The 144,179-nt window shown below is 36.8% G+C and overlaps 2 protein-coding genes and 1 long non-coding RNA gene across 6 annotated transcripts in view; 2 read left to right on the top strand and 1 right to left on the bottom strand.

Annotated features, from left to right (window-relative positions):
• Positions 1 to 52,035: 52,035 nt before the first annotated feature.
• On the bottom strand, positions 52,036 to 67,242 carry LOC120527647. The gene is made up of 3 exons (XR_005633390.1): positions 67,164 to 67,242; positions 57,012 to 57,046; positions 52,036 to 53,092 (listed from the first exon to the last, which is right to left on the bottom strand). It is a non-coding gene; the product is annotated as an uncharacterized LOC120527647 (long non-coding RNA).
• A 7,115-nt stretch (positions 67,243 to 74,357) lies between these two features.
• On the top strand, positions 74,358 to 119,604 carry klf3 (Kruppel-like factor 3 (basic)). Its single transcript, XM_039751287.1, has 6 exons — positions 74,358 to 74,445; positions 94,013 to 94,075; positions 103,300 to 103,765; positions 104,903 to 105,041; positions 116,675 to 116,838; positions 118,306 to 119,604. The coding sequence occupies exons 1-6, from the start codon at positions 74,425 to 74,427 to the stop codon at positions 118,485 to 118,487; spliced, it is 1,035 nt and encodes a 344-aa protein (XP_039607221.1). The 5' UTR covers positions 74,358 to 74,424; the 3' UTR covers positions 118,488 to 119,604.
• A 15,844-nt stretch (positions 119,605 to 135,448) lies between these two features.
• Positions 135,449 to 144,179, top strand: part of LOC120527649 (toll-like receptor 6) — a 23,742-nt gene continuing 15,011 nt past the window's right edge. For 2 of the 4 annotated variants that reach the window (XM_039751293.1, XM_039751290.1), the window contains exon 1: positions 135,449 to 135,547. The gene's annotated coding sequence lies outside the window, so the exon portion shown is untranslated. Of the gene's footprint in view, positions 135,548 to 135,626; positions 135,650 to 144,179 lie in introns of all 4 variants that reach the window. The other 2 variants (XM_039751291.1, XM_039751292.1) reach the window with 2 other exon arrangements.

Raw genomic sequence — 144,179 nt, forward strand, 5'->3', positions numbered from 1 at the left:
CTTGTAATGTAATGTAAAGGAAGTGCATTCTCATTTTTTTCATAATACTGTAGTAGAATTATGGGGTTCACCAGAAAAGGTCATTTGAGGCCACTGAAGACTTGTAAACCTGGTGGACTTGATAGGCAAAGACTTGATGGAAAAAACCTTCACTTTCCTGAAACTGGCATATTACAAGGATTGGAACTGAGGTTGCAGTAGTAGATACTACTAAATAGATGGAGAGTTTCGGACATTAAAGTAATCATATATTGCTTCCTGTCAAAAAAGAAAGAAATCAGGTTAAATAAAAATCAGTTAGACATGTTCCTTCATGGAAAGCAAAGCTCCAAATGTGAACAGGGAACAAATGAAAATAATGGCAATAATATTAAATCAAAGAAAACCATTCAATAATTAAAAAGATCAGATACAATGAAATCCTGTACTACAAGCAGACAGTAACATAAACATGGCCAAGTCACCTTTAGAAGACACGTGTTATGAACCATGCAGCAAAGTGCAGGCATTCAGTGAAATACAGAGCATAGAAAAGAACCAGAAGATGACAATAATGAAAAAGAACTAGCAAAATGTGTTCACACCAATCATCAGTGCCAAAGGAAACATATAAAAAGGTCCTTAAAAGTGATATTAAATTCTAGTACAATAAAGAGGGTTGAAGTAATAAAGAAAGGAAATCCAATGTTGAGATGTCAGGAGTAGAGCACCACCATCTTAAATAAGTGAGACATGATGGCACATTGCATCAGGTTGTTATGGATTCAGTCTGACCCTATCCTTATTTTCATTTTTTAAATTGTTTTATTAATTTTCCTTGAGTGATTGCATTCATAAAGTCCAGTTCTAAGTTTAAAAATACCCAAAACACCATTCTCATGAAACATGTCAGTCAGATATACAGTATAACACTTTCCTGGTCAGATAGGTAATTTGCATGCATAATTAGCTACGTGCCTAGCTACAATCACAAAACAAGCCTTAAAAGAAATGAGGAAAAAAAAAAAACACAGGAGACCTTCGGAAATAATAATAATGAAAGATTTATTTCAGTTTACTCAGTGTTTCTTTCTTCTTGATGAAAGAAAAATCGCAAAGCACCTGCCCACTTTCATGGGATACAAAAGTGACTTTCTAGATGCCCCAATTTCAAACAATGGAATGAGCCAGTCCCATGCCACTGCTTCGTGGTACTACTGATATGTGTCTCATTTATAAAACATGCTCATGCTTGGAAATGTGTGTAAGCCATTTCATACACAAAAGCTGGGATGTATAGCATTATGGCAAATTTCAACCATCCTTATATCCTAGGCAGACGTTTCTGGTATTGGCATTTTAGCAACTCCAGGCAGCAGAGCAATAAAGAGAACTGAAAATCTCATTCCATTGCACAGTTCATTAATGTGTCAGTCATATTCCTGTACTCTTGACCTAATTATATCACAGTTAACCAACATATTCTCTCAGAACCTCTGTCTTTAAAAAAGGTGTGCTGTTTGTTGTGACATAACTGTTAATGGCAGTGATAACCTCATTTGGTAACATTGCCAAAGGTAGACTAAACCAGGAGCAAGTTTTCAGAGATGCAATGATTTTTGCTTATGGTAATGATGTCCTAAAGCTATCCTCTTGAAATTGTGTGATGAACTGGAGCCTACATTCAAGAAATCCAGCAATCCCAGTTTATTTACAGGTTTCTTTACAGGTATTTGGAAATGGGCACTTTTCAGTGAAAACTGGCTGAACAGTCGGGAATCCCACAGTTATTCCTGAGAAGTACCATCTATTTGGGATGGTATAATTAAGATGCTACCAATATACATGTATTTTCTTTACGGTCAGGGTGAGCAAGCTGAGATCAAAGGGCAATTTGCAGGGATTTTGCTTATTTTCCTAATGTAATTAGCACAATTAACTGCACACAAGTTACTGTAAAGACATTATCACATAATTTGCATTTGAAAACAGAAAGCACTTTCATTCAATTAATATACAACTAATATTTGATGCTCAAATTTGTCTGACTAAAGTTATTGTGAGATGGCCTGAGTGAACCTACTATTTCTTTTATTTTATCAAAATGTGGTGGTATGGGAAACAGACTCCAGGTTCAGGCTGAGTGTGATGGTTGGCTTCTTGGTAAGTAGGACTGCAAGGATTGCAATTAAGTTCAGCACATTGCAAACAAGTTGTATAAGCTTTCTTTCAGGTGATAGTGGGTACACCACAATAGGGGAGATATAATGAAAGGCACTCCTGCACATGATTGTTCATAGAATGGACCATTGGTTTTTTAAAAAGTAGATGGTGCCACACTGCTGTACATCCCTACAAAGGTTTGCCACATTGTGGTGGCTTTTGCAGTACTGCACAGCATAGAGTAGAAACATGGACTGCCTGTACCAACTTAGATGGAACAAGATGAGTACATGGGTGACCAAGACCCTCTCCATCAAGACATTAATGTAGTGCCAATTCAAAAACATTTTGATGTTGTACATTGAATGCAAAAACTTGTATGTAATGCAACATTGACTTTAACATGGCAAAATTATTTTAGTTTTTGTTTAAGTCCTATAAGAATGTTCTTAATATATCACAGTTCTGTGCATACAGCCTTTGTCAATTCACTCTGTGTACTGGTGGTGGTCTGGGCACTGTATGATGGGAAATAGCTATTGTTCTCTCCACTCATCTCCTCTCACTTCCTCCCACCCTTGGTTTTATTTGTGACTACAGCAGTGAGATCACCAAAATAATGTTTTTGCTGTTCTCCACTAATTCCTCAAGTTCACATTCACTGAAGTTCTGTTTTCTGTGCTCTCCCTTGGTTTTTAGTAAAGACATCATTCAGGAACATGGCCAAATTCATAAGATGATTAAACTAGGAATATTTGAAAAAGGTGTTTTTAAGCCACACATGGTCACTTGTGGGAGGTAGTAGCTAAAACCACATACACATAGCTTTAGGTTGATTTGAGATATTATAAAGGCATGGTACATATGGTTTCATAAATCTAATTTCTTTCTGTGCATATGCTGTTATTGCCTTTTAGACATAAAGCAAAAGTTTTGTACGTAAACTAAGCAAGGTTTTATACATTGTCACGCACGAGCACATGGGGAGCAGCTTAAGGACCCAACATGTAACACGACAAATTGTGCCAGGGGACAACGGCGAGGTACTAACCTCTCTCTCTTTATTTTCTCAGAAAAGACAAAGCATCGCCGCCATAATCGCAGCCAGATGACTCCAAGAAGCACAACATTTCCGGGTCCCTTTCTTCCCTCTCATCCCCCTGTGATGACGTCAGCTACCCATCCACCACCACGCTTTCCCAGCATACCACTGTTTTGATTTCCAGTCGTCCTCCATAAATTGTCCGTCCACCCACCCTTCTATGTCAGATGTCTATGTAATAATTATTTTGACCTTGGTTGCAGTATATGGGGCCTAAAAACCCCAAATCTATAAGAATAAGAATAAGAATTTCTCGGGAACACTTTGAAATCACTTGTTTTTTTTGTCTGGCACCTCCTGATTTAAAGGTATGAGAAACCCCCACATATGATATACTATTCGACTTGTCTTGATGTGTAGTTATGAAAGATGTCATGCTTTTTGGGGTTCCTCCTATTTTTGGCTGTCTAGCCATTTTTAGGCAATATTTCATGCAGGAAATTACACCCTTATGATAAAGAGTAAACGAATAAGTATCTTCAGCTGAAAAGCCACCTCAACTGGTGGTCCTGTCACTCTAAGAGCCACTCTCAGAAAGTTAAAAAATAAAAAGTTTCAAACATTAGCAAGTAGGGTGTTGTTACAGACTATTTCAAGGTCAGTGATTACAAATATGCAATCTTTGATTTTTGATCCTTTACCAGCGATATATCCCTATATTTACTTCAAGCAGTGGGTGAAAAATGACAAATTTCTATTGCAATTGAGAATATTTAGACTTTAAACATTTAAAATGAAGCACACATTTTAAATATTTGATGCAACTATTCTTGTTTATTTTGTACTTCTACCTCATTAAGTAAATCATTACATTTCTTATGAACACTACGAATTAGAGTGATTTACACTAATTCAGACTTTTTATATGTTAATTTTACTATGTATATCATCTCTAATATTTACTCATTACTTAAACCTGTATTTATTATCATTTCTATTTTTGTATTGGAAAAGACTTACCTATATATAAAGGTCCTCTGTCTTAAATTCACACATCTCAGTGTCTGGCCATGAAGAAGAGAGATTCCCCTCAAATTGTGTCATCTGTAGCTATCGGGACTGTCGCTATGGATCCTCATTGACTTACTCTATTCTAGGATTAATTTCTTGTATTGTTCTTTCTTTCTTTTTTGATAATTTTGCTCACTTATATATTGTAACAATCGTACCAATGAGAGACAACTTCAGGGTTTATTACACCCTGGGTTGAGGGTTGACACTGTCTCCTCATTTCTCTTTACCCACAGACAAGAAAGAACTGAGACATCACTCCCAGTTCCACCTCTTTTCTCCAGGGCTGATATAAGTAGGACATCACCACCAGCAGCTCAGTATCTGAAGAGAGCTTGTCTGAAGAAGGCATCATATCGCAGTGCTAGCTGTTATTCTTGTCTTTGTGACTAACTTTCTAAGCTACATTTTTTTCATCAGTTATACATTGTATAAGTTTTTATGGTTGTCTTATAAAAAAAATCTTATGTCTTATACTATCTAGTGTATATTTTATGTATTTATACATATTTACTAAACAAGTAATCTTCTTCTTCTTCTTCTTCTTCTTTCAGCTCCTCCTGTTAGAGGTTGCCACAGTGGATCACTTCGTCAATATCTTTCTGTCCTCTGCAACTTGTTCTGTTACACCCATCACATACATGTCCTCTCTCACCACATCCATCTACCCTCTGTTCCACTCTCTTTACCATCCTCCTCTACTTCTGCCTCCGGACACTTCTCCCCTCTCTTCTTCTCTTTCTTCGGCCAACCTACTAATCAAATAATATGTTAATGTATACATTTCCTAAATGAATATTGCTTTGATACACTTGTATATGGTCATAAAAGTTCATATAACCTTTTTCTTCCTTGAAAGTTGCATGCAATCACTTATTAATCAGTAGTCTGATTGTGATTTAATACATCACAATATTTTTGGAATAGTGCACTATTTCTGTTTTCGATTGGCTTGTGTTTCGTATACTGTAATGTCATTTTTAGCTAGATTTACAAATACAACTGTGATAGTCAAACAATATTTTATAAATAGAGAAAATAATGAGACATTAGGGTTGGAGAGCTGTAACTGGTCACAAGTAAAAACATCAATATGAATGAATATAAGATATCTTTCCAAGTCAGGAGTAAGCAGCAAATAGAGAGTATTACAGTACTTGTAATGAAGTACATGTCTAACAGACAGTTACAGAGGGCACATGTATCTTCAAAGTCAAAGCAAACTTTATTGTCATCTCAACCATATATAAGTATATAGACAAAATTGCGAAGCTCAGGGTCCACAGTGTCACAACATGAAGTGCAAATAAAAAATTTAAATTAAATTAAATATAGAATTAAAATGTAAATTTAAATTTAAATTTAAATTAAAACACAAACAAGACAAGACATTGTGCAAATCTGTTTAAAAACGACAAGTCTCACAAATAGAGCTAGAAACAGATTACCACAGAGTAGGAGTCACATTTACCAAATGTTAACTGCAGAGGATGCCAGGTATCTAATGTTACTGTTCATGGAGTGTCAGCAGAGTCAAGGGTTGTGCAAAGTTGAATTTTTTAGTTACAGTATTGATTTTTCAAGGCACATTTTGTATCAGATAGTATTTATTTACTTACATGCTTACTTACTTCCTTACTTACTGATGACTGATTAATAAATTGCAAGATTGTATGTTTCAAACGTTCTGGAGCACTACCAGGTTAAGTGATTCATTCAGGGTTATATAGTCAGCAAACTTTAGTGTTTGAACTAACCTCAGATATAATAGTAGTGTAGGGAGATTTCCGGGTGTAATTTCCTGGTGTATCAATGTTTTGCAAATTAACTTTTTCCTTTACAAAATCATCAGGAACTGAAATCTGTTCTCTCACTCACATATTATGTAAGTTTATTGTCACCAGTTCCAATAACACTTTATTCTGAGATATGGGAAAAACCCAACAAAGATATGAGGAGAATGTGTAGGTAGTGACCAGATTGGTATTTGAAGCCTAGAAAGCATCAGCAGCATTAACCACTGCAAAACAGTACTCCAAAATATTAATAAGTCTATAGACATCTGTGTTTTCCAGCATTTATGCCACTTTCTAATTACTGCTTGGCTTTTTCAGTTTTAAAAACTGTTGTTTGCAACATTAAAGTATTATTTTGTTCTTTTCTTACATATAGATTACAACTGACAATTCAAATTATTATAATTTTAGCAGTGCGAGCCCAAAGGGACTGACCAAGCAGGAGCACAGAAGACGTCAGAGTGGTCACTTATCTGTTGGCTTCCCTTTCAATACTAAAGTCACCAAGCTGGGAAAAACTTGACGACTGTCAGCCAGCTCTGGTTCCTTCTGTGACAGTTACCTCCTCCCAGGGACTCTTTAAAAGGAGAAATTGTGAAAGGTCTGTTGTGAACTGTGGAAGAATAATCTTCATCCTTGTCCAATTCGCATAAAATCAACAATAGTAGTGTTATGTCACACTTTAAAATTTACATCAAAAATTAAATGGGGCTGTCCCACCTGGGATCTCAGCCCCTTTCAGTTCTGTCAGTGCTTTACCTTTACATGATCATATTCATTTTCCTTCCTACAGTCATAGTTTTGCTTCATCCTAAATCATATCATTGCATGAATGGTTTTATTATCATTGAAGTTAAAATTCAAACTGTCATGAGAAATTATCTTGATTGCCCTGAGCTTCCAGACTGTATTAAGTTCTGAAACAGAATTAATATAGACCTAAAACCCAAGTTGGAATCCATGATTTGGGTAGAATTTTCCATTCTTTACAGACTGTTGCATGTGACACTTCCTGGTTTAAATGTTTAAACAAATGAGATCATATGTTGCACCTTTTCTGGTGAGCAACATTTAAACCTTATTACATTGCCAACTTATCCTGCCAGTGCTTGACTTGTACAACTATGGAAATGGTCACAGTACAACAGCACAGTGGCACCTTGATCACTATGGAAGGAGACTGTTTACGTACACATAAACATAGTATTTATAAGGCATGCATTCTTATACACTAAGTGAAGCAAATCCGCTTATGTAAATTGCTTTGTGTAACACAATGAGGAATGACTTGAACCTTTAGTCTTTTGTTTTCAAGGCCAACTCCTTAGCCACCAGGCTACACTAAATCTATAAAATGAAGCTCCATTTACTGAACCTAATGATCTGTTTGTTGCAGTTGCTTTTGTGCTCTTTGGGGTGGAGCCATAATAACACAGTGTGCCTTTGTAAAGTTAACACACATACAATACACAAGTAAAGCTCCTTTTGGTGTTAATTTATATTATTCTGGAGAAAGCGAGTTGATTTGCAGAATGAGGGAGGATATGCCATTTGTAAACTTGTTTTCAGGGGATTCTGGCAAAAGAGAGAGTACACTGTTTGGAAGTGACTGCTTTAGAGGGTTACAGGTGAGTAGTCTGAGCCAGTAGCACACACATCATGGAATGGATTTAAGGTGGGCACTAGGAGTGTTTGTAATGGCAATCCAACCGCGATTTAGCCTGCTAGTAAGTCTCCCATCCATACAGGTATACTTTCTCTGGTTGCTAAAATGAAATAATTTCAGTAATGCAAATAATAAGCCAAATAAATGACAGGTGTCGGGTTTCACACTTCAAAATGCTCTCTCTATGGGCCTATGAACCTCATAACTGTTGCACATACAATACAAGTGTTGCAACAGAACACTCTCTCCCTAGTGGCCAGATAGAATCCATATGCAAACTGAGCATCAGTTGCGTTTGTTTTGTTTTTCACACCACTGACAGAGAAAATTATATCCACGTTTTCCCCAAATCAATGTGGGCTTTTCTTAACAATAAATAAACATTGGGCATGCTGAAAAAGGCTCACCCTTTCCTTGATATCCCCAATTTGAGCTGAACTGTGATGCCTATCAGCCCATCAGTACTCATAATCACATTGTTTCAATTACTACTCAGCCCTCATGATGGTCGGGGATGTAGACTAACCAACCAGCAGGCAGTCATACCACTTGAACTTTAGAACAGTTAATCAACTGAAGCTAAGCATGTTTGGGCCCGGCCAGTACTTAGATGGGCAACCCGGCCAGTACTTAGATGGGCAACCATATAGGAAAAGCTTTGGTTGCTTCTGGAAGAGGTGTTGTTGAGGCCATCACAGGGTACTTACCCTGTGCTCTAAATGAGGATCACAATGCCCCAGTGCATTGACAGGTACATTGGATCAATCAGCTCAGTCCTTCTGATAAGGTGTTAAACTGAGGTCTTGACTTTCTATGGTCATAAAAGATCCCTGGGCGTCTTTCAAAAAGAGTACCTTGATGTACAGTAATCCCTCGCTATATCACGCTTTGACTTTTGTGGCTTCACTCTATCGTGGATTTTATATGTAAGCATATCTAAATATATAACGCGGATTTTACACTGCTTCGTGGGTTCTGTGGACAATGGGTCTTTTTACTTCTGGTACATGCTTCTTCAGTTGGTTTGCCCAGTTGATTTCATACAAGGGACGCTATTGGCAGATGGCTGAGAAGCTAACCAATCAGAGCACGCGGTTAAGTTCCTTTGTGCTGACTGGCTCAGCGACAGAGCGCCAAATATGATTCTGCTGCGTTAACCAGGAAGTCTCGTCTTGCTCATTCAGCATCAACGTGTTTCACTGTGTAGAGTTAACTTTTGTGCTCTTTTGTGTTATCTTTGTGTGTAGTCAAGCCCTTTGTTATGGCTCCTGCTACTGCTTCAGGGGCCGTGCCCAAGCGCCAACGGAAGATGCTAACGATTGCCGAAAAGGTAAAAGTTTTGGATATGTTGAAGGAAGGGAAGAGCTACACCGCTGTAGGACGCCATTATGGCATAAATGAGCCCACGATTCTTTTTATTTAAAAAGGAGGAAAAGAATATAAGATCTGTAGATTCGCAGTGTCCTTTAACCAGGGCGCAAAACGAGTTGTAAGTGGACATAATAAGGCAGTAGTCCAGATGGAATCTGCTTTAGGGATCTGGATTGAAGACTGCCGGAAGAAGAACAATAGCGATGCTACACAGTCGCCTGAAGAGGATCGTTAAGAAGAGTTGTAACGCTCTCCTTTGCTGTGCAGTAAAACTAAACTCATTGTTATCAGACAAGTCATCGTGTCATTGTTAGTGAATAACCATAATTAATTTTCCACGTTCAGTACTTAGTACATGTATGTACGTTTAGTGTCACTACACACGTTTACTGTATATAATTTTTCTTGCATTGTACATATTTATTGCTGGTTGCCTGTCTATCGTAATGGCTGTAACTTATGTGATATAGGAGACGCTCGATATCTTTAAAATAATATTTAGGTTTTACTGTATTTAAACAGTGTGTTTACATACATAATTTCCACGAATCTTACCTAATATCTAAGAGAATACAAAGGGTTTATGCTGTATAACTGTGCGGGAAATGTTTATAAGAGTTTGGGAGAGTTTATAAGGGCTTAAAATATATAAAAATAACCATATAAACATATGGTTTTTACTTTGCGAGTTTTCATCTTTGAGGAAGGATCACTGTACTGGCCTTGACTATTCTGGCACCAATACCTCTGTTTTGCTAACTACCTCCCTATCACCACTTTTCAGAAAGTTTTCTGGTCTATTTTTGAGCAGAGTGGTGCACATGCTATGTTCCATTAGCAGTCCATTAATTTCTCTCACTAGATCTCACCTACAAAGAAATATGTTGTGAGCAGGGGGGCTGAACACACCCCTAGAAGACATGGACACTTCCCAAAAAAACCCTCCTAAAAACGCTGACAAACTACCTTCACATTGCTCCTTTACTTGCTGGGCTTATGGCTGCTCTGTCGCATGATTAGGGAATCCATTCCTGGACGGGTTTATCAATTCCTGGGAATTTGGGAATCCCAGGCTCCCGGGGATGACACAGTGCACGGGCATCTCACATGTGAACGGTTTTAGAACGACCGACACTTATTTTTAATAAAACTACTGCAATATGTTAACACCAACAAAAGACTAACCTTATCTACAAGCAGTTCATGCTGTCATATAAGTACATGTATCTAGTTAGTTGCAGTAATAAGAGCGTAGAAAGCACAACGTGTCAAGCATGCAGTCGTCCAATCGAAAGTGCACCTTCATGCAGAGTACGCCAGTCATTATGAAAGCACGCTTTGCCTCCACTGAAGCAGGCGGCACAGTGATCAGATACTGATATGTTTGTTCTAAACAACGTCCGCGCTTGCCTTTGCTCTGAAACATCGCCATTTCAGCTTTTACTGATGCATCCAGTTTCTTGTCATCATTCTGTGATGGCAAGTTTCTTGGCACATTGCAATTTCAAGTTGCTGTTCAAAGCTGTTGTCTGACAGACGTCAATGAAGTCTGCCTCGTCCCGGCATTCGTGAGCTGCAGAGTGCAGACTCCTCCCAGTCCACTGTGCTCAGTCTTAGCTGGAGCTGGGAGACTGACTGCTGCTGGTCTGCTGTTGACTGAATTAATCAGTAACACACTGCACCGGGGCAAAAAAAACGTGGCACTTAATTATTTTCAGCTATAACTCTGTTATTTCTTGATCGATTTTTACACTTTTACACGCTATAAATGTAAGCTTGGCCATTCCCAGTTTCCCGGGAATTACAGCATTTTCATTCCCAGGAATGAAAAATGTCCAGGGAGCCCGGGAATGAATTCCCTACACGTGATATGCCTTCCACACGGTACTCAGCATACTTAAAAGCCTGAACAGCACCTGTTGGTGGTTTTTTGGCTGATTGCTTTGTTTCCTGTCTCTCCTTAACCGGTCATCCTCTGCTCGTGTTGGGGATCCCGCTCTGTTGTGCTCTCCTATGATGTCTATTCTTTAATCGAGAGCTAACTGCATATTGAGCTCATTTTACTTCTGAAAGAGACATGTTTTGTTTGAAGTGTTTGAATAAAGCTTCTGTCTCTACAATATCCTGAGTTTTCTGTGCAATTCTGTGACCCAAATGTGACAATGTACATATGACATAAGCATAGCAAAACAGCAATAATAATAATAATAATAATAGGAATAAGAATTTGATTCTTGGCACCCAGGAACTCTGTGCAAAGACAGTTAAATGACAATCTATCTTATCCACTTTCTGAACCCGGCCCATTGCTTTCAAACATTTATTCACTTTCCCAACCTACTATATTGAGGTTTTAAGCAGAATTTTGAAAGTCTTGAATATGTGTCAGTACCAAAGGCTTTTGGACAAGTGCAGTCTCTCAAAGATATCTAGTTATCTTTCTATGATTTTTTTAATAAAAACATTTGATCTTCCATTTTACGTGCATCACTCACCCCCAAACCTGTTGTATTGTAAATGGCATTGAATATTTTGTATCAAACTAGTAAATTTCAGTATTGTGACCACTCTTGTGTATTATTTATGCCATAACTTGAGTACAGTGTTGCCAATATAGGCTCCAACAATCTCCAAGCCTAAAATTATACTGTCCTGAAATAGAGACATGAATATTTTGAAAATCTGCTCCAAAATGGGTTGACTTATGAATGGAGAAAGTGTTCTTTGAGACGTCACCCAAAACATGTCATCAGGTGAACTGGTGACTCTGCATTGCCTTGGTGTGCAGGTATGCATGGCTGTGTTTGTGTATCCTGCACTGTCCAGTGTGATGTTTTACCTTGTGCCCTTTCCTGCTGAGTTATGCTAGTTGTATCTCTAATGAAAATAAACCTGATAGATATATAAAGCGGAATCATGGCTGCGTTTGGACTACACAGCCTGACAAAGCATTTTGTTCCCTGCTTTATGGGCTCATGTTCCTAAAAAATAAGTTTGGTATTTTTCAAGTTGAAGTTATTTCTTCACAAACATGATATATTTGCATTGGCTACACATAATTGTTATTTAAAAATGAAGATTTCTCTAAAATAATATCTTGCCCACGCCAGCAATTTACATTAGAGGAAATGGGGAACAGAGGAACAGCTAAAAAAATGACCAAATACGTTGTGACAGATGTCTGGGGCCCATGCCTGGCCGGGACGCCCCTTCACCACATCTGCCAGGGGGACAAGGGTGGGAAACCCAGTATCTCCCCCTGGACGCTAGATGGCAGCCTTCCTGGGTTGCAGCGGTGCCTCGGACTCCCCCAGGTCTTCATGGGGGTTGGAGTTCTGTGCAACTCTGTGGGGTTCCGCAAGCACCGCCGGGGGTGCTGCAGCAAGAACTGCTGGCCCCTTTTGGGCACTGGTTTCACCTTACCCGGAAGTGCAGCCAGATGTCGCCAATCAAGCACCTGGAGCACTTCCGGGTACCTAATAAAAGGGAAGTGCAACCACCACTCAGGGGCCAGAGTTGGGTGGAAGGAGGACAAAGCTTGCTGAGGAGGAGTGTTGGTGGAAGAGAGAAGAAGAGTGCTCGGTGTGAGTTTTGTACTGTGTTTGGGACTGTGCTGTGGCTGGAGGGATTATGGGTAAGATGTGCCCTCCATCTAAAGAAAATAAACAGTTTATTGGTTTTATATGTGCCTCCGGGTCAATCTGTGTCGGGCTGGGCGCAATATAGTGCCTTTTCTTACAACGTTCATTTTTCAAGCCAAGACAGTTGTCAGTTATTGATCTGTATGTTTTGATTTTACACACACATTGTAAAATAGTTCATGCCTCTCATTTTTGAACATAAAAACACCAATATTATGAGAGTCAGCAATTTTTAAAAAGGACCACCAGTGTGTGATAGCTTAGTATTTAGTGTTCCTGTGCAACAACCTTCACCCTCTGGGGGTTTTGTTTCTTCTCAAAAAATAAAATCACAGTAAAATTTTTGTGTTTGATTTTGTTTTTATATACTGTATTTCCATATTAATATCAGAACTCACACAAGCAAATAAAAAATGTTTCCTTACCGTGAGAAAAACAGTAGTGGGAATATGTGATGATTATATTTCCAGATCCCTTTTGTTGTTAAATAAATGTGTCAGAAACACAAAGGACACAGAGCATTTTCTTTTTTTAATTCAATAAATGAAAATTAAAATATCAAGGTTTTGTTATTTTGGTTCAGTTATTTGGCAGTTCCCCTCTCCCTAATTTTGATTTTTAGGCCTTAATCCTTTTTTGAAGAATTCAGGTCTTCTTGAGTTGGTTAGTCCTGATTCACTACAGTGGGACTGTGGATTTGTTAACATTGGAACAATGGTGGTTGTCTTAAAGTGGTGAGTACCGTAACTTAAAAAAACATGCATTTTAAACAACAACAACAACAACATTTATTTATATAGCACATTTTCATACAAACAGTAGCTCAAAGTGCTTTACATATTAAAGAATAGAAAAATGAAAGACACAATTATAAAACAAAATAAATCAACATTAACATCGAATAAGAGTAAGGTTCAATGGCCAGGGGGGACAGAAAAAACAAAAAAACTCCAGACGGCTGGAGAAAAAATAAAATCTGTAGGAACTCGAATCCTGAAAGAAAATGATTAGTGTATATGTTAAACTCTTTTAGGGGAAATGTCGATTTTTGTTGAAATTCAGAGGTAGAGGACAGTAATTGGCTGTAAATGGCGACAAAACTTGCTGTTATGTTTTAGTTTGACTCTCTTTGCTAGAAGGAAAGATGGTTTGGTTGATTTCACCTCGATTACCTGTACATGCATGAAAAGCAAAGAGCAAACAACCTGGCATTGACAAATGGCAAGAGACCAAAAGTGAAGGTGCAATGCCAAATACTCTGTGGACGACATTTTGCGTATTGTCATTGAATCGGACTCTGACTTGCCAGACTCCAGTTTTGATGCGAGCGATCTGGAGATGGAGATCGATAACAAAAATTAGGTACCGGTGTCAGCTGATTAGTCCCCAGCTGATTGTGGTGCTTAATATGCTCATGTAGCTAATGCGCCTATGGCAACATTCACCTGGGAGGACTGCCACTTACAATGACAAGAGGTACAAACCAGATTGTGTTGCACTGTGGCTGCCACCGCCACATGAAGACAGCCAGGTAACTATCTATCTATCTATCTATCTATCTATCTATCTATCTATCTATCTATCTATCTATCTATCTATCTATCTATCAAGGCCCATTCACACATTTTTCTAGAGTTTTTATGAAAGACCAGATCTCTCATGTTGTTATTCACTTACTAGAAATAGCAAGAGGTGTAAGGCTTTCAAACATATCTAAACAGGCCTGAATCCCACCAGCCTGCCCAGAGGAGGTGAGCCTAAAGGCAGCCAAAATTTTACTAGAGTGACTGGCTTGGGCTAACACCAGGAGAAAATGTGTTTAATTCTCAAACTTCAAATATATGCTCTGTAATGTCCCAAAATATGAGGTGTGTCAGTTTAATTCTTGGAATGGATGTGTGGTGTTGCCTGTGCAACAAAGTGCTATTGAAATGTAGAAAATGGTTAGGATACTATGACAAAATCAAGTGTCTTTGAGTGGCATAGAGGTTTAAGGAAGGGCTAGATGATATCAGTGATGATGCCATCCAATGCCTCAAGCCATGATCAGTGTCCACAACGTCCTGGCTAAGAAATTAGTTACCAAATTTGATCATCCACCTTATTCACCTGACTTGACCCCTTGTGATTTCTAGCTTTTTTCCCAAAAATAAAAACTTCCATGAAAGGATTTTCGGTCATTTATGTTATCCAGCATAACATGACAAAGGAACTCAAGACTATCCAGAAACATAGTTCCAGTTATGCTTCCGGCAATTGCAAACATCATATAAATAAATGCGTAGCTCTGTAAGGAGATTACTTTGAATGTGACAGTAGTCACTAGTGCACAGATTAGTACACATCATTTCTACAGGTTCATTCTGGGAAATTAATTGTCACACCTCATATACACAAAATGCTTTACTATAGAGGGGATATTCATCAGCCCTCAGCTAGCAAATAGGAAGGCAACAAAAATCTGTATAATAGAAAGTTCATTAATAAACAAAAAAAAAATAGCAAAAACAAAGAAAAGCTTAAAAGAGCACAAATAGGCCCAAAAGAGATGCCTAAAATTCAGTTCTAATCAAACAAAGTCCCAAAACAAGACCCAGAAATCATAAAGCAAACACAGAGTAGAATAATATGGAATAACCAATAAATCTAGTGAATACTTTAATGACTTTAAAGAGTCATTTTTTGTTAATCAGTGTTAAACAAGCTAAATTAAATCCACTGTGATTCAAAGTTGCCTAACAATAAAATGTGAGAGGTTCCAAAGAGGTGAATACTTTTTATGACCATTGCATATTCATTGTAGGTTGCTTGTACTGCAAAACTTTCACTACTCTATGGGGCACATGCAAGTAAGTATCAAAGTATGCAATCGGCTGCTGGTGGTTTGATTAATTTCTTTCATCACTTACCATTTTGCTGACTTGCAGAACAGCATTTGCTCTCATTATCAATCCTCTCTTTAAGTTTTTATTTTGGATCCTGGGTAATCTTCTCACAAAATTAAAACAAATGATACTCAAATAAAATGTGTTGATGCAGAAATTCAAAATATATTAAGGCTTTACTCCTTACAAGAACAATAGGCATTTTCCTGAACAACATAGGTTCTGGCCCAATTTGGTCCCTGACCACTTTTGTGTGTTGTGTCCCCCAACACAACAGGACCTGAAACCTTCATGCAAAATATGTGATGTGCAAAGGAGAATGATGTGGTGCTTTGATGTGGTGTATGGTGTGATGCCCCAAGGAGGTGGCTATGAAGAGTGATATGATGTGAAGTGTGGCGTGATTGGGATTTCACTGAGGACCCCTCCACCTTATTGCTTCAAAGAGATTGTGGCTTCAAGGGGGAGATCACAGATAAGTCTCTAAAGATGGTGCCAGTGCTTATGGTTAACCAATTAGCACAATCTATTGGCCAAGACCCATCCATGATAGTACCTGGTTGTGCGAAAAGTAGTTAACCTGAAGTAGGAGATAAAATAAAGCACCAGGAACTACATACTGTACATACCAGGAACTGCAAATGTTTGCATGTTTGAAATGTTCCCTGTAAAGTCTTTATAGAAAACGAAATCACAATTCTCACCCTTTCCACTTCAAGCCCTCAGATGAACAGTGGTCGGTGAGGTCCCCTCTCCTTCCTCATGTCCACTATCATCTCCTTTGTCTTGTCTGTGTTGAGGGCGAGGTTGTTGTCCTCACACCATGATGCCAGATTGTCCATCTCCCTCCTGTTGGCCGCCTCATCCCCACCAGTGATGCGTCCAAGTCATCTGCGAACTTCAGGATGATGTTATCTTTGTGGGAGGCAACACAGTTGTGGGTGAACAGGGTGTAGAGGATTGGGCTGAGGACGCATCCCTGTGGGGTACCTGTGTTTGTGATAATGGTGGCTGAAATCCTATTACCAATCCTGACAGACTGGTGCCTGCCAGTCAGAAAGTCTAGGAGCCAGTCACAGAGGGTGGGGTGCAGGCCAAGTGCAGACAGTTTATGGGTGAGTTTATGGGGGATAACTATGTTAAAGGCACAGCTCTAGTCAACAAAGAGCATCCTGATGTAGGAGTCTTTGTACTCCAGATAGAAGAGGGAATAATGTAGTGTGGCCGTGATGGCATCTGAGGTGGACCTGTTGGGCCAGTAGGCATACTGCAGGGGGTCCAGAGTGTCCAGTATGCTGCTCTGAATGTGGGCCAGCACCACTCTCTCAAAACAATTCATGATGATTGGAGTGAGTGCTATCGGCCTATAATGATTCAGGCAGGTGGGTAGGCTTTTTTTAGCAAGGGGGACGATGATCGTAGTCTTAAACCAGGACGGAATGATGCGCTGACTGTGGGAAAGGTTGAAGATGGAGCAGAGAACATCAGCCAGCTCACTGGCACATGCTTTGAGAGCCCGCCCAGGGATGTTTACAGGGAAGAAGTCCAAGTGTGAGTGGAGGAAATGAATCTTGCGTGATGTGTTACACTTCATTGTCTTGTATGCTTTGAGAAGTTTGTCTACCAGCTGAATGTAATTTGGGGCTCTGTAATTGCCCAGAAAACTGTCAACAACATCTTTGAAGGCTTTCCAGGCAATTTTTTCCTGCCCTACTAACAGATCTTCAAACCACTTGTCACTCATAACGTCTGTTCTGTCAAGAATAGTGTGACTCTTTGGCATGGCTGTCCCATTCACAGATGAAACAACAGTGCTGTACTTTGTATAGCCAAGCTGCAGTCCTAGTAAAAGAGCAACAACTTTAAGATCTCCACAGATATTCCAGTTGCACCTGCTATATTGGACATGCTTCAGCAACAGTTCCATATTCTCATATGTTTCTTTCATGTGTGCTGCATAGCCAACAGGTACTGAAGGATAAACATTGCCATTGTGTAGCAGAACAGTTTTCAGGCTTAAGTTCATGTTCAAGTTCAAGCACTTTATTGTCATTGTGTATCACAACAAAATTATTTTTTTGTGACAGCCTCAAGGTGCAAGTAAAGAAAAGTCAAATAATTCCAAATATGTCGTATACAGTACAGTGTTCAGTTATCAAGTAACCAGAGAAAATTATTATTGCACAAAGTACAGTAGCATAAATTGTCATTGCACTTGTTAATGAACAGTACATTACATATTATAAATTGTATTACGGTAGTATATTGCACATTACCAATATAGTTTATTGCACATGTTCAATTAAAAATGATGTCAGACTGAGGAGATTCAGAGTTCAGAAAGTTTATGGCAGATGGGAAAAAGCTATATTTTTGTCTGTTTATGTGTACACGGATTGACCTAAAGCATCTTCCTGACAGGAGGAGCTCAAAGAATTTCCAGGATGAGTTTTGTCCTTGAGAATGTTTTCGGCCCTTCTCACACAGCGAGTCTTATACAAGAGTTCGAGTGATGGCAGTTCAGTCCCAATAATGGCCTCTGCTGTTTTTACGACCCACTGCAGGGCTTCTTTGGCAGCCTTGGTGCAGCTGTTGTACCAGGCCATCATGCAGTTAGTTAAGATGCTCTCTATAGTGCATCTATAGAAATTAACCAGCAACTTCTGGGGGGAGGTCACCTCTTCTTAGCTTCCTGAGAAAATAGAGGTGTTGTTGTGCTTTGCCTATTATAGCCAAGTTGTTGTCAGCTCAGGACAGGTCCTCTGAGTTGGTGACTCCTAGAAACTTAAAGCTGGAAACTCTCTCCACAGCATCTACATTGATTGTTATCAGACTGTGATTGGTCTTTTTAGTGGTCCTAAAGTCCAGAATAACTTCTTTGGTCTTTTTGGTATTTAAGACCAGGTTGTTGGTGTTGCACCATGCTGTCAGATTCTGAACCTCTTCCCTATATGCAGCTTCATTATTGTCTGTTACAAGCCCAATGACAGTCGTATCATCCGCAAATCTATATATATAATTCACTAAGGGCATGCAAGAAAGAGAGCCATGCCCGCCAACTCACAGAGCCCTGCCCGCCAACTCTAAGACCATGGGATACGCACAACAGAGCCACGCCCGCCAACTGCAACCCTTTTCCTGCGTGCACCGTCGCTCTCAAGGCATGTGCACTGCCTGCTCATGTGCCCGCATGCAACAACTCACCAAACACAGCCTCAGTCGCTTTCGTCTGTGCTACAGTCCACATGAGAGAGACACACACAGGCATGCGAGAGAGAGACACACACACACACACAGGCGCGCGAGAGAGAGACACACACACAGGCGCGAGAGAGAGACACACACACACAGGCAGCGAGGAGAGACACACACACAGGGCCGAGAGAGAGACACACACACACACACACACAGGTGTGTGCGAGAGAGAGAGAGACACACACACAGGTGCGCGAGAGAGAGAGAGACACACACACAGGCGAGCGAGAGAGAGAGAGACACACACACATAGGTGCGCGCGAGAGAGACAGAGACACACACACACACACACACACACACCCACCCCCCCCGCGAGAGAGAGAGAGAGACACACACACACATACACGCACACACGAGAGAGACACACACACACACACACACACAGGCGCGCGAGAGAGAGACACACACACAGGCGCGCGAGAGAGAGACACACACACACAGGTGCACGCGTGCATTGTTGCAATGTTACTTTTCTAGGTTGTTTATTAAATTATGGATTTTTCAAATGTTCATTTTTTTCCCTGTGTTTAAAACTCATTAAAAAAAAGTGTTTTTAGCAAGCGGTTCATAGCGCTATAGCACAAACTCTTGCAGTGTTAGTTTTCTCTGTTGTTCAAGGTTTTCTCAATGTTATTCAATGTTTCTACATTTAGTTTACAATTTCGCTGTGCATTCTATGGTATAATTAACTATATTTGTGCTTAAAACTCACCCTCCTCCCGCGTCCACCCTCGCTCTCGAGGCATGCACACTGCTTGCTCATGTGCCCACCCCCAACACGTCACCAAACACATCTTCACTCGCTTTGGTCTGTTCTACAGTCCACATGCAGCTGTGAGCCACGTTGACTGTTGATAATGATGTAGTGTATGCTACGCCGTGGGTTGGATAGATTAACAATAATGTTTGATTGGTGGATGGGTTGGCAGTCAAGGGTGAAGAGTACATAGAGAAGGGGACTTAGTACACATCCTTGCAGCACACCAGTGCTCAGGGTAAGGGTAAAGGATGTGCGTTTGCCCGTCCTGACAGACTGCGGGCGGTTGGTGAGAAAATCCAGTAACCAGTTGCATATGGACGGAGCAAGTCCTAGTGCATAAAGTTTTTTAATCAGCTGGTTAGGTATGATGGTATTAAATGCAGAGCTGTATTCAATGAAGAACATCCTAACATAGGTGTTGAGCTTTTCCAGGTGCGAAAGGGCAGCATGTAGAGCCACACAGATTGCGTCTTCAGTTGATTTGTTTGACAGACAGGCAAACTGGTGTTGGTCTAGATCAGCTGGGATGGAAGCTTTGATGCAGGTGATTACAAATCGTTCAAAGCACTTTGCAATGACAGGGGTGAGAGCGACTGGTCAGTAGTCATTAAGACAGGTTATCCTTGTTTTTTTGGGAACAGGTACAATGGTTGTGGATTGCAAGCACAAGGGGACTACACCTGAGGAGAGAGAGAGAGAGGTTGAATATGTGTGTAAATACCTCTGCTAATTGGTCAACGCAGGCCTGGAGCAGACATCCTTACACATTATCAGGATCTGCTGCCTTCCTTGTATTGATGTTTTTGAGTGCCCGCTGCACATCATGTATGTGTACTACCAAAAGCTGTGAGTCTCAGGTCAGCTCGAAGCTGACTGGAGGCTGGTTATTGTCCTTGTCAAACCGTGCAAAGAAACTGTTAAGTTCCTCTGCTAGGTTGGCATTGTTATTGGCCAATGTGTATTGCACGTCATTTTTCTTTTTGCAATCCATGATTAATCGGATGCCTTGCCACATCCGCTGTGAGTTTGAGTTACTGTCGAAGTCCTCCTCAATCTGTTGTTTGTACATTAGTTTAGCAGACTTGATGCCCTTCTTGAGGTTAGCTCTGGCAGCTCTATAGGCTAAGGTGTCTCCTAATTTAAAGGCTCTCATTTGAGTAGAACTTAACCTTTTTGTTGACAGTGACATTGTCCACACAGTAATTCATACATAACATCACAAATGAAATATATGTCTCTAAGTCAGTCTGATGAAAAAATATATTCCAGTCTGTTTGCTCAAAGCAGTCCTGAAGTTGGCAAATGGCAGCTTCAGGCCAAACCTTAACAGTCTTGCTAATTGGATTAGTACTGCTGATAAGGGCTTTGTGCGCTGGAACAAGAGACAAAGAGAGATGATAAGACTTGCCGAGGTGGGGGCGTGGAATGACCTTATAGGCGTGGTGCATGTTTGTATAGATGTGGTCTAAGGTGTTTTCCCCTCTGGTTTTACAATATACATGCTGATAAAATCTGGGGAATACATCCTTAAGATTCGCTTGATTAAAATCCCCAGCAATGATAAAAACTTCATCAGGGTCTGAGTTCTGTTGTTTACTGATAACATTAAACAATTTTTCAAGCACTGACTTAACATTAGCCTGAGGAGGTATGTATACTGGCGTAACAATAACAACGGTATGTTCTCTCGGTAGGTAAAACGGTCAGCATCTGTTTCCTTTGGAGGCATTAGCTCTCCGGAAATGTGTTCTTCTGAACTTGCGGCATGTTAAGTAACCGAAAAATATAGAAATATGACTTAAAAGGCGATATCCCTCCCATAGTGATTACGGCGGTACAAAAATCACATGAGACAAAAAGATATATTTTATCCTTCTTTACTGACGATTCTACGCAGTTACAGACGGGAAGCTTATGAAAGACTCTATCAAGGTGGGATCTTGATTTATGCAGTCTGCCATCTTTCGTCACTACACTGAAAGGATTTTCCGGACGGATGACATAATCTTCCACCCAACAGCTTCAAAGTGTATTGGCAGTAGGTCTATCCTTATATACTGGTTGCTGCACGTGCAGGCTCTTTCTCTGGTCTCCAAACAAGGACAGGGAAGGACTCAACACCACCTCCAGGAATAGCACAATGCCTACATGCAGTTCTCATTCTCCCAACAAGGAAAGAAGATTTTGTGTTGACAGAGGACAGAAGTATACTATTCTGTCTTTAGGTTGACTATACAATCCTCCAGTTGTCTTTGGCTATCTAGTCCTATGCTTGGCTGGCAATTCTAAATGCTGAGTCTCCGTGTACCATACTTGGTCTGCCTGTATGAAGGAATCCATAACAGTGTGCACAGAGACAATGAGATTAAACTTCATATTATAACAAACATATTATAACAGCATCTTAGCATCAGATATTCCACATCCGAACAACAAAACTTGTTGATTGTAGTTATATTAGTGCACCAAGAACTATTAGTATAGACACACAGTCCTCCACCTGTTTGCTTACCGGAATCGGGGGTTCAAGCAGCTCGATGGAGCGTACAACCTAAAAGTTGAACTGCTGTGTCTGGTATGGTGGGATCGAGCCAAGTCTCCGAAAAAATCAAAAGGCAACAGTCTCTTGTAGTTTTATGTGTGGAAATATCCAGTTGGAGCTCATCCATTTTATTTGCAAGTGATCTAGTATTCAGAAGAAGAACGCTAGGAAGCAGCCTTTAGCCTAGCTAGTAAACCTGCTTGTGTTATCAGATGTGGATCGCCTGATGAGCATGGTTCAAAATCCAGGTCAATGTCACTGTCAGTACCCTGCATTGCAGTTTCTTCATCTGGTTCATCTAAGGTCCAGTCCTCTGGTGGTTTAGGAATTAGAAGACTGTCGTCATGTGGCACGGGTCTCATTGCTGAAGGCAGATTAGGATATTCAATTAACTTCTTGTTTTTGGCAGAGAAACTAGAAGTGTATATTCACCACAGATATAGCAGAATGTATCACGGCTGTTACGACATTGATGAGACATATCGCCCAACACCAAAACGTCTATAGCAAAAGCTTACTTACTGTTATATTGCTACATATACTATACTTTACTGTACTGATACTATACATACCCACTTACTATCTATATAAATCAAATGAGCAGGATTGGTGTATGCAAGCCACCTTTATAGCATGCCGAGACAGCGTCAAGCTTGTTCAGACCTTCCCAGGCATGCCCAGGATGTCAACTTCCACAGAACAGTTTCAAACCTGGCCTGATTCGATGCGTGGATATGCCCAGGCTGCACAAACCGTTGCTGATAAGTCACTTACGGAAGTGAAAATGTAAGCAAATATAAGAAAATATCATGAAAAAACTGAAGATTTCTCTGAAACAGTACATGTTGGGTAAATTGTGATATTCGTGATCAGCACCCAAAAATCTATAAGAAACACCCAACAGTGTTCAAGAAGCAAAAACTTTGTTGTGCAGTGCATTCAAAGAACATCATGGTAAATCTAATCTCATTTTAACAAAATGTAAATCTCAGTATAACAAAAGTTTTTTTGACCAAAAATATCTGCTGAAAAAAAATACTTAAAGCCACTCATACTCTTTCCGCACCAAATTTCAGGAACCTAGAAATAGGTTGTCTCAAAGAGTGTTGTGAAATTTCCGGTCTCGGGCAGTCTCAGGATAGACTCAGCATCTAATGACTCATTTTCATTCTGTATTTTCATACCCGTATTTCTATAAAAAAAAGTTACATCTAGCATCTCATTTTCAAATTTTTGCAGTTTAAGAAGCACTGTTTTTATACAAGTGTTGTCAAGACTGGGTCACAGAGTTGCATGAGGGACAGGAAGGTGAGTCCAGGTTTCCAAGCAAAATACAGGTACTTTATTACCATATAGAGAAGGCAGGTACAGTCTCAAGACTTCATTCAGAATAGGAGCTGTTAGGATCCGTGGCTCAGGAGATTGTCCTGCTTTAGCTCCAGTCTTCAGTTTAGAAGAACGCCAGTGGCTCGGGATCACCGCTGTGGCAAACATGGTCTCAAGAAGAGAGATCATTAGAGTGTGTAGAAGAGCAGATCAAAGTCCAGTGTTAAATGTTAATCATTATGCAACAAGAATGGCATGCTGTAACCCTGATCCTGCAGAGGACAATCAATTGCTTTGCCCTTGGTTTACTGTTTACCAGATGCAACAGAGCAGTTATTGCGCTGTCCATATACTGCTGCCTATAGACAAGGCGATTTGTCGGTGGCCTTGGTCACAATACTGTATGTATTTTCCCCATGTTCTTTACAGCGAAATGTCCATTATAACAAGACTCAAGGGACCATAAAAATATTTCTTTATAATAGGATTCCACCTGTATGTATACTGTATATCTATATTGAATGTCTAAGTAGATCGATAGATATTATGACCTGGAAGGGGCACGCTAGCTGCTCAAACCCAATGCAGACAGACGAAGGGCACAAGTTCAGCAACATACATTTTTTTTCTTGTGGGAAATGCTTCCAAAAAACTGTTTCCCCCCTGCACAGCATAAAGCACAATCAAATAAATGACACACAACACTTTCTTTTTCTCTGTGTTTTTCTTCTCTCTTTTTCTTCCATCTCTAGTCCTTCCAGCAAGCATTGTCCTTTACCCCCCCAACTCTGGCTGACTGAGCAGTGGCCACTGGCTCCTGTTATGCGATCCCCGGGAGTGCTTCAAATGTCTTGTAGGATTGGTCCAGAAGCACGTCTGGGTAAAATGGGAGCCTGATGATGTAGGGCTTAGAAATCACTAAAGCAGCATCTGCAGCACCTCCTGGGTGGCACCCACTGACCCCATTCCTTCCACTACCGAGGCATTCAGTTTTGGTGACATTCATCATTAAGGTTACTGTCTTCTTCCTCTATTGGCTGCACCTGCATGTCCTCTCTCACCACATACATAAATAAACCTTCGCTTAGGCCTTCCTCTTTTCCTCTTCCCTGGCTGCTCTATCCGTAGCATCCTTCTCCCAATATACCCAGCATCTCTCCTCTGCATATGTCCAAACCAACGCAATCTCGTCTCTCTGACTTTGTCTCCCAACTGTCCAACTTGAGCTGACCTTCTAATGTACTCATTTCTAATCCTATCCATCCTCATCAAACCCAGTGCAAATAAGAGTACAAAAAAATTGACTACCATTTTTTTAAGAGACACTGGGCAATCATAGTCATATGCAGCAACTCTGAGCACTATGCATCTGTAAGAAACAGAACATATAGAATAAGTTAACTGCTTTCTGTTGAGATCAAAGTATTGCATAAAAGCCAATGAACCAATGAACATCTACTCTCATGCTTAAGGAAGGTAGTAAAGGATAAAGCAACTTGAATGCTGTGCAATGTTCTTTGAGAACCCTGCGAAGCAGCTTTTCCACCTCCAACATTTGGCTGGTTAGAATGAATACTAATGTTGTAAACACTGTAAATATCTATTACATCAGTGTTTCTCTATCACTTGGTCAGGTTGCATGCTGCTGCTGATAGGTTGCAAGTTACCATTGTTTATATTGGTAATGGGTCATTAAGTGGGTCACCTATAAGTCACCAAATCCAAAAACTGCAAGCAATCCCATTCCCACGAAATTCCCAAGATGGAATTTCTGATCATCACGCTCAATTCACCAAGGGGGAACCCCCCCTCTAATGATCATGCTTCATTCACCAAGGGGAAAACTCTGACAGTTCTGCTCAATTTGCCAAGGAGACCTCCCATCCACTTTGTGTGGGTCACAAAGACACTTTATATTGTTATAATATTATTGGAATAATCTAGATGAGAACAGGCCATTCCACCTAACAAACCTCACCAGTCCTATTCCCTCAATTCTTCTAAAATAATATCAAGTTGAGTTTTAAAGTCTGTAAAGTCCTTCTGTCTACCACACTATTTGGTAGTTTATTTCATGTGTCTGTGGTTCTCTGTGTAAAGAAAAACCTCCTATTGTCTGTGTGAAATTTAATTTTAACATGTTTCCAACTGTGTCCCTGTGTTGTCTTTGAACTTATTTTAAAGTAAAAGTGTACTGTACTGTATTAATTCTCTTCATAATTTTAAATACTTCAATCATGTCTCCTCTTAATCGTCTGTTGCTTAAACTGAAAAGGCTCAGCTCTTTTAATCATGCTTCATAATTCATACCCTGTAGCCCTGGAATTAGCCTAGTCAGTTTTCTCTGGACTTTTTTCCAGCGCTGTTATGTCATTTTTGTAGCCTGGAGACCACAACTGTACACCAGGGTTCTCAATCACAGTCCTGGAGTGCTGCAGTGGCTACAGGTTTTCATTCCAGTCAGTTTCCTAATTAGAACTAATTGATTTACTATTAAAGCAATACTTTTTTGGGGGTTAATTTTAGTTATCTTGCCCTTAATAGATTTTAGCAGCTGCACATAACTTTTGCTGCCTGTTTTCTTAACCATTACTTAATAATGAAATGCATATAACCAATAAACGAGCAGCTCTCCAGCTAACGTTTCCTTTTAAACTTGTGCACAGGCGCCATGAAGTATCTGTATTAGAAAAATGTTTAGAAATAAATGAGAGGGGAATTGGAAGAAGTTTAAATCTGTTCTCGTCCACAAAACACATGAATAATGTTCTCAGAGAAGGAACCTTTACTGTGCAATTAAAATTTCTTTTAGATGAATATAAGCACTAACAAGGCAAATAGTTAAATACCAAGTTTAATTATCAGCAAGGACTGTCTTCTAATTAGGAAGCTTGTTGAAAGGAAATCCTGCAGCTATTGCAGCCCTCCAGAACTGTGATTGAGGACCCCTGCTGTACACAGTACTCCAGGTGAAGCCTCACCAATGTGCTATAAAGCTTGAGTCTAACGTTCTTGGACTTATAATATATCATCATGCTATAAAACATCAGATATAAACACAACAGCATGCTATACAACCTAACATTCTGTTATTTTCTTAATGTTTTCCGAACACTGTTTGGAAGTTGATAATGTTGAGTCCACTATGACTCTTAAATCGTTCTCATCATAAGGTGTACTTTAAATTTTCAGACCTCCCATTTTGTATTCAGACCTAACATTTTTATTTCCTACATGCAATACTTTACATTAATATTCCTATATTAGAAAACTGGGTCATTGCACCAAAAAGGCTGAGAAACCCTGAGTATTTCACCATAAGTTGCTGAAATACATTTCTAAAGGAATTAAAGATAAATAATCCAGTTTGTGATTGATTGAATCAGGTTGATACAAAATAGTTTGTCACTTCAGTTTAAAAATAGTGGTTGTTAAGAACAGGTTATAAACAATGAATGGAATATACAGTATTTCAAAAAGCCACTAACTTTAAGTCTATATTCCAAGAGATTTGGAGAATACGGTGGAATAAAATGGATGTTGACCATAAACTCGCATCTACTGCTGGATATGCAAATATGTCCACAACAGGGAAAGGGAATTTAGAGATACAAATCTACCTTAAACATGGGAAACCAATAGTCACTAAAGAGAAACAATGAGAATGTAGTACAATAACACAGAGTGCGTTTAAATCTGGAAGTCATAATAGGACACAATTGCCATCAGACACTTAAACATCCCATTGTACTATCATAAGCCAATATTCTATATTAAAATATGCTCATTGCTTAGTGGGGATTTAAAAAGAAGTTGTACAGTGTCATAAATGACTGCCTATCAAACTAAAAACAATGCCTTGGTAAATGGTAAAATAAAGTATTTATCTCTTGTCTGTTTGGTAAAAAAAATCCAGTTAGTCTCTCTGCTCCTTATATTTTGGAGGGTCTCTGCCCTTACTTTCCTAATTGTAATCTTAGATCCTCAAACACTGGTTTGATTATGATTCCCAGAGCCATGCATAAAAGAAAAAATGAGGTGGTCTTTTTTCTCTTATGCACCAAAAATCTGGAGTGACAGGTAGAGACGTAGTGTCACCGTCAGAGCATGTGACCAGCAATGGTGTTGTTGCCAAGAATAATACTTACGAACACCAAAGAAGCCCAAAATGGTGCTGTGTCGATATCATCAACAAAATGCTAAAAACAACCAGAAAACAAATTCAAGCAATTAAATAATTATGTAAAAATAATTCCCTGAAGCACAAAATAACAACAATACTGATGTATCTGGCACTTGATCAGTTGGCTGTCTTATCTGTTCAGTTGTTTCCTAGGAAGAGAGCCAAAATGATTTTAAAATGTGAGTTGCAGAGGGGAAAAGATGTTGACATCAGAGCGAGAATTGATGTTTTACAACTGCAGAAATGAGTGTCTTTTGTTGAATCTAAACTGAAGGTCACAAACATATGTGAAATAACAAGATCAGAAATTCAGAATTGCCCTTTTAATTATCTTGCTGATTTGGTGGGCCCTTCTTGAAGTGATTTTACCTGCCCACCACATCACAGCATAGAAAATCATACTGGTCATCACAGAGTTATAGAAGATGTTGAGGATGTCACTTCCCACATTAGAGGAATGCTTTCTCCTAAGAAAGGGTCAGATATAGTTCCTCCATGTGAAGAGACCAGTTGAATCTGTAATTGATGTGAATCCCCCAAGTACTTGTAGGAATGCACTACCTCCACATCTACTCCCTGAGCAGTGAATGGACATACAGTAGACGATCTTTGTTGTTGCAAAAGTCAATGGTTTTAATTGATTGCTGCTGATGTTAATACACCCTATAAGTGCAGAATCATCTGAGAATTTCTGCAAGTGACATGACCTGGTGTTATATAGGGTGGTACAGATCTAATTATACAATTTTCATTATGCTATAGCTTATTAAGTTTATTACATAGAAAATCACCCGAAAAATCCCGGACCATCGAGAAGTGTGCGAACTGACGACATGAAGAATCGTCTTTGTGCCGAAATGGAATCATCCCCACATAAATCAAAGTCATCCAGACTATCTGGATCTGCATAATTACATCTGGACCACCCTGTATTTATATTCTGAGGTGTACATAGTAAAGAGAAAACGAAACTGGACGGTTCCTTGTGGTGCTCCAGTTTGGCTCACATCCATATCAGAAACACAGTCCTTGAGTGACACAAACTGCAGTCTACCTGAGAGACAGTCCATTATCCAAGGCACCACAGGCTCATTCACCTGCATATCTCTGAGCTTTCCACTTAACAGGGATGGATGTATAGTACTGATGGCACTGGAGAAATCAAAAAACATAATCTTCAAAGTGCTGCCAGCTTTACCTAGGTGAGAATAGCCCTGTAGAGCAGATAACTGCTTCATCCACTCCAATCTACTTAAGAGACATTTAACAGACATTGTACCTGTGACTGACATCTGAATAACATTCCTGAAATTAGCAAAAAGTTACAAAATGACAATCAATAAATACAAAAAGTAATGTATGCAAATGAGGAAAATAAATGCAAATTTCATATAGCTTTGAAATATACATGTGCTGTTTTGATCTTTGGAAGCTTGCAGAGCAGTGGAGCAGTGTGATATGCAGCTCAGAGAAATTTGAAAATTTTACAATGAAAATACTTCTTACATTTTTTAAAAGGTAGCATATATAGTAAATTAGGCACTTTCAGCTTATTTCAATTCAGTTTACTTTGCATAGCATTCATTGCAAAGTGCAGGTGTACAAATAAAATGCAAAAGCAATTTTACAAATTACTAATTATATAAGGAATGCGCATAAAGAGACAGATTTTCTTAAACAGATTGGAAATAAAGTAGTTTGAAACTATTAACATAAATGGACCCCAGCAAAATCTGATGAGAGCTGACTGAACACAGATTCAAACAAAGCTGGAACAAATTAAAAATGTTTGGGAGACCAACCAGGTAATCCCTTTTAATTCTTACAAATATCTCAGACTTATACAGGTGCCGTCTGGTAACACTTAACATAAGGCAACTGGGAACAAAACAGAAAATAACTTCAGCATTTTGTTCCAACAGACAAAACAACAGAAAGGCTTTCCTAGAGCTTTCACTCTTTGGAACTGGTCTCATCAAAAGACAAATTAGTGGAAGCACCCGGTCTTTTTATAATGGGAGGACCGGAAGGGCTGGAGCTAATTTCCTTCATTGGGAGGTTTTTAGGAGATGTGGGGAGAAAAGGAAACAAAGTTACTGACGGCGCCCCATCTCACCCTGGTGTGTTACTGTTTACCTTGAATGAGCCCACAAGGCGTGACACTGTTCATTAATTAATTGTTGAACCATAACACTGTCACAAACTTAACCACAAGTCATAGCAAGGTTTGGGGCAGCCCCTGTATAATTGGTATCCTGGCTGCAAAATTGTAAAAATATTACACAGCACTGATGTGCACAAAACCGAGTCCAAAATAGAACTGAAGAAATAGGGAAAAGGTGGAGGCTTTTAAAGGGGAAGACAGGAAGTGAGGTCAAAGGGGTCAGGCTCATAAGGGTCTTCAGCCATAGGCTCGAGCCCAGACGTGACATCACAGGGGCCGGAGCCAGCAAGGTCTTCTTCCATAGGCGTAGGCATAGAAGTAACGTTAAGGAGGCCAGGTGGAATCTCCTGTGAATGGCATGCAGGAAAGGGAGTAAAAGAGTCAGTGCACTCTGCCACATCCCAGTATGACTCGGAACTGCCCTTACTCAAGCCCTTTAGCTGCCTCCCATTGCGCACGTGTGTGACAGCACTTGACTTGTATGTAATTCTTACAGTTAACATTTATAGATACATGCTTAACTCCTACTTTTTATATTATTATTATTTCATAATATTATGTATAATAAAGCCACCCTTGTCAAAGTGCCACCAGAGGTGATTGCTGCATCACCTCACCCCACACACTGTCCATGATGCTAAGAATATTTAGACACTGTACTCTAGAGAAGGAAAGAACAAAAAGAGAGCTAGGGAGATTAAGATGAAATGATAAAGTGAAAATTAGGACTTAAAGTGTCGAAGGAATACACTGTTTTACAGTGCAGTTGCAATTTATGTGTTGTGGAAGATAACCCAGACAGACAGGCAGACACGTTTAATTCACCCCACACATGTTTATTTTCCATATTTACAATTAATAAAGTGCTCACACAAACCCCAAAAGTCTCCATAGTCCTGGTCAACAATGCCTCACTTCTTCAGGCTGCCTCCTTGTCTCTCCTTCCAGACCTTGTCCTCTCTTCTCTCCCGACTCTAGCCTCCATATGAAGGAAGGCGGCCCCTTTTATATTCCCCCGGATGTGCTACAGGTGTGTTCCGGCAATCTTCCACTGACATGCCCCAGTGTGGCGGAAATGCCGGCTGCATCCCCGGAAGCACTCTGGGTGTCCCTGCTCCTCTTCCCCCCAGCACTTCCGTGTGTGGCGGAAGTGCTGAGGTTCAGGGCTCCAAAGTCATAGGGGCATCCCAAAGGCACCATGGCGGTCGCCCCCACATGGTCTGGGGAAGGCGCAAGTCCTCCTCAGCCATCTCCGACAGTGCCTCACCACCAGCGAAGACCCGTTGGGTGGAGCGACACGTCCCACGAGGGCACCTTACCCCCGAAGTGGGTCCTACTCCTGAAACGCCGGGGTCTGGTCCTGTCGAATAAACAGAAACAGGGGTGGAGACACTGCCTGGACGCCACCACCTGGCATCCTCCTGCGCCTCGCACAGCCAGCACTCCCCCCTCCTACTTGGACCCTGGGGCCTACTCCTTCGGCACCCCCTCCGAGGTTTCTGTGCCCCTCTGGTCAGAGCAGCTCACACCTCCATAGCCTCCGCCAGCTGTGGCAGTGTTCAGATGTTTGAATAAACAATAATGGCTTGGAGACCATGTTGAAGTTCAAAAGTTCCTTTGTCTTCCTTACTAGGACAATAGTTTCAGGCAGCCGACATTTTAAATCAAATCAAATTTTATTTGTCACATACAATTATACTCACTGTACAATATGTAGTGAATTGTGTAGTTGCTAAACTCCAAGACTGTGCACTTTGAAGAAGAATATCCAGAGCCTCAAATGTGCCTGGCTCACATTAATTTAAAAGAATTGTTAATTTTAAACAATGAAAGGACTAATTCTAATTGACCTGTGTTAAATTTTAAAATAAATGTTTTCATTATTATTGCAGTAAACGTAATTACGTAAAGTAATTATCGAAAAATTTCATATGCACTTTAAAGTTCTTGATAAGTATGTTGTTGTAATATTTCAATATCCACCAACTGTCCATTCCTAAAGGCAAAGGATCAATTGGATTTTAAAGTCTGTTAAGTTTAATACACATAAAATAAAGAGAAATGTTGAATTATAGGAAACTTACATGCAGCGTTTACTATGAGTCAATATTAGACAGCCAAGTCCTTTCGTATGAGAATAGTTTAAAATAATTATATTTTAAAATAGAAAAATGAACATTTTATTAAATTAATTCCATACTTGTTTTATTTTTGAACTCAAAACTGAAAACTGAACAAATATATGATGAATATCCATTCATATCCTTGTAGAAGTGTAGTGCAAAACAAGCAGCTTAATATATAATTGCGAACTGCATTATAAGCATTGATCCATTTCATTGTCCAGACGCAGGGTATAGCATGTAGAGAAGATCATTAGTAAGGATAGCAGTCCAACAAAAGGCATTCCCTCACACTCACACACACACACACACACACACACATACACACACACTCACTAATTTCCAATAACTTACACAACCAGACAGCCCAAATTGGAGAAAAAAACACATAAGCATGAGGAAAAAAATGCAGCTCCAGATAGACAAAGGCCAAACTGCAACTTATATCTTACCTCCTGGAGTTGTGAGGTACCTGCGCTAATCACCTCAATATTGCACATTGGTCATATTTTGTGACTCCTGCTTTACTTGGTCATTGTTCAATACAATAGAGTAGTTATATGATGTATGCCATGAGAAAGATTATGTTTTTGTCCAAAAATGTTGAGCAAACTATTCATTAGAACTAGTCGTCTCATCTTAAATTAATATATTTCACATGGCACATCAAACAAAACTTTTTTTTTTTACTATTCTCAGTGCATCAAATTACTTAGAAATCAAGGTGAAACTGGCAGAAGTGAAACCAAAATAAAAAAAAAATATATCATTTGCCTGATGTAAGTCAGTTTTTAAGATATGCAAACAAACTACTTGCACAAGGAAGTTAGCTCTGGTGCATAGTGCATTTGGTTAGATAAATGGAATTCATATTAGTTGCTCTTCCAACCAATTCTTAAGAGATGGCAGGGCATCAAAAATCCGAACAAACTGTTTCTCTCTCAAGACTGTAAATACCCTTTTTGAGAACAAGAAGTTCCTGCTTTTATCTTTGAAAACATTTCCCTCAGTTCCCACTGGTGTATGCCCTTCATTGAACATCATAATGTTGTCCTGGAAAACATATTGTGTGCTGCATTCAGTCTGTCACCTTCATTTGAAGAATTTAAAAATGAATTGTGGGTCAGAATCTTGAAGGTACTCTCAAACAATTAACAATCTTAAGTAGTGCCTATAGTGTTAAACGTATTGGACTTGATGTAACAATCCCTTTTAATAATCAGAACTTCCTTGTCTTGTCAGCACAGGGAGAATTAAACATATCATTAAGATCATCAACCCCCCATGCAATACCTGACATTTACCTCTGCAGCTTGAGACGATAAGTTTGGCGCCTGCTTGGGTCACTTTCTGTTCAGCCAGAGCCAGTCATCGCTTTGTTCAACTGCCTCAGATAAGGATCTGCTGATTGGGGAGCCTGTCCTTGGACTTTTCATCCATTTTAAAAGACTGGTAGCAGATGTGGCTACAAATCCTGGATAGCTTAACTCCATAATAGAACCCCATTTTACTGCTTCCTCTGCAAGATCTGACTATAATAGACTTTTGTACTCATGTGCTTCACTAGTTGCCTCCTCCTAGGGTACAGTTAGCTCCAAACTGTACACAAATTTTTTGCAGCTTGACCATATCAGGCTCCTGACAATTAACTGTAGACCATTTTAAATTTCATTGTTTAGTTCTTTCCTTGTCTCAGCTGTTAATATTCAAGCAAACACTGGCATTGTCCTGATGGAACTGAATGAGACATTCAGTTACCAACAGAATTATAACCTGGACACTATCCTTATTGTGGCTAGCAATTTCAAGAAGGCTAGTCTCAAAAAGTTAATGCTGAACATTTATCAGAACATTACATGTTCTAACAGAAGGCACAGGATACCGGATAATTGCGTACAACTCAGGGCTTGTGTCTGGGAATTTGGATGATTACAGACCCGCCTCATATAATCTAAGGAGAGCCATGAAAGCCACTAAGTGATGATATGGGGCAAAAGTGATAGGACAATTTGAACTGTCTGATCCTAGGTGCTTGTGGCAAGGTCTGTGGACAATAATGGTCTATAAAGTAATTACTTTCACCAAGGTGAGTGCCAACACCCCTCCAGCAGATGAGCTTCACAATTTTATGCACACTTCAAAGTGAATGCTGCTAATGGCAGCCCACAATCCAACACATCTGTAGTAGGAGAACCACTCAGTGAGGAAGCAGTGCTCACTTTGTCAGAACACATTGTAAGGAGAGTTTTTAGGAAAGCGAACACCAGGAAGACAATAGGTCCAGATGGCATTCTGAGACATTTTGTTAGGATCTATGCTGATCAGCTTGCACCAGTGCCCACGATATTTAATTTCTCCTTAACTCAATCCATTCTATCAACATGCTTTACAAAATCCACCATTGTACCTGTACCTAAGAAATCACATCCAGCCATTCATTCATTAACACCTATAGCAATGAAGTGTTTTGAGAAGCTAGTCAAGAGCTAAATATGTTCTTCTCTGCCAGAAGAACTGTATCCTTTACAGTTTGCGTATCACTCCAGTAGATCCACAGAATATGCCATCACCTTGATCCTTCATACTATGCAGCCCACCTGGATAGCAAGAGAAGGAATTATGTGGAAAAGGTATTTTAGCACTGCTTTTAAAACAATAATCACCTCTAAACTCATTATCAAGACCTTTTTATGAACAAACTACTTTGTAGCTGGGCAGATCCCAGGTGGTTCAAGTGGGTGGTCAAACTTCATCATCCCCCACTCTCAACACAGGGGCTCCACAGGACTGAGTTCACTGCTGTGACTGAATGGCTGCACATGACTGAGACATCTTTGCTAAATTTGTTAAGGACACAGCTGAGGTCATCTCGACATTCAATAACAATGAGAAGTCTTACCTGGATGAAGTGGAGAGTCTGTCACACTGGTGTCAGGACAACAGTTTAGTTCTGGATGTCAGTAAGACAAAGGAGGTGCTTGTGGACTTTGGAGAAAAGCAGCAGATGCACAACCACCCCTCAGTAACGGCACACTGCTCGATAACGTGCAGTGAATACACTTCACTTGAGCATTCCTAATTTTCAAACTCTTTTTCTGTACTTTTAGCATTTGTTTGCTCAGAGGTTGATGCGCTTGCTGCTTCCTGAGCACCTTTTGTTTTCTCCACCCTACTGGCCCACTTCTTTTCTTCTTTCTTCAGCATCTTTTCACATTAAAACTGATTAAGTCAGTGTTTGTGTTGTAATTACTTTAATTTTTCACTTAAGCTGGCACTTAAGTCTTCAATCTGCCTCAAGAATGATTTAAGATATGAAGAGGTACACATGTGCCGCACCGCCACCCTGCTGGCGGCTGCCGAAAGTTGATTCTATAATAAAATAAAATAAAAATAAAAAGATAAATAACCTAATAATCATCACCCCGAAAGCGGATAGTAGACGCCACGTAGTATAGGTGTACCAAATTTCAGGTCAATAGGTCAAATGGTTTGCGAGCTACAGGTGATTTAAAATCCTGGACAGACAAACGGACAGCCACAGTAGCATATTATATACGACCAGTAACGACGTACTTTCATACTCTTTTTCTGTTTCTGTTTAGCATTCGTTTGCTCAGAGGTTGATGCGCTTGCTGCTTTCTGAGTAGCTCTTCTTTTCTCCACTCTAGCCGGCCCGCTGATTCTCTTCTCTCATCGGCATCTTTTCGCGTTAAAACTGATTAAGTTAGTTTTTGTGTTGCAATTACGTAGTACATTTTCTTTAAGTTAAATAAAGAGAAAACTGAAATCTTAGTGATTAGCAATAATGGATACAATGAGGCTATTAGAAATAAACTGGATACATTAGGATTAAAAGTCAAGACGGAGGTAAAAAGCTTAGGGGTGATTGTTGACTGTAATCTGAATTTTAAATCACATATTAATCAGATCATTAGGACAGCATTTTTCACTTAAGAAACATAAGTAAAGTTAGACCTCTTATATCACTGAAAGATGCTGAGAAATTAGTTCACGCATTTGTTTTTAGTCGACTAGATTACTGTAATGCACTCCTCTCTGGACTACCCAAAAAAGATATAAATCGTTTGCAACTAGTGCAGAATGCAGCTGCTAGAATCCTAACTAGGAAAAGAAAATCAGAACACATCACAACAGTCTTAGCGTCACTACACTGGTTACCTGTGTCATTCAGAATTGACTTTAAAATTCTGCTTATGGTTTATAAAGCCTTAAATAATCTCGCCCCATCTTATATATCGGAATGTCTGACACCTTATATTCCAAATCGTAACCTCAGATCCTCAAATGAAGGTCTCCTTAGAATTCCAAGAACAAAACTTAAAAGAAGTGGTGAGGCGGCCTTCTGCTGTTATGCACCTAAAATCTGGAATAGCCTGCCAATAGGAATTCGCCAGGCTGATACAGTAGAGCACTTTAAAACACTGCTGAAAACACATTACTTTAACATGGCCTTTTTATAACTTCAATTTAACTTAATCCTGATACTCTGTATGTTCAGTTCTTCATAATAAGTATTCATGGTGGCTCTAAAATCGGTACTGACCCCTACTCTCTTTTCTGTTTCTTTTTCCGGTTTCTTTGTGGTGGTGGCCTGCGCCACCTCCACCTACTCAAAGCTTCATGATGCTCCAACAATGATGGATGGATTAAAAGGAAGAAGTCTATGTGACCATCATCATCATCAAGCCCTTCCGTGAGAATCCTAAATCCAAAGAGGACTGTTTCATTTATGTTAGGTAGAATGCCCAGAGGGGACTGGGCGGTCTCATGGTCTGGAATCCCTACAGATTTTATTTTTCCTCCAGCCGTCTGGAGTTTTTGTTTTTCTGTCCCCGCCATTGAACCTTACTCGTTTTCGATGTTAATGTTGATTTATTTTGTTTTATAATTGTGTCTTTCATTTTTCTATTCTTTAATATGTAAAGCACTTTGAGCTACTGTTTGTATGAAAATGTGCTATATAAATAAATGTTGTTGTTGTTGTTGTTTAATACTTCACTTAAGATGGCACTTAAGTTTTCAATCTGCCTCAATAATGATTAGCGAAGGTGGTAGGGAATGAGAATGGTGCCCAAACACATGCGCCACATGGCCGCCCTGCTGCGCGCTGCCAACAGTTGATTCTACAATAAAATGAATTAAAAATGAAAAGAGTAATAAAAATCATCACCCCGAAAGCGGACAGTAGACGTCACATGGTATATGTGTACCAAATTTCAGGTCAATAGTTCAAATGGTTTGTGAGCTACAGGTGATTTAAAATCCTGGACAGACAAACAAACAGCCATGGTAGAATATTATATAGAAAGATGATACCAACGATCCCTAAAATGGCCCTTTCCTGTCCTGTGGTCATGTAGACGGTACCGCAGCTAAAAGTCCAGTTCAGACAGACTGAGGGGGAGCTTTTTTCATCCAGTCCCTCCAAATCTTTAATAAGTAAAGTGACTAGAATTACAGGATGCCCTGTTGTTAACTTTCTTACATTAGGTTATTTTGGTTATCAAGTTATTTATGTCATCATTATTTATCATAAATTTATGATTCTCTTAATTATTTTTAATATTTTTAAATTTGTGTATTATTGGTATTGTCCTTTTATATCTTCTTAAAGGCACAGTCATCAGAGTGGAGCAACTAAGCATTTCACTACATATTATACTATATCCTGTATGTAATTTGATTGTGACAAATACAATTTGATTTGATTAGATTTAAACATTTAAATGAAAGAACACATTTTAACATTTCAATTATTTAACATAACTGTTCTTTTTTATTATATACTTATACCTCATGAAGTAAATCACTGCATTTCTTATGAATGTCACAAATTAGGATGTCGTTTACTAATTCAGACTTTTTCAATAATGGATCATGACCTTAGATATGGAGATGCAGATTCCTACCTTGAACACATTACATTCAGCTGTCAGCATACCAGAGATCACACTCAGAGATGCATCCTGCAGATCCTTATACTAGTTTCTTTCTTTGAAATTGTGTCTATGTAAACCACAAACATATTGTATTTGGTGGTTTCATCACCAGATAAAATATGCCTAAATATCTTCAAGATACATAAGCCCTCATGATGAAGGGTATGTCATTTGGTCAAATGCAGTTTGTCCACATGTTCTACAGTAGTGTTATTTCCGTTAATTATTTTTCAACCCATATTTAATTCTTCTATTTGTAGGAGGACAGAGTGTAAACAAGGACCAAAAGACTCAAGGTACTGAGCAGCTCTAGATAATACCAATATATCATACATGATACTCTGACAGTGTTAGTTCAGAGTTACTAATCAACCTAATCATTTGTCTTTCAAATAGCAAAAAAAAAAAAAGAGTTACTAGAAGAGTGCTTTGTTGATTCTGTGTTGGCAGCAGCCCAACCAAAGTCCTATCTGTGGCCAAAGCATTGTGAGTTGGCAACCCTACCTGCTTTAATAATCTGTGGACTCCACCTTGCTCCTTTAGGCAGTAATTGGTTTATAATACAGTTAGGCATCTGCAAAAAATCTATTAACCAGGTTTATGCTACTTCCCCTTTATTCTTCTTTAAAAAATTATATTTTCTCAACCGCAGTCAAAATTAGCTTTATTTCTTCCCTGCAAAAAATATAAAGACTACCATTCCTGTTGTATTTTCATGTATTTAAAAATATCCAAATAATTAATGTTTTAAAAAGACAAAATTAGAAATACTGGAGAAACATCTAAATATCTTTAAAAGAAACATTGTTTTTCGTGATAAAAACAGACTGACATGAAAAAAAAAACATATACTGGAGAATTTATACTAGTTGAAAGTACATTCATATTTCTACTGTGCAGAAGTGCAGTCCTGGTACAAGAATATTACTTTAAATATGTACTAAAATTAACTTGTTTTGTCAAGAAACAAGTGAAACCGAGTCTTCTTGGCACCACCTTTTATGTTTCAGCTAAGGCTGTGTTTCCTGGCTTATGTTTATTTTCCTTTTCTGTGCCTTTTTTGTTTATTTTAAATAATGATAATTCATATTTATTTTAATTATGTATTTCTGTATTTATTGTTCTGTATTATCTCTGTATTATGCTATGTTTTCCTTTATTCCTTGTGTTCTGTGGGTGGTACCCTAAGAGGTGGGCCATTCTGACATCACTACTGCCAAGACCTCCATCTGGTTGTATACTAAGATCTCAGCAGTTGTGCATTGAGTTTGTGAAAGTTATTGTCTTTGTTTTTTTCTTCTGACATTTTTGGTTTTATGGATTTTTTCTTGTGTTCTTTCATGGGTTCTGCTTGTTGGATTATGTATTGGGACTTGTTTACAATGGATTGCCTTTTTAAGCAACATCTGCTTTGCCCTTTTGCTGTTTTATGTCTTTGTTTGATTGCCTTCAATAAATATTTTCAGTTATAAAGATCCCTTTGTGGACTGTTTCTAAAGTATTTTGAAGCCAATAACCTCTTTTAGGCCCATGAAGGCTAAATCAGTCAAGTAGGTTTTGAGGTCAAGCTGCCTGAAATGGAGCTAATTTCTGGGAGGGCCAAGGTTGGTTTTTGCCGGACTTATAGGTCTATTTCAAGACTTCAAACTATTTTGCTATTTTTTGTACTCTCAGTCGTATAAACAGGATGGACCCTAAGTGTAGCTCAGTTCAACCTGGACTACTAATGTTGCAAAGATCCCTTGTGGAAATAGCTGAAGTTTTTGAAAATATGATATAGCCTTAAATAGCCTTAAATAGTCATCTTCCTCCTGATGTGCTTTCATTAATTATAAACATTTAAAGGAATTAATGTCCAAGCTTTAATTGGTATCTTTCTTTTTTGATCTAGAAGAGAATGACAAGTATTATGATATTAATGATGATGTGCAAATAACTCAAATCAACATTCAATATCTGTTAAACCATCTGATGTAAACCTTTGATCAAGTCCATCCAGATCACCCCGAAACCTAAGTATCCAGCTGTTGAACCCAAATCACCAAGGTGTGCTACTTCCTATGTTGTGCCCCCTACTAAATTATTTTGTGTTGGTTCAGTAAAACACCCTACAACCAAGCATGCCACTTCTGCTGCTGAGCTGTCTATTGTGTTATCAGTAGGCATCTCTATTAGACCTGTTTGTGATGCTTCCACGACTGTTAAGCCATGTAATCCATTATATTTTGCTGAATCGTTTGACACATTAACTCCAATTTATGCTTCTTTCTCTTTTGAACCACCCACTACTGTTTTTTTAAAGATTGTTAAGGATCCACCTATTTCTGTTTCTCTTGCTTGCTCATATATTCTCCCAGCTTCAGTTGTGTCTTGTGTGGAATTCACTGATTTCTCAACGCTATTCTTATAAATCAGCCTTAACTTATAGATTTAGTTAATGCTAATCAACTGGGACCTTATACTTTTGCTTCTTAGTTTTTCAACCACTTTTGCAGAAGGTGGCGCTTGTCACTATTTTTCCTTTTGCCACATTTACCAGAAAGCGGTGCTATTTTGCCTTTTTTTGCATCCTCAAGAGGATGTGCTATTGCCTCTTCACCAGAGTATGCTTAGCTAGTGCCTAAATGCCACCATCCTGCTGCTCCCCCATTCCAATGCTGGCATAGTGCTAGCAGAAGGTCGCCACCACCGTGCTGATTGTGCTGACATGTCCTTGCCATCAGAGACAAACAGGAAGCCTTCATTCCACTGTACCTTGAAGTCTTAGAGGTGAGTATCAGTCCTAAGCACTCACCTTTTAACATGCCATTTTTATACCAGTCATTCTTGCTGTTAAGTGGTCTTCTCATCGTCCAGTAATAACTTGTGGCATGGTTGTCTTTTAAATGTTAAGTCATGTTCTCTCTTAATAGAGTTGGAACAAACCTAGTGGTAGGAGAAACAGAGGCCAGGACTTGAAACAACAGACAGAGAGAGAGTGATTTGCTCTAAATTGTTTTTGGGAAAGCCCTCTCAACAGATAGCCAGGGCAAAAAGACTGTCTGTCCGAGAGAAACAAGGCAATTTATTTCAAGCCCTTTATTATCTGAGCTATCTCTATAACCATCCCTTCCTTATATGTTATAATAAATGCACAACATTATTTTTGGCACCTTTGGCATTAGTTTGGGTGTGGAGAAAAATGTAACACTGCTGTATATGCAAATGTCTGTTCTGGGAAAACCTGTGATGCAGCTGAAGCTTTACAACTATATTAACATTGTCAGTTCATTTAAAAAAACTGTTCTGAGAGCAGTATGGTTTTACAGTTTAAGATAATATTTAAGTAAAGCAAGAAACCCCCCAGTATCAATATCAGCAGCAGCACCCCCTACACACACATGCGCACATGGGTGAATCAAGGAGTTATTTCAAAAATGCACAAGTGGTTTTAAAGAGGGAGGGAGAGCACCTCAGTGAATGAATAAATGTGTTATCTCAGTCAAACATTGCTAGATGCAGGTGCGGAGTTCAGTGGGTGGAGGCAGGGGTGTGGGTGCAGAGGCAGGCCTGAGCTGAACAAAAATCAATTGAAGGAAGCCAGCTGGATGCTTCAGATAGGCGAATTAAGCTGGAGACAGCAGACAAGTAACCCTCAGACAGGAACTGCAGGGCATCACTATTTTTAATAAAATAGTACCTTCACAAGAGATAATTACCTTACTTATCTTAGCACAGAACCTGAAACAAACATCATAATCAAACTAAATTCATACATGTACTGTATATCCAAATAATATAAGGGGATAAGCTATAGATGTTCAGCTAAGGTTTTTAATTGCATTCCCTCCTATTTTACAATTTTATAAACTTCAGTTGAAATAATATTCTAATATAATTCTTTGTCACTCACTGCTCTTTAATGCTCATGTATTTTGACATTAGTAAAGACCTCTTTTCATATAATAAGGCTTTCCTCTTTTGCTGAAGATATTCGGGTGACCTCTTATAGATCCAGTTTCCCTGTGAATTGATAATACATAATTCTAGAAGTAATACACCAGTCTCACAACAAAAAGTATATTTTAAAGGTATAATTCTATCATACAGATCAGCAGGGTAAGCACAAAACAGTACCTAAACACTTTACCTAAAAGTGTGTACAACATGCAGCAGACTACACCAACAAGATCTGCATCCAGCACCATGTAATGCTTGGCAATGTTGCTCACCGAGCCCAGAAACCAAGAAGAGAATGTATGTATCAGGCATGTGTAAGTTGCCACCCATAAGTACATGGGCTCACACTTACAAAAACTCCAACATACAGTACATAATATACAGTGTTATAGAAGGATATAAAATAAAATAAATATATCAGACATAAAAAATATTCAATATTCCGACTGGCCACATGTCCCCCCCATTTGTATTTATGTTCATGTACGCTTGATTCAACTGAATACCCATCCCAATTATCGATCTAATGTTTGACTCGTGTGATAGTCTTTTCTCCTAATGTTAGAGAAAGACTGTTTCATTTTACTTTGATTCTTCAACAATAATACTTTTTCCTAGATTTTGGCTCTTCCCCTCAATAGTTCAATGAAGAATGATGGAATGCACATAAGAAGAATTTTCTGGTTTACTTTACTGTAAATTAAGATTTTGGGCCTGTATGAAGAAGTAACATTATCTCTATTATAAAGCATGTCTATTGATAAGTCCTCAAAGGCTTGTTCGGCTTCAGAGGGTTGTTCCTCTCTTACTGCATCAATAAACAGCTCGTCTTCCTCTTTATCTGAGACATCACACATTGCATGCACGGGTTTACCTTTCCCAGTCCTGCAAACTTTAGCGAAGTGGTTCAATTTACCACATTTTTAACACTGTCTTCCTTAAGCTGGACATTGACTTTTTCCACCGTGTGCTTTCTTTCCGCAGTAGCTGCACTTATGAATATGCTTGTATGCGTCACTCGCTTCATATTCTTTTGCTGTCGTCTCAATTGCATAATGCATTTTTTGTTCAGCGCTCTTTGGAGCTCTTGCCTGTTGTCTGTGTACTGCGTTCGCAGTCAGTTCACGTGAGCCGCTTGGAGTACATGCATCGAAGCTTCTCAGCTGTGCTTGTGCTATCTCGTGCAATCTTGCGATGTCCACGACTTTATTTAATGTTAGCTCAGACCTGGCACTTAAAAGTTTCTCTCGCACTTTTGCTGAGTTTGTGCCAAACACTAGTCTATCCCTGACCATCTCATCTTCATTTGCATAAGCACAGTCCTTTACCAGCAATTTTAACTCCGTTAAAAAATGATCAAAAGTCTCGTTTATACCCTGCGTCCCCTCATTAAACTTGTATCTTGCGAATATCGTATTCGTCTTAGGCATGACAAATGCCAGTGGCAGCATGTCTATGAACTTAATTTAAAGTTAAGCTTTACACCTTGCTTTCCTATTCGTTTGCATTAGCACAGTCTTTCACCAGCAATTTTAACTCCGTTACAGCAATTTTAACTCTGTTTCAAAGTGATCAAAAGTCTCATTTATACCCTGTGTCTTCTCATTAAACTTGTATCTCGCGAATATCGTATTCGTCGCAGGCATGACAAACGCCAGTGGCAGCGTGTCTATGAACTTAATTTAAACTTACAGTTTACACTGTGCTTTGTTTCCGCAGTAGCTGCACTTATGAATATGCTTGTATGCGTTACTTGCTTCATATTCTTTTGCTGCCTTCTCAATTGGGTAATGCGTTTTTTGTTCAGTGCTATTTGGAGCTCTTGCTTGTTCTCTGAGTACTGCGTTCACAGTCAGTTCATGTGAGCCGCTTGGAGTACATGCATCGAAGGTTCTCAGCTGTGCTTGTGCTATCTCGTGCTATCTTGCGATGTCCACGGCTTTATTTAATGTTAGCTAAGACCCAGCACTTAAAAGTTTCTCTCGCACATTTGCTGAGTTTGTGCCAAACACTAGTCTATTCCTGACCATCTCATCTTCGTTTGCATAAGCACAGTCCTTGACCTGTGAATATTTAGCGGCAGCGTGTCTATTAGATTGCTGCTGACGGACGGCCTTATATGGGCAGGCGCTCGATTATGTGGGAGGTGTGATGATGGGGGACGCAACTCCGCCTCACACGGCGACCAAGCTGCAGGCTATGGCCGTATATATATGTACGTAAGTAGGTTCCAGTTATGACCATTACGCGTAGAATTTTGAAATGAATCCTGCTTAACTTTTGTAAGTAAGCTGTAAGGAATGAGCCTGCCAAATTTCAGCCTTCCACCTACACGGGAAGTTGAAAAATTAATGATGAGTGGGTGAGTGAGTGAGTGAGTGAGTGAGTCAGTCAGTCAGTCAGTCAGTGAGGGCTTTGCCTTTTATTAGTATAAATTATTTACAGTGATCCAAAGCAATCAACCCAGTGCCCCTGCACCAAGCACTCTCAGTCCAGGTCTCTTCCAACAATGCCTCTCTCTTTGACTGCCTCCACTCCTCTCCTCCGAGCTCTGTCCTCTTCCACCTGACTCCAGTTGATGAATGGAGGGAGGCGGCCCCTTTTATGTCCACCCGGACGTGGTCCAGGTGCCTCCAGATGAGCTTCCTGCGGCACCTCATGATGTGGCAGAAGTGCCGCACTAGCACCCGGAAGCACTCCGGGTGTCCCTGGTAATCCTTCCGCCAGCACCTCCGGGTTTGACGGAAGTGCTGACGTTCAGGGCTGTTTAGGCATCTGGGCGCTCCCTGGCGGTGACCACAGGCCCCTACAGGGTTGATATATATCAGGGTTAATATATATATTATATACACATTATATACAGATTGTGAAATGGTTTTCCTTTTGTTTTGATTTTCTTTTTGCTTTTGTTTGCCTTTTAGGAGTATCCTATTTAATTCCATTTTTGGGTTTTACATCTTGAGACCTTTCTGTTTATGGTTTTCATGCCATTGCTAGGTACGGTCAACAGGAAATGTGAGGTTTGTGACATCACCTGACTGAATGTATAAAGGTCAGTGTCATAGCTTTGGCAATGTATATTGAAATTCTTAAAAATGGGCATAGGGCTAACCACAAGGATCACCAAGAAAACAGTTTATAGGGGGATTCACTTTGTGTGATGACAATTTGCCACAATCACTTTATCTGTTAATGGGCTAAGTAGGGTTAAATACACAAATGCACTCTAATAATTCTATGACTGTTCTAGTGAAGAAAAATTAACTGGGATTATGAGTATTAAATGATGCAGGGGCTGTTGAAAATTTTACCATTGTTTTGCTTAATAGTTTAGAAATGCCTCAGAACTGGCTAAAATATACTCTTGAGTTTCATCAATCTATGGTAACCTGGTTGTAGGGTGTTGGATTTGGGATTGTGGGGTCCCCTTGGAATTTCAAGCATCCAGGCAGAACACGATGAAATGTTATCTGTGAAATGTTCTCATTAGCTAAAAACCATGACCCAAGAAATCAAGTTAATTTCCAGGAAAGGCAAAAGTGCTTCTGGTCTGCAGAAAATATTCTATGGACTGGTGGTGGAGAAACACTGGTCTAGATCACCAGAGAACGAGGCTATGGAGCCCTATATGCAAGAGAATTTGGAAAATGGGCCTATAACTCCATCTCGTAGTTTGACCTGTGCAAGTTTTTGGAGATGGAGGTTTACATTCTTGTGCTGATTATGTTCTTATATTGATTATAATTGAAACAAGAAAAATAATCTTATTGGTCTTACCTCTTTGTTATTAAATTAAGTTACAGGTTCTACTATTTTTATTAAGTTTCTGCTCTTATGATGGAAGAGAAGATAATGAACACTGATGTCATGCTGGTTCATATTCTCAGCTACTCCTATTTTGGCACTGGACTATAAAATACCACAAATACCAGAAGGCAAGTGGTTGTCATTTAGCAGGCCATCTGTTTAGAAGACACACCAGTATTGTTAAAGAAAATTTTAATATTTGTTTTTTTTTGTTTTGTTGTATCCTTCCCAGCTATTTCAATTAGAGAATGTTTTCTATTTTAAGCCCCAATACTTGCTATGTCTTCTGTTTCATTTATTTTTTTTCAGGTACGGTTTTGCTTATGAAAAGCAAGTCTGACAGTTATGCTTTAAAATCATGTCATATTTTTTATGTGTACATTTCATATTACTAACACATTGACTATTTATTAAATCTTTTGTGTTGCTTCACTTTGCAATCTTGTGTCCTACTATTCTAGTCTATTCTAGTCTCAGGCACGGTTTTGTTACAATTGGGAGCAGTCTCTTCATCAGTCCTGGATCTCTTTCATGCCTACAGAAATTAGTCCTTAATATATCTCACTTATCTTCAGCCAAGTTAGACATTTTCATGTTTTTGTGCAATTCTTAAATGTGTTTGATAGGTGGTGGTTGTTGTTTTTTGTTATAATATTTCTTAAGCATCTCTAAAAAGCTAAATGGTAACATTTTAGTTTAAGTGGTGCAAAAATGCATCAGTCACTTACTCTTATGTAATAAGAACTTAACATAGGCTTCTTCGGGTGTTCATTACACTTACAAAGAATCAGTAGAATTATTATTCATCTGTGAAGCAGATGTGGCTTAAACATATTTCTATTCCTATTGCATGCTTCATTGTAAGACCTATGCATTCTTAACATTCACAAGTAATTTTTCTATCTTGTCAAAGGCTCTTAATATGCCACACTGCACAGAAATTAATAACCTATTTACTGATGCTTTATAAAATTAATTAAGGCCAAAAGAAAAGTTTGTTAAGGTGTTGTTACATAAGTGTAAATGAGTAATAAATGTATTTTGCAACACCTAAACTAATGTGTCACCAGCTAAAAAAAACATACTATCTATCTATTGTCACACATGCAAGGCTTGATGTCACTTTTGGTTTCTGGTCACCTGAGCCCGCCTGTTCCACTTGAGCAACTTCAAAACCAGCTCTACCACCTTCTTTGAGCAGAGCAAAGACTTTGGACTCGTGTCAGGAAAGATGTTCTTCCTTCTATTTGTTGAATCACTTTTTATATTTTATCATGCCGTTACAAGGAAAACTAGGGCGTTGGGGGCATGATTGGCACCCCAGCCACTGTAAATAATCTCACACTGTTCCAGTGTAGTGCTGAGGTGTCACTCGCTGCACTCTGGGCTCAATCCAAGTGGTTCATCATCTTCTGGGTGCGGCAATGCACTATCCGAACATGCTCCCAACTTTATATGGATTGTGATATATGGCCGGCCATTCATCCCGGCCGATACCCCCAGGCCGCCAGATGGAGCCCTCCCTGTAGCATGGAGGGGCCCCGAATTCCAGCAGGGCATCATGGACATTGGAGTGTTTATTCACAGCCCTGCTGGATATGATGGGGGCCGCCAGAGGACGCTGCAGGGAGGATCAAGGACTATTTGCCTTACACCCCGGAAGTACGTCCGAGTCACATGGACATGAGAAATGACATGTTTCCGGGTTGAAAAAAAAGGACTTTTTATCTGACCCAGAAGTGTTCCTAGTCACATGGACAGAAAGAGCAAAGCATTTCCAGGTCAAGGACTATAAAGGATTGTGGGAAATCCCCAGACGACGAGCTGAGCTGGGTGGAAGGGTGGCAATGCTTCTGGGAGAGTGGAGGAATTGTTTATTGTGTATTGGATTTATTTAATGAGTATTGTGGAGTGGAGGGTGCTTTGTGCACTGTTGTTTATTAATAAAGTTAACTATTGGACTTTTACCTGGTGTCTGACATATTGTCTGAGGGTTCAAGAGGACGATAGCGCCCTCTATCTGTCACAGGGTATAACCTGCTGGTGCCCCAAACCATTATCATTTGTTTGTGCTTTTCTTTACATGATCTATCTATCTATCTATCTATTTTTGTGAGAAATGTGTAACTTGTGTTTCTCTCACAATTTGTGTTACAAAGAAAGTCATTTCACATTTGATTAAGGTTGTCTAGACAGAAGACAAGTGAGCAAACTTTAATAGGGTGATGGTTTATTACAGAGCCCCTTCTGTATGCACCCACTCATTCATACAGTGCCAGTAAGATTATAAATTCTTAATTGTTTCTTTTAGTCCTGAATAGCAGCATTCAGTGTTTTAATATTTGTTGCTTTTGCAACCAGCTGTCAATTAAATGAAATAACAAAAGTACTTGAAGCTTGCCCAACTTAGTCTTGTTTGTACCTGTGTATTTATATTGTAATGTAGCTATTTTAATACAATAGTTGGAAAAAAATGGAAGAAAAAAATGACAGACTGAGTTGAGTTTAGGTAGGTTTCCCAAAAGCAATGTAGTGTCAAGAAAAATATAAACTCCATTTTATAATTTCTGTTTCCCAAAACCAATTGTAACTAAAGTAGCATGTTAAATCCCTCAAAATGTACATATCCCCCCTACCCCCTTCTTAAACTGGCTACCTTCTACCCAACCTTACAGATAGAGAAAGATCTCCAGACATGAGGACATTAAATTTATGATAATTCTCTGGAAATTTTGAATACTAAGATTTATACTTGAATAGATGGAGTAACTTTCATGCATACCAATTTACCTTTGTACTTAAACCCAGACAGCGCCTGAAGTGAAATACAATTTAGGTAAATGAAAATTGCTCGTCAGCTGTCCTCATAAGCCATCAGGGGGCATCAGATTTTCAAAGTGCTGTTACACCAGGCTTAACCTCTTGTGTACAAGCTATTCAGGCCATCATCACTACTGTTTTTACACAATTATTTTATTTTATTTATTAGTTTCTAATTAAATACTTTGTTTTTTATAATTTATGTTATTCACTGTAATCTTTCTCTGCCCATCACCAGTCTTGGTTCACTTTCTCTTCAGTTCTGCTGCTCCTCACTATCTGATCTAGGCTGTGATGTGGAGACATACACTCACCTAAAGGATTATTAGGAACACCATACTAATACGGTGTTTGACCCCCTTTCGCCTTCAGAACTGCCTTAATTCTACGTGGCATTGATTCAACAAGGTGCTGAAAGCATTCTTTAGAAATGTTGGCCCATATTGATAGGATAGCATCTTGCAGTTGATGGAGATTTGTGGGATGCCCATCCAGGGCACGAAGCTCCCGTTCCACCACATCCCAAAGATGTTCTATCAGAGGATGGGTACATGGTGGTCATGAAGGGATGGACATGGTCAGAAACAATGCTCAGGTAGCCCATGGCATTTAAACGATGCCCAATTGGCACTAAGGGGCCTAAAGTGTGCCAAGAAAACATCCCCCACACCATTACACCACCACCACCAGCCTGCACAGTGGTAACAAGGCATGATGGATCCATGTTCTCATTCTGTTTACGCCAAATTCTGACTCTATTTCAACAGAAATCGAGACTCATCAGACCAGGCAACATTTTTCCAGTCTTCAACTGTCCAATTTTGGTGAGCTCGTGCAAATTGTAGCCTCTTTTCCCTATTTGTAGTGGAGATGAGTGGTATCCGGTGGGGTCTTCTGCTGTTGTAGCCCATCCGCCTCAAGGTTGTGCGTGTTGTGGCTTCACAAATGCTTTGCTGCATACCTCGGTTGTAACGAGTGGTTATTTCAGTCAAAGCTGCTCTTCTATCAGCTTGAATCAGTCGGCCCATTCTCCTCTGACCTCTAGCATCAACAAGGCATTTTCGCCCACAGGACTGCCGCATACTGGATGTTTTTCCCTTTTCACACCATTCTTTGTAAACCCTAGAAATGGTTGTGCGTGAAAATCCCAGTAACTGAGCAGACTGTGAAATACTCAGACCGGCCCGTCTGGCACCAACAACCATGCCACGCTCAAAATTGCTTAAATCACCTTTCTTTCCCATTCTGACATTCAGTTTGGAGTTCAGGAGATTGTCTTGACCAGGACCACACCCCTAAATGCATTGAAGCAACTGCCATGTGATTGGTTGATTAGATAATTGCATTAATGAGAAATTAACCAGGTGTTCCTAATAATCCTTTAGGTGAGTGTATATTCTCTTTGTCATTTATTCCACTTTTGTTTCTCTTTGCTGTTGGAAAGGCTGCTGTTCCAGCTGATAAACAGTACTCTATTGGTAATTCTCCTCTAATAGAAAACAATATCTTTTTTAGAAATTTGAGGTTTTGTCACATTTTCTATTTGCTAAACGATTTCAGGGGCAGGATTAATACAGAAGTACTTTATATTCACTCATAAAATGACAAGATTAGGCGAATGTATTGGTGAATTTTTGGGAAACACTGAAAAAAGTTACATTTTGTACATTCATTGTAGACTTTCTTTTCTACATTTAGGATTTATTATTTTTGTAATAGCTCTGTAGTCCACAAATAATCTGGAATATATTTTCAGAAAAGATTACAATTATGACTACTACTGGCAAAGATAAGCTTCTATTTAAGCAATTGGTTTGGAGCAAAGACATTCAGCCACTGCGGCCCTCCTTTTATATAAAATACCATTCTGAGGCACTTTAGAAGGGCATATATGTAGTAGATCTGTTTACAGTTGTTTCAGAAGCAAGAAGCAGGTGAAGACTGAGTCTGCATAATTTAGAGTCTAATTTCTTATCAACTTTGGGTTAGCAATTAAGTTACCACACATGTTCAGATACACATAAGATTAATGTATTGTGCTGCCATTTAAATGTTAGTAGAAATTATTAATTTATTCACCTGTAAAATGTTTCATGAGTTTTGCTATTGAGTTATAGGACATAGGTAGTGCTGCATATTGACAGATTGTAAATACTGAAACTTTTATTAGCACTTCAAGTGCACTTTATATCATAGTCAGAAACTAAAATGTGAAGTCTTCCTGCCCATAAACATTCCTTAAAAAAACTTTGTATAATTAAGGAAATCATAATGATGTCTGAGATAGGAAAGCTTCTTTACCCCATATGGGGACAGCTTTGAAGGCTTCCAACTTCACCTGAAGGCCTGTAGCGTTGACAGAACAGATGATGGTAATATACTGTAGGGTTGCAAAGTACTAAACCTGGGCATTTATCTGAAAAAACAAAATGTAAAACAATGCAATCAAAAAAGTAAAACCATATGTTTTACACTAGATGTGAACTTGAAAGTACTCTAAAGTATACTATACATGTCTTCTTTGTAAAGTTTATGATCAATGAAGTAGCTGATGCTTTTCTAAGACAGTAGAATGAGACACCAGGTGCTTATGGTAAAGAAAGAGTACTATATTTGTGTGCATTTAGATACATTAAAATCAGATTAATGTATCCAAACTGTATGACCAATATTCTTTTTGAGGGCATTTGGCTTCTATACATCTGAATATAACAATGATTGTTATACCAAAGTACTAATGATTAATAACTAAACAAAAAGACAAAACAAATTCAAAGTTACTCGATAGACAGCAGTCAAAAAACTAAACTTTTTATTCAATATAATTGCTTAAGAAACTACATTTTTTTCAATGATGAGCCATTATGTAACTTTCAAAAACTGCAGGTAATTACTGAGCTTGCTACTTTGCCCTAAAATAAGAAGGTCACCAAGGCCATACGACCACATCCTTGTAACATACTGTATACTCTGGTAACATATGGAATCATTGGCGACCAAGCTTCCAAACACCAGCACTTCAATAGCTCATAACTGCACAACTTGATTGAGAAGCACTTGTGAAATTGGTAGATATAAAATTTAATTTATTACATGACTGAAGAGAGGGACAACACAACTCTTTGTGTATCAAACGCAGAGTTATGATAAGCCCACAAATATCTTTTTTGAGGCTGACAGTTCTGGCTACAAGTATTTATTTTTTCTCTGATTGTTTTCAGCAGCATCCATGTCCTGCTAAAGGAAAGAATAAATCACATTCTCTGGCAGCTTTACTCTATTCGGCTTTGATGAAAAGTCTATCTGCCTTGTGACTTACAAAATTAAATAGGGTGCATTGACTTTAACTTATACTGACATTTAATATTAATAATGTTACATTTTTTCCACTTATATACATGTGAGTGGGAATCCACTTCAGCCCCCACTAATGTACAGCATCCACCTTGATGATATGATAACAGCCAATTTGTGCCAGTACACTCACCGCACATTAGCAGTTTGGTGGTGAAGTGGTGAGAGACAGTTAGTCAATTAGAGACAGGGGATGATCAAGTGGCCAAAATGACCAAGCTGTGGTGGACAATTTAGCCAGGACTTCAGGTTATACCCTACTCTTTACAAAGGATGCACAGGGATCTTTTTTACCACAGAGAGTTAGGGCCTAAATTTTATTTATTATCCGAAGGTCGGCACCATTTTTACAGCAGTGTCCCTGCTGGGTTCACCAAGCAGCAATCCAAGCTTTTCCTGGTTGATCTCTTATCCCAGTACTGGCCAGACCCAAACATGCTTACCGTAGCTTCAGATGGATGACTTTCTCTGAAGTGCAGGTTGTATGGTTGCTGGCATTTCTACCCTCCCTTTCTCTATCCAAGTATTTATGATTCCTATGCTGTTCATTTTTCTTTTAATTGAGTTTCAACAGTCTGTAATTTCATTTATTAAGCATAATGATTTTACAATTTATCTAGTGATGTCATTACATCAGTATTTTATGTCAAGTTTTCCTTTTATATTTTCTTTCAGTCAAATCATGGATGCCAACATTTTGGGTCATAGGCAAGATGTGTTGCTAGGAAATGTGATGTGCACAGATTTAATTTATGAAGCAAACATTGCAACGTAATGAAAGGTAGCATGACAGACAGTACAGTAAGGCATCTGGACATTCACCAAACAAAGGGATTTCCTCCATTATACAGAAAGTGACAAAAAAAACAAACTAAAATCTAAACAGAAATGAAAAAGACAATCTAATATGGAAATAAATCCTTGCTCTGAATGTTGCTTCATTTTGTAACTGTACTGTACTGTACAATATATACTGTAAAATGAATAGACAAGCGGGAAAAAATAAATTTTGGGGCCAACTGCCACCCCATTTAATGCAAAAAGGAAAACTGTCAAGAAAGAAAAGTTCCTTTTGGGCCTTCTTCCAGTGATTTTCTTTGTAATGTTGCAGCTCCCTACTCTTCAGTTTCAGGTCTGGTCTGAATGCCAAATTCTCTCACTTCTGTTCTTTAAGTGAATTGCGGGATAGAAGAGATGGGACCTCCAGATGTGAAGAGGAACATCAGTGAGGTTGAGTTCTCCAGGCTGCAGGTGAAAGAAGAGAGTCTGTCAGTTCCCACGTTTCCCTAGACACTGATGAATGTGTCCATACCTCAACAATTTTGTGAGAATGCTCCCGATTTGTTTGCGTACAATACTAAGTAAATACTGATTTTGACTATTGCTAAAGAAATCAGTAGTGTTCTTTACTGTGTTATTATGAACACTTGGAAGAAGAGGTGTTCCGAGATTAGTTTTAATTGATGAAAATTAACCTGGAGAGGATACACAATGTGTAAGGGGAATCGCAACTTTATAGATGGTGGAAAGGAAAGCAGTTCAAACAATAGAGTTAAACCAAAAAACTAAAACAAAGACAAAGTCACTAAAACAAAATCACAGTCAAAAACAAAGATTTCAGGCCAGATGTTCCAATACTATCTTGAGTTTCTTTCCCCTACCTAACCCTAAAACAGATGTCAGAGTAAGCAGAAATATTGGAATTGCCATTGGCTTCTTCTTAGAATAGCCAAATTCTGACTCCATCAGAGTGAGTCTCTTAAGAAAAAGTGTAGCAAGTCTAGAAAACTCTAGCAAAAACAAAGAAACCTTTCCTTTTAATGCTCTCATTATTTAAAAGAATTTTTACATTTTTAAATGATAATATCTGATGAAAGAGTAATAATGAAAACAACTGAAACAATAAATTCATAGTTTAACTTTCATGTTTAAAAGGTAGAATAAAAACACTGAAATATAATAACCAGTTATTTAATTAATACATTGAATGATTATTTTGGCTACTGAGACAATGTGAGTAGTTCCACAGTTCTTTAGTGAAGGTGTAATAAATATGTGTGTATATTTATGGTAATAAATGATAAAAAATTATTAATATTACAAATATTTTGTACATGTATGACTTATTAGGCTTTTTTCAGTTTTCTTTACATTTTCTAGCCTACACACAAAACTTGTTGATATCGTAGTTGTTACCCTTTTCTGTTTAGTTTTGCCCTTTAAATACCCTGTTGGTCTACTGTATAGAGGTATGAAACAATGGTGTTCATATTTTGATTTATAAATGTACTAACAACATTTATTAGGATTTTTTGTATAGCAAAACGTTTTTTTGAATATGCATCGGTGTATTATTTAGCCTTGTAAGCAAAATGTACAGTAGTTGCATTTCTTGATATCAAACATAAATGTTATTTTTGTAAAAGTGATTCAGAAAATGTAATGCTTTTATTTTACACATTTTACATTTTTTCTGCTTTCTCTGGGGGTTTTTGGGGACATCTATATAGATAAATGGTTGTTTTTGCCCAAGGAGTTTGATTTTGGGGTTTATTTTAGCTAGTTGTCATCTAGAGAGACTTCAATATTTTACGTTCTCATTCGTTACAATTTTATTTGCCTATTGCCACTGTCATATAACAGCTGGATCAGCCGCTGACACAATCAATCCCATAACCACCTGGGAATGCACAATACACAACATCCTTCATGTCGACGAAGGTCAATGGGTTTTGAATAAAAATAGCATTTGGCATGGGAATTTTAAGATAAAACTTTTCCTAGATAGCAACATTAAACTTGATTGTTTACAACTGCTTTTCTTATAAATAAAATTTAAAAAGCAACAGGGTTCATACTAGAAACAGCATTTCATTTCTGAACTTATGATAATAATGATGTCTGATATAAAAGTAAACAATAAAAAATCTAGGCAAAACAAATGTGAAAATGTAACAGATAGACCCCAGTAGAGCTATAAAACACAATCATAAAATAATATGTTAAAAAAGATTTATCTGTATAACACCTCCACTAATGACTTTTACAACTCTTTTGCTTCTCTCCTAAGAAAGACTTGCTCTTACATCTCACCAAACTTTTGTTGACTTGGACTTTCTGTGTGTTCTCCTCAACATGTCAATTTGAAGTTAGTTGGTTGAAGCAAATACTCAGTGTTGGTCATGTAGGGCCAGGTGAATAAAGCAAGTACTTGCAGGATACACTATAAAGAAATCATAGTAGATCTTTCTGCAGGATGATGTTTAGGGCCTGATAATTTTTTTTTAGAATCACTTCATATTGTTTTCTGTCTCCTTGTCAGTGCTAGTATCTTCTGAAACTCAGGGGCACATTTTTGTGCCTACTCATTTTTATTTTTACCTTACATGCTTGTTCACTCGCAGTTAGGAGGTCCCAGGTCCTCCCTGCGTGGAGTTTGCATGTTCTCCCCGTGTCTGCGTGGGTTTCCTCCGGGCACTCCGGTTTCCTCCCACAGTCCAAAGACATGCGAGTTAGGTGGATTGGCGATTCTAAATTGGCCCTAGTGTGTGCTTGGTGTGTGGGTGTGTTTGTGTGTGTCCTGCGGTGGGTTGGCACCCTGCCCAGGATTGGTTCCTGCCTTGTGCCCTGTGTTGGCTGGGATTGGCTCCAGCGGACCCCCGTGACCCTGTATTCGGATTCAGCGGGTTAGAAAATGGATTGATGGATGGATGGATGCTTGTTCAAATGAAGAATATCTGCCAAACATCACTCAGCATTATATGTCAGTTGTTATACAGTTGTTCTAGACAAGTATTTCATACTATTGTGAAAGGGGAATCTTTCAAAAGCCTCAGGCAACAAGATTTCCTAACTCTCAATCATATACTTATCACTCATCATGTGAAAGGCTTCTGCAATCCTGAGGTCCTAGTCCATACTACACCCAGTCAATACAAATATTTATAGACCCACATACCTAGTCAATTCCCCATTTTCAGTGCTGAGAACAATTAACACCAGAATGTTAGAGCATTAATCTATGTTGTCTCTACTAGACAAAGTAGAAAGTAGAAAAAATGGGTTAGGTTTGGCCTGGTATAAATTCTACAGCACTTTTTGCAAAATGTACGGGTTCCTGTGAACTTGCTTCTGAAGTCAATACTTTCCATTTGCATACATCTGACTGGTTAAGTTGCTTTTGAGGTTGTGGGTGATCTTCAACACTATTACTTCTATTCTTTTATATGGCTATTATGTATTGTGAAGAAGCAAATATAGATCTGGGAAAAGGACCACAGACTTACTGATCAAAACATATTAGCACAAAGCCAGAAAGACGAACTTCTACAGTATGATGCAGCACATTATCTTCACACAGGATTACAGGAATGTTGGCCTTCAAAGTGAACAGGAAGGACTGAATGTGCTGTAAAAAATCTAAACTGGCCTTCTCATAGCCAAAGAGAGTATATTCCTGAGCAAGGAAGTAATACTAGTTTTGGCTGAAAAGAGGTTTAAAACCACTACAATCCAGAAAACTCGGGCCAGGAAAACAACTGGGGTTATGACATGTTGCGCGGAACCTGTGAGGAAGAGAGAGATTGGGGGTGAGAAAGAGATAGAGGGAGAGACATTTTAAGCCTACTCGGGAATGCATAGTGCGACAACAGATTCTGTTTTTTTGTGTCTTTAAAGGTTTGTGTTCCTTTTATTTGTCCCTGTACTTCCTTGTTATAATAAATACAAAGAGTCTGATATACCTATGACTTCTTGGCATTTTTCTTGAGTGTAGAGAGATGGCAGGAGGATAGTGCCCCCTATTATTTTTAAGTAAACAATTGAGGAATGTGTACAAAATTAAATTAAATTAATCATGTGTTGGAGAATTTGAATTATCTTGCCTGAAGGAGGGGCCTGAGTTGCCACAAAAGGTTGCATATTGTAATCTTTCTAGTTAGCCAATAAAAGGCGTCATTTTGCTTAACTTCTTACCACATCCATAATGGCTAACATGGTACAACACCCTAGTACTTCTGGTGTTTTTGAAAAAGAACTCTAAGGGCTGTTTCAAATGTGCTTTAAAAAGGGCTTATCAGATATAAATGTAGGTCATTTTCTTTTTAAAAATAACATGTATATTCAGAATACACACACTCTATTTCCATATTTACTTTAAACATACCAAACTGACAGTTCTCTGAGATGGTCTTGGTTTATCTGAAAAGGAACAAAAATACAGCCTGTTATCATCTGTCATAGTGCAAAAACATACTGTAGCAATGCAAACCCAAAAGGAACTAAGTTAAAAAAAAAACAGAAGTGAACCAACAAAAGGAACATAGTCCTCTCTCAACATTACAAAGATATTTCTTTCATCCATGTATAAACTCTGCTTTAGATACCCACATATTAGGAATGGGAGTCTCTAACACAAATAGGTTCTTGCTGTCTCCACAGTATATTTAAGACTGTATCTAGATGGTTCCACATCATAAAATTTTATGGGCTACAAGTTTAAATGAATCTTAAATCTCCAAGTTTATTGTTTCCTTTTTTTCAAAGGAAAAGTCAATAAACAGGTTATTAATATTTTATATGTGTTACGACATTAACTGTGAAAAGATTTTTTCATTTTGCCAATAAAAAGTGAAATGAAGACTACAGACTGTTAGGACCCCGCCTTTTACTCCGCCCTGCCCTCAGGATGACCTATTTTCTTTTTGTTCAACTCACAATGCCCAGGGCTTATTAAAGCCTGGAGGCAGTCCCAGCTAGTTGAACTTGAAATAGGTAAATTCTGGTTTCTATAGAAACAGTTTGCCTTGTGAAACTTGAGAATAGCAGGTAGAGGCGTTCATCAAAAAAAAAACACACTCAAGAATTGTAAACAATTCTACAGAAAGCATTTTGGACATTTGCTAGTTTCATATCCTAGAGTGAAATTCAGTTTAAATTGCTGCCCCTCTTTTTCTCTCTGTAGAATTTAAAGGCTGGCCTCATAGACATAACAATATTGTTGCTTACAGCACAGTGTCCCTATCACTACACTAGGGAACTGGGATCAATACACAGACCAGAGGGTAGGTGGCCCCTGCTGGCTTTACCAACACCTCTTCCAGTAACCCAAGCTTTTCCTAGATGGTTTCCAATCCAAGTACTGGCTGGCCCGAATATACTTAGTTTTAGGTGGATGATCTCTTCTGACACGTATGTTTTTTGGAAACACAACCTCATACACTTACACATGTAAGAATATATACTGCGTATATGTAAGCAAAAGATGTCAGTATCAAAATGTTCCAGCTAATAATGTTCTTTGCCATGTTAACTACTGTACATCTTTTGAAAGTACAACTGGAACTGGGGGATAAGCCATTACAAAACATATTTTGCTTTCAGTGTAAGATTATGGACAATTTTCATACATTTTTGTCATAAAGTTTGACAGTATAAATTTAAACTCAAGTCTCTTTGCTCTTCATCTAATGTCTATTAGTCTTTTAAGCAAAGGAAGATTAAGAGGTGACATGATTGAAGTGTTTAAAATTATGAAGGGAATTAGTACAATGGATCGAGACCATTATTTTAAAATGAGTTCATCAAGAACACAGGGACACAGTTGGAAACTTGTAAATTTCGCACAAACATTAGGACGTTTTTCTTTACACAAAGAATGATAAACACTTGGAATAAGTTACCAAGTAGTGTGGTAGACAGTAAGACGTTAGGGACTTTCAAAACTCGACTTGATGTTTTCTTGGAAGAAATAAGTGGATAGGACTGGCAAGCTTTGTTGGGCTGAATGGCCTGTTCTCGTCTAGAGTGTTCTAATGTTCTATGGTCACAAGGTTGTGTATTCTGTAGGGGTGAAAGAGAGACTGCTGCTGCCCAAGTGTTAGTAACAGGGTCGAAGCAGGAGTGAAATATGTACTAACTGACATGCATCTGCTCAGTTACAACCAATTAAGCCTAGATGTTACAGGAAGTAAGGTGTAATTTCAGTTTGGGCCACCTATTGAACCTACACTAATGCACATGTATTATGCTAGATGACCAGCAAGACTATGAAAAGTAACCAGGAGCAGAGATGCAGTCAATACCAAAAAAAGAGTCAAAAGCTGAGAAATCTACCACCCTACAACCTAAGCTAAAACAAGAATCAAAAAATCAAAGTCAAAATACAAGTGTAATTTGAAAACAAGAACAAAGCTTTTTGAAAATTTAGTTTTAGAGAGATAAGAAAAATTAACAAAAAAACTTTTGTTAATCTGTAAACTAGGATGAGGATGAATACATAAGGCTGACCTTTTAACCTGTTGTGTGATGAACGTTGGAGCCACAACCTCCAAACCTCAACCCTAGCAACCACTGAAGTGACCCAGCAATGGGTGGACAAAAATAGTGATACCCTTAACAACTAAAATGGTGTTTGAAATGATTAAAAAAATATCATAATTGGATCCATATAAAATTTCACAATTCTAACACTGGAACTGCATTATTGAATAAAAGAAAACCTCAAAACAGATCCAAAAATGCAAGAACATGAAGTGAAACAGTAAATGAATAATAAGCAGTACCCAAAATTATTTCTCGATTAGAGTTTGGGTCTTTAAAGACTTGGCCATTGAGACAAATGTACCCTTGTGCCTTATATACTTGTAGTTTTCTCAGTAAAATACTGTAAAGTAAAATACTGATTAATGATTCAGAAAAATGGATATCAGAAAGTGTATATTTGAGTGAGGTTCAGTGTGTCCCTAATATAAATTACAACCTATCATCGTTTATGATTTCTCCAAGTGGCAATATATACTAAAAATGCTATGTTAGTTCCAGAATAGTACTGAATTTACCTTAAGGGGGAAAAAAAAACAATTTAATTTAAAACTTAACACGTAAAAATTTATAATGAAAATTATTATAAACCCTATTTGAAAAGTAAATTATAATCAATGTCTAAGCAATATAAAAGTACAGTATAGCTTATTTAAATTGTTTGGAAAATGTACTGTATTATAAAAATATGAATTTTTATAATACAAAGCATTTGAAATGCTTTGTTATATCAAATTTCTTTGAGTAAGGTAGTTTCTGCAAGATTTTGAAAAACTGTTCAAATAATTAGTTGTCTACTTAACCTGTAATACAAAGCATTGCAGCAAGGATCACGACAAGAATTAAGATGTTTAATCAGAATACCTATTTACTATTAAGTTTAGAGCCAACTTTAAGATTTTCCTTTCATTGTATAAAGTTATTTTGTTCACCTTTAACTCAGATTGTATTAATGCCTATACTCTAGAGTGTTTATTATAGACGCATGAACTACAGTTCCTTAAAGTTTTTAGTCATGGCCTATATGGCCATCACACTCTGGAATCACCAACCGGCTAATATTTCATAGGCTGTATTGGTCTCAGATTTTAAATCAAGACTAAAGACATATTATATTAGCACAACTCTTGTTGGCACTGCTGATGATGCTATTAATATTCGTTTTTAATAACTGTGCTAATTATTTTGATTGACAGTGCAGTACACTGTAGTTATTAGCACTGTAACTGCATGAATCCATTGTCCAGGTTTCATACCCCATGCTCAGTCTTTGTTTATTTAGAATTTACACAGTCTCTGTGTGTATGCATGGGTTTTTTTCCAGTGATTCAAATTCATCTTCATTAGATGGTCCACATCCTGGTATGGTACAGTATCTACTGAGTTCAAGAGGGTGCACTGCAGAAGGTGGTGAAGACGGCACTTAATATTACCATCTCCAAGCTGCCCTCTGTTCAGTACACATACAACACTCACTGCCTTTAATTATATATAAAGTGTATGTAACTTAAGAGTGCTAGGGTGAGTTTCTTTGTGCTCTAATCAGTTTTATTTTTAGTGAAGCTAATGCTATTGTATCTAAGGCTTCCTTAGGATCTATATTTTAGATTGCCTTATGTATGTAATAAATGCTTTTAGTAAAAACCTGAAATGAGTCCCACTTAAAATATACAAATAGCATTTGTATTCATAAATTACTTTGATTTGTGACCCAAGAATTCTTTCTCTTTCAACAAGTAATAGGTGAGTAAAGCCTGCCAGGGAATTTACAACCAGGAAACAATGTTATAATTAATGTTCTTGCTCTCATTGCTGGATATTTGAAAAGGTTTCTAGTGAAGTGGCAACTTCATTCTGATTCTTGTAACATGTTTATGTTTACAAGTTGGCAAAAAATACATTTTTATTTAAATTAATAGAAAAAAATGTGAAAGAAGAATGTAATCAGGATATAATACAGTATATACTGTGCGTTTCTGAAAAGCCCTGCAGAAAAGGAATCTAAGGATACTGAAGCGTTAATCCTATGGAAAGAATTATTAATTAATTACAAGTTATGGCGGCCTTATTCACAATACACTTTTGCTATCCATTCCCATACCATACATACATAATTTTGTGTACCAAAAATTAACTAAGCTCATCCAGGTAAGGGAGAAGCAGGCTGGGTCTGGTCCAAAGGATGGAGACGGGGATGGACAGATGCACTTGAGTGGAGGATGCTATTACCTATCTGCTTCACAAAGCTTTTTCCTACCTGGAAAATACAGGCAGCACTGTGAGAATTGTGGTTTTTGATTTCTTCAGTGCCTTCAGTATAGTCCAGCCATCTCTGTGAGGGGTTAAGCTCACAGATACGCAGGTGCATGAGCTTATGGTGCCCTGGATAATAGACTGTCTGGCAGTGTGTGAGATTCAAGGACTGTGTATCTAATATGGATGTGGGCAACAGTGGAGCATCAAAAGCACCTTTTTTCCAACATCAATACACCTGCGTAATGCCTCACTGTGAACATACGACTGGAAAACTTCCCATATGGATTATGCAACGCAAGCAATGTGACATTTTTTTGTCATGGATGATTTTGATATTTTTCGCTGTTGTTAAGTGTATGGCAACATAGATGCTCTATTGCATCAGAAAAATGTTTCTGCATGGAAACATTATTATTTTTTTTTTTTTGGCTATCTCTACAAACTACATGAGGTAGTGAGGATATAAAAATATATAATTTTGGGTATTGTACTTATTTAACTGAATAAGTATTCAACATTTTCAGAAAAGGTAAAAGCCAAAAAACATGCCACCCATATAAAAAGTAAAAAAAAATAATATAATTTCACTATGAGCAATCTGAATCGTGAAAGAACGGCTTAAATGATAAACTGCCATAAAGGCTTGAATTCAACACAACATTTTTGGTAACTTGAAGAAATAGCAGGATGAAAAACTTGCTAGTTCTATTGACTCTGTGCTAGTTCTTTCTTCAAGATACAATAGATAAATGTCAAGTTGAACATAAATTCTATTTCATAGCTAGCACATCTCAAACCTGATCTTCACTAATCATAATGTGAATTACAGATATTTTTAATTACACACTGACTAGTAAAAAAACAGTTTTTTTTCCTATTGACTTCTATAAAGCTTTCAGTTTCAGATATTCGTATTTACATTTTGCCTCATCAGGGCACAAAATGTATACATACAATATAATTATATTTGAAATATATCTATAACACAATTTTTGTGAGGTGAAATTTAACTGTATATAAAATTGCAGATTATAGAATTGAACGTTTGGTTGTACATGTCTCAAAATACTTAATAGTCATCTCTAATTTGCACTCTGAGGCTGAATTATAGGTATCTATAATTCTCATTTTTGACTAATCAAAAACATATGGTAAATGTCTCAGATTTGAATTATGACTAGTCTCATGCATATTGAAATGGTCTCAAATTTGAATATTCACTAGTTGAACTAGTCAAAAGTATATATAGATGTATAAAATATAATTTTGACTTACCTTAATGTAATTATTGTTAGTCAATTAAAAATATTAAAACAGCATATCATACATGTAAACCTGACATTGTCCACACATTTTAAACCATATACATTATGTATCAGACTATATCTGAAATACTGAGTGAAGTTTTGGTCTCCATACTACAAGAACAATTAAGCAGCCTTAGAGTAAATTCAGAGGAGAGCAAACAGACAAATTCCAAAACTGAGAAGCATAACCCAGAAGGAAGACTGAAGGATCTTTGTCTTTTCAACTTAAGTAAACAGAGTACTGTAAATCATAAATGGAAGTAAGTACAGTTGATGCCAGTTGTTACTTTCAAATAAGTTTTTTAACAATAACATAGGAGTAAACTAAGACCTCAGTAAAGTCTTAATTTTGTTTAGACATTCGGAAGTATTTCTTCACACACAGGACTGTGAAGTTGCCAAGTAGTGCAATTGACAGAAGCCACACACCGACTATCAAATTCTGAATCCTTTTTTGGAAACATTATGCTAATAGGAACATTTGGATATTGCATGACAGAATGACTTTAAGTTGTTCTTAAATCCGTGTATAAAAAAATTTTTGGAGGCTACTTTTTGTTTACTGCATATGTTTTTATAATTGAAGTGCATCTTTTCACACAGTTACGAAGATTTAAACATCTTGAGATACTGTGTTATGAATACAAAATTAATCAACTAAACAGAAAATAACTAAATAAATAAAATATTACAAAGACTCAACCAAAACACAAGGAGCACCTTCCTCTTTTAAAATGTTTAGTCCTTAATGCGAGAAGAAAATGTATGAATTAGAAGCAACCTATTGACTTGGGACTGAGAGAAATGAGAGTGAAAGACTGAAATACAGTATATTATTAGTGGCTATACATGCTTCAGAAAAGATAGTCAAGAAGGGAAAGGAGATTTTTTATTAAGATTGTCATGGTTTCTGCTTCAAATGCATGTCTCAATAGTTTGTTCCTGAATCCCATAACTCTTTGTATAAAGAAGTGCTTCCTGGCTTCAGTCTTATATGCACTTCACCTTAATTTCCACTGATTCACTCTTAAACTCAAGGAATATTGCTAGATCTACTTTATCAATGTCTTTGAGGATTTTAAATACCTAGATTATGTCCAGATTATGTTTGAGACTAAACAGGATTAATTCCCTGAATCTGTCAGTGTAGGGCATGTCCTTGAGTCCTAGGATGAATTTGGTTGCTCTCCTCTGCACAGTTTCAAGTGCTACTATGTCTTTCTTGTACCGTGGTGACCAGAACTGCTCACAGTACTCCAGATGTGGTCCTGCCAGTTCATTATATAGTTTGAGCAAAACATCCCTTTACTTATATTCAACAGTTTTTTATGATATAATCTAACATTTTCTTTGTTTTATTTGCCTTTTTAAACACTTCTATGCATTGCTTAGTTGATGCAAATGCTGCATCAACATAAACCCCTAAATCCTTTTCAGAGGTTACTTCCAGTATGACACTGTCTCCCATTTTGTATTCATAATTGATGTTTCTTTTTCTCATGTGTAGTACTTTGCACTTTTCTACATTAAACTGCATTTTCCAGGTGGTCGCCCAGTTCTAATGGTTGTCCAGGTCTTTTTGATTTTTTTTTGCTGCCTCCTCAGTGTCTGCCATCCCTCCAATTTTAGCTTCATTTGCAAATTTGATAAATTTACTAACTATACCAGAATTAAAGAAGATTAATAAAAAACGGGACCTGATGAGATGTTATAAGTTGTATTGAAAGAAATTAAAGATGTAATTTATAAACATGTATTAGGCATATCTGATCTGCTGCTTGAAAAAGGAGATTACAAAGTTGATTACAAAGATGAAAATATGACACTAATCTTCAAGAAGGGAGATAAAATTTATTGTGATAATTACAGACCAATAAGTCTGACTTATATAACTTGCAAAATTATGGAAACTATAATAAAAAATAAATTAGAAAAGTACCTATAACTATGATTACTAGATAAGAGCCGGGAGTGAGGTCATTAGTAGAGTTACTCAGGGGTCTGTCCTTGGACCATTACTTCTTCTGGTTTATATTAATGACCTGGATTCTGGAATTGTTAATAAACTTGTATAATTTGTAGTTAAAACTGAAATTGGAGGAATGGCAAACACTAAAGAGGCAGTAAAAATAATATTTAAAAGACAGGGACATGCTTCAGAACAGGTCAAATACTTAAATAATGCAGTTTAATGTAAAAAAGTGCAAAGTGCTACACATGGGCAACAAAAGCATCAGTTACAAATAAAAGGTGGAAGGCACTGCCCTAGGGGAAGAAATCTCTGAAAAGGATTTAGGGGTTTATGTTGACATATTGCTTTCATCAGCTAAGCAATGTGCAAAAGTGATTGAAAAGGCAAATAAACTGCTAAGTTACATCATAAAAACTGTTGGATATAAATAGAGAGATGTTATGCTTAGACTATTTTATACACTAATGAGACCACATGTGCAGCACTGTGTGTAGTTCTTATCACCATGTTATATAAGAGACATAGCAGCAGTTTTATTTGTGTTCGCAATCTCTAGGCTTAAATCAGAGTAAAAGAAATGAATACAGTTTTTATGTTGAGAATTGACTGGATGACAGTTTGAAAACAAATTTTTCATCAATTATATTTGTTTTTGTTTGTTTTATGTTTTTTCTAACAATGCCCTTTAACAACAACATTTATTTATACAGTATAGCATACAAATCATACAAATGATGTAGCTCAAAGTACTTTACAGGATGAAGAAAGAGAGAAAAGACAAAACATATTAAAAAATAAAATTAGGCAATATTAATTAATATAGAATACAAATAAGGTCCAATGGCCAGGGAGGACAGAAAAAAACAAAAAAAATTCCAGACAGTTGGAAAAAAAAAATCTGCAGGGGTTCTGAGGCCAGGAGACCGCCCAGCCCCCTTTAGGCATTCTACCTAACATAAATGACCTCAATCAGTCCTCATGGTATTCAGGGTTCACATGGAAGAACTTGATGATGATGGTCATGTGGACTTCCGGCCTTTAATCCATCAATGTAGAGACATCATGCTGCTTTGATCAGGTGGTGATGGCAAAGATCGCCACCACAGAAAACCGGAAAAAGAACAGCAGAGAAAGTATGGGCTAGCACGGATTTCGGAGCCACCATGAATGATAATGGTAATCAAATGCATAACAGAGTTTCAGGTTTATGCTAAAATGAAGCTATGAGAAAGCTATATTAAAATAATGTGTTATTTGCAGTTTTTTAGTGTTCTAGTGTATTAGCCTGGCAGATTTCTATTTTAAGTTCAGCGCTTGGAATTATAAAAACTCATTTGAAGATATAAGGTTACGATTAGGAGTGTAAGGTGAAAGACATTCTGAAATATGGGATGGAGCGAGATTATTTAAGGCTTTATAAACCATAAGCAGTATCTTAAAGTCAGTTCTAAATGACACAGGTAACCAGTGTAGTGACATCAAAACTGGAGAGATGTTTTCGGATTTTCTTTTACTAGTTAAGATTTTAGCAGCTGAATTCTACACTAGTTGCAATCGATTAATATCTTTTTTGGATAGTCCTGAGAGGAGTGCGTTACAGTAATCTAGCTGACTGAAAACAAAAGCGTGAACTAATTTCTCAGCCTCTTACATGACCGCTAACAACAAACCATTTAAATGGTACTTTGCACTAAATAAAAACCTACAATTGAAGAGTTACAGAATACACAACCAAATGTTAAAATTTCCATTGTTTTACTTTTTTAGCTTGCCCTAAAATCCATAGATTCTTGCAAAAGATTTCCTGCACCACAAATTATCAGTGGATAATCATTAGGACACATTGGACTTAGTGGGTCTGAATATGGATGGACTGATGGACAGCATTGTATCAATTATTAATAAACATACAGTATAAGTAAAAAAATGTGGGAGAAAGCTAAGTGTGTTATGCAGTAATACCTACTACATAGTAAATACAATGAGGGGTGTAATAAAACAGCATGAGAGAAAACAACAAATCAGATAAAACAGCCAATGCTTAGATAAGTTTAACACAGTAAAATAATATTTAAATCTATATTTTTTATTTTTTGGGTGTAGTAATTAAATAATATCCCACTTGACTTCCTGTGGTGCAATTTACCTTGTTTTGTGGTTTATACTGTAATTCATGTAGTTTGGTGACAAGGCTTACACCATGAAGCGCTGGATGTATGGCACAAGTTTACTACAATAATTTTTAAGAGAAAGTAATAATCAAGTGTGGCAAATTCACTGCTATTAATTAAAACAGCAGTCGTATATCATATTGTCATTTGCTTCCTGCAGACATGGCTGTTTCATATCCAATAATATAACAGTTATGAAATGAAAGATGTGCATTGATAAAAAAAAACACATGAACAACAAATAGAGAAAATTACTGGTAAGACAGTGTAATCATCTAATTAGACCTCACCTAGTTTCCAGATCCTGTTACTTCAGTACATCAGGGGTGTGCCTGTTATGCACAGGGATAGGCATTTAAGCATATCCCCAGGCTGAATTGTAATTGTTCCTCAGAACAGACAGGAAAATAGAAATTGAATTGTATTTCCTGAAGACAGAAAACTCTGAAGACGCTGCTGTCTTTGAAAAAGGTGAGAAAACAAATGTACTTGTTGGTAGGTTGCACAATACATTCAAGTAATGTTTATTGGTCTGAAACATAAGATAGATTTTTAGACAGCTTTAAATTTGTTGTGAAGTAACTGTACATCCCAATAATCACAAACACACACAGACATTTAGGGTAAAATACTATTCCTTTACTTCAATTATATATGTGCTTGATTCAAGTACTCTAGAGGAATGAAATCACAGTGATAGGCGTAAAGCTCAATTACTCTTTTCTATATTATAGGAATATTTAACTACTGACACAGTATGTATCAGTACAGAAACTGCAACCAAAGGACACAGCAGAGTCTGATCCTTTTGGCTGTCCTTCTTTGTCAAGAGGTTTGTAAAGAATTATACATTTAAGCATTAAATTGTAATTTCCCCCTTTAGCCAAGATTTAAGGATTTTCTGCAATAGTAGAAGAATAAGAAAAAAGATCTTCTCTAAAGGAGAAGTTAACCAGATTAAGTCACTGGGGTTTGTTACCTCCACTACATTTTATCTTATCTTTCTTTCCTTTGCCAGGGCTATAGTGTGGTGAGCACTGCTGCATCAAGATTTCCAGGAACCTGGCCATTCTCAGTGTGGCGCCTGCACATTCTCCTCATACTTACGTAATGCTTTCCTCAGGTTTTCCAATTTTATCTTACATTGCAAAGATATACATATTTGGTTAATTTTTGATCTATATTGATGCAGTAAAAGTGATTGTGGCTTCATATGCATTAGTGTTCCTTATGATTATTTACATCTCATTAAATGTTGGTGTATCCCCTGTGCTTGATGATGCACTAGCTTCCAAATATTTAATGGAAAATGTGAGCTAAGAAAATAGATACATATAATACCTTTATGCCATTGAAAATATAACTCTAATTGTGCCAGTTTCTACAATTGATTACCTTGTTTAATATTGGTAATGTTTGGGATTTTACACTTAATTTACTAAATAATTAAAATCGGATTTCATTGTAAATTCATTTAGTGAACTAAGATAGATAGATAGATAGATAGATAGATAGATAGATAGATAGATAGATAGATAGATAGATAGATAGATAGATAGATAGATAGATAGATAGATAGATAGATAGAACATTATTTGTCCCAGGTGGAAATGTGGCATAGTATATATATATATATATATATATATATATATATATATATATATATATATATATATATATACTATGGTCTGAACACAACCACGATAACAACAGCAACAAAAACATTTATTTATATAGCACGTTTTCATAAAAACAATTCAGCTCAAAGCGCTTTACAAAATGAAATAAAAGAGGTTAACTTAAAACATAAACACAGAAACAATATTTTACAGTATGTAGCAAAGAAAAGGGTACATTGAATGGCCAGGAGGAGAGAAAAAACAAAAAACTCCAGTTAGGCTGAAGAAAAAAAAAACATAATCTGCAGGGGTTTCAAGGCCAAACGACTGCCCCTACTGAGCATTCTACTTAACATAGAATTTCTAAATCAGTCCTTATGGTTTTCAGGCTTCACATGGAAGAAATTGATGATGATGGTCATGTGGACATCTGGAACACCCATCCATAAACACAGGGGTGGCATGGTACCTTGATTAGGTGGTATTGGTGCAGATTGCCACCACAGTAGAATCGGAAAAGACAGCAGAGAATAGTAGAGATTAGTAAGAAATTGCAGAACCCAGAGGAAAATAATAATTCAATGCCCATATAGTGTAATAACAATACAACTATAACGAATCTACGAAAAAGGCATTTTGAAATAATGTTTTTTAGCAGTTTATAAAATTTTTCTACAGTATTTGCCTGGCAAATTTCTATTGATAAATTACTTCAGATTTTCGGTGCATAACAGAAAAAAGCCACCTCACCACTTCTTTTCAAGTTGGTTTTTGGAGTTATAAGCAGACCTTCATTTGAAGATCTGAGGTTACGACTTGGAGTGTGTGGGGACAAAACATTCCAAAATATGAAATGGGGTGAGATTATTTAAGGCTTTGTACACCATTAGTAGCATTTTAAAGTCAATTCTAAATGAAATGGGTAACCAATGTACAGTAACAATGCTAAAACTGGTGAAATGTGCTCAGATTTTCTTTTTCTAGTTAAGATTCTTCCTACTGCATTCTGCACTATCTGTAACACACACCAGAATGGCTAAAATTGAAGAAATATTTGTGCAGAAAGAAAACTTCTGACTTTGGCATGTCATAGTCACAGTGAGCCATTATGCAGACATATTGCTGTTGGTATAAAGGAGCCCCAGTAGCATTTCTTGACACACTTCTGCTGAATAATTAATAATGTAGGACCAAAGAGGTGTGAGGCAGCAGAACTAACCACTTTACCGCCATGCAGTTTTAACATAATGACACAAAGTTTTTATGTCCTGTTATCTACTACCCTCTTTGAAATACAGTATAGTTATTCAGATTATTTACCTCTCCTCTTAGACAGTGCTCATTAAAAACATGTTTCCTTGTGTACTGTAATGAGAAATATTTTGTAAAAATAGTTTGCTTTCTGTAAATGGCACAAAATACTGAAAGTTGTATAGTGCATAATAAAAATAAAGAATGATATTAAGTGTTGTCTATTCCAGGGCAAAAAAATTCCATCCATGTATCCATCCATCCTCTTATTCAAGCCATGTAAGCCACTTTTAAGGAACTGGAATGTACTGTGGCAACATGGAGTACAAGGCAGGAACCAAACCAGAATGGCACTACAGTCAGTTGCTGTGCACTCTCATACACATTATCTAAACTTAATTCACACTGAGCCAGTTAAGTTCTACTAAATCATCTAATATGCAAATCTTTGGAATATCTCAGAAAACCAGAATGTAAACATGTATTTTTCTTGAAGATTGCTCTAGTGATGATTTTTATTCTGAGTTAAAGCTCTTCTACTTCTGATAAAGTCTTTGCTAAAAACTACTTGCCACAAGGGTTTTAAACGCAAATAAAATATTATGAGAAATGATACCACAACACTTTTTTGTCAAATAAACTAGTAAGACAATTCTAAAAACACAAAGTAATAGGATTTGTAATATATTTTTGAAATCATTTCAAAGAATACAATGTGACTGGAAAAATGTTAACTGACACTGTTAACTGGGCAGCTTCTTAGTTTAGCCAAGCTATTTTTAGTGTACAGGAGTGAGAATGATTTGTCTACTTTCACCATATCTGTTCACTACATTGACATAAATGTAAATATATCTCATGGTAGTAGTTTTCTTTCTAAATTCTTAGTCACAGAGGAACAAATTTGTTGAAAATACATTGTTGATTAGTTTTCCTGAGCTGTTCTCAAATAACATATTGTTGATAAGCAAAATCACAACACAGTAATGATTAATTAAATAAAGATTTGTGCCACATTGCTGAAATAGATGGCTTTTTCAATATTTTCTTGTACTCTGCTCCACATAGTTACCTGGTGTGCGCTTATATTGCTTTGCTTTTTGTACTGTAAGGATCCTTTTAAAAACACTCTCTGTGTAAAGAGTTATATATAATAAAGACTAACTCATTGATAGATTGAGGATTGGGTTTTCGGTCTGAGTAAGGCTACACAACATTTCTAGCATTACATCATATGCCTGAACTATTTTAGTTATAATATGAACCTATCTCCTGAACAGTGCAAGCATGGCAGAAGAATAAATACATTTTAAAAGAAAATTTTGAAAAATCTGTTGGACAGATGAAAGATAATTTCAGCAAGTGCGCTGCAGCTAGATAAACAAGAATGCTTTGTTATACGTGCACAATGACAATCAATACTAAAGAATTTTAAACACTTTTAAGTAATAGAACAAAGAAGACAACTGTCTCTTTCAAGCAAAAAGAGAAATTCTCAATTAATACTCACTTGACTGCTTGCTGCTAGCATTCAAAGGAATGTAATTAAACTTCATAATATTTGTCATATGTACTCTGGGTAACCAGACTGCAAACAATTCAAGCAGTATGTGATTTTTTAAATAAACCCTTTTCCCAAAGAGAAAATCAGGGCACTATGAAAGATAGTTATATTCACATCATATACTTAAATTAATTTTAGGATACCTTTTAAAATGTTTCAAATAAAATAAAACATGAAAATATATAGCACTTGGTGAATAAGTAGGTCCACAAATTGCAAACTGCTACATGTTAATATTATGCGAAAAATACTGTAGTGTCGCGTTCTTTCCTATGAACATTTTGTATGGGATTTGCTCATTTCAACAGATCATCTCTCTGAATTAATAGTGAAGTATTGCCAACACAGAGGTTAGTGAAGTTTTCCTAGAAATTTAACATTCAGTATTTAGTTGTGTGATGTCAGCACAGAAAATTGCCACTTAGTTAAACTTGACTTAGAATAAAAAGGCCTGACTTAAAATGAATTTGAAAGTAACAGCTACAATAACAGTTAATTGGTGGTAGATGTTGAGTCACTGAGGAACTTCATCTGCTGGAGGTTACATAGAGAAGAATTTTGGCCTAACTAGACACTTCCCATCACCATTCCTATTTCTTACCTTTAAGCAGTGACTACAACTTACACTGCTACCACCTAAGCTGCTTGTCAGTACTGACTGACAAATTATTTACAGTATATGTAGATTCTTTCCTTTCATAGCCATGATGTCATTAAGTCAGTCCTTTGACTCTGTTCCAAATGCCAAGTGCTGGTAATTTCATGCATTGGAACCCTGCATTCTTTTTTTCAGTTTAATATTAATTTTGGAATGTAGCTTCTCTTTTTTTTTTTGTTAATGTCTTGCTTTCCTAGTTGCTGGCTTTAATATTAACCAACAGTTCAATTCCATTCATCAAGTATGTCCGTTATAATCCAAGCAGCTACTGCCCCTCCCCCACTGAAAAAAAGTTCATTGTGCCCATTTATACTCAAAGGGCTCCTCTTAAAGGAAAATACCTTCTAAAAAATGCTATGTAGATTGAAATTATTTTGTGTTTTGAGCAAAGGAAAAGATATTTTGACTCTTAAAAGGTACTGCTGCCTAATGTATTCTTTTAAAAAAATTAAAAGATATGTATTTTCAGAAAACAACTGAATTAGTTAAAGCAGGTGTTTTATTCCTGTGCCTTGATTCTGGAGGTTGATGTACAGTACACCACACAGTATACTACAGTTATTGTTTATAAGGAAAAGGTTTTTGGGATATGTCTGTATTGTTCATCCTGTTAATATTAATACAGAAGCTTCCATAACACCTCGGATTGATTGCTCCAAGAAGTATCTGTTTGAAAACATTTTCTCTTCAGATAGATAGATAAAACTGTATTTGATTATCCATCCATCCATCTACCACACTTATGCAGTTCTGAGCTGTAATATGGTGGTCGGTGGTCCCTATCTGTCCCCAAGGTGGGAACTAACCCACAATGAGTGATCAGACTTTTAGATGCACATTCAGGTACCTTGTGCCAGTTTAGGCTTGGCAGTCAAGGTTAACACCAGAGAGGCCGAAGAAACACCCACAAGGGCATAAGAACAGATAAAGCTTTGAAATCCAGGGCTCTAGGTTTGTGAGATAGCAGTTGTAGACACTGCAACATTATGCCATCCACAAGGAATATCATAATGTAAACTGACAAATTGTGGTGTGTACTGTGAAGGCCTTGGGGAGAGTTTTCAGTTTAAAATGTTTTTTTTTCTTAAAATTAACATCAATTAAATACTGTTTGTTTCATATTCCCAGTTATCCATTAGGAATAAGGGAGACGTGTCTTTCTATAAAATGTATAAATTGTGTGAGAATGTACAGCTATATTTGAAGGACTTGATGTATTTTTGTTGAGCCTCTTCTCGAAAATTGGGAGAAGGGATGCAGTTCACGGGTAAATATTGATTGCACCATCACGTTGATAAAGCCTGGTCTTTGAAAATCTTTGAAAATTAAATAAAACAAATTTTATTTGTGGGCGCTCCGGCATATGATGGTGGGCACTGTGTGACACACATTTTACTACCGTTTTTATTTGTGATGGACACACACATATGATGATGTTCGTAGCAAAGAAGGCCTTCGGTAACAACCAAGTGCATATTGATATCTTCGTAATAAAACTTGTTATAAATTGTGCCCGATTCGATTCTCCGCGCCATGGCTCTAAAGAATGATTTCAATTGGCTGACTTGACTTTTAAAGACGATTTATGAAATACATGTATATATAATAAGTTTACGGATGCAAGCACCCATATAAAACAGCTTAATTCTTTAAGACTGATTGTGTAAGATAGATATAAAAAAATTTACCATTATTCTCCTTAATTTGTTTTGGGGTCTGATCACTAATAAGTTGTTTACGTTTAAATACGCATTACTTTTGATCCGCTTGTTTCTCGCTGATGGACGCGCACGGAGGGCTTTACAGTTAAAGGCTAAGTAACATTTAAAGCTTATTCGGTTTTACGGTTTGTCCACAGCAGTTCCTAAATGAAGGTTAACTACTTCCCTGGCTTTTAATAAAGGCATTCAAGAGATCTTGAAATGCAAAAGAAGTTGGATTCTGAGACTGAGCTATCCGAAGTGTATGGGGATGAAATTAAGTAACTTAGACTTTACTCAAAATACAATGAGATTGCTGAAAATGTAAAGAAGGTTATCTTGAGATATATTAAACTGAGTTTCAGATTAGTGAAAATCTGAACTTCATTTTCAGATATCTGAAACTCAAACTTGATATACATTTAAATGTTCATTTTACTTGCCGTATCCTAGTCCGATCTTCCGATTTTCTCGGGGTTTTATATTCGGAACATTCATTTTGCCCTGTCATATTAAAGATAAAGTTGTTTTTTTCCTGCCTTGTTAAATGATTTATCTTTACTTCAGTAAGTGGAATGCACAACCCACATCACACCTCGCCCTTGCCTCCGCCCGTCGCGACACTCCCAAACTGACAGGAGGCTCCAGCTTCTGCTTTGCTGTCCCCACCCTTTCCTCGCCTTCACCGCCCTCCTAGAGACTCCCCGCCTGGACAGACAGTCATGTGATGGGAAAGCTGAGGGCCGCCACTTTAAACAGATGGGCATTCAAAGTTTTCATGTGAGTGAGAGAAGAGCTGTGATAACCGACGGTTAAACGCGTCTTCAATCTTTGAACTGTGGAGTATAAGGGCTTACGTCGTCTAGGAAGTAAGTGCTATTCTCCGAACTCGGATGGATTGGGGAGGAGGTTCTTGGCAACAAATGGTGATCTTTTTCATGTTTATTTTATTGAAGTGACATGCTGCGTGTAATAAATGAGTTACAAACTCTCCTTACTACAACAAAAAATGAGGTGATGGGCTGCTTTTACCATCCTACTGCTTACACCATTACATCGTAGGCTTTATGCAACTTTTATCAGCCCAGACTTCGTTACAGTAATAGAAAGCTTTTGGGCGATACTGGCAAGCGTTACAGAAGACAAGTTTCGTACCTGGCGTCCAACTTTTTTTTTTCTTTTTCGGAAGAGTTGGTAGTTGCTGCTCCGCTTAGCTAGGCAGCGCACCTGAAGGAGTTAAGTTTTGAGTCGCCTGTGGAACTTACAACGAAGCGCTGAGATTTCGAGGGTTGAGAATTGCTCTCTCCAGACAAGAGGTCTTCATTGTCTTTTCCCCCCACCCCTGTAATGTGTGCGGACTTGTAAAGTGTAATCCGATCCTAGACAGCGGGTGAGGTGATTGTGTACCATAGTGCTGGGAAAAAAACCCTAACGTGCTCCGTAGCGCAGCCACCGATGCCAAGATAGTAGACGGCAGATGTCTGGGATGAATGTCTTTCATACTTGTAAGGAACTCGTCATAACCTAATATTTAACGTCAGATCAAGTGTGTTCCATCAGGTAAAGGATGCTTCTGTTAAAGAACAACTCAATCCTTTAACGCGAAAGGTATGAAGAGTTTTTTCAAAATGTATAAGCTTGACCAGTGAATTGACGAACTAATTGCTTTGTAAGTGAAGGATTTTATTTGGGATTTAAAACGATACAAACATAAATACATAACATTTTTGTATTTATTTCGGTGGATAATCAGTCATTAAGAGGAGTGATCAATTGAAATTGAATAGAATAAGCGTGCCGCGTTAAATTTCGTCTCCGGCGAGTTTACTTACAGTTCGGCAGGTGTGCGCTTGTATAACCAGAGGGACCCTGACAGTAAAGAGCTGTAACTTTATTATATCTCCTCGTTCACGTAAAAACCAATGGCTGAAACATAGATAAGTAGTACTGGATGTAAAGTAGAAGACAACTGTAGGAATTGTCACATAGACTGGGGCAGTTATGAATCGTTAACTTAAACAAATAACGGGAGCAGTTGTTGGCACCCTACTTTGTAAAGACGTAAGCTCAGTATAGCGCTGAGCGATGTCGCGTGTTTTGAAATGCGCTGTACTGTATAACATAAAACATTGATTTATTGACTGATAAAAAAAAAACTATCAGTTTGTGCTATTTTATCAAGTACTGTACCGCCTTTTGTTATAATCGGGTTGTGTAATGCACACCTTTCCTTTTGTTATTGGCTACTTTAGAGGTTATTCAGGGTACTTGTCATCTGTGTATTTCACTTAGAAAATTACAATTGTGCACTTAAAAGTTTGTTGAACTAGTTTATATTAAGGCTATTGTACACACACATTGATTAGAAGAAATAATTGTACTTTATATAGTGGGACAGTATAAGTCGATTTATATATTTATATTTCTTTAATGTGACTTTAATTTGAGCCCGGTGGTTTAACTCTACATAAAAACATAGAAATAGGCCTGTTTGCATTATTTGGTAAGATGTAAACATACAGTTAATGGAACTGAGTGGATTTCTGTAGTTTACATAAATTGATCAATTTAAGCTTTTTAAATTTTTGTTTCATTAGAATGTATTTTTATCAAACAGGTAAACTTTATTCTGCATAGCATCTTTCAAAGTGTGAAACTGCGCAAAGTGCTTTGCAGAAATCTATGTTAGTAATATTTCTTTGTGTAATATAAAGTTAAACACTGGACCCTCATTGCAACGAAAAAAAGGCGTACCAGTGTGCCTTGTACATATTGCATGGTTATAGAGATCTAAAGGATATCTAGGTAGCCTCGAGGACTAAGCAGGAATTATTCTAGACTTGATTCCAGTTTTACAGAAGGCACATATTAAAAAAAATTGCACATTTCTCCTATGATGACCCTTCTTAAAATCACTAAACAGTTAGTGTAAAAACAATTTAAAAAAGAACAAAAAAATAACAAGGCATACCAGCCATTTAAAAATTTCTAAGAACGTTTTTGCTCAAGGTGAAAAAGGAACAGCGTGTTGAATTCCAAACTTTCAATATATAATCATTTCAAGTAACCTAAACTCTAGTAAACAGCATATTGTATTATACAGTATACTGTATATTAGCAAAGTATGAAAGACTTTTTTTATTGTTTTAAAAACACATTTCTCATACTCATAAATGTACCAACGGAAAGGAAATATAACTTATTAGGTGGGTTCATGAGTCAAGTTAATGTAATCCGAATGTTTGGTAAACCAAATATCCATCTGTTTTCTGAATCTGTTTCACTCAACAACATAAGACACAAGACAGGAGACACAAGCCAGGAGTTAGTAGTACATGGGACATGAGTTTATTGTGGAGCACACACACACACACATTCTCTCATAACGGGCATTAGATGCCTCAGGGTTCTATAAACTAGGCTGTGTCCTGTTAATATGTTTCAGCTCACACCCACAAAGCTAGCACCTCCACCCTTCTGTTGTTGTATTGAGCAGCAGCTGCCCATGTAAATACATACAGGGCAAAGTCAATGTTTCTCTTTGCCTTTGCTGCACCTGGCTCCAGCCGAGCTGTTTCCTGATCTTTGTTTCAAGGCCTTGTTTTGCGTCAGACATTCCAAGAGGCACATGCATGTTCTTTTCCTGTTTGCAGACCAGTTCGTTGGAGGTAAAGGCAGGGTCCCAATCAAAACAGTCCAGGCACTCCTCCTTGGGCCCCACCCTCTCTTTGCTTTGCTTTTATCTCTCTCACACACACACACACACACACACACACACACACACACACACACACACACATACAAAGTTTATTGTTCAAGATGTATTCCTTTTACATGCCACACAGAAGCTCAGTACTAACCTTTTCACCTCTTGCTTCATAACATGTTATTTACTCCACCAAGTTGTTTTAGGATTATGAGAGGTGGAGGAGTAGGCGTCAGTTGCTTGTTTTAGGCAGTGTTTTATGTGTTTGTTACATTTTGTATTTCATATGGTAACAGCTGGGGCCATCTAGAATTGCATTTGCCTATCACTTCCACTGAAAGTTTATTTTTATTAATGTTTAGAGTATGAGTACTTTTGCAAGTTATCAGAAATGTATCATACTAATTGTCATTTCTTTCTTTCTTTCTTTCTTTCTTTCTTTCTTTCTTTCTTTCTTTCTTTCTTTCTTTCTTTCTTAACATGGAGTGCATGTTTAACCATTCCCCAGTATATGATGTGATAGATGCAATCCTCTGTCGAGTAATCTGTTTTTCAAACTCAGTTTTCCAATAATAGGAAGACTTGTAGCCTAAACAATAGTTATGCAATTATTTTTCTTTTTTTTTGTTTACATATTTTTTTGTTCAAAGGGAAAAAAAAGATAACAAAAAATATGTATACGTTACAATTCTTACTGACCCCATTGTTGCCCCTCTACTGACTTAAAACACAGGATATATAGTAAGTATAATAAATCGGATGCAATATGTGGTTTAAAACCAGACATAGTGTATAAGATATGAAGATATAAATAAAGCATAATGCACAGAATCTATACAGTCCACACATAATATAGCGATTGATGGGAGCATTGTTAGCATATTTGAAGAAATAAAGTATAGTACAATTGTAAATATAAAACTGTTTAATATCCGATTACTTAGAGAAGTGCTGTTTCTGGTTAATGTTTTGGGATGTTTGTACCAGTAGGTATAAAGTTGTTTAATATGAGGTGTATCTTGATTTATAAAAAAATTATACTGTAATAACTAATGGTCATAGAAAACTGTGTAACTTACATAGGATTCTTGATGTATAAAAAGACTTTATACAAATTAATTTTTTGTCCTTTTGATAATTGTACGTAGAATTGTATGTAGAATGGCAAACAAAAATGCAAATAAACAAATAATAGACAAATAAAACACTCCATTATGTATATAATTTCTTTATTTATTGCATTTATAGTTTGAAGTAAATTTCTCTTTTCATGGACAAATCCTGTGTTATCAATAAAATGAGATTCAGCTCCCAAAAAGTTTGTGTGTGTGTATATATATATATATATATATATATATATATATATATATATATATATATATATATATATATATATATATATAGAGTCCTTTTAATAATAATACATTTTATTTTCATAGCACCTTTCCTGTGCTCAAAGTGCTTCACAAATATTCAGAGGAATACACTAGGAATAAAAGCAAAAGGTGATATCAATAATAAAGGATAGAAACTAATAACTAAACACTAAACACCATATAATAGATTATTACATAAAAGCCAAAGTTCTGCAATAGATTAAGAATCCAAAAAAACAGGAAAGAATGAGCAAAAAGCCATTTGGTATAGCACTTTTCCTAATGTTTAAATATTTAAAACACGCAGCACAGGACATGTTCAGGGTCACACAAGTTATCAATAATATGGGATGGACGTGCAGCTTTGCACTCAATTCCAAATATTTAGCCTCTGGGCCATACTGAAAAAAGTGGTTTTTTAACTGGTTAGTGGGTCCTTTTTTTTTTTTTTTTATACACTCTATTCAGTTCCCTTCAGATGGGAGAATATGAGTCGCAGAGAGGAAACCAGGCATCAGTCTGAGTTGATAAGGAAATGCATTGTCTGAAAGAGTTGGCTGAAGCTTTCAGTTCTCTGAGGTTACTGCACAAGGAAGGAAAGCCAGACAGGATACCACTCACACACCCTTTAGCGTGCCGCATGGAAATGGTGCCAGGCCCCAAATGATCCAGAAAAAATTGGACATGATTATCTGATTGATTAATGTAAGGGTTCTTCATAGTATCCAGGTTAAACATTGTGACTAAGCCTAACATTATGTTGAATAATTTATTGTGTGAATACATTTTATATGATTTGAATATGTCCAAATAGCCAGCCCACCACATGAAGGCTGCTATATGTCTGCATGGCATATTAAGAAAAACATACTTTGATCTCTAGTAATATAATAATAATATAATAAATAATCCACAGTTAAGATTACTAAAGTCTTTTTATACTATAATAACATCAGTTCAAGTGTGTCTGTCCATGGATTTTATGCTATCTTATTTTATGTGTGTTTATGGGTGTGTGTAAGCACCAGATACAAGAAACAAAGTTTTTCTTTAAACCACTGACTGAGTCGATGTTCTGAAGACTTTAGAAGTATAATGTGATAAAAAGAGTAAATCTCCCCTTAGTCCTAAAGTTCACAGTTCTGTGCAGTCTGCATATTCTCCCTTTGTTTATGCTGGTTTTTCCAAGTACTCCAGTCTCCCAGGTTTCTTCAAAATAGGCAATTAAAAATCATTCTACAATGAGCAAATATGGTAGTTATTTTATGTTGTATTTTAATAATGGCTGATTGCTTTAATTACAATTACATAATATCTGAGAATATTTCTTTGTTTTCTGATGATTTCCTGCAGATGCATTTATAATCTATAAGGGAAGACTTCCAACTTTCAGGAAAGCTATTGCTGAGAAATCTTAAAAACTGAGGCTTGCATATTGACATCCCCTCCCAATATTCTGGCAGCCACCACATTTAAATTATTTTAGACATAGTATTTTAGGCTAATATGGCAATACATTATTAGAAAAAAAATGCAAAACAAATATATTTATTTTTCTGATCACCACACTGTCAACTTCAATTAAATTTTAATTCCTTGATGAGAAACCTGTCAACATACCAGCTTTGTCAAGGTTTTCCTGACTCGTATTTAGTTCAAGAAAGGTACTATTCTGCCTAATGTTTTCAGTTGTTATATTTTCTAACCGTATGGTGCTATAAAGCTCAAACCTTTCAACAGGTGGACAGCATATATATTTGTTTTTGTAACTGTGAAGCCCCTTTCAAAATGAGGAACCAATATAACTTAACATTAACTCCTTTAGAAATATATACTGTAGGGTGTCACTAAAGTTGCATTCAGCTTAAAGATTAAAATAGAATAAAAATCAGTCAAGGATGTTCTTTTTTTCCCCTTCTCATACTATTGCACCTGCTTAATTATATTGAATCGTATGACAGAGCTGCCCAAGCAAATGGGGTGTGGGCATAATAAGATAGTAAACTGAAACTAGACCTGTTTGGACAAGCCGTGGGGATTCATCTGTGAGCTTTGAGGGAGGGTGGAGCAAGATATTTAAAGATGATATATAGTTGAGGTCAAAATGTTTGCTTTCTGGGTTGAAATGGGTTGAGGATTTCATGTTACAGTTTTTCATCTGACTTCCTTTAATAATAAAATATTATTGAGACTGTTAGAGAAGTCACATTTATTTTGTCTGTATAGAAAACATGTGGAAGGTTGTATGTTTCAATGCCTGCTTATAGTGTGAATTTTTTAGTGAAATAGTTCTGTTAGACTCTATGTGTCTGACCTCAAAAGAAAATAAAGAGTTACACTTTAAATTAAGAAAAGTATGGTAAAGCATATGGGTTTTTGGTTTTTATGGTTCAGTTTGAATTTTCTAAAGTAAGTGGATGGAGATCCTCCCAGATATTTCCCCTTGGAATTAATAAAGTATCTATCTATCTATCTATCTATCTATCTATCTATCTATCTATCTATCTATCTATCTATCTATCTATCTATCTATCTATCTATCTATCTATATACTGCCATGTATTCATATATCTATCTATCTATCTATCTATCTATCTATCTATCTATCTATCTATCTATCTATCTATTTTTTTACACTACCCATAATGTAATAAAGGATAAAGCAGATAAGTAAACAGCAGTGTTTATGTGTGTATATAATATATACCTTTAAAAAATGTATGTGTGTGTGTTTTTATTTATAAATACATATGTGTGTGTGTGTGTGTGTATATATATATATGTATATATGTAGTGAGTGTGTATGTGTGTGTGTGTGTGTGTGTGTATATATATATATATATATATATATATATAAAATCCTAAGCCTAAAAGTGCAACGATTTTGTGTGACTTTTTAATGTAATGTTGTTAGATTTTCAGATTTTTATTCCGTTTTAAAATAATAAACTAAAAAATATCAAGAACTCGCTTCCCACAAGACGAGACTTTGTGCCAAGAGATTTAACCATTCCTTGGGCCAGAAATAAAAGACGAAGAGTAGGACAGCTGCTGTACAGGCTTTTAAATATTCAAAGCACTGCGCAATCCAGCAGGTGATTGAGCAAAGAGGAAGTAAAAAAAAAAAACTTTGTTTCCCATTGTATTACCATTTAAGAGGGGGATTCAGAGGAGCGACCGCATCTCCTTGGGGTATGTTCAGCTCCCCTCTTTACAACGCTAGTGGCAGAGATGTGAAGTGGCTGGCGCGTAGCACAGGCCGGGGAGTTGGCTAGCAAAGCAAGCAGGGTGCGAACCCTCTAGTATATATATATATATATATATATATATATATATATAGTGAATAAAGTATAACACAAGGATGAAGAATAGGGGTTCCCTTTATATTTGAAACTGTGCAACAAAACAAACAAACAGGCTTTATACAGTAGATGAGAGCTCAAAACAGAACATAGCATGAGAAAGATGAAGGATTATATGGCCGGATTGAGAGGAAGGGGCAGATCCAGAAGAAAAGGAACCAGACATGACATCAGTGGTGGAAAGGTTAGTGAGCTGGTCTGCAGAATGAGAAAGAAATAAAACGTTAGATTATTGTGCCAACCTCTGGTTTGGTGAGTAATTGCAGCCCTTAATCTGTCTCCAATGCATACGTGGTTGACAATATATATTTATGTATACAGTATATCACCTGACTCAGTAATACAGGCTAATTTAGAGCCATCAAACTATTACCTTGATTGTTATTTATATCATTATTATACAAATAAGTTACATTTTATAGAGGATTCTTTAAATGAATAGAATGTAACATTTCTAATGAATAGTCTCTTTGAGGTCAAGTGTGAGTGGCCTGTCCTAGAAGTGTTCAGCACTGGCACAGACATCTACTTTAGCCCTGAGACACAGTTAATAGATTACTGATTGGTAAGTGCACTGGATTTTCTGACTTATAGGATAATTGATCAGATTTTCCTTTAAATTTGTGTGCCTTTAATTCCTTTCTATATGTTTGTCTTCTGTAAGGAAAGGGCTGAGGGTAAACATAAAAAAGAAAAAAAATCTAGCCTTTACTATCAAAGGTTACATTTGTGTAAACATTTTTGAAGTCATTTTCAGTACTGACCAATCATGTGTTTTTCCAAAGATCACAACTGATACATTAGTGATATACAACAGTTTTTTGAAGTGACACTTTGCAACCAAGTAATTACATTATGCTGGCTTAGAAAGTAAGTGATTGAATATGTAGTGACAGTAACGTGAGATTATTGGTGCTTAAAACGTTTCAGACAGAACTACAGTATGCATATGCATACTTGATGGGGAAGATTCTGTAGTTTTATATTAATTAATTCCTCAAAAATTCCCTTTTTGTACATATGCATTCTAGTCTTGACTAGAACTGTTTCATTAGAGATGATCATGTCCAAAGGGAGCAGTAAAGGTGGAAGTAAAAGTAGCTAATGTTTAACATGCTTTTCTTGTGAAGATGACTCCCTGACCAGACTTCACATATGAGTTGTTTCTGCTTCATTGCTACTCTTGGCGCCTGTGTGTTTACCATTCTTTTTACACCTGGTTGACAATTTATCATCTGTATACCTAAAGGTATCTGTACAGACTGAGGTTGTTGATATAACTCCCCTGTGTTTGTAACATTAATGATAAAAAGTACAAATGTAGAATATAATTAATTCTTTTAAATAATAATTGAATAAATCAAAATGAATATATGCAAGTTTTCATATAAGAAATAACAGCAAATAGAATACAGACATATTCTATGTATTGTAAAAAGAAGACAATTTTCTTGTGTGTGAAATTGCAGAGATGGGTGCCTGAATCCTTTTAAGATTTCATGTCCAAGTACAGTATATTTCTGTTTGATAATCAATTAATGAAGTGTTCAAAAGTAAAGTATATTTACATAAATCAAATTGTATGTAGTAATAGTTATCATAAGTTCTTTGAAACACGTTTAAAAAGATTTAATACAAAATAAAGATTCAGGAGGATCTGGCCTGGAAATTAGCATTGCTGCCTCAAAAATCCAACTTCATTTTTGTTTTCACACATCCCCTGCACCTTAAATTGATTGGGGCTGTGTGTGAGTGTGAATATGTGTAGGAGCAACTGTGCAATACACTGGTCCCCTGTTCAGGACTGATTATTGCCTCGCACTTGATGCAAACAAGATAGGTTCAGGTCTTTCCAGACAACTGAATTACATGGTGATAAGAATTATGTTATAAACATGGTGCAGTATTTGTCAACAATACAGTAATCCCTCCTCGATCGCAGGGGTTGCGTTCCAGACCCCCCCGCGATAGGTGAAAATCCGCGAAGTAGAAACCATATGTTTCTATGGTTATTTTTATATATTTTAAGCCCTTATAAACTCTCCCACACTGTTTATAAATATTCCCCGCAGAGTTATACAGCATAATCCCTTTGTATTCTCTTAGATATTAGGTAAGATTCATTGAAATTCTGTATATAAACACACTGTTTATATACAGTAAAACCTAAATATTATTTTAAAGATATTGAGTGTCTCCGATATTACATGTTACAGCCATTACGATAGACATGCCACCAGCAATAAATACGTACAATGCAACAAAAATATCCATCCATCCATCCATTATCCAACCCGCTGAATCCAAACACAGGGTCACGGGGGTCCGCTGGAGCCAATCCCAGCCAACACAGGGCACAAGGCAGGAACTAATCCTGGGCAGGGTGTCAACCCACCGCAGGACACACACAAACACACCCACACACCAAGCACACACTAGGGCCAATTTAAAGTCGCCAATCCACCTAACTCGCATGTCTTTGGACTGTGGGAGGAAACCAGAGTACCCGGAGGAAACCCACGCAGACACGGGGAGAACATGCACACTCCACGCAGGGAGGACCCGGGAAGCAAACCTGGGTCTTCTAACTGCAAGGCAGCAGCGCTACCACTGCGCTACCGTGCTGCCCATGCAACAAAAATAGTATACAGTAAATGTGTGTGTACAGTGACACTAAACGTACGTACATGTACTAAGTACTGTAAGTAGAAAATTAATTATGGTTACTCACCAACAATGACACGATGACTTGTCCGATAACAATGAGTTTTATTTTACTGCACAACAAAGGAGAGCCTTACAGCCCTTAAAGGAGCCACTTCAGGCGATTGTGTAGCACTGCCGTTGTTCTTCTTCTGGCAGTCTTCAATCCAAATCCCTAAAGCAGATTCCATCCAGACTACTGCCTTATTACATCCACTTACAACTTGTTTTGCACCCTGGTTAAAAGGACACTGCGGCTGTAGATCTTATATTCCTTTCCTACTTTTTAAATAAAAAGAATCGTAGCCTTCAACAAATCCAAACGCTTACCTTTTCGCAATCGTTAACATCTTCCGCTTTGCTGGGCACGGCCCCTGAAGCAGTAGCAGATCGTTTTGGAGCCATAATGAAGGGCTTGACTATGCACAAAGATAAACACAAAAGAGCACAACTCTTTACACAGCGAAACACGTTGATGCTGAATGAGTGAGACGAGACTTCCTAGTTAACACTGCATTCAGCAAGCAGGAACTTAACTGCGTGCTCTGATTGGTTAGCTTCTCAGTCATCCGCCAATAGCGTCCCTTGTATGAAACTGAGAAAGCATGTACAGGAAGTAAAAAGACACATTGTCCGCAGAACCCGCGAAGCAGCGAAAAATCCGCGTTATATATTTAGTTATGCTTTCATATAAAATCCGCGATAGAGTGAAACCGCGAAGTCAAAGCGCGATATAGCGAGGGATTACTGTAATCAATATTTTGTTGTAATGAGATAGTTTGTTATGTACAGCAAGTATTTAGTGTTTGGATCGCTATCAGAACATTCTGAAATCATGTGGACATTAAAATCAATAAAAATATATCCAGAGGCAGGCACTAGGTTGTTAGCTTGTATCATCTCCAGCATAATTAGCTGCCCCATATACTGGATTGTAACCTGGTGTTTGGTGAGGCACTGTATTAAGCTAAATTCAATGTTGTATTCATGAAACCATTCAAGGATGTTCCATGCCCTCTAGCATGAGGCAAAATCCTTCAGAAAAAATGCCTATTCAAAGGTGTGTGCATTAAAGATACACCTAATTCCCAACACTGTTCATATATCCAATGGTAGTTAAACATTGCTCTTTTTGTATCATGGAATTCCTTATGTGCCACCGCACCATTACGTTATGACCGTCATCTGGCATTACTGACACTCTTTACGATAGATCCATAGACTTTACAGATATTTTTGTCATATCCTAGCTTTCCCAAGAGCAATAACTAGTACTCTTCAATAGGACAAGCAGTGTTCTACCAGTCCTCTAGTGTCTGTGCTTCTTGAACCAATGCATTTGCACTTTCTTGTTTTTGCTGATAAGAGGGGAACTTGGTTGGGTTGTTGGCAACCATGCCTTGCACACAGTTAGATAGGATGGCTTGTTGTAATGTGATAATTTTATCACCACTTCTGCACACACGGCTGTTTGTTGCTGCATTGACTGTAGTGTACTGTTTACAAGTGGAGGCCGACATGATTGTTTAAGAACAAAGGACTGCTACCAGCTTGGTGTTTGTTGGGCTATAGCCTATTTGTCATACACTGTGCATGAAAAGCCCAACAGACCCACTATTTATGATGTTGTTATGGTAGTGCATCAGGTGGTCACACACAAGTTGTGTCAGAAGGCATTTAAGTCTTGCCATTTCTCTCACTGAAATTGGTATGTCATAGTGAGGACACCCAGAAAACCAACACTGGAAGAGTGTTTAAGACCATCAGCGTCAGTGTCCAAACTGACTTTCAGAATGCATATTGAATTCACTAAGGTGTTGATAATTTTTCAGGATGTCAAAATCTATCAGGCCTTAAGCTATTATCTCAACTGGCTCACTTTTCTTATATATAAACATTGTGTTGGTAAAATTTTTTATACATGTGAAATGTTTTCGGGTTGTGTTCATCATATAAATGGTGTTATGCAAAATAAAAATTGTACAAATACATCAACACTTGTAGGAAACGTACATTATTTTCTTTGGGCTGATTAATGTAATAGTTACCATTAAGTTTGATTTTTTTATTAACATTCCTATCCATTTCAGGAGCACTGGAAGCTAGAGACTTTCCAGGCAGAAAAGTGTATGATCGGGGTAGTGATAGGTGATCAAACATGATCAGACCCTACCTTGGTGCTTAACAAACACAAACCAAAAGTCATTAACACTAAGCCAAACTATAAGCAAGACAGAACTAAATAAAGTGTGGAAGATAACCTGTACCAGGAGGAAATCCTCCAGAACATGATTAGAACATGCAAATTTAATGAAGAAGATGACTTTGCTGTTAACTGTGTTTATACAGTAGTGATTTGCAATGCAAAAATTTGAGGGAACTTCAAGTATATTGTCATGTATTAAATGGGAATCTTCATTTACAGTGTGTGTAATAGGTCATTAAAAATCCCTGGCATTTTTACTTGCCCTACAAGGGAGCAACTGACCTGAACAATAACAGTAAAATGTACTCTCCACTATAACAGAGGAGCATAAACAATTTACAGTGGGAGAAGAAAAGCACTCTGTCCTATAGACATCTTATGTTGTCTGCTTTACATGTACTTGACTTCTAGTTGAGAACAAGGTGTAGGATGACTTTTCAGATCAGATGACTGTTTAGTGGGGTTGTGTTCTTTGCATTTTTAATTGTAGCCAGTGGGGGTATATGTTATATCTTCACTATAGTATCCCTTTCTGTGAAGTTTATGATGGACTGTTCTTGATGAATTTTTCTGCTGCAGATTAACTTTTGTAGTCTAACTAGCTGCTTGTCTGTTTTTCCTTGAAACCTGAACAGATTTGTGTAACTCACAGATCACAAGTTCATGATTTCATCCACAGTTGCTTAATGTCTCCTACTGACATCCATCTGTTATATCCATGTCAAAAACATCTTTTTCAGTGTTTCTCATTAAACATCAGTAAGCTGACCAGAGTTGGACACTGACATTTCTGCTTAATTTGCCTCAACCATCAGTCCTATCTTAAATTTAGAAGGTTATCAAGCCATGGTAGGCAACATAATGAGCAACTTAGATCTTGTATTTTTGTAAATGACCTTAAATTTGCTGTGTTTTAATAACTTAAATTTTACCATACCTGTGCAGGAACACCTGGAAATCAGTTTTTCATTTTTATGTTATTTACTCAAGAGGTTTGTTTATTTTGAGAGTAATCTATAAATAGAATGAATGACCTAAATGTTTATGTCATATAGGCTATGCAACTAAAGGTGATATATTTGGAAGTTGAAAGGAGCAATGTATAACTGATTATTTCCTTCTGATTCATTCAGGTTTGACTTTATTTTATGATTTGTGAATGGAAGACTAAAAAAAAATACTCCGCTTAAAATTGAATAGTTTACAGTTCAAGACGGCAACAATACATTACTGCTGTGTGGTTCATTAGGTGACTGATAAAATTGATCCAGCTATTGCCAAATTTGTCTTTTGTGCATAAGACTCCTTAAAGACCTTAATAAATTAATTACACTTAGTATTAAGCAAATTTGTTTCATGTTGGTATTTTGTTTTCTATTACACCATTGTTAAACATTGGTAAAAACATACGTAATTTATAAAAAAAAACCTTAAGCTTGCATATATATCTGTATATCCATATATCCGTATTTATGTATATATGTGTGTGTATATATATATATATACTGTATAATATATAATAATTATATATATATATATATATTCAATGTGGAGAACGCACCCCCAAACACAGACTGACACCAGGATGTCCAAAGCACACTCCTTTATTTTTTTTTTCCAATGCACCACAATACCTTCTCTCACCAACTCTCTTTCCTTCCTTCTTCTTCTTCTTCTTCTTCTTCTTTCTCTCTCTCTCTCTCTCTCTCTCTCAACCTCCTTCCTCCTCCTCACAAGCTTCGTCTCCTTCCTCCCAACTCTGGCTCGTCTACTGGAAGGAGGCGGCCCCTTTTATCATGACCCGGATGAGCCCCAGGTGCTCCCCTTGACGTCACCTCCTGGTGTGGCGGAAGTGTCAGGAAAGCACCTGGAAGCCCCCTAGGTGACCTTGGAATTACTTCCGACAGCACTTCCGTCACACCTCATCCAAGCTTCTCTCACTGTCCGGGCGCCCCCTGGCGGTGGCCACGTCCTCTCATAAAGAGCGTCCCAGCTGTGTCCCTGTGGCCCCCAAATAGCCCCGGGCGGCTGCCCTCTAGTGGCCGAGTTAAAGTATTGTCCAACTCAGGGACTATCCAGGCGTCCCGGCTGGGCAGTGTCCCCGGTCATCTGTGACAATATATATATATACAGTATATATATATAAATATTGGAATAAAGAGGAACAGACCACGATGAAGAGTTGAGGAATACCAAAGTAGTACGTGGTACCCCCATATACATGAAAAATAAGACAAAAGCTAGCAAATCAACAGATGCATCTTTACGGGCAGAGCTCATGAAAGAACTGATGAAACTACAAATATGGAGGTTTTATAGAGGTGAGACAGGAAGGGACAGGCCCAGGGAAGCTGGAACCAGACATGAGGTCATCAGAAGGAAGTTCCTTCTGTGGGTCTGCAGAGGGAGAAAAGGAAAAAGTATTAGATAACAGCGCCAACACCCAGGTGTGGCGGATAATTACAGTTATTTAAGCTGGTAAGCTGCTTCCCATGTGCATGTGTATGACAAAATTTATATACAGTATATATAATGGTAATGTTCACTCATCAACAAAAACAAAATATTCTGTTTAGCTTGAAGGCTGAAATTTGGCAGGATTGTACATCTAGGAAAATAGGTTTCCGCTAAGAAAGGATATTTTGAAATATATCAGTATTTAGTTGTAAAAAAAACACCTCAGCAGAAAAACTAAATACCCAAAATCTCAAATATGCCTTAATTGATTGAAATTTGGTGATGTTATAGAAAATCAAAAATTAGCTGATAATTTTTGTTGATATTTTTCATTCATAATGTTCTAGTTAGTGGAACATTTTAACTTACCGCATCTCTTGTTTCGCAACAATGCTGAGATGTCTCGGAAAAATGGGCATTGCTGGTTTATGCAATTGAAGACCATTTGTGCAATGAAAGTGAAAGGAGCAAAGTTCAGGGAAACTCGAAGAAGACCTGTTTAGCAAGTGCTTACCATATTACTGTGTCTGTGAGCGTAGTCAGTTTCATGCAACTAATTCAGTAATACAAATATTTAATGTATATTAACCCCTGCAAACTTATGCAAATGCTGAAGTGGGGGCTACAGTTTCCATCAGCCAGAGTACTGCTCCAGACAATATCAACAGCGTTCATGAACAAAACATAACAGAATCGACAAACAAAGGTAGGAACTGCTGTGTTTTTTGTGAAGAGAACAGTTAAATCGTCTCGCTGGATTACAGAGTTTATCTCGGAGCAATGTGGTGTTGGGGCCCAATTTTACCTTTTTTAATTCCTTGACAACCAACAAACTGCATTTGAAGAGAGGGATTTTCCCTCTTTGTGAATCAAGCAAAGGCCCCTTGGTGAAACGAGCACTGTTAGAAACTGGAAAGAATGTTGCATAGTAATGTTGATCACTTCAGCAAACCTGGGGTGTGTCACATTTGACAATAAATCTAAGATAAACTGATTACACTACATTTTTATTACCAGTGCATAGCTTTGTGTTTTTGAAAATGCCAAACCTTTTGTCTGCTTGTATATTGTCATTAAGTTTGCAATACTAATCAATGATCAGCGTTAAGTAGATTTTGAAGTTAAAACACAGAGGAAATATAAAAGAAAAAAAATGCCACACATTAACCAATCGAGCCAAGCTACAATCGATTAGAATGAAGCACAGTTTTTTTCTATCGTTGATGGAGGTGATGTTTTTGAGAATGTAATAAGAAAACAGGATGGTGCTTTTGAGTGTGTAAAAATAATTAGTAACTTTTGCTTTTTTTGGTAGATATTTATTTAAATCCACTGTATGCTGAGGCAGTACTAATTTGAAGCTTTGATGCTTATGGAGAGCTGAGATTTTTAGCAGTTTTTGTCTTTGAATGAATCCTCTTTAAATCACCTTTGTAACATTTCTGAATACTGTTTCAATACTGAGTTCTGCTACAGTCTTTTCACATAAACACCACAAGGTCGGTATGTAGCATATGTAACAGTAAGCAGCTAAAGTAAAGCAATATTAGTGTCTGGTAAAAAAAAAAATACAAATTTTGTATACAGAAAGCACTTAGTTACCAAACAGTAGTATTTCTGATACATCTTATTAACCAATGGCACTATAACTGAAGCCCATTGACAACTTACAATCCACAATATAATGAATAAAAATTAATTAAGAAAAAAGATGGCTGAACGCACTGTTTGAAGTAGAGAAATAGTGTTATGCATTACAAAACAGTGGTAGCCACTAAGCAGTATGCAAGAATGCATCATGTGTATCATACAAGCTTAAGTTCTTTCAAACCTCTTAGTAAGGTGAAGGTTCCAGCAGTGAACACACCAAAAACAATTATTTTGTATAGTTTTCCCTACAGTGAACATAACCAAAGGCTTCTTATGGTTATTTACAGATTTTATTGAACAGGAACAGAGACAAGTGAATTTACTTCCTCTGGGTCACACAGTCACTAGTAACCATTAAGATATTATTACAACTTTTTATATTTTTTTCAGATTAGTAGAAAAAAAACTACATTACTCCAGGTGTACCTTTAATTTTAAGTGGAGTTCATTCCACCTGTTTGTTTGCACAACCAAAAAAGAATAATCCATAATTTTTTGACCACCCAATATAATAAAACTGAGATAATTGCATAAATTAAACTTGAGGGCAATACAGGTAAATAAAAAAGACGGTTATTACAATCTAGATTGTCTGAGTAGCTGGTTCTGTTGTTGGCCGCAATTAGAAAATTTAAGGCTATACTGGTTAAACTAAAACAACAAGATTTATTTATATAGTATGTTTTCATACAAATGATGTAGCTCAAAGTGCTTTACAAGATGAAGAAAGAAAAAAGAAAAATATAAAAATAAGATTAGGCAATACTAAGTAACAAAGAATAACATAAATTATCTTAATCAGTCCTCATGGTTTTCAGGCTTCACATGGAAGAATTAGATGATGCTGGTCATGTGGACATCCATCCATCCATCCATTTTCTAACCCGCTGAATCCGAATACAGGGTCACGGGGTTCCGCTGGAGCCAATCCCAGCCAACACAGGGCACAAGGCAGGAACCAATCCTGGGCAGGGTGCCAACCCACCGCAGGACACACACAAACACACCCACACACACTAGGGCCAATTTAGAATCGCCAATCCACCTAACCTGCATGTCTTTGGATTGTGGGAGGAAACCGGAGTGCCCGGAGGAAACCCACGCAGACACGGGGAGAACATGCAAACTCCACGCAGGGAGGACCCGGGAAGCGAACCCGGGTCTCCTAACTGCGAGGCAGTCATGTGGACATCTGGCCTTCAATCCAATAATGTAGTTACTGCATGGTGCCTTGATCAGGTGGTGGTGGCGCAGATCGCCTCCATAGAAAACCGGAAAAAGAACAGCAGAGAAAGTAGAGGTTAGTACAGATTGCGGAGCCATGATAAAGTGAGCATTCAAGGCCCAAAACTGGATTCAAATACAAAAAGAAAACTCTTATGATTCAAATAAACTTTAGCAAATAAAGTGATTTTAAAAGTGGAGTTTCCAAGAGATCAGTACTGCTCTTAATTTATTTAAACAATCTTGATTAAAAATAGGAACTTGGAAAATAGTTTGCAGAATACACAGAACTTGATCTAATGAGGCATAATCTAGAGTCAACAAAATCATTAAAAACAGATTACTACATATAGACATATCCAGATAAGTAACAGATTACAGTTATTGTATATTATTGAAACATTTGATACACATGGAATAAAAATACTAGATATACTTACAGAATAGAGGCTCTGAAATGGAGAAGTACACCTTATACTGTATAGAAGAAGGACTTATACAGGAATTGTTACAAGCAATTAAGAAGGCTAATAGAATAGTAGATTACCTACCAACCCAGTTTGAGTGGAGATCGTTTAGAGATGTTGTTCTTAACCTATGTAAAACACCTGTGTGATTTTTCTAGGATATTGTGTGTAATTTTGATTTCCATTTTATTAAAAAGACATTCAGTGGCAGAGAAAATCCAGGTATGGACTAATAAACTAAATCAAGGACTATAGGGTACGAGCAGTGTTGAGAAATTGAAGAAACTGAATCTTCTCAGTATAAGCAAATGGATATTAAGAGACAGCTAGTACTTTACGCATAATTCTTCAAGTAGAACTGAAGAGCACCAACGAAAGCTAATTATAGGTGCTGTTTAGAAAACTTTTCTTCACACATCGTTTACATCTAATAAACAAGCAGTCTAGTAGAAAGTACCCCTTTGGGGTATTCTAATATATATAATATATATACATGCTATGGAACCATTCTCTAGAGCACTGAGCTCAAGGCAAGGAGCAGCTTTTGTCAGGGTGCCAATCCATTACAGGTCCCACTCACATATGCATTTGCACCCACACTCACACAGGGCCAATTTGGAACTGCTGGTTAAGGGTGTAGACACATGGGATGGAGACAGAAAAATCAGAGGACCCATCCAGAAAACCCATCCATGACTGTGTACAGGAATTCAAAACTAGGTTCTGGTAGTAAGGCAGAAGCACTTCCTGCTGTGCCATTATGCCACCCTAAAATGATTATAAGATTCTTAGAACTTTCATGATTAATGTCATCAGGTGTGAGAAGTTACTGGGGCATAGACAAGGCAAAGCTCTGATAAAATTAGACCATCGTAAGGTGACAGTCTCCATCCAGTAATGGCCACTCTACTGTGTTGCCCAGTAATACTAGACTAATGACTCATTTAAGCGAGAGAGTGATTAATTGCAATGCTGGGTCAGGTACAAATCACCCTAAAACACTCAGGATGTTTGAAGAAGGCTATGTAAGTACCAATTGATTTTAACTTATTGCTACCAACAACTACTCTCAACAGAGCATATATTATGTAACATTACCATAGAGGGAGTATAATCTGTCATGATAAATATTTTGTTAGTTAAAGACAACTTAAATAAAGATGTTTATTCCTTTTTGTGTCTTTTTTTAATAACAGGTGCCAGCTGGCAAAATGCTGATGTATGACTATATGCCCATTAAGCAAGAACCAATGGAACCAGTAAGTAATTATGACGTAACTAGTAGAGTACTGACAGACTAGTGAGATTCAGGATTTATGCCATAATATGTGGATCTGTTTTCTTTTGTTTTCAGTAAAATTTGTTTAATTTCATTGTTCAAGATGTAGCTAAACTACAGTCTATGCATTTATATTTCATATGTTTGTGTGAGTTGCACTACTAGAAGGATTTCTTCCTTATTTGCCCCATTTTTAAAGTTGTGGAAATACATGAATAATATTAGGGAATGACTTTAAAGAAATTTGAAGAAAAAAGACAGGGAGAAATAAAGTAAAAAAAATTCTGGTTTATACCAGTTTAATCTAGTTCAGGTTTCAATAATGTCTATCAGGCAAGTTGAGTTAAATTAAAGAGATCAATTTCAACTTTAAAAATTCGAATACAGAACTATTTGCCTAGAAATAATTGTGTTAAATGCATAGCTAGAATAATTTCTGATTTTCTTGTTGATTATGCCCTTTTGTGTATAGAAAGCATTACAGCAATCATCTCTGCTCAAAACAAATTAATGAACTAGGTTCCCAATATGCTATACATTAAATCACCTGGGATGGTAATCTCAAGAACAGATTAAGGTAATTGTGTTAGCTTGATTTTGTTTAAAAAGAAAAACACAACCTGAGAAGACCAGCAAACCCCAGTCCCACGCAGTTTAATCAAAAATGTTAATACAAATTTCAAAAGTAATGGATGACTGCTGACTGTTATTTCTTTTATTTCTGCTTATGTTTGAATACATTTTGCCTAAATGACATAAATTGTACTGAAAAACTGATGGGCAAGCATCCTAGAAGGTTCTTATGTATGGTTGGTAATCTGTTTTGTGGAGTAGTGGTAAAAAAAGTGTTCCAAAATCCCTTTTCACATTCCAAGTACATTTTATGCAGTTACGGTTTTACCATGAAAACATAGACATAGAAAATGGATTGCTGTGGGAACAAATAAATTGAAAATGATATGCATTTTTTTTTTTTCAAAACATGAATCTTATTCTCAACATTTCACATCTTGTCTATATTTGGAAGATGTCTTTTCTGAATATTATGCCTTTCTGAATATAAAGTAAGAACAAAGAAAGGCCAATTAATTTAACAATGAGATCATGTTAAAGTAGGAACGAATTATTTAGTGTGAAGCTGGTTGAAACAAAAACCCAAAACTACAGTGGTCCCCAGGACTGAACTTGAGAACTGTTGGTATTGGAAGGTGCAGCATTCCTTGAATTCTTATTTTAATTTAAAAAAATAATAATTCTGAGACCATATTATGTCATAATTTATTGTTTAATTTCATTTGAGTGAAATCAAACTCTGTGTTTGATGAGGCAAGCATTATATAATCAATTATAAATTATATAATCAATATAAATATTGATTCAGTAAATGATAAATGGCATAACTACAAATGCATCTATTTTCAGAACCAGCTCTTTTTTACTTGACCATACAGGGATCTAGAGCCTGAGCCAGTAGTTTTGGGCTCTCTGCAGAACATTGTTGGTCACACATGCTCTCACTCACAACACAACTCCTTAACAGTATATTTTTATATTCCCTGAGAAAATACACATGCAAACTCAACACAAAATATATTCCAGCCATTAATTAAACTGGTTGAATACCATGACTATGAATGTTAACTAAGCCTCTTATAATGTACTTTAACAAAGTTATTGTATATTGTATTTGCTGTTTATGAAAATGTAAGTCTGAACTGTCATTTATAGCCTCTTACAGGTAGAAACAGTATGTTCCTATAACCCCATTATTGTTTCAAAGTGTGCACTAATAAACTAGATAAAATTTGCAAACTTCTTCTTCTGTTTGAAATTAATAAGGCAATGCCACTTCAAATAATCTTAAAAAGTCTCTTAACAGCCCTTGGTTTTATCATAATAAAGCTTTCTGTCTGTTTTCAAGTTAAAAAGCTTAATTGTTACAGTATACCACAGTATTGCAGCATACAGTGACACAAAATAACGAACCCACCACACCAGAGAGCAGAATATAATGTACATAAACACAGTGCAAGACTGGTACTTTACATAGATAAATAATAAATAACATGCAAGTAAATAGATTGTCATGTCATTTTCTAACCCGCTAAATCCAGATTAGGGTTGCAGGGTAACTGGAACCTATGCCAGCAGTCATACTAATAATTTGAAATAGTTAGTAATAAATTAATAATAAAGGCAACTATTTATAAAAACAATAGTAGTAACAAGTAGTTCGAATGTACTACATATAAATCAGCTACCAATAGCATATCTGAGGAAATGGAGTCAGCACAGAGTTCAGAGCCCAGACATCCATGGGGTAGAAGCTGTTGCAGAACCTGTCAGAACTGGTTTGGATGCTACAGTACCTTCTGCCAGATGGAAGTGGGACAAAGAAACCATAGGAGTGCTGGGAGCAGTCCTTCACAGTGCTATAGGCTTCATGGATTGAATGCTTTATAAAGATGTAAATAAAGGAGATCAGAAAGGTCCTAGTGATTTGTGCTGTATGCACTATTAGTTGTAGAACCTTATGGTCAGAGAAACTGCAGTTCCAAAACCAGATAGTGATGCAGCTGGTCAGAACGCTGTTATTGGTGCTCCTGCAGAATGTGATGAGAATGGGTTAATGTAGGCTTGCCTTCTTCAACCACAGTGGAGACACTGATGTGCATTCTTGGCCATGAAGGCAGTTTTAATTGATCAAGTAAGGCAAGCTGCCTGGTGCACACCAAGGAATTTGGTGCTTTTGGCCAATTCCACCGCAGAGACCTTGATGATCAGTAGAGTGTAAAAAGCATGGGCCTTCCTGAAGTCAATAATTATGTCTTTCATCTTATCCACATTAACTTAGAATCCTAGTAAACAAATCTATTTTGACCTCTACTTGCAAATGTTTTTCCAAATGGAAGAACCACAGAAATTACACAAAATTATTTCTAGATTTCTTCATAGTATAATAGTGTATATCTGAGCTCTTACGTTTGTATCAGTATACTGCTGCTGGATTATGTGAATTTCCCCTTGGGATTAATAAAGTATCTATCTATCTATCTATAGACTACTAGCACTAGGAACCAGGATGAACTAGGCTAAGAAATAATATCGCAACTAGTACATTCTTGGATATTTTGGATCTTATCTGACTTGAATGATTTATATTGATGTTAACATTTCTTGGTAACAATGGTCATTTTTAATCTTTGTCTATTTATATGTATATTTAGTTTGCCATTATTTGACTGCTGAGAGCACCCACTGCCTATCAACAATCAGTACATCAGATGGGATTGTGTTGTGTTCCATACTTCACCTTGATGTTTTATGGAAACCGATTATTAGTATCTCTGTTGTTAACTTGGTGTTTCAGAATTTAAAACAGAATCAAGCTATAGCTACATGTGGGGTTGGATTATCTGTGTAAATTACTGTCACAAACTGAAGCTGAGTGACACAGCTTTATTACTTGATCAACATGACAGACTTCAAACACATCTTTCTATTAGGCATTTATTTATACAGTACTAAATAATATGGATTATATTAATGTTTCTTAATATTGTATCACACTCAATACCACTAAAGGAAATAAAGCTCTTCCATGCCTAAACATTCATTTCAAAGATTTCTTCTTTGCTGGCAGAAACTCTTAGTTGAGCAAGTGGGACTTGAAAGAGCTATAAGCTTATTGCTGGTGTCTACTGTATTCAGGATACTGGTATGTGGAGGATACTTGAGTTAGCCCACTATACTTTTGACGAGACTGAGTATTTAGTGTACATATTTTTAGTTCTTAAAAGTTTGTCAATTTTTTTATTTCATTATATTTTGTTTGCCACAGTGGTGTGTATTTTTAAAACATGTTTACAAAGGCAGAATAAAATGTGAATTGCAGGTAATAGAAAATGTCAACTTTGTAATTCTTTCATACTGAACAACCTTATCTTCATTATGAAAGGGTCAGTAAATTTTTCTGCTATGAAATACATTCAACTCTCTGTCTGCTTTTGTTTACCAAGTGTTTTGGAAAAAAATTAGAAATATACTAGTGGCTTGGATAGTAAGAAACAATAAGGTAACAAGTTGGTGTACAAATGACCTTTACACACAGAAATCTGTGACAGTGCCATTATGAAGTGTCAGTTGTTCATTCCTTGGTTGATGATTGCCAAAATCAAGAATATTTGAATTGCAAGCTAAATCAATGTAAATATACAGATAAAGAGAAAGTATATTTTTATTATGTGCTTTGTGTTTTATTTCATGCAGAATTTACATGTTATATCATTTGTTACTTTTTGTTTATAAGTCCAGTATGGAAAATTTTTAAACATGACTGCAAATCTAGAAGCAGCAAATCCTCAAATTTATTATGTAGAGAGTATACATTTTCAGTGTCTTTTTTAAAATTCTACACGTAATTGATGCAGACGGACATCACTATGTGTTATCTAGCCAGTAACGGTGTCCGTGCTGCTTTTTTGACAAGCCAAGTTGGAGATTTTCTTTTTGCAGTGAGAGTATTTTTTCTGTGGTGCCAGTTAAGTTTCACCTGAACCACCACACTCTATTTATAGTATTTCGAAGAATCATACCTTTTAAAGTATTTCTTTTGTATTTTAAAAATATTTTGTAATTGCACATTGAGTGACTAAAGCTGAAACAGATGGCTATTGTGTGTTGATATAAAGCAAACAAAACACTATAGAGTCTGTCTACAGAGTAGAAACATTAACATGCATGCCTAAAACTTTTTGAGAGTGATGATTATAAACCAGTATAAACAGATGGTGACATAAGTTAAGTGGATTAAAAAACTGTGACATTTGAAGAAGGAGTCTCTTATTTGGCTATGACACCCTGTGGCTCCTAGAAAATTCAGATACTTTTCACTAAGTGTCATTACAGCCACAGGATGTTTATGGAAACGACTGAGAACTGTTTACTTCTACAGTCTGTGGAGGGAGGAGTCTACTGGTATACACCAGATGTGCATAATTTGACCTAGAATTAAGCAGGGGGGTATTGTTTTGCTCACAAGCTACAGAGAAACCTGTACCCTTCTTTGTTTAAGATACATGGTGTAAAAGTGTAGAACAGTCTATTTTTTCAAGATAGGGGAATTTGGGCCCTCAGTAGCTAGTCTTAGTTTGGGACGTGAGAGAACAATCAATCCTAGAACTTAGCCTATGGACAGTAGATCAGAAATGTCATTTTTAGGGGTCACTGTAACCTGGCGGCCACAATAAAAACTTTAAAGTAATTAAGAAACATATTTTTCTTCTAGTTCCACTTTTTCTTAATACTAGACAAGAGACACTTAAAAAGTGAAAAATACTACCTAGTCACAGAAATTGTATGATATTTAAAAAACTGTGGTTTACTGATTACAGATTGTTTCTTTTTTTCAGCTCGTATTCAAGGTTATAATGGCAGAGGCAGAAGCTAGTATTTTCTGAATAATTATTATTTCTTTGTCACAACAAAACATACAATCTGTTTTGCATTTTTCAAATTTGATCGTGTTTCATTCCTCTCTAATTGCATAAATGCAGAATGACTAAGAATACAGTTCTCTGGAAGCAGAAGTTTATGTAAACACACTGGGTGTGGAGAATAAGCACACAATATGTTTAAGTCGTATCCTCCAGTAATTTGGTTGAATGTGATTGTATGAATTTAGGAAAAGGGACTCAGTTTTTTTACCTCCCCATGTACACATTTTAAGCAATTGGCAGAGTTTTGATTTTTCTTTCAGTTTGTAAGCAGCTTTTAATAAGGTAGTCAGAATAGGCTAATTACTAAGAAAGTGGACAAGACACTACATGATCAAAGGTTCTGTAGAAACTACTAACTGGAGTGTTGGACCAATGAGCCAAACATATAGTAATCTGTCCATTTTTGAGTTGCGAAATAAGATTACATTTAAGAGATGTAATATTAAGGATTATTTTAAGATTGAAATGTTTTTATTTGTATGACATATATACTGTACATATAAACCTACATGTACTTGATTGACTCACTAACTGACTGACAAGAATTCTTGGCTATTTGCAGGAAACCTAAGGAAAACTGTTTTTCACTAATGAATTTATGGTATGGCCCTGAGGTCTGGTAGCGTTCAAAAAGTTAATTTATGTGTGATGATATTTAACCTTTGATAGTCAAAATGGACAATTATAGTGCTGCTCTATAGCAATGGTAGAGTACCACAGATGGAACCATGTTCCTTGTGGTCATTCTAGTCTTTAAGCACATTATCAGTACTAATCATAATAACTCTGTTATCCATTCCACAAGAAAAATGAAATGGCTTGCAGAATACAAGTCTTAATTACTCCTGGTATAACATAAAACCTTTACGTGCAAGGAATAATAAAGCATCAAAGACATTACAATAAGGTTGGAGCAGTGCTAGCACTGCTGCCTTGCAGCAATAAGACCAGGGTCCAAGACCACACCCTCCATGGAATTTGCATTTTTTTCCCCCATTGTCATTATGTGTTTTTCGCTGGGTGGTTTGGTTTTCTGCCACAGTCCAAAGACTTGCAGATTAGGTGGACTGGCAATGTTAAATTGGCTGTATGTGTGTGTGTTTGGGTGTGTGTTCACCCTGCAATAGGCTGGTGCCCTGCCTAAGGAGTGTTCCTGGCTGTGGCTTGCTTGGATAGGGTCCATCTTTCTTGTAATCTTTCTCTAAATGGGTTTGGAAGACTAAGAGATGGAATGCATAGACATTCCAGTAATAGCGGCTTACAAGAGTTAAACAAAACTTAATTTTCTATTGCTCTTAGGAAAAATCAATTTTGGTATCATTTGAAACGTGCAGATTACATATGATAAACAGAAACTAAACCTGAGCCACATTAAACGTGAGTGGGCCAATTATTTACAGTTCATAAAATTGTATTAACTTTACTTTTAATGCGAGATTCCTTTAAAATTAGTATAATAAATAAATTGTAAGGACACAGACTGCTATACCTTTAATATCCAGGAAAAGGTGGAAACAAGACAAAAGAAAGATAAAAAAAAAAAATGACAGAACCTGAGATTGAATAGAAAATTCTTAGAAATACCTTATAATGTTTTTTTCTCTATAGTTTCAAAATATAATTAATAACTAAGATTACACACCATTATCATCAACATAATTTTCATTCCAATTTTCCAGTTAAGGGTAATGGTAGCAACTTACTGCCTGTAGCAGACAAGGCCTCCCTATACCCAAATTGCTTGAAAATACCTAGAAGCTCCTAGAGCAGTCAAGAGCGGACATAACCACAACAGGCAAAATCAAATTGTTTGCTTATTTAGCTAAATATTTAAAAGAGGGATTGCTTACTTTCCAACTTTTCCCTAATTTTCTTATTCCTTCCTTGTTTTTGACCTCTCTGTCTGCTTTTGTCCTACTTTTACTTTTTGGGTTTTTCCTAGACATGCTAATTCAGCACAAGCTAATTGGGAGCTGAAACCCAACCCAACAGCATCAGGCACAAAACAGTAGCCCTGAATAGGACATGACATACGTTTGACTTAGTTCTCTAACAAAAAATCTGCCATTGACATTGATTATTTGGCCTATATGGAGCTATTCTATAGCTGTACAGTATATTTACGCTAATGTCATATTTACTAACAACACAAGGATTAAATTACGGTGTCATACACTTTTTTATTTTTACTTGAATCTGGTAATTGCAATATTTTCTTAAAATTTGTTTTTATGAGCGCCAAAATTAATATATTATTTTCATTTTTTTGAAAGAATAATGAAATATTTTATTAGGTGTCACACATAAGAAAAAGTCTACATATTAAATAATTTTTTATTTAATTATGAATATTTATGGTTTGGAACAAGCATACAATTTGTATATTCTTATCACATATCTGTATGTAGTTCTCACATGAAAACACTGATGAATTCCAGTATTCTATAAAACTGTTGTTGCACCTGATTTCCATCCCAATGTGTGTAAAATCTCAATGGTAAAAGAGGCCCACTAGGTATGCATTTTGCACATTTTAATATTGATTAATCAGTCTCAAATTTTCTAAACCTTCCTAATCCAAGTTTAGAGTTGTGGTGAGGCTGGGACCTGTCAGGGCAGAATCATGTGCAAGTAAGAAAACAACCCTGGATGAAGCACCAATCCATTAGAATGCAGTGGCTCGCAATAAGCCTGTTTATACTCGTTAATCAACATAACAAGCATGTCTTTGGGATGTGTAAGGAAAACAATTGTATTCAGAGAGAAATCAGGACAAGAATGTACAAACTTCACATATAGGAATAGCCTGACCTTTATTTGAACCTATAATTATGAGACAATAGCACTACCCACTGTACCAGTGTGCTGGCTCTAGTTATGTGAAAATATATGGAATGATTCTTAGTAGAATTTCAGTATTCTATTCTGAATATTTGCTTCAAAATCTCCACTGTAACTATTGACAAAAAGTGCCTGTACTTATTGATATGATCATAACTTGTTGGAATTTCAAATGTTCTTAGTAAAAACATTCTCTTATCAGATGTCCATGGATGCAGAGAGCATTTTGCCTGAATGTAGTCAATGTGTTAGCCAAGTCTGCTTAAGAAGGGAGGGTGAGCAAGTAGCAATGTCTTACCATTTTTGTGTGCCACTGATATATGATGTTAATGTAATGCCAATTTATTTTTTCTTACATTATATTTATATTTCAAAATGAAATTACTGAATTTCTCCCTTTTTAATATGTATTAATTCTGTTTAACTAAGGATGCTGGCCTAATATATATATTTTTTTAAATTTTTTAAAGTAACCCATTTTTCATTGTAATGTTTTATTTAGTAACTTTATATATCTTGACTTGTGGAATTTTATTTTAAATAAGCAACACACTCTTAACATAATAAAATCAATAAAGAAATGTGTTTTTGAGTGTTAGCAGGACTATTCAATTCACTTGATGTGCATGAAAAGAGACACATTGACTTTATGCGCCATGAAAAACTGCACAACAACCAGACTTTTCTGAAGAATCTAATTTCTCTTAGGCGTTTGTTAAATTATCAAGAGGGGTCCTTTAAGGACCATACTGAAATCATTCATTCAAATTTAGTGAGGAAATATTAATAATAAATATCACATTCTTAATTAAGATTTATTTAAAAATGCTGATTATCTTTGTTTCTGTTTTTTTCTCTCCTCTAGTACTATCCTATATACATACCCCAAAACCAAGAGAAAACATCGGAAAAATACCCTTCAATGTATTCCAGTGGACAAAGCATCAGGACATTTTCACATCCTGATGGATTGTTATGTGAAAGCCAGATGGAACCGGTAGATTTATCTGTGAAGCCACGGAGTTCACCTCCCATCTCAAGTTCACCTTCTTCGCCATATTCATTGACCAGCCTCTCCAACACTAGTATGCAAGGCATAATGTCTCACTGCAGCCCAACACATAAAAGAACTTCTCCAAATGTTCCACCTCTGACCATACCCATGCCTTTTCCAATTCTGCCTAACACAGGACTATCCAGTCAAGGGATTTTTTCAGTTATACCATCAGTAGTGGTGCAGCCAGTGTCTCTGCTTTATTCTCCTCATCTTTCTCAACCATTAATGGTCCCTTCGGTGATGAGTGATGAAATAAGAAGTCATGCTAATCAAGGTAAATATATGTTCATGAAGGAGTGGCTGCATTCTTAATGTTATTATTTTCATCTTGAAATGAGGGGATAATTTTCCTTGGTTAATTCAAATTTTAAAAATTATATATGTATTTTGGTAGTCTCCTTCTCCACAAGATACTTTATTAAAAAATACTGTGCAAGAAAAACAGAAATGTCTTTAAAATAGTATGAAGTGCCTAAACTGCTTGTTATATAGGTTGTTCAGTTTGAAAATTTCCTAAAACTCAAAGATTAGATGTTTTCTGATTTTCCTTAACTTTGTACTTTGTCATAAAGCTGTTCACCACTAACATCCATGCAAGTTTTCTTATTTGTAGTGATGCTTGTCTACAATTTCATTGATGGTGCAGGAGGGTATTCGGTTAATTTTGTACTTTTTACATATTTTCTTGTTTTCAAGGGGCATGTGAGAGGACACAGCAAAGTGATTTAATTAGATTAAGATTAAGGAAAAAATAGGCCATAATAGTATGGCTAGCACACTGTGAGCAGGGATAGTTGTTTATCTTTTTATTTAAACATGAATCATTTTCAAAGTACCATTTTACTAAGTGTGACAAAGTGAAAATACATTTCTAGTATGTCACTAGTTTGCATAAAAATTCCAAGTAGCTTAAATTATAATTATATCATTTATACAAATATTTTATCAGTGCTAAATGATAATATTTTAACAGGCTATACTAGCTCTAGTATCTTCCAAAAAGCCATCATAGGATTAAAGACGAATGGGCTCTTATAATCCTTAATTTGTCTGTAATTTTAGTCATTTTTATGAATAAAACAGAATATGTAATTTTAATTCCTTGTCCTAAGTGCAAAATGAGATTAATAAATTTAAGTACTGAACATATTTATATAGTAATTAATTAGTAAGTTGCAGCATTTAGAAATAGTAAAGCATTTCTAAAAATTCATCTTATTATGCTAATTAAAGGTTAAATTTTAATAATTAGTAACTAACTTTTTTCTTCGCTATCACTTAACTCCTCTTTCTTGCCAACTCTTAGCAGTATTAGGTTATATGTTTTGATAAATGCAGTGAAAATAACTTATTTTGGCAACATCCATTATGCAAAAATGTATCCCTGTTTGAAATGCTTTATCTCATTTAGTTATTTCAAGGGAAGAGGAAGACATTAACAAAGAATACATCCATTCCATTAAACAAGAGCCAAAGCAAGAGAAAGACAGTTACAATGAAGAAGTTTCATCGTCTGTCATTACTACACCACACATGCAAATGCTACATGAGTAAGTAAAACATATTTCTTGATATATTATACTTTTTTTGTCAACTAATGAAAAACTAGACATTATTCATTTGTATTATTTACAACTACTGAAAGAATTACTTTCTGTTTATTCATGAAATTCTGGTAAGGATGGGTTTTAGCATTAATAAAATACAGTTTAATCACACCTTGGAATGTGGCCGAGCTCATGTCTGTTATATCCATTCTTCAATGTATTGATTTCAGGAACTTCTTTATCCAGGCTAAAATACAGCTGAGCAGGAGCCTTCTCAGTGAGCAATGGATGCAACACAAGAGCCGTCCCTGAATGGGATGTCATTAGGTAGTTGGCCCCAGCTATGCACAAACCATCAAACCTGCTATTCTTCTTTTAGTATTTCAGTCAACCTAATACTATGGTTCTCAACTAGGGCTGCAACTAATGATTATTTTGGTAGTCGACTAATTGTTCAATTTTTTTTCGATTAGTCACAATTATTTCATGTCTGACTATTTTGATCCCTGCGACCTGTGTTTGCACATCCTGTTCTGGGCTCCAGTGCATGTCTTACCTCATCTGCTCATGTCTGTCAACCTGTGAATGTCACCTTGATGTCTCTGTATTAACATGATTAAAATTAATAATAATCAAATTAAAATAACAACCAGTGAGACATATGAACTTGAAAATAATCAGATGTTTTTATATTAGTGTGACCATCACAATAAAAAAGAAATACATTAAACAATACAAACTAAAGTGCACATAGTTTTTAAACACAAAAAGTGCATTTTAACTTAACCAAAAATGGCCACTGGTGTGTCTTAAAGTCCAAAAGTTTAAACAAAGCTTCAATTCAAATAAAATAAAATAATAATGTACATTTTATAAAAGATTTCAGTTCATATATTCCTGATTGCAGTGCAGGAACGTGAGCATTTCGACAGGCTGTGGTGTGAGGCTGGCTCTCTTCTTTGAGACATTGTTCCCAGCTGCTGAGAAGAGACGCTCAGTGGGAGAAGAGGTAGCAGGAATACATAAGAATGATTTTTCAGTTAGAGAAAGATGTTTTAATCATCACACTCTGAAAGAAAAATGTTGTAGTTTACCACATCATGTACTATGTTATGCCAAAATAAAAAAATAACGGACTAAAATATGTAACAAGCTAATTACTGCCAGCACACCAGAGCTGAGTATATTCGGAAAAGTACATTTGTTGAACTCCGTAACCAGCTAGAGTCGATTTTCCAGTGCATTTTGGAAGCACGCTGAAGCCGAGTATATGCAGCGACATATATTCGGCAAAGTACGTTTATTGAACTCTGCAACTGGATAAAGTTGTTTCTCAGTGCAATTTGCCAGCACTCCGGAGCTGATCAGTCAGTGCCGTATATTCATTGAGCAGCCATGTCACAACCACTGCCGGCCCCGACAGAACTGCAGCAACACTGTCTCTGGGATTCCGCTGCTGCACTAGATGAGCCTGCAGTCATCAGCGTTTACCCCTGTGTTTGCACGCAGCCAGTTCAAGCGCAGTTGGCTTGTTGATATACTAAATTTCATCAGTAACTTCAGTTGCATATTGAACATATAGTAATAGGTTGTTGCAGTAGTTTTTTTTTTTTTATAGTTTTTACAGTTCATTTGCAGTGCGTAAAATGATCAGTGTTGCAGTAATTGTGATGCTCTTTGCATAAAAAAAAATATGTGTTCCATTAAAATTTCACATTTTCTTTGTGAATTGTTATGTTTACTTAAAAAGTGCAGCTAAAAAGTATTTGGCGTCCAGCGGTGCATTAACCCCCAAGTATGTCAGTTTAAGGGTTAACTGTCATTGTTGAAACCTTGATATACACATTATAGTACAAACATCAACGTTAACACGTGACACTAAGTTTACTTGCTAAAACTTACCTCTCGAGAGACGGCGGCATCACAGCTCCAGGATTCTTGCGTTGGTAGAATCGTGTGTCTCTTGACAAACAATAACAAACGATATTGCCCCCAGATGTTCATGTAGTGCATTTGTGGACGAAGGTTCAAACAAATAGCAGGCAGACACCAATTCTAATAAGCAGAATCTTTTATTTCTGACTTCTTGGTGAGCAGAGTGGCTTTTCCTTACAGAGAGAAAATGCAAGGAAGGCCCCCGACAAGGGGGGTTCAGCTGCATTTATAACAAAATCTTCAAAGAGAATGGTTAGAAAAAAATAAATCAGTTTCACTCCAAGGCCACAGAGCATCCTTTAGAAACATTTGTTGATTACAATGGAAAATATAAATTCTAGTCTTATATTTGGAATGAAGCTTATCAGAAAACCTGTCATAGCCACTGCTGAAACAGCTGGGAAGAGTCAAAAACTGCATTCCACACCAGCAGCTCTACCCTAATAAGCACACTTATTTTTATCTGTTATAATAATACCAAGGCATACAGAGAACATGCAGATTTTCATACAGAAGCTAGCAATAGATTTTAACTTCCATTCCACGCATTGCAGTTACAAAAACCAATGTGGTTCTTTGTGAATGGAGCCTCTATTGAAGGTTCTGTTTATGATGTGTCGACAGTAAAAAAAAATTTGCATCGCCAATTTTTTGTAGTCGCCGTCATCGATTACATCAACTAATCGTTGCAGCCCTATTCTCAAGCAAGTGTCACAGCTGAGTCTTCCATCAACAATGTTACCAGCTGTGCTACTGTGATACCCAATTTATATATATATTATAGAATACTGAATAGTAGTTAATGACAACAAAAAAAATAAAAATTGTATAATTCTACTTTATAATGGGTAATAATTTCATCTTACAATGCTTGACACACATACACAAACCCCTCACAGCTCCTTTTTAAGTGCTTCAACCCATAGCTTTAAAGATTGCTAAAATAGAGTAGAGAGAAACTATAGACACTCCATTTTCCTTTATTCTTCACATCACATGTCCCCACACATTTTCAAACCATTTTAGGTGAAAGTAGTATTCTTAGTGATACTATACTCTAGCTTGTAGTTTGCACCATAGATTCATTTACTCTAGCTGTTACTTATACGGAAACTCCATTTACACCAGTTGCTGTAAACGGAGAGTATGTATCCTTCCCACAGGAATTATAGTGGTGAGAGTTTGTGATAAAAGTTACTTACTTATAACTATTCCACAAACATACAAGCAAAATGTGAAAGAGTTTTGAATATAAACTTTTGCCACAATGAAATGGGTATATTCAATATTCTTTTCTTTCTCTATCTTCTAATGACTCATTGTCTCTGATCCTAAGTTACTGGGAAAGACACTTCTTAATTTACAAATTATGCTTCATTTAACAACTCAGATTTCAATAATTAGAATAAGGAAACAACTGACTTCAGAAATACTGAAATTATTAGCTATCAAATATCATATGCAGTGAATTATAAATTAATTTTTACACTGTTGTAAGTTGTGTTGTTTTTCTCTGTGCTTTATCATGATGTGTTTTTGCCTATACATGAACAACTGCGGTCTTCTTTTTTTTTATTTACTTCCTTTGCTTACTTCCTTTGGAGGACAGAATTGTGGTTAGTACTGCTGCCTTCTAGCTCCAAGGTGGTTCCCTTTCACATTCTTGAGGCATATACTTAGTTAAACGGTAGCCGTAAATTATGAGTGAGTGTAAATGTGTGCATAGATGTGACTTGTAGAGGACTGATGTCCAAACCAAACTTGGTTCATACTTTGCAGCCCATGCTGCTAGAGTAGGCTGTAGCTTCTTGGGACCTGAAATGAAAAAGACATACTCAGAGAAAGGATAGACAGACACTTTCATTATGTACATTTTTTATTTTCAGTGAGAATAGAAGCATTAATGAGAATCAAATGTGCTCCTTAAATATGGTCAATACAACAAACTTGAACAATTTAATCAATGGTTGTTTATTAAAATAGTTTACATGCACCATGAGCAAAGTTAGGAATAATGTTTGTCTCAAAAAACCAAGGCAATTTTAATACATGCCGTAGTTATTCTGGTGATTCAATTGGTTGCCAATGACTTCAGTAGGTCAGGGGTTCTCAAACTCGGTCCTTGGGGCCCACTGTGGCTGCAGGTTTTTGTTCCATCCAGATTCATAATCAGTGACAACACCCGATAACGCTGATCTCATTTAATTAGCTAGTATTTTTTTCTCATATTCTACATTCTGAAAGGCACAGCAGCATGATTTTTACATTTAGAAGACATTTAGAAATATCTCTGTGCAGTTTTCCCTTTGCTGTATGTTATTAATGACAAATAAAAATAAGCAGAGTAGACACCCAGGCAAATAACACTGAATAATCAAAGGCACTACTTTAGAGTCAGACCCACTAATTAGTAAATAATGGATTAATTAAACAATTACAACACCTAGAAAAGTAGAATGAAAATCAAGATGAAAAATTGTTAAAAAGAAAAATAATACATTATTCCCATATAAATACTTGGTTTATTTTCATTTTTTTTTACCAAAACGCAGAACTTGGGAAATAACAGTTCACTTAATTAGCCCAAGAGTACAATTAAAAACAAAACCTACAGCCACAGTGGGTGCCCAGGACCAAGTTTGGGTACAACTGTAGTAGGTCATTCTTCCATATTTAATTAAAGCAATGTACTTGCCAGTTCTTTTTTACATTTACAGTATCCACCTATGGTATGATATACATTTAAGGCTAACATTTCTACTTCCCAGATAGCAGTCATGTGAGAACAATAACCCAAAAAAATTACTTGAATATTTAATCCTTCATCTTGCTTACAGATAAGATGAGGAAGGTAACATTTAATACATGTTCTGTTTTCTTTATGAACAATTGACTCAGCCCAGTAGGCTCCTGGTTTGTAATTAGGTTACAATCTAAAACTACATTGCCATGAAACATGAAATGCAATTTCTGATTTAAAGAGTTAAGAAAGTACATGCTTAGTGATTTTCTGTCTGCTTTAAGAGCTTTTACACATTAGAAAGTAAGTCCTGTATGAAACGAAAATTACTGTGCTTAATATATGCATGTGGGTTTGAAAGCCTGTTTTTTTTTTCTCAAATGAAATTACCTACATTGAACCATTCATGCTGTTGTTTATTTTAATCAGAGTGCATGTGATGTAATTGTGACATTTTTAATAATACATGTTTTAGAGGAAGCTTTTGTAAGCACTTTATGGGAAAAAAACCTAAAAAGGTTTCAGAGACATTTGCCTGAGTACAGCTACTGTACATCTAAACACACAGACCTTTTTTATTTTAGGTTACATTTACAGTCATTACAGCTCCATTACATTGACTTGAAGCCTGACCAGGCATCTTTGATAAATTTGCTTATTCTTCCCTGTGACTGTTGCTGTATCTGTGCATATTCCAGATTTTCTCCCACATCTTTAAAATGTGCTGATAAGTGAGACCATCTTGATAAGGGTGACTTCCCCATGCAGTGTTCTAGTATCTCATCCAGAGTTAATTTTTGCCTTTGTATGTTATTGCTGTATACCCCACAACCTCGAACTGGATAAAACATGTTCAGAAAGTGGATAGATAGATGTATTCTCTTTTACTCTTTAAGTACTCATCAACACCATACCAACATATGCGCATTTAATGAAAACAAATATGATGGTCATCCCTTCTCATCTTCCCATCTGCTTTTCCTAGTGAGGGTCACAGTTACAGTAATCATGTATGCTGTAAATTAGTGAGACTGGTTTTAGTGATTTATGAAAAAGAAAATGCTAGAGTAAAAGTTTAAAAACTACAAAACATCATTGAACCAAGCTGTCCATAAACATATATAGGGTGGTCCAGATCTAATTATGCAATTTTCATTACGCTATAACTTTTTAAGTTTATTACATAGAAAATCACCCATAAAATCCCGGACCATTGAAAAGTGTGCGAAATGACAACATGAATAATCATCTTCTTACCGAACTGGAATCGTCCCCGCATAAATCAAAGTCATCCAAATGATCTGGATCTGCATAATTAGATCTGGACCACCCTGTACTAACAATAGAAGGAATTAAATTAGTTAGGGAAAGAAACATGAATAATCTTGTTGGTATTATTTTGCCTTCTTTCCATGTGTAGTAAGAACCACAATAAACAGATAGAGCAAGTTAATAATAATTTTATATGTAAAAATAACATATGAAGTCTGTAGCATTCTGAAGAGCCAGTGCTATCCTCTCATCATTTGGATCAAAGCCTGGTTGCCAGTTAGCTGAACGTGCATATCTTTGATATGTGAGAGGGAATTGGAGTGCCTGAAGAAAACCCATGGGAACAAAGGGAGACTCCTTACAAGAGATAAACCCAATTTTTTGGAGTTCTAAGGGCGTGTTTCATTCATTTTATTAACACACAGGCATTTCCTTTTATCCACATTTCAGTATCTAATCCACATTAATAGTCCATGTTAACTTTGTTTTAGGCAGTGCATTTAGACTAAGGCTTTGTGTAACACAATTCTGATTTTTTTTTTAAATATGTCTTAATATTTTAATTAATTTTACCAGTTCTTCCAATCTGATACAGATCAGATATTCTGTGTTCTCTTATACGCTCAGCTTTTGTTTGGCGGTGTTGTAGATGTCACCTTCAGGAATTATGTGTGTTGCACTTCTCACTGAATTTTTTTAAAGTTGATGCAAATATAAAATTCAACCTCTCAACAAGAATGAATTTATAAAAATATTAAATAAAAAAGGCACTACATATTTCTTTTGTACATATCATTAACATTGAAATTTCTATAATTGAATCTTTTTTAGTCTAAGTTGCATTTGCTTCCCAGACTTTTTCTTGGGGTTCTTTTGACTCGCGCTTTAAACAGATAATAACACATGTGTAATCTAGCTTTATTTATTTAGTGTTCTGCATTAACCACAGATAACAAGCCACCACAGTATTACATCTATCCTTTTTTAGTATATAGAACAGTAGATAAATAACACACTTTAATGTGTACTGCTGTCCTGACAGAACTGTATGATATCTGATTGATTTTATTGTTTTTTGGCTGGCGACTGAGAGTTAATTACATGTGTCGATACATGTCAACACAGAGGATCCCTGCTATCACCCTAAACTCATTGTTTAAACTCACCAAACTCTAGTTTTTTGTTTTTTGGTACATTGCTGAATCGTCTCAAATAAAGGTATTATGGGTACTCCCTAGCCACAATTTCTGTAACTAATCTTTAGTGATCACAAACCATTGAGTTAATTTAAATAATGTGGATGTGTTGGGTTTGTGAGGTGGTAGATGGAGCGTCATGCACAGAATTCAACTGAAGTTCTTCCGGCCAGGTTTTAATACAGCAGCCCTGTCTGTTGTACAAATGTACAAAGCTGTTATTCTTGTCCTTCTCTATCCTTTCTTCCTTCTTCCCCCAAAAAGTAAAAAAAAAAGCAAAGAAAGCTGAAACTGTAAATCACAGATTCTTCAAAACATTTAAAGCACATAGTATGATATAATGCTACAAATACATTAATGCATTTTATCATAAAAGTGATATCATATCAAGTGTAAAACTTACTTTTCTAAATGTTCAGAAAACTGTCATGATGTGAATTTAATGTGTTTGGTGTCTGTCACAAAAAGTAGTCATCTTAAGAAACACTTAGTGATTAATTAGTGGATTGGGGAGCACATAGATTATGAAGGATTGATAAGCTGCTTTAGTTATGATGGGTTTTGAGAAACGCTCTTAAATTAAGTCAGTCTTAAGGTGGAATTTACAACATTCTTGGTGTTTTGATTCTTTTGGGAAATGCAACCTAGATACATTGTGAGATGATTGAAGAAAATTGCAGGTTTGTGGATTGTATTTGTTTGAATTTCATAAAATATTTTTGTTTGTTAGGCATGGATGTGTGGGTAATTACTTCTCCAATGGCAGTGCTTTAAATATATTATCTTTCAAATATTCAGGACATCATGGATATTAATGTCCATAGTAAAGTTTCTTTCGGTACAGAGCACAGTAAGCCTTCGAAAGAACAGCCACAGAAGGCAAAACAAGTGAGGTGGTATGGCTTGCTACAGGCTCGTGCAGATGAAAAGTTCATTGCAGGAGACTTTCACGCAGGACCAACTTATGATTGTCAGTACATATAACATATGCATCTAAGCTGTGGGAGAAAAATTGAAGTACCCAAAAAATTGGAACACTAGATTTTTGAGGCAGAAGCACTGTGCCACACTCATATACTTCTGTGATTAGATAAACTAATATATAAAACAAAGTAACATGAAAACAAACCACTTCCTTAATCACTGAATATGACAGCTCAATGGGTAACTTTATTATTCTGGGCATCACTTGTATAACTAATATGTTTTACTATAAATAAATTCTCTGTTTTTCACCATAGTAAGCAACCATCCCCCCCCCCACAACCCCACCAGCCCTCCCTTAAAATGGTTGAGAACTTTCTAGTTATTGTTGTTTTAAGAAGTTCCAAGCTGCACTGATTGCACGTTTATGGCAGTAATAAATTAGGGCAACTGTAAAGTCTGACAAAGTCAGAAAGTACAGAGCAGTGGTTCACAGTTTCAGTCCTGCCATAATCCCTGCAGCTACAGGTATTTGTTCTAACATCCTATCTCAGTTAAGCATTGTTGTTTTCAATGTTCGCATTTTTGTGGTATTGGGATATTTGAATACAGAACGTCAAAGTCAAATCTGTGATGTGTTATTTGTCATCTGTGGTTAGACTTAATCTAATTTTATGACCTGATGAGGACAAGGTAAATGTTAGTCATGTCCATATATGTAAAATAATAAATCCAAAAGAGTGTATACATTTTCAAATCACTATATGTGTGTCATTGAAGATTTCAATATGAGAGTGTTTATAAGGTAAATATTTCTACAGTTTGTATAATTTGTGCTACATTTTACAATAGTTAATTTTTTTGTGTCTTAGAAATCCTTTCTGCTTGCTATCTGAATTGCACAGTTACACTGTATTAATTATATGTCTAGAACTGTATGATGCCTTTTTGTTAACTCTCTCACATTAATTAAGTGATTTATTTAGTTGTTAATTATTACTATCGCTTATTTAATGATTTTTTTATATTTATAAATTCATTTATAGGCACTGTCATCAGAGTAACCAAGCATTTCACTACATATTGTACTGTATGTATAATATGTGTATGAAAAATAACATTTGATTTGATTTTGTTGAAAGTAATTTTGATATGTTTTCATTTTGCTCGAGGAAAATACAAAATATTGCCATAGAACAGTATACAATGGTCAGTACACATTACCGCAAGAATTTTGAGATTCGCACAACATCAAAAGTTAAGCCATTTAAAATCAGGCAATAGTCTGTATGTAGCATTTAATATTAAAGTTTTATATGAACATTTTGCCTCATTGAGTTAAAAAATACTTTCCCTTATAAGCAAAAAGAATGCAGTACTTGGAATAAGGAAGTGGATTTGAAAATAAACGTTATCTAATGAATCAGCAATACAGGCACTTTGTATACAGTGAACTTATGATCCAAGAAGTTTAATTATCATTTTCATTTCCTTGATATAATTCTGTTTAAAATATCAAGTGATTAAATTTGTAATTACTGTAATCTGTACAAATGTGTAGACAAGAGTTTGCCAGATTTAAGTTTCACTTAACATGTCATCAGTTTCTTCTGATTTAAAACACTGACTAGAAAATTGAGGCAATTATTCTGTGAATTATCCAATGTTTTCTCATATTACATATTAAAATTATTATGTTGTAAGGATCACAGTAGCATCAATATTTTACTACATCGGTAAGTTTTCTTAATTCTTGATATAAAAAATTGTAATGGTCTAAAATTGTTAGAAGTGTACAGTAATGTTTTAGGTGCCAGCAAAAAAGTTTGTGGTGTCTATAAAGTTGCTGTATACTTAGTTCTGAGGAATGTGTACAGTTGCTAACTTTAAGGAGATAAAATAGCATGAAAAGACTTTCCTTTCTGAATGAATCAAAGGGTTATACTATATACTGGTATTCATGACAGCTTCTTTTAAAGATAATAAACACTGACAATGACTTAAAAATGGAAGTTAAAAGCTCAGACATTTTCCATACTCACTTTACCCAACTGGGGTAATGACCTAAAATTATTCCAAAAAGAGCTAATATGTCAAGTCATTTTCTTTCTTTTTCTTTACATTTCATTAGCAGCAGTGCCTAGCAAACAGAGAGTTAAAAGTTTTTTCCTACAAACAGTGCTATAATACAAAGAGCCAATTTTACGCATCCTGTGGGTGTGGCACACCGTCCGATCATCTACTTTTAGGTATTGATGTCAACAGAGAAAAGAAGCCGCACCCTTTTGCTAGCAGGAAGCTTTAATTATGTTGTAAGGAGTGGCTGGAACAATTAGGTTTCTGTTTATGCCTTGGAGAAAGAGATGACGACAGCTTTGCTTCAAAAGGCCTACTTTTTTGTTTAAAGGAAGAAATAAGTTGACATTTTTAAAAAGCAAATTGAGAAGATAAACACATAGTTAGAAACAGGCTTTTGTTATACTTTGCACAAATTGTTTTAGATACTTTATAAATAAAATATAAAGTTTCCTTAATCACTCTTGGTATTATTTTGTGTTAAAAACATTCAAATTGGAAACTTGAAGTATGTTGAGCCTGTGCATGTCAAGGTGCCTGATTTCTTTAACTAACTTCTTTAGATAACATATCAGTATTTTAAAAGTGTAATATAAGTAGGACCCTCAAATATAATTACAACATGATTATGCATAAAAATCACAGTAATTTTTGTACATAATATCAACTCTTCTCCATGATCACCTGTGAACTAGTCTCATTATATTACAAAAAAGCAAACCCCATTTTTACCAAAAAAAAACCTGGCCACATTAGCTTTCTCTGCCATTCTAACAAAGACTGTTCTACAACTGAAATAAAAATTTAAAAACTATTAAATAGTATACAAAGAATACCTTGTGTCATTTGAGTCCCTTGTTTTAACATTTTCTTATTTCTTTTTAATTAGAAATGCTATATCTTGACATGTTTTATTTTTAATAAAGGAAAACAAATTGTTTATTATGAGTTGTTAAAATGTAACTATTAAATCAGTTAAACTGTCATTGCCATTAACCCAGTATTGCATATCTCCCTAAAATCCTAGTGTATTTTGTACCTAACCATGTCTCCACCTCAGGTGGCAGTCACAAACATTTACATGGCTGTAATATCTATCAAAATGTCTTGTACTGGAACTGTCATTTTGAATGAATATTTTCCAGTTTTCTAATCAGTACTGTGAGGTTAAAAACTAATTTAACAGAGTGAATTTTGGTTTATTTTTCTTTATGAATCATTTTAATAGGTAAATGCCTTTGCAAGTATGTTGTTTATATGACAGTGACATTATATAACAATATAACAATGGATGTGTTCAAAGTGTAAAGTGAATTCAAAAATCCTAACACTAATTTCATAGTGGTTTTGATTACATTTAAAAAAAAGTATTAAAGTAACTAAAATGGCTTCCTCATAAACATAAAATTAATAAATTATTGAATGTACTGAGAATGTTCTTTCATCAGTTTAAAGATTTTCTTATAAAGAGATTATTTTTTTCTGTCTTTTAGAAGTCACACACCCTCAGTTATTGTTCGGTCAATCAAGCATCCCCTTCCTGTGGAATCCCCGGATACTGTGAGAAAACGACGCATTCATAGATGTGACTATGAAGGTTGTAACAAAGTCTACACGAAAAGTTCCCATTTGAAAGCTCACAGACGAACACACACAGGTAAGAGTTTGACTCACATTTGCAAGTTTTGGTTGAACCAGGTATCATATTTACAAGGTTGTGTCTTATTCAATCGGTATTACCATGTAACACTGAGAAAACGAAGTAAGCGTGTTGGTTTTATGTCATGCTAAGGATGGATAAATACTTGGAGAAAACAGGCTAACTTCTAATTAAATATTATTTGCTCGTTTAAGTAATTGTGTACATATAGTTTAAATTTGAATAAAATAATTCAAGGTTTAGATAGCTTTTTGTCTTTTATGCAGTCACCCAAATGCAATTTATTTAAATGAAGAAAACCTATTATTTTATTTATTTATTTGGCTTGACCATAGCTTAGTGTTTAGAGCTCTACAGTCTTGGACTCTTAAACAGAATCTTCAGGTTCTTCTGTCTCTTCCTACATCCCAAAGAAATGCATGTTACGTTAAATTTTTTTTGGTGTTTCTGAGCTTGCAAAAAACGACCTAAATGGGGCAGGCAAAATGCTCTATCCTAAATGATGCAGATTTAAATCTTCAGTAAAATCTATATTTTTAAATTTGTACTAATTTCATCCCGCACAAGATATTTATTTCAAATATTTAACAGATCAATAATGTTAATAATTGTATTATAGTTAATTATTTCATAAGCACCTTGAGATGGTATTTATTATGTACAATTAGTTTTAAAAATATCATCCATCCATCCATTTTCTAACCCGCTGAATCCGAATAGGGTCACGGGGGTCTGCTGGAGCCAATCCCAGCCAACACAGGGCACAAGGCAGGAACCAATCCTGGGCAGGGTGCCAACCCACCGCAGGACACACACAAACACACCAAGCACACACTAGGGCCAATTTAGAATCGCCAATCCACCTAACCTGCATGTCTTTGGAGTGTGGGAGGAAACCGGAGTGCCCGGAGGAAACCCACGCAGACACGGGGAGAACATGCAAACTCCACACAGGGAGGACCCGGGAAGCGAACCCGGGTCAGGCTGTTTAATTGTATACCATGAGAAATCATTGACTGATAATGGTCGGACAAAAATATTAGTCAACTCAGTGCACCTGATAGGGAAGAGGACAATAGTTTGTGTGATTTGTTAATTGTCAGTTGGAAGGGTGTGAGTGAATGGTATATAAGCATTCTTCTGGTTACCATCAGCATCTTTTCAAATACTGGTTGCGTTATGTGAAAGTTCCGATTTGTAACTCTGGCACAGCACCCTAATTCTTTTGTGAAACAAAAGAAGGCTAGTTAAAATCAATGTCAGAGTCTTAATCAAATAAGTTATTATCCTATTGATAGTTTTACTCAGGTAATAGAAGAGTATCAAAAATCATTCATCACAGTGAATATCTACATATTCAGGACTGTGTACCTTGACCTTTCAGTAAAATCAAATAGATACTATTTGATTATAAAGTTACAGATTATAAAATTGCACTTACATTTTCTTTCTGGGTTTTTGCAGGTGAGAAGCCGTACAAATGTATGTGGGATGGATGTACTTGGAAGTTTGCCCGCTCTGATGAACTCACAAGACACTTTCGCAAGCATACTGGAATCAAGCCATTTCAGTGTCCAGACTGTGACCGCAGCTTTTCCCGCTCAGACCACCTAGCTCTTCATAAAAAGCGCCACTTGCTTGTTTGAACAAAAAAGACAACCTCCTGCAATAACAAAAAAAATCACAGGGATCAGGTCCAGCTGGCCTGGATCATTAGAAATCTGTCATACGTAGTGTTTTCATTGGTCAGTCAGTACAGTTGTACAGTAGCAGATATTGCTAACATTAAAGTAAGGTTTTTCATAAACCACGGGTCAGACCTAAATAATGTGAACATGTCTTTTTCCTTTATCTGTGTTATTGTTTTTTGAGTAAATTGAATACAAAATACATTACAAAATAGATGTGGACAGTGTTTCGGTTCCTTTTAAGATTCTTTACATTTATAACATTTTTATTATGTTTATTGAGGAATTTATTGCCAGTGGTTTGTTTTTGTCAAAAGTATGAATTTCAATACCAGGTAGTACTGGGTATTGTGTTACCTTTAATGTTTTCTTTATGTTCTAAGCATTTGGTAAAAAGAAAAGTATATCAATGTATTTTTAATATTCACTTGGCTTACACTATAATAATTTGAAGGGCTTGTTAACTAATACAAATGTGTCAGTTGATCTTGTAAAAAAAATTATTTGTGCTTACTTTAAACAAAACAATGTAGTCTAAAACAGCAAAGACCAAATTTACAGCACATCAACCAGGTTTCATTTTTCTCATGCATGTCTCTGTTAATGGGAATTCCCCTCAATTGGAATCAAATGTCCCTGTGACCCTGTAGTTGGGATATAGCGGGTTGGATAATGGATGGATGTTCCTTGCAAAGAGATATCAGTTGAGTGAACTAAGGCTCAAACCAGGGAACATCTACAAATAAATGGAATTAAAGTTGACAACAGTAATGCCGTGCACTAAGGACAATGTAATTAGAATTTGCTACATTTTAATAAACAGGAAGCTTTTTTTTTTAAATCTCACTCCAGCACCACCTAGGCTGAAAGCCTTGTTTGTTATTTGGCAAATTAGACTGTGGCACTTGGGATGAACTTTTATAATACAGATTTCTTTCTTTCTTAGCAGATTTAGTGAAGGCCAATTGAATGGTGAAAACTGAAAAGAAATGCTAAAAGGCAATTTTGTAGTCATAGCTTCTTCCTGATTTGTCATTACTACAGTAAATAATAAATGTGTCTTTTATTTATAGGACTTCAATTAAATTTTATCCTTCCACCAGAAGTGTTTTATTATAGCATTTCCAACTCTCAGCACAAACTGTCAGTACACAAAGTTCTTTTATGACTGACTTTGGAGCAGTGGCATAATAAAGTTTGCACAGAGTCTTTTTATATTTCCATTTTACTAAACAGAACAGGGGTGGCGCAGTGGGTAGTTCTGCCGCCTTGCAGTTAGGAGACCCGGGTTCACTTCATGGGTCCTCCCCGTGTGGAGTTTGCATGTTCTCCCTGTGTCTGCGTGGGTTTCCTCCGGGTGTTCCGGTCCAAAGACATGCAGGTTAGGTGCATTGGCGATTCTAAATTGTCCCTAGTGTGTGTGTGTGCCCTGCCCGGGGTTTGTTTCCTGCCTTGGCTGGGATTGGCTCCAGCAGGGTGGATAAACAGAACAGGATTCCCAAAGCTTTATTGCAATTGATAAATTAATAAATATGGCTGTTAAACCTCCCGAAAATTTGACTCCAAATTGGCCTAGCATAAGTGTGACCACGTGCTTGATTGCACCCTGCAGTGGACCGGTGATCCATTGAAAGTAGTTCCTGCTTTCTGCCCTGCATTACCGAAATGTGCATCAGCTTTGTGCAACCATTACAATAAAAAGGTTCAGAAATGGATAAAAGGAGTGCAGCCTTGTGCAAGGTAGTACAGTCAAACAAATAGTGGCGGGCCACAGTAAGTACTATTCCTTTGGTAAGCACTTTACAAGATGTGAGCTTGTAACTAGCTGCTTTTTCAGATTATACACACATGTAAACAAAAATATATTCATCACCTTAAACTTCTGTTCGTTTCTTTGTTTTATTTGGGTCTGCTTTGCATTGCACAATTTTTACTATAAAATATATCAAGCGCCTCCAGCTTACACCTATGCATGTCTTCCTGCTTAGGTAAATATAATTTATCTTCTGCATGTGCAGCCTGGCAAAGCATTCATTATAACATGCATTTGCACCTGACAGCCAGTAGTTTGGAAATAAAAATAAATGTAATTCTGCATAATAGTTTTAGAAAATTAAGTAAGGCCTCTACTGTTCAGTTTCATAAAACACGCTTGTCATTGATGAAAGCATATACAAGTGAATGGTCCTCTTACAGTTTCGGCAAAGGGGAACCATTCATGCAGGCCCTTGTACGCTGGCCTTCTGTCTAGGTGGTGGTGTTCACATTCTCAGCTTTTTTATTCAATCTGAAACTATGTCAATTAAGTTTGCACATTTGTTTCTTCTCATGTCATATCATTATCAGCAATGAAAATAGTGACAGTGCCTCCCCCTGAAAATGTGAATTGTAAGAATGAGCTCGACTAGCACTTTTTCAGCTGTTTCAGCTATTGAACCTAAATATTTCCATTTGTGAAACTGTTCTCCACCACACAAATTATTGTTAAATGGATAGTTCAGTTATCTTTTGAATAGAACTTTTACAGCAATTTACTAAACATTTTAATTTTATTCCCATCTTATTATTTAGCTTTTAATGGACCCTGTTTATTCCGAATTCCTACAGAGAAACATCCTTATCACTCAGCTCTCTTACTTAAGAACTGATTGCAACTGAGCTATGCCAAAGTCGTTTTGTCTCGTTTTTGTTGTTTGTGTTTTTGTACATTCTATAATGATGATAAATGAGGGTAGACTGTTAAAATGAAGAGCTGTGGGCTCTCAGCTCTTAACAATGGTGAATTGTTTGAATTATTTAAAGTACTGGTGCAGTTATTAAAATTTAACTTTGTTATCATTTTCTTTACCACTTGAGTAAGTAAACCTAGTCTATAAGAAATATATTAATTTTATGAGCCTTTTGTATATATGAGTAGAGCAGCGGGTATGCTCTAAAAGTATTGTATTTTAATAATATTAACAGTCATTCTATTCCACATTTTATATAAAACTTTAAATGAAAAAGTGTAGTCAAATTCAATTTATTTTTACTGCATTCTGTAGAGGGAAGACTGTAAAAAAAAAAATAGTAGAAGTATGGCAAAATTGATTTTTTTTCCCCCCTAAATGTCAAAATGTGAATTTTATTGAAATGGGCATTACTGTTTTTAAAAGCAAGTTTTGTTTTGGGAAATTAGTGTGGTAAGGGGCCGAGATGCTAAGAAGGCGACAAAAGGATTTTTTAGAACTAAGGTTAATACGGGCAGTGCTTTAGTCTTGTATTTAAATTAAAATGTGTTGGACATTATACTTGCACTTTATTTGTAGTTAACAAAGTACTTGTTTGTGTCAAAACCAGAATGGAGCTCAATCATTTCGAATTCTGAAACATTGTTCTGTACTGAATGCAATCAAAGCACTTAATAAGTTATGAAGAATGCATAAAATCATGAACCTTTCTGTAGGTTGATTTTAGAATGAGTTGTACTTTGCCTTGGTGAGGTCAGCTTTAGTAGCTGCTAGAGTAAGCGCAAGGACATGTACGTGTTCTTGGGAACAAAGTTCATTGAAGCAGTTTCTCAACGTGAGATTGTGAGTAACATTCTGCCAGTCCACATGAATTACTTTATACCTTCTTAGCATCTCCAAAGCCAGTCTTTAGCTTTAACTGTCCTCTTCAAAAATGTGCAAAGATGTTTCTTGTTGTTAGTGTTCTTGTTTTAAATTGTAATATATTTTATTATTCAGACTGAAATGGGCAATTAAGGTGTAAGCATGCTATTTCATTTTTTTTACAAAGACTATAAAAGGTTTTATTTTAAACTATCTTATTCAAGATGTGAATTTTTATTAAACTATAACTTTATATAACACTTAGGTTAGTAGTCCAATGGGAACTGTGTAATGACTTTGTGTCATATCAAACTGTGAATGCAAATTTGTACTGTACAGTGCTATATTCAACACAAATATGTACATATATATATATATTATATGGATTATCATGTAATAAAACTGATTAAAATCTGACTTCTTTATTTTGTGTAAATGCTACACACACTACAGTGTGATGAAATGAACATGAAGCCTCTTGAATACTAGCAGAAGTGAACTCCCACTGATACCTCTCACGTGGCACCTTCTCAAATGCTTTCTGAAAGTAAAGATAAATAATATCATATGCTCCACTTTGATCATATCCTTCTGTCTCTTCCTCATAAAAAATCCAGCATGTTAGTAAAACATGACCTCCTCTCTTCGAAACCCATGCTGGATATAATCTACCTTAAACACTTTCATGGGATGAGGGAGGAATAGCAAAATGAGCCTGAAGATACTCAAACGTCAAGAGCCCAGCATCATTCAGTAGGTTACCAACTGCACTGATTCTTGCAGTCTGTCAAACATCTTGCTTGAAGAAGGGGCCTGAGTTGCCTCAAAAGCTTGTACACATCTTTTTAGTTAGACAATAAAAGGTGTCATTTTGCTTGACTTTTCATTACATTCATAATGGCTAACATGGTACAGTACCCTAGTACTAAGGGCATAATTATAAAAAAACAGAGGTGTGAGTGTGCCATTTCACAGAGAAACTGATACATCTCTCCACATGATGCCAAATGTAGAGGGCATTGGAGACAATGGAACCAATGGAACTAGAGTGTAAGGAGCACTGCCCATATTAGAGAGTGGCACCTACACACAAATTCCAGACCATCCTTCAGATTAGTATTGCCTGTTCAACATTGGTGCTTAAATAAAAAAACTGAAAATATGGGATCTGACATCAAACTTGTAAGTGAATAGATTCATTTTAATCATGATCACAAAAAGGATAGAGGTTTGTTGGTCCAGAGGTTGATAGAAGCATTAAATGTGCAGTTACAGAAGACTGTTACACTAACTGATGCAATAACATCCATCACTAGGCATCTAAACCATTTAGTAACTGGTATTAATGGATGGTGTGTTGCTTTCAATAATGTATTATGGTGCATAGATAGGTCACTGAAAGTGTGCTTTTTAACTTTCTTTTGCGATGCTTATGATAACTTATACATTGCTTTTGCTAATTCTGCCATTTGTTTTTAAATATGTATATGTTGTTGCTATGAGCATATAGTAAAGTTGATGTTGGTTTTTATTGTCAAAGCAGTGTTTTGGTGTAATGTTTTTTGATATTTCACTCTCATGACAAGTTGTACAAAATTACAAATTATTGGCTTTGAAAATATATAGTGTTTTGATAAGAATGGAACAGCCCACCCAAAAATGCTATTTTTCTATATGTTACTTCCCCAATGTAGTTGATGGGTGAGAACATTTTTTAATCTCCTGTTTTCATGCAGAACAGAGATAACAAAAGTCTCTGGTAGAACAAGCATGTATGGTTGTCAATATTGGACAACAGCAAATAATATCAAAAGCATCCATGAAAGCAGCTCATGTTACTCATGTTGTATAACACACATGTCAATTTATGCCAAACACGTACATTTACAAACATATTACTAAATATACAACTTCTAGAAAATGCTCTTGTGAACTAAAATTGGACACACCAAAAGTCAACTGAGCATTTAAAGAAATGCCTCATGTTTGTTACATTTATATTCAGATCAAATAAATCACTTAAGATGTAATATAACACAGATCTCGAGAAGAAGCCTAAGTGAACACCAGCATAGGGAACACAGAGAATTAAACACCTTCTCTAAAATAAACACTGTCCGTGAGTGTCCTTGATCAGTCCCCACCCCACATGATTCTTGAACAAGTCTCCGACTCCTAGTACTCAGTTGTTCATTGGATTCTGGCATTTTTCCAGATTCCAACAGTAGGTAAATCATTTCTAAGGAAAAGAAATCTTCATTGTGCTGTCTTGGACAATTCTAGATTTAATCTTCAACCTGCCTTTTATTAGTAAAAGTATAAAAAAGTGATTTTTTTGCTGGGCAGCACAGTTGCAGGTAGCACTGCGGCCGCACAGTAAGGAGACCTGGGTTCGCTTCCCAAGTCCTCCCTGCGTGGAGTTTGAATTTTCTCCCTGTGTCTGCGTATGCTTCCTCCCACTGTCCAAAGACATGCCGGTTAGGTGCATTGATGATCCTAATTTGGTGTGTGCCCTGCGGTGGGCTGGCACCCTGCCCGGGATTTGTTCCTGCCTTGTGCCCTGTGTTGGCTGAAATTGGCTCCAGCAGACCCCTGTGACCCTGTGTTAGGAAATAGAAGGTTGTCAGCGTGACTGACTGATTTTTTTGCTTGTTAAATGATTACTCGAAGCAATGCCGACAGCAATGTGAATTCTATCAAAAAAAAAAAACTCTTTAATCATAGCTAAAGGGTAAGTTGTAGTAGATTAGTATCATATCAGAAAAAAGGGCCTGTAGTTAGATACATCCATCCATTTTCTAACCCGCTGAATCCGAATACAGGGTCACGGGGGTCTGCCGGAGCCAATCCCAGCCAACACAGGGCACAAGGCAGGAACCAATCCTGGGCAGGGTGCCAACCCACCGCAGGACACACACAAACACACCCACACACCATGCACACACTAGGGCCAATTTAGAATCGCCAATCCACCTAACCTGCATGTCTTTGTATTGTGGGAGGAAACCGGAGTGCCCGGAGGAAACCCACGCAGACACGGGAGAACATGCAAACTCCACGCAGGGAGGACCCGGAAGCGAACCCGGGTCTCCTAACTGCGAGGCAGCAGCGCTACCACTGCGCCACCGTGCCGCCCTAGTTAGATACACTTGACCAAAATTAACAATTTTGAATTCAAAGTGTTGAAACACAGATATCATTATAGCTATACTATGTAAAGTACCCTGTGTTGGCTGGGATTGGCTCCAGAAGACCCCCGTGACCCTGTAGTTAGGATATATTGGGTTGGATAATAGATGGATGTAAAGCAATTCTATTCAAAATTAATGCACTTTAAAGATGCAATGAATAATTAGAACAGTAAGTACACCTAAAAGTGGGCAAATAATAATGGCAGACTTTAATGAAAATCTATCACAAATATAAGACAACAAAGCATAATATCAAATAAAGACTTTAAACAATGTGAATAACAAAGGTACAATTATCCTAAAACAAAAGGACACAATTTACAAAACAAATGCAAAAAAAATAATAATATTTGAAAATCCTGAAGTTAGAAATATACATATACAGTAGATAGTAAAAAAGTAAACATTTTAGTAATCCACAACTATGTAAATTCTTTATATAGAAATTTTCTGAATGCAGAAAAAGATCTTTCAGAATTTACAACAATCTAATAAACTCTATAGATAAAATGTAGTATACCATGCATTTTAAATCATTACATTTTTAAACTCCTTAATATAAAATGCATAAGCCTGAACATAAATTGCAGCTAAATGTCTACTGCACCTCTTTCAGTTTTCATTCACACATATTTAGATGTAATTTTAAATAGTGACCAGCAGGTGGAACCAGTCACCAATATTTAGAATTAAAATTATGAAAAAAGTTTTTTTTTAATACCAATGATTTGCAAACTGTAAATAAAAATCTAACAATCCAGTCATTTATTATAATGCATGTTATATAAGGGCCTGTATTTATGTGTATTTCATGTTATATTGCCATTTTCTGAATGCTTATTATTAAGATTTTTATGTTTTTCCCATTATGCTCATAATTGTGAGCTGTCTCTTTCCAAAGCTCCATGAGGTGGGCCACCCGGACATCACTACTGCTGGGTCTTTCGTCTGGCTATACTGTATATTGAGTCAGGACAAAGAGACTATTAAGATCATTTTGGAGCTTGTGTGATTATCACATTTCTTATTGTTTCTTTTTCGTATTTGGATTTTTCTTCTGTTTTGGGATTACTGTTACTGGATGATGTATTGGGACTTGCTTGCTGTGGACTGCCTTTTTAGGGAAATCCTTATGCCTGTTTTGTTTTTTTTTTTTTGTTTTTTTTGTAAAAGTATATTGTTTTCTATTCTATTTTTTTTTTTTAATTTTTATTTATTAATTTTATTACAATCAATACATAGCAATCAAGTTTTTACAAAAAAAAAGAATTATGCTATTTTCTATTCTATTTTTATTAACAGATATTTACTGTACTTACAAAGATTTTTGTGAACCTTGTCTCTCTAGTAGTTAATGCTCGATAGTTTTTCTTTCCCTCATAAGACATTTTGAAATGTTGTGGATTTTCTGAATATTTTGAACTATTAAGGCCAGATTCCCCTTTTGGGCCTATTACGCTGGATGTCAGTTGGTAGCTGGTTTGAAGCAAGTCTCTTCTGGCCTGGGCAGGGAAGGTTCCTGGTCTGCTATATGGCCATTTTGGAGGCCTCAAACCCCTTTTGCCATATTTGTGACTCTGATTCTCAACAATACAGAAGATTTCTGCAAATCATACATGCAATCCATACAAAAATGTTTACAGAAGATATAAACTCCTGGGAGTTGAGTACATGGGGCCGTCATTTCAAATACACCATGTAATGAGAAACACACATCCAGAAAAAGGTCTGGGGATCCACCCTGTACACCTGCAAAATAAGAAACAAGTTGCAAACAAAGGACATGCAAAGTGAGTAATCTCTCAAGACTGAGTTTAGTGCGGGACTGCCTAGGTAAAGATAGATGGGGTTTTTATAGAGTGGAAGCAGGAACAGGTGTGGCATTGGTGATGTGCCCAGAAGTGAGGTAAGCGATGGAGGAACCGAAAGTGAGGTCAGGTGGTCTTTCCTTCTGAGGATCTGTAGGGGAAGGAGAAAAAGTTGTGAGAGTGCACAGCCATCCCTCGGTTCGGCACCTGTATCACCTGTATACATGGCAGTCTAGTTCCCTTGGGGAGTCATATACAGTGATGTTCAGAAAATGTTTCCAGGATAGCAGCATTTCCACAAAGTCCCTGTGGCTATCTGACTTGTGGTTGAAATTAACCAAATAAATGACTCAACATGGAGAAGTGGTCACGGCCTGACTGCCATACAGTACTAGGCCCTGTAATTGTTGGCAACTGTGGTAAAATGTCTAAGTGGATAAAATCAATAAAAACAAAAACCTACAAGTTCTATTATTATCTTTGGAAAGCTAGGAAATTACACTTTGTCATGAATAGGCAATCATGGAAAGGATCTTTTTTAAATTAAAAGGGCTATTGCAAATCTTGGTACTCTTTTAAAACAGACAAGTTCCTCAAAATGCATAGAAAGTACATGGGTGACCATTCCTTTGATACATTAGGTTAGTCCTGTTGTGTTAGGTGGTCTTAAGGGTCCCATCAACTAATGATTTTTTAAGGGAGAAAAAAAAATATTATATATATATATATATAGTGACAGATGGAGGGCACTCTCATCTATTTGAACCCTCGGATAATACGTCAGACAGCAGATAAAAGTCCAAAATAATGACGTTTTATTAATCAGCAGTGCACAAAGCACCCTCCTCTCCACAATACTCATGAATAAATCACAATCAATAATCAATAATCCTCCAACTCTCCCAGACACGTTGCCACCCTTCCACCCAGCTCAGCTCATCCTCTGAGGATTTCCCATAATCCTTTATAGTCCTTGACCCGGAATTGTTTCACTCTCTCTGTCCACGTGACTAGGAACACTTCTGGGTCACATATAAAGTCCTTTTTCAACCCAGAAGCACGTCATTCCTCTTGTCCATGTGACTCAGACGTACTTCCGGGGTGCAAGGAAAATACTCTTTGTTCCTCCCTGCAGCATCCTCTAGCGGCCCCCATGGTGTCCAGCAGGGCTGTGAATAAACACTCCAATGTCCATGATGCCCTGCTGGCATTCAGGGCACCTCCATGCTGCAGGGAGGGCTCCACCTGGTGGCATGGGGGTATTGACCAGGATGAATGACCGGCCATTACTATATGTATATACTGTATATATATATATAGGGTGGTCCAGATCTAATTATGTAATTTTCATTGTGCTATAACTTATTAAGTTTACTACATAGTAAATCACCTGAAAAATCCCGGACCATCGAGAAGTGTGCGAACTGACGACATCAAGAGTCATCTTCGCACCGAACTGAAATCGTCCCTGCATAAATCAAAGTCATCTACCGCAGGTGCTAGTATTAGTCACAATGAAAGCTCAAAGCAGTGTCAGCCTAAATCACAAGTGCCAGGTTTGTCTACTATGGATGACATGGGCACAGACAATCATAATACTGCAGAATACTGCAGGAGCTCCACATGCGGCGAGTTATCACTTTTATCTCTTTCTGCGGAGTTGAGTTCTCATGTCCTGCATCCACTGTGGTGTTTGCACTGCCTATACAGTATTGTATGTAAGTACATGTTTTGTCTGCCTTGGTGATGCTCTGTTCTGGTGTTGTGTGTGTAAAGCCCTCGATTAATTAATTTTGATCAGTATCACGTTTGACCTGCTGTGGTGCTTAAAATGCATAATGTGGTTACTGTCTGGCTGTATCTGTGTGCCTTTTTGAGGGTTAACTTTGTTAATGTTAATTCAACTGCTGGAGCATAAAATGTCTGTCAATAGTAGAACTGATTTCTTGTTACGAACCATTTCTTCAGTCTAGTGCTTAATTGATTACAGTGTCTACATCACTGCTATTTTTTAATTGAAATTCTTTTGATATCAATGAGTCACTAAAGTAGTTCTCATAATTCAGGCTCAATTAAGAATTCAATTATATATTAGAAATTCATATTAACAAGTGCCCAAGATCAAAAATGCAGGTTTTGCTTGGGTGACGGGTCTGAATTAGCTTTAACCTGCATTAAAGGAACATAAAACCAAATAAAATATAGGAAAAGGGTTCATTTAAATCACTTACCACAGACAGTCCAAAAATCTCTAAAGATTTTGGAACCTCTAATGGCAAGCCCACACAATTTACATGGTGCCCTGACTTCAGGTATCATTACCCATAAAATCAGATGCTTGTTTCACTTCATCTGTTGTAAATTCTGATAAAAACAAGAGATTATCTGAATTTAATCAAACAGTTGCTCCTCTATTACTCGTCCAGAACATTCATTATGTCAAGGTCTGTGCCCAGTCACATGTAGAACTGGCTTGTCCTTAGTTCAGTCTATGGTGACCAGCTGTGGTAGCTCAGTTGTACAATGAAAGAGTCCTTTCTACCAACTGCCAAAAACAATAATGCTCTTAATAATGCTCTTTATCACTTCAGGTTTTAGAGTGAGAATGTTTGCAGCCCAGAACTAGAGGCATTAAACCCACTAGCTTTGTGCTTTGAACCCTTATAGTTTTAAAACACTCCAGTAACTTCAGGTGCATTCTTAACTACAAAGTTACATGGATAAAACCCACTAATAAGCATCTTTTTGGTCATTTTTTGCATTTCCACTTTCATGGTATTATATTTGATGAGATGGAGATTTCATTAACTTTAGATAAGTGAGGAAAATGAAGATTCTGATAATAACAATGATTAGCAGTTAAGACTGAAGTTTTGTCAACAGTAAATAGTGATGAACTCTGATTGTGACTTAAGTTTGAGTATTTGTATTTTGCTACCTGATCAATGGTATGCATTCAATTTTTAGATTTACCTTTGTCAGACAGGCCTATAATCATTGCTGGCTGATGGTATCCATGTGATATGCAAGTAAATGGATATAAGATCTGTGAGGGCCTAACAAGAAAGGTATACTTGAAAAAGGGGAGGACTCCTCTTCAGTACCTTCCATTGCTTTGATTATATAACTGACTGCAGTATAAGTCTAAAAAGATAACAACCCAATTGATAATAAATGGTTATAATTAATTTTTAAATGTGCTTTTTACAAAAAATTAGAAAACATTTGCAGGTTTATTTGTTCAAAAACCATTGACAGATAGGTCAAAATAAAATTGTGTGATTAATATACATTTTACAGCTCCTTGCACAATATTTAAAAATTCAGGTCTAGTCTGTAATGGTCTTCTTGAAACAAGGCAAAAATAAAGAGAAACCCCCATATGATCATCAAAGTTATGGATGCTATCTCCTCAGTCTTGACGCAAGCCCTCTGATTATCCTTCTCAGATTTGTCTCTAAGCATCAACCTGGAAGATGTCACCCTTTCACCATCAGTCATGGTGAGGAATCTTGGCATGACTCTGGACTCCTCCCTCTTATTCATCAAACATATGTCTTCAATGACCCAGTCCTTTCGTTTTTTTTTCTTCAGAGAATCTGACCCTTCTTCGTGGAACTCCTTGTTCAGGCACTGGTTCTCTATCAACTGGAATTATCGCAACTCACTCCTGACAGGACTTCCTGCAGTTAGACCTCTCCAGTTCCTAACAGAATACAGCTGCTCAACTGGTGCTCTCTGTTCTTCACTTCACTCATATTACTCCTCTCCTTCAGTCTCTCCATTAGTTTCCTATTGCTGCAAGAATCCAGTTCAAAACACTTGTCTTGACCTACAATGCTCTTAATGGTTCTGCTCCACTATCTCTAATTCTTGGCCTCTATTTACAGTATGTCCCCTCAAAAATACTCCGATCTGTCTGTGCCTGTCCAAGACAGGATAATGCTTCTGTTCTTGTTCCACAGCTGTGGAATGATCTCCCTTTATCTATTTAAATGGCACCCAATTCACTTGTGTTTCGACGTCTTTTGATAGCATCTTTTTAATAACTATTTTGGAACTGCATAGTTTGTCTCCTACAGGGTAGCTGCTGCTAAAATGACAGAGCTTAAAATACTGATTTTTGTAGTATTCTAGCTTCAAGAATAACTATGTAGTTGTGATAATTCCCTTTTGCTCGTTTTTTTATCTTGTTCCCTGTTGCTTTTGATGCTTGCACATTCATTCTTGTATGCATTTAACTTGCTTTGTAAGTCGCCTTTATTAGACTACATTGTTTGTATAACATTACATATTTAGTTTCCTTTGACTGCAATAGAGAATGAAATGTTGGTGGTAATTAGCTGGGTGCTGATTTAAGAAGTTCTGTCAGTCTACTAGGAGCCACCACCATTTCACTTTACCATCTTCACAAATATTAGAGGTGTAGTCAAGCAGGTGTGCTACCAAACAGAAGACAGTACAGTAATTTTAACTTTTTGTGCCATTGTACAAAAGAGATCAAAAACACATCACATGTCCTGACAGAGCTACAGTTTGTGGATATCCTGACGGCTGATGCCAACTGCCAGAACTCCACCCTTGTCAGGTACTTGGATGCCAAATATGACTAGACAGTATCACTTGGTGGTACTTTTGCCAGCATAACATCTTAGACAACAGTCAGAAAGGACAGAGAGGTTTTTACCACTGACATGACATTATGTTCAAAAAAATATTCTTTGATAGGGACAGTTAAGGAGGGCAAAGTGGAAAAAGTACTGCTTTTAGCTATGGGAAAACAAGGTGTCCATGGTGGGCAACTGAACAAGAAAGCATTTACCATGGCTTACTGCCTGGGAAAGTCTATATATTAAGCAGCATGTCTGTATCGACCCAGCAGCTCATTCACATCCCCATCCAGTTGAATTGGTGGTACTACCAGGCTGTAATTTCTTTATTATTTACCTTGTGCCTGGGTTACTGCATTTGACCCTATAGGTTGTCAAACACGTGCGCATGGGAGGCAGCTAAAGGGCTTGAGTAAAGGCAATTCTGAATCATACCGGGATGTGGCAGAGTGCACTGACTCTTTTTCTCCCTTTCCTGCAGACCAGACACGGGAGATTCCACCTGGCCCTCTTGACGTCACTTCCGGGTCTGAGCCTATGGAAGAAGACCTTGCCGGCTCCAGCTCCTGTGATGTCATGTCCGGGCTCTCACAAACTGCGGTCTGCCTGACAGATAGTCTGTTTTCCCCAATTCTGAAAAAAAAAAAAAAATTTATCAAGTATTATTTAGTAAATATATATGCATAATAAATTTGTTAAAGAAGAACAATATAAAGTAAGGGCTTGCCTCTTCTACAAGTAAATTATGTAGGCTGAGATACAATTGTTTTAAAATATTTTAAATTATTTTGATGAAAAATCCTTTACATTTTTCAATTTGTATTCCTGTATAGCTTCAGCAAAATTATGACATGTTTTGGGTACATTTTGTTTAAAATATCTGACTTGATAAACAATTATCCTAATGTAAAAAATTCAGTGAATGTATTTCTGAATGAAATTAAAGTTTAACTAATGTACTTCATATAAAGCTGTCATAGGAAACACCATTATAAACATGTAAATGCAGTGTTTGTGCTCTGATATGAAGTTTCATTTTAAAATAGAATAGCTGACTATAATGATTATCCCAAAATATAATATGTAATTACAGTTTCACTTACAAGCCAAAAAAATTGGAAAAGTGAAAGTAATAATTTAAATAATAAAGATGCTACCTAATAACAATGGTTCGGTACTCCACTTACTGCCAAATCTCTGCCTGTACCTTAACGCTTTGGAAAATGACATTACAAATGGTAATTGTTATACGTAAATATGCTCTTAATGTTTGATCTTAACCTTGTGATTACAGAACTAAGTTAAGTTATGCCAGGCCTTGCTTTTGTACTTAGAAATCAGAAGCTTCGTAATACAATTAGAAAAGTGAACTAGGCTGGGGCAAGATAAGTGTGCCACAGTCAGATGGCCCAACAGTTTCGATGAGTGGAAGGAGCAATGACAGGTGGCTGTTGCAATGTACAGTATGTTGCTCCTTTCCTTGAGTATTTGAGTGTAGCGAAAATGTGGCGGGTATTTCTAAAGGAAGATAAAATATAAAAAGAAACTTATTATTAAGAAATTACCCTTATATTATATTTCACCATATCCTATGACATTGATTCTAAACCCCCCAAACAAACTGGAAGGAGTACCACTGACCTAGCAACCCTGGAGGGCAGATGCAGCACCCATCCTGTTTACAGAGCCCACCAGAGCTGCCTGTCAATTACGTCAAGTATGTACAGCCAATGAAATTCTTAGGCGGGTATATGTAACCATAATCATATATAGATAGACGCCGCATTCACTGTGTTGCCCAGTCAACGCGATACATTGTGAGTGGCAAAAGTGCCATTTAAACTAATACTGTACAGGTAAACGTGGAAATCGGGTTTTCTGATGAAAAAACAATAATGTTTAAAACAGTATCGTTTACAAGCAGCTCGTTTAAATGCAATTATTTATATCTATTTATACACTAATAATGGCAATTATTGAATAATAATAATTATTATTATGAAACAATTCCTCCCAAATAAGTAATATTTCTCTGACTGCCTTCTTCCATCTCTGAAATATTTCTAGACTTCGTCCTGTTCTTACGCAACACAGTACTGAAGTATTGGTTAATGTCCTAGTCACCTCACATATAGCTTATTGTAATTCTATTCTATCTGGCATCCCACAAAAACGTATCCATCACTTACAACTTCTTCAGAATTCTGCTGCCAGGATAATAACCTGCTGTTCTAAATCCACTGAACATATTACAACTCTTCTCTCTCAACTTCACTGGCTCCTTGTTCACTACTGAATACAATACAAAATACTGCTCTGCTAAAATACTGCTACCTCGCTAATCTCCAACAGATTTACACTCCCTCTCGCTCACTCAGATCCTCCTCTGCAGCTCTACTTTCTGTACTGCACATCAAACTCTGTTCTTATGGGAGCTCGAGCATTCTCTCCTAGTGCTCCTCAACTCTGGAATTCTCTTCCCTCTCATATAGGTCAGCTTGATTCAATAACACATTTTAAAACTAACCTCAAAACTTATCCTTTCAAACTGGCATATTGTGAATTTGTTGCTGTTACTGACAGTTATCTTTTTTTGTCTTTCTTTTAACAGTGAAATGATACACTCAATCAAAATCCTGTCTAAGGGCTACCTCCCACTGCTTCCTGAGGTGGATTTCTTTGGGAAACTTTCAAAGTTTGAAAAATGTTAACAGCTAACAACAATCTACATAGTTAGTGACTAAATACGTTTAACCAAAACGTTGTTTGGAGGCTCACTTGAGCACATAAATGCATAGCTTTGCTAGCTTATCCTGGCCTAGCTAAAATTAAGATTATAAAACGGGATTTTCTAATAACCAAATATAACCAAAACAATTGTTCAGATTTACCTATGAAATGTAATCCCAGAGACCTGGTTTGGAGCGTACAGCGGTTTGTATAATCCCAAGCAGCACATGCGTAAAGAATCTTGATCCATTACTTCACTCAACAGCAGTGCCACTCGCAATATGGCGGCGACGTTGACGTGCGATGCTGCTGGTCATGAGGCGTCTAGTAATTCTATGTCTATGTATGTAACGGGTGACTCACACAATTGCAATCCTACGCATCCTCATTACAGAAGCACAGAATGCGCTGGTTTGCAGTTAGTTTACTTTTCATCAGAAATGCAAATGTAGTAGGCTACTTTATTAAGTGAATGGTGCTCTGGTTGTTGGTTAAAAGCTATGAGCGCTTCACGTTCGGGTCCACTGAAAATGAAGCTAGCATCTTGCATCGCAGAAGTTCAATTACTTTGTAGTTTACATCAGTTTGATTCAAATAAGAGACTGGACTGGAAATTCAGGTTCATATACGTACAGTTTCTCAATCAGTGAACTGATCTGTATACTTTACGGATAGCAATGTTGAAGTCATCTGTTCACAAGCGTTTTTTATTCAGTAGCACTGTCGCCACTGGTGTGTATTGTGTTAATCCTCTTCGGTCGCCCTTTCTTATTTACCGAGAGCGCTGACTTCCTGAAAATACCAACGATCCAACCAATAGGCGCTTAAAAAAGTGCCCATCGCCTATTTCTTTCTAAACTCTGCAATGGAGCTGATTTCTTTTGTGACACTTCCATTTTCTAAAATACATAATTAGTTTGGAGGCGGAAAAGATGGTAAAAAGCGCAAAGTGAAACCGAAGCAAAGCAGCAGAGCGTGCACGGAGTGGGGGAGATGAGTAAGATCCTGCCGGCAGATCGCTGCTGCACAGCGCCTCATCGACGTCTCTAACTGTTGTTGCGGGCCGGAAAACAGAATTGAGTGCAGGTATTTTGCTCTTTTAATTTTTTTCTGTTTATATCCTGACACTTGCAACGATGGCTCAACTAAGTTATTTGTTTTACAGTGACAAGAAGCGACTTCATGTATGTATGTACTTGTGTTTACATTTTCTGTTGTTTATTTTTTTTATTCCTCTTCTAATTTGGTTTATAGTGATTCATGCTACTTAATTTAGTATTATGTATGTATGTAGATGCTGATTAGCACCCGTCTAAGTTTTTGCTTTTTGTTTTTTTCAGGATGAATATGGAACTTTATGATGCAATAAGTTGTTCACTTGTGAATGTTATTTTATATGTGATTTTATAAAATACCCATTCTAGTGATTTAAATGATGACCCAATAGCTATGGACTGCGCGTTTGAAATGCGTGCTTGTACAATTTTTATAAGGGTTTACTACTGTCAACTTCAAGAATGTTTTAAATAGAAAAAAACTTTTATTGCCCAGCTTTGTCCTACTTTTTAAGCATGTTTTTGTTTACACTACAAATATGCAGTACAGATAGGTTACTTGTACAGAGAAGATTAGACTACTTTACTATATTGCATGCATAAGACGGACTTATTTAATAGAAATGGCAATTTCTTTTGAGCACTTTTATGAACACTTTCACTGAAGCTACCCCCAAAAGAGACACTATTCTAGGCAGCATTAATAATGACATTTCTTTAGCCCGTGTCACCCTGTAATGCAGAACGTCTAAGTACTAATGAGCCAACTGAATTTTGTTTAAACATCACAAAAGAAGGAAAATGAAAATACCAAAACAACTACTATAGCTGAAAGAATCTCCAAAAATAACTTATATACTGGGGAAATTTATTTGAAACTACCTGTTTCCCACGGCTCCACCCAGGTAGTAGTGAAATAGGATAAACTTTAATAATCAAGAAAATGTATTGAGAAGAATTTATATTAATAGCTTTTGTATCCGAGGGCCCGCAGCTTGTCTCTCGGATTCGCATGAATAAATCAGTGCCACAACCGAACAATGATACTTAGTGCGATGAGAAAAATTGTTAACTCAACCGGAATGTTCAAGCAAATTATAGGAAAAAAAAGATCTAAATCCGTTAAATAGTAGATTTATAAAATCGGGATGTATTACATTTTTCATAGTCTTTTTAAGACTTGTAGCATATAAAAATTTAATGGAATTGTTTGTGGTAAAACAGTGATTCAGAGATGAGGGTTGATTCAGTAACACTGTTGTAAAGTCCTATTTTCTAGCCATCATAACCACATACCATGAAAAATAGGTAGAGAGCAATGGTAGTCAGCTGTACACACTCTTCAAGAGGACCTTAGATCTCTTGGCTATTATACTAAACACACTTGCACCCCCGTCTTCTATCATAGATTCTTTACAACAACAACATTTATTTATATAGCACATTTTCATACAAAAAGTAGCTCAAAGTGCTTTACATACTGAAGAAAAGAAAAATAAAAGACAAAATAAGAAATTTAAATAAGACAACATTAGTTAACATAGAAAAGGAGTAAGGTCTGATGGCCAGGGTGGACAGAAAAAAACTGCAGACGGCTGGAGAAAAAAATAAAATCTGCAGGGGTTCCAGGCCACAGGACCGCCCAGTCCCCTCTGGGCATTCTACCTAACATAAAGTCTCATGCTTTAGACTGATAAATAATCCAATGTGTGCAGCTTGTCAGTACATTTAGAGAGATTACATTCTTCTTTGAAGGAAATGTTGCGCCATATAGCAAGCCTGATGTGAAATTCGTTCCTCCTTCAAACAACTGCAGTATATTTTTAAGTTTAAGGAAGACTTTGTTGGTTTATAATGAAAATGAAGATATTGCATCATGTACAGTGGAGTACTCTGTCAGTGTTAATGCAGAAATTACATCAGTTGACTTCCAAGGGGCTTTTCACTCTAAAAGAAACAGAAAGTGGGTTGGCAGTTGTCTTGCAGGAAACACCTTCCCCTCATTACTCTTACTAACACCTGTGAGACGAAGCTCACATATGTGAAACCTATATATATTATTAGTATACAGTATATATATATATATATAATTATCATCTGCCACTTGTGTATATATACACTATATATATATAAAATTATGTTACATAGTTTACTGTCAAATAATGCAAAGAGTACACGACACGTGTTTCGCCCTTATTTGGGTTCATCAGGCATACACACTCCACTGCACCCCTCGTGGGGATCGAACCTCAGACATCAGTGTCAGAGATAAAGCTCCTTTACGCTGCGCCACGGCGTGTGGTTCGTTTATTTGACAGCATGGAGACTGGAGTAATTACATTAATAACATTCGTAGCACAAGGGGTGCAATGGAGTGTGTACGCCTGATGAACCTAAATAAGGGCGAAACGCGTGTCGTGTACTCTCTGCATTATTTGACAGTAAACTATGTAACATTCTATGATCTGCTTCTCGCAACTGAGAGGGCGTCGCGGATGTTTACCGACTGGTAGGTAACCACCCATACAATCATATCAGGACTCAGACTACGAATGCTATGAATGTGTGCTTGGTGTGTGGGTGTGTGTGTGCCCTGCCTGGGACTTGTTCCTGCCTTGCGCCAGCAGACCCCTGTGACCCTGTAGATAGGATATAGCGGGTTGGATAATGGATGGAAGGGTGGATATATATATATATATATATATATATATTTATATATATATATATATTATATATATGAGGTCATCTCACAATTTAAAAACAAGAAACTAGACTTAAAAAAGTGTGTGAGAAAGGCTAAGTTTATAAGATGCCTATTGTGGTTGGGAGTATTTACTTGTTAGCCTTTCAGTAAATCAAACTTTAGAAATTAATTTGAGATTTTAAACATTTAATAATGTAATTTTCATGGTTTACATACTATAGTCTTCCTGTTGTCTTAAAGAACATCTGTTTCAACCAGAAATTCAGAAATTCACCCTGAATAGTTTTTCAGTTCTCATGTAGACACGTTTGTGCTTAAACCAGAACAATTCAGTTCTTCAAATATGAACAGAAACTAGAAAATGCAAGGAAAAACCAACAGAGTGAATAAAAATACCACACATTTGACAGCACAGCTCAGAGTTAAATTATATGAGACAGGAGTGTTTTGCTATTGCACACAATTTACTCTTAGCAAAATGTAAAATAGTGATTTAGAGTCTTTTGCAGTTATAAGACCACTATGTCTTGATTTAAAAAATACAAATATATACTATATTAAATTGTTTGGTTTGTTCTGCATTGTTCTGACACATGTTGCAGTTAAAAGATATGTTTGGTGTTTTTCAAGTCAAAGTTATTTCATCACAACCATGGTATATATTCATTTGCCACATGAAAGTGCATTCTTCCTTGCTTCATTGCACACTGGATGCTGGCATGGAGTGCGGTGATGACACGGTTCAGCATGGTGGTGTGTGTTTTTTACATGGTACCAGGGAGGTTGGACATAGACAGGATGATTAAGGAGTTTTCTGTTATTTGCTTTCGATCTGTTTTGGAACCGGTAGTGAAGTCAGAAAGCTGGTATTGATAATGACGTCAAAATTTTAGTACCTATCCAACACTACAAAACAGTTTGTTTCAACTCTATTTTTATATAGACAGAGTAATCAGCAAAAGTTGGGATACCTGTAGGAATTGTTTGCATCAGTTCTCAAGGCTTAATTACCTTTCATTGCTGCAGAAAAGCTGAAATTTGTTAACCTTTTACTTAATCCATTAAAAGGGCCTTTTTGTAAAACTGAAAATTACAATATTTTTCAGTTTTTGGAAAACTAAACTTTTTTTTAACCTCTGACACTTTAGTGCACACCTTTTTACTATTTCAAACTATTCAATCGACCTGAACTGCTTAAATTTCAATAACACATGGATGTGTTCTAAAACATCTCATGTCTGTACCCTATAATGAATTACCACCTAATCCAGAGCTTAGTCCATCCACTGTGACTTGATTGGCCTGTAGATCCTTACAGCCCAGTATCAGAGTAAGCTTATTAAGAAAATGGGTTGATGGAATTTTTTTTTTGTATTTTTAGACTTAATTAAGAACTTTTGAATAATTTGTAAAGCAGCTGTTACTTTTCTCACTGCATATTCATACATGTTTGTAAGCAGTGGCATCCACACCTATAACTAAACTGCATACTTCTGAAGCTGAAAACCAAATTAATTGTATTAATTTTCTACACCTTTAATTTGCATCAGTAGTCCTAACTATAGTCATTACCCATTTCCTTTACAGCCCCAAACTCGACTCTAGTTTCTGTCATATCTGTTTTTTCTATAAGTACCTTAGCGTGTTAGCACACTGAGTCCTACAAACGATTACATTTTAATTGTAAGTTTTTCATGTTAATTTGGTTAAAACTGCTGGTTATCTGAATAAGTTAAAATATTGTAAAATGTAAAAGTAATGAGGTAATTTAATGTCTAAATGTAACTTTTAATTTTTAAGTTGAATATTTCACAGGCTTTCACTTAAATTTTGTTTTGTGTAAAATTACTAAGTACAGCTTCTCTTAACTAAGTAAATGGTCTGTGGCAAATAACAGCTTACCATTATTCCCAAACAATAAGTTACATATCTATACTAATAAAAGGCAAAACCCTCACTGACTGACTCACTGACTCATCACTAATTCTCCAAGTTCCCGTGTGGGTAGAAGGCTGAAATTTGGCAGGCTCATTCCTTACAGCTTACTTACAAAAGTTGGGCAGGTTTCATTTCGAAATTCTACGCGTAATGGTCATAACTGGAAGCTATTTTTCTCCATATAATGTAATGGAGTTGAGCTGGATGGCCGTGGGGGGCGGAGTTTTGTGTGACATCATCACGCCTCCTACGTAAGTACGTAGAGAACAAGGAAGACCTCCAAACAGCGCTGAACAAAAAACGCCATTTCACAATTGAGAAGGCAGAAAAAGATTATGAAGCAAGTGATGCATACAAGCATATTCATAAATACATGCATATTCATAAGTACAGCTACTGCGGAAACAAAGCATGGCGTGAACTGTAAGTTTATATTAAATTAAGTTCATAGACAGGCTGCCGCTGGCGTTTGTAATTTAGTGCCTGCCCATATAAGGCCGTCCGTCAGCGGCAATCCAATAGAAACACTGCCGCTAAATATTCACGGGTGAAGGACTGTGCTTATGCAGAGGAAGATGAGATGATCAGGGTGGTGTTTGGCACAAACTCAGCGAAACTGCGAGAGAAAGTTTTCGAAGGCAGCAAAAAAATATGAAGCGTCTGATACATACAAGCATATTTGTAAATGCAGCTACTGCGGAAACAAAGCACACAGTACAAAAAGTCAATGTCCCGCTAAAGGAAGACAGTGTTAAAAAAAACCCGTGCATGCAGTGTGTCACGTCTCAGATAAAGAGGAAGACAAGCTGTTTATTGATGCAGTAAGAAACGAATCGATGAATGAAACCTGTTATCTTTACAACGATTGACAAACACGGAATGTAACTTGAACACAACACATCCTACAAATACGAACCTGATTGAAAGAAATAATGATAATCAAATCCTTGATGACAGCAACACTCAATAACACTCACAAAACAATTACTGTATATTGACAATCATGTTACATTATTTTTAAAATGTTCCCTTTTCTTTTTCATAACTTCTTTAACACACTACTTCTCCGCTGCAAAGCGCGGGTATATATATATATGTATATATATATCCCGATCTACATACGCTCAAATAGATAAACCACACGCCGTGGCGCAATGGTAGAACCGACGCCTGAGGTTCGATTCCTGAGAGGGGGTGCACTGTGTATGTACGTGCGCATTTTTATTCATTTTATCTTCGCATCCCCTTGGTTTGAGATGTATGAAAAAATATGTGGTTAACACAGAAAGACAGATCACCAATTGAAGCTTTATGAATAATGGATACTTTATTCGCCATCAATGATTGTTTTGGTAAAGCCATACTCAGTGTATTCATTAGATGAACGGTAAAAAAGTAAGAGTGAGGAGAGGGTGACTTATTGAGGCACGCAGGCAAAACCACAATAGCACGCGGGCTCGATGTACTGTAGTGCGCGTCAACTCGATCTGAATTGCGCGATCACATTCGAAAAAATATATCTTTTCAAGTTCTATTTAGTCCATATGTGTCAAAGTCAAGGGCCACGGGCCACATCCGGCCTGGCGTGTAATTATATCCGGCCCGCGAGATCATTTTATATACTGTATTATTGTTATTAATGGCCCGGGATATGAAGCGCTGGTAACACAATAAACTACAGATCCCATAATGCAGCGCTTCAGCTGCCTTGCCGAACACTTACCGCGTTAATCAAGTCTAGCTTATGATGCTGCAAGTTATTGCGAAGCTAGCTCACACGATGCCGAAGAGAAAAGTTGATTCTGAAAATAGAGCCTTTAAAAACCGATGGGAGGCTGAGTATATGTTTACTGACATTGCCGGTAAACCCGTGTGTCTCATTTGTGGAGCTAATGTGGCTGTAATTACAGAATTTAATCTAAGACGGCACTATGAGACAAAACATCAGGATAACCTGAAAGACCTGAATGCAATGCACAAGATACAGAAAGCAGAAGAGTTAAAGAAGAATCTGACACTTCAGCAGACGATTTTACCCGTGCAAAATCACAAAGTGATTTCAAGTGAAGCTGCTTTTATGGGAGACACAAATGCACCAGTGCAACTTGCCCCACTTTCCCTGTTGCCAAGTAATGTTGAACCAAGTCGGCACAATGGTGTTCCCAAATACGCACTTTGCTGATAAACTTAGCGCACTTCGCACTGAGTTCGCACGGCGCTTTGGTGACTTTGAAGAACAAAAAAAGAATTTTGAGTTGTTTCGCAAACCCATTTGCCGTCGATGTGGAAACTGCACCTGAGATTGAGCTGCAGTGTAATGGCACACTGAAGGCAAAGTACGATACTGCAGGGCCCGCACAGTTTATTCACTCCATTCCCACAGAAATGCTCCAGCTCCATCTACATACGGCTCGAACCTTGTGCATGTTTGGTAGCACATATCCGTGTGAGAAGCTCTTCTCAGTGATGAAGACTAACAAAACAGCACACAGGAGTCGCCTCACTGATGAGCACCTTCAGTCCATCCTGAGAATCTCCACAACACAGAACCTCACACCAAACATAAACGAACTTGTTGCCAAAAAAAGATGGCAGGCGTCCAGCTCTGATAAAATGACATATGAGCAAAGACAACTGAATGATTTGATTTGTTATTGCTGAAAAGAACACATTTTATTTATATTTCCAGGTTTTGTTATGCAGCATGTTCATATTTGAATTTGTATAATTTTGACAGGATATATTTTTATGGAGAGCAAAATCTTTTGGGATATTTAAAATTTAAGTTTATTTTTTATATAAAATTACGTAAGAGTAAAGAAATTTGAATGTTCTTTTAACATTTACTTTATTTTTAACTTGTATAATTTAGACAGGATATATTTTTATGGAGAGCAAAATATTATGAGTTATTTAAGGTTTGAGTTGATTTATTCCGGAATAATATTCCTGTCTGTTTTTATTCATATTTATGTTCAAAAAAGTTAAGTTTTAAAAGTTTAGTTTTAGTGTGTTCAATAAATGTTTATCCTGTTCGGCCCGCGACCTAAAGTGTGTTTTGGATTTTGGCCCCCTGTGCAATTGAGTTTGACACCCCTGATTTAGTCAACACAAATATCTTTGGTTGAAATGTAAGGCGAATTTACTCTTTACATTTCTATGGTGAAGAAAAATGTATGCAATGATGCCTACATTTAACTTACATTCCTACCAAAGACATTTCTGTCGACTAAATAAAAATTCCTTCTATTTAAAATTTAGATAGAACTTGAACAGATACGATAGTTCATAATATCCACGCAGACTTGCACGTAAGAGTGTGAGTCATCCATTTTAACAAGCAGCGTATTGCACTGATACGAAATAGCCTGCCAATTTAATTATTTAGGAATCTATACTAATAAAAGGCAAAGCCCTCACTGACTGACTGACTGACTCACTGACTGACTGACTGATTGACTGACTCATCACTAATTCTCCAACTTCCCATGTAGGTAGAAAGCTGAAATGAAAAAAAGCAGGCTCATTCCTTACAGCTTCCTTACAAAAGTTGGGCAGGTTTCATTTCGAAATTCTACGCGTAATGGTCATAACTGGAAGCTATTTTTCTCCATTTACTGTAATGGAGTTGAGCTCGAAAGCCGTGGGGGGCGGAGTTTCGTGTGACATCATCACGCCTCCCACGTAATCACGTGAACTGACTTTTAACGCAGTACGTAGAAAACCAGGAAGAGCTCCAAAAAGCGCTTTAGTAGAAAACCAGGAAGAGCTCCAAAAAGTGCTTTAGAAAACATGCATTATATAATTGAGAAGGCAGCAAAACAATAGGAAGCGAGCGAATGACATATATACAACCATATTCATGAGTGCTGCTACTTCGGAAACAAAGCACGGTGTAAACATAAAATTTAAATTAAGTTCATAGACAGGCTGCCGCTGGCGTTTGTCATGCCCACGGGTAGTGAGGGATACAAGTTTAATGAGAGGACGCAGGATATAAACGAGAGTTGTATATTATTGT

The sequence above is a fragment of the Polypterus senegalus genome, chromosome 4 (assembly GCF_016835505.1).
Source record: "Polypterus senegalus isolate Bchr_013 chromosome 4, ASM1683550v1, whole genome shotgun sequence".
In the NCBI taxonomy this organism is placed as follows: Eukaryota; Metazoa; Chordata; class Cladistia; order Polypteriformes; family Polypteridae; genus Polypterus; species Polypterus senegalus.

Bases quoted from the DNA above. Each gene is read 5' to 3' on its own strand.
- klf3 (XM_039751287.1), top strand. From the start codon at position 74,425: ATGGGCATTCAAAGTTTTCAT. The intron at 105,042-116,674 runs GTAAGTAAAACA...TCTGTCTTTTAG, and splicing joins CACATGCAAATGCTACATGA to AAGTCACACACCCTCAGTTA. The intron at 116,839-118,305 runs GTAAGAGTTTGA...GGGTTTTTGCAG, and splicing joins TCACAGACGAACACACACAG to GTGAGAAGCCGTACAAATGT.